The following is a 120,105-nucleotide window of genomic DNA, read 5'->3' on the forward strand; positions in this document are numbered from 1 at the left end:
AGCACCCCTTGGAATTCGGGTTGGTAGTATGTCAAATTGGAGAAATGTATGGAAAATGACCAACACTTTGTGTTGAACCCCCCCTGTTTCCTTTGCTTGTCGAATTTCTTGGGACCAAAACGGCCCCGAGAAATGGTCTGTCATAGATTAAGTTACATTAAAAAAATAGATATTCATTGTACTAAAATTGAGAAAATCCATGGGTCACAGAAATGCTGAGCGATGGATTTACAAAGTTCTGAAATTGAGGTCATGCTCCCCCTCATTCATCAGTTATCATGAAATATTAAAAAATAACAAGTCATTCCACTGGTATTGAGGCTTAAATAGTCTAAACCAGACTAAAAAGCCTTTAAGCCTAATTAAAAAAAATGACATACGGGAGACCTAAACGATTATTTGACTTCAAAATAAAAATCCAACAATACTGATTTAAAGTATTTAAGATTTTATTTTTATTGTATTTTGCAATTCGTTCCTTTTAATTATCTATTATCTATTTCGTGCATGTATCCAAACAAATTAAACCTTAGACCAACTTGAATGTTATCAAGATTTTAAAAGTCAAAACTTATTATTATGAATAATATTCTGAGTATAAAAAATAGTCTCTCAACACATCTAAAACTTACAGAACTCTAGACAAGTCTAACACGGAAATTACAGATGAATATAATTCTAGTAAGTATAGATCTGACTCATTTCATTTCTTTTTATTTCATTCGTTTTATTTTTATTTGTTTTATTTATTTCAATTTCTCATTGAAAAATACAACATACAATTCAAATAGAAATAATACACTGTATAAACATAAAGATACAACACTGATGGAAATACATTTACAAGAGAGAATAAATGGGAATATGTGGGAGCCAGCATAGATCAAAGGCCTTTCTAAGGCTGGGCCTCCCAAATAGAGACATTGTGCTGTATATCTATATCTTGGTGACAAAGAAATTTCCACTTATTTTCCAGATTTATCTATCGGCGTCAATTATAAAATTATAAATGTTTTTTAAAGAGGCAACAGGTGTGCATCGTTTGATTAAGAATTTTGTCCCATAACATATATAACTCTAGCATATTTTACAGATTTTCTAGTTTATCAGAGGCAAATTTTAGTCATTAGATTGTCTCGTTGAATATGAATGGACATTTTCAACCAATATAGTATTTTGTGTATACGGGAGAAAGCTACTAGTGCTCAAACACATATACACTCTGAAAGTAATCGGGCAAAAAATGCCCAACTTTTAACCAACCCTAGGCAACATACTGTCTACACAACTAATGGCTAAGATCTGTCCAAATTGGGTAATAAAAATTAATGATTGGGTAATAAATTTGCTCGATTGGATAATAATTGCCCAGAACACACATTTTTTTACCATCATACATTACCCAACAAAATGGACAGTTTGCTGCCCAACACTTCAAGTGTGTACATAAAAGATGCCATTTGTAAATATCACAAATTTTAAGAACTTTAAACTTTAGAATTGTGATGCTGGAAATATAAACGAATATTGGGTCAGATGCATAAAAAAATAGCAATTGCTTGAAAGCAATCGCTTCAAGCACAAGCAATTGGTCGCCAAGCAAATTTAAAGATCATGCCTTAGCAATTGCTTTCGTATACAGAACCCTTTTCTTGCCCTCAGAAAGCAATGTCATCTAACTTTGCTGTGGGTTCAATAGATGACACTGGGTAGATTTTTACTAGCGGTTTGAACAATAGCGACGTCACGCTGGTGCGAACACGACTCAAAGAACAAAAGCGGGACTCAAGCAAAAGTGTGGCAGTGGAAAATACCGCTTCTCTTCTTGTCTGCCTATAATATCTTTTCCTCAGACGTGGTGTCAAACTTTTCTCGTTTAAAAAATGCATAATTGGCATTCAGTTTGCACTTACTAGGAAGAAAACATGTATATGTAGGATACTGTACACCTTGGGTTCTCTCTCAATTTACTTAAACATGTTATACGACGCGGTCTGATCAAGCCCCGGATCAAGCAAACGCTGAAGCTGCTCTGAAGAAGCTTTGGAAAACCCAATCATTTCATTTGAAGTTCGGCATAATGTTAGGAATGTTTCAGTCTTTATTTTGCCCTATGCAACAATTACCCTATGCAACAAGCTCTGCATGTGATCGGAGTAAAATCCAAATTGACTTCAAGTCGCAGCCGATGATGACGTCATTACAATTTGGAATTGAATTTACTTTTATTCCTACAGGGAGTCTCGAACTAGACTGAGTTTCGATTTCAGTAGTCCTACCACCATTCTTTACTCTTATTGCTAAGATTCTATTGACTGGAATGTTCATATCAATTCGGATCGCAATGACTCGCATGGTGTGTGCCGGGCTTTGGTTTGATAGAACTATAGATGAGCAAAGACTGGTGCGCGTATGGATGAATGAGAGAGAAAAATTAATATGGGCAAAGTTATGAAATGAATGATAAGTAGCAATCATCAACTGGTACAATATGGATTAAATTTGATTTCTGAATACATTTTGATCGTCCCCCTTAAAAAATTGGACGAAAACGTGGTCGAATACAGACTTGCGATATATTGTTCTACCCGTTGCCTTGATCCCGATCGCCATGCTTTCTGTCTGGTAAGGGGATACTGCCGATATATTTTCAGATTTATCCCTCTTCAACTTCAGGAACATTTTTTCTTTACATCACCTCTAGTTCCACGTCGAGTTGGGGGGAGAGGAGCAGTTACCGAAAGATTTATTAGTGTTTAAGAGATACCTTGGTAGTCGTTGAGCTTCCCTATTTAATGATAGAAGCTCAGTCCCGCCGGTTTTGGTACTTTGCTTGTGTATCTTGCCATGATCTTCAATGTTGGGGTCTGGGTTGGGGTTGTTAAGTCCCCCTCTCAAGATTTCTACTTGAAAAGAACTCAAAGTGTTATCATAGTATGGTTCCCTAGCCTTTGTGAAGCTTTCCCGAACAAAGGCAGTACTGGGCATTGAAGTTGACTGCTTGCTATTCAATAGCAAGCAGTTGCATACATAAAGGCCAAGCATCGCCAGAATAATACAAAACTGGAGAGCATCCATGGCGTAAAAGAGGAAGCATTTCTTTCTTGATGACATTGTTGGGCACTGAGATCGAGAAGTCTGCTCGTGCGATATTTGATCCTGTGGAACTTCTATCTCTTCACCTGCAGAAGTATGTGAGAGGAACAAAAAATATCAGAGAATGAAGTCAAATGCAAAAAATATAATTGCATGGATTTAGCATTCATGAACAATGCCACCTGTCCCATTTTCAATAATTATATATAGGGGAAGGCGGGGTAAGTTGAGCATAGGGGCAAGTTGAGCCACCAGCCCCAGGCCAATAATGAATGAGTCAGACATTGTGGTGGTGTCATATATTGATGACCCATAGCATAACCCCTAACCCCACCACATTGTTTTCCACTTTGAAACAAAAAGTATTTTTTAGAGGGAAAAGTATGAATTTCAGCCAAAAAAGTAAAAAAGAGTGTGAACTAGATAAGTGCTTTATATATAGCATGATAACAACATTGTTAGTCCAGGTATGGATCTTCATTCTTGTTATAGTCTTTTATATGATGGATGCATAATAAATGTGTGGATACAAAATTATCGCACTAAGTTCGGACTGGGGTAAGTTGAGCCATTTCAGAGCCAAACAGCATGGGGCAAGTTGAGCCATGGTAATTCTTATGGTAATGTATCTTAAAAAACAAACAAACCATAAAAATCGATTGAAATGCAGGCTGAAAGGAGCAAATTTACATGACTGCTCTTTTCCTTTTAAATGACATTAGTATTTATACAGAATAAGCAAGTGAAAAAACTTTAAACAAAAATTGACATGTTGCAAGCAAGGTTAACATGTTGTACGTAGTTTTGTGACTCAATTACTTACCCCATGTATGGGGCAAGTTGAGCCATTTGACATCGGTTTTTTTTAAAGGTCACGATGATTTTCAGTGTGGGGGTAGAAAGTTATATGTAGGTGAAAAACATTTCCCAAGAATCAAATTTAAAGGCAAGGTACTTATTTCTACAATAGTACTAGTCATATTAATTCTAACATGCAAAATACAAAAAGTGTCACAACTTACCCCGCCTTCCCCTATATATACAGTATATGCGAAACAAATGATAATATTTCTTTCTGAGTAAATGTAGGTCTCCAATGCCACCAAGTTTTTTTTATTAGCTTTCCAAATTTCCGTTAGTCATCTACCTTCTTCGGGAAATTAAGATTCATGAAGATTCATATAATATGTATATATATTTGCGTCTGGGGTGTGTGTGAGAGTGTGTGTGTCTTTGTTTATACGTTCCCCTTCTCGCAGTTTTTATTCTCCAAGCCTCTTTATTATATCGAAAAGAGAATTCATCTTTTTCAATGACAAAATCTTCAGTTAAATCTTTGTACACATCTGCAATGACTTAAAAGTTTGAGATGAAAGTGTGATTACAGACAAATCGATATGCCTGAAACTCATTTCCATCGAGAGGAAATTATGAAATTGTGATCGTACCTTGGTTATTAGCTTCTGGAACCTGCAACCGAAGGACGCCCAAGTTAGGTGCCTCAAAAACCGGTGCCTCATTCTCGGAGAAATGAAGAGATCCAACTTTGGTACATTGACGCCTTGCAGCGACATCATTAGGAATTTGTTGGTCTGTTCCTTGACGGAGGCGTTTTGCCAAGTCCTCGTATCGCAGAACAACTTCCTTTGGCTCAGTACTATCCAAAAGTTCTTCAGCAAATTTGATTTCTTCTGTGACTTTAGAAACCGCTTCCCCTACAGGTATCAATATGTTGTCTAGAGCCTCGTTAAGATCACTCCGATTGGTTTTGACCTCTGCCAAGAGATCCTCTTTCCTATGATTGATGATATCAGTAACATGTTCTAAATACGAATCGAAACGGACTTTGATTGCTTCTGATATATTGTCAAGTCGTTCATTTCCTTCCGCTTGTTTAGCCGCATAGTCTCCACGAAAGTTCTCAAAAGACTCCATCCATTCCGTTGCTTTACTCATCAATTTTACGATTTCTTCCACTTTTGCTGCGGAAGCTTTTTCCAAGTTCTTAATCAAGAATGTATGTTCCCCGTGATTGCAAAGGGCACACTCACTACAGATTAGCACGTTACATTTCTCACAGAAGAATTTCTTTGCGGCACCATGCTCCTTGCAGAGTTCTTTCTTTGATTCAGAATCCTCATGACGTTTAATTTCTTCGATGATCTGGTTGGCTAACAAATTTGGTCTCAGAGCTTCCGATCTATCATAGTCATAACCTGTTTCTTGACGGCACATCGGACACCTGATCCTATTACTTGTATTTGTCCCTACTGTACGATTAATGCAACTCTCACAAAAAGTATGCAAACATTTGAGACATTTTGGATTTTCCAATCTGCAGTGACAGATAGCACATTCCAGATGACCCAATATTGCTTCTACAACAGCTTCGGCCATGGTTTGTGCGGAAAGAGAAACATCAAAGTACGGTTCAACTCCTACAACTGTGAAGCAGGTAGGCCTACTACGTTGGATATTTCTAAACAAAACTTATGCATTTGGCATCGAGGTGGGTTTTCCCCACTGAACTATATTTAGTTTCATTCAAATTCAGTAGTCTTCCCGGTTCACAGTACCTTTCAGTGCACGTGGGTAATCATACTGTCTGTAGTGTGCAGTGTCAAAGCTATCCATTACTAGTTTGTAGGCACCGACCTTTGGTTTTTGCGTAGTGCATAATGCGGGTTTTGAAGTGGTGAGACCAGATTCTCGTACTTGACACAGACAGAGAATTTGGCATCTATTCTTCACCCTATAGACTTGGTATAATTGGTCAAAGTGTCAAATATGAGTCTATTCTTGCAGACTAATCCATTGTCGCTTAGTTCAGTCATAAAGGAAACACATTCTTGTAATTGGGATTTCAAACATTCATCATTCTGTTCTATTTTTCATGTATCAATTATTCTGTACCCGTTGAGGAAAAAAAACGCTTTCATCTCAGTAATGGAATTTTTGCAAATTTCCCCTTCTGCCAGCTGATAGTGATACATGTAAAGCACTGTCCACGTAGTAACTGAACCTGTAGATATGTTATATCATGTATAATAATTGTAATTATGTTGTTTTTAAACCTTTATACACATGTACATGTATTATGAATAAGCCTTTGTTTGCCCCAACGGGGCCAAATGGCGTTCTTTCAATAAAGTTCAAGTAGAAAGAAATGGTTAAATGCACTGAGCTCTGATATTCTAATGGTCCGATTCTATTAGAGCCAGTATTATTTCCTCCGAGCGAGTTAAGTGATTTTTTTTTATTAAAACCATTCTACAGCCCCTGTATAGTGCGAGTGAGCATAGCGAGATAGTAAATTTTAGTATATTGGAGGTACATGGTATTCAAGAGCGTCTTTTTAAGGGAAAAATATTAAAGACTTTAAAGGTCAAGTCCACCTCAGAAAAATGTTGATTTAAATCAATAGAGAAAAATCAGACAAGCACAATGCAGAAAATTTCATCAAAATCGGGTGTAAAATAAGAAAGTTATGACATTTTAAAGTTTCGCTTATTTTCAACAAAATAGTTATATGAACGAGCCAGTTACATCCAAATTAGAGAGTCGATGACGTCACTCACTCACAATTTCTTTTGTTTTTTATTGTTTGAATTATACAATATTTCAATTTTTACGAATTTGATGATTAGGACCTCATTGCCTGAAGCACAAAATGTTAAAATAATGGAATTCCACATGAAATTTTCAGTGTTATGCTTGTTGAATTTTTTTCTTTTTATTCAAATCAAGTTTTTGTTGGGGTGGACTTGTCCTTTAAAGCCCTCTCAAAAAAAAAATCTTATGACATTGAAAGATTGATTATTATTGATTCTAATTATGAAGGTTTAGCAAATTATTGTGTTACACGATATAAGCAATTCTTGAGACAGTGGTAGTGGTACTGTGTGCACCCGTTTTGATATGGTCATGTGCCCCAAAGTGTTTCAATTATTGGGGTATATGGAATAGCGGACCGGTAGAACGACTTCAATTTTGCGTTTAATGCAAATTATTGAGTCAATAAGCACCGACATTCAAAAATCATTAAATAATTGAATATGATAGATGACATCGTTTTTTTTTCATAAATGAAAATATGAATTTTTTTATAGAACAGTATCCGCGCACGTAGGTGTGTGTGTGTCTGTGTGTTTAATAGTGGTTGCTAAAGCCCAAGCACACCCTCTTCGTTTCGCGGCACGTAAAGTTTGTTACATAAATAACATTTCATGTGGGAGAGCTAGATCTATCGAGAAACTCATAGGCGTAAACTGCCATCACAAAAGAGATATAGTAGTATTCTCAAATAATATTAAAGAAAAAAAGGGCTATTAGGAAGTTGGTTTACTAAGTCAAGGATGTATTTGCATTAGGCAAGTATAAAAATGACGTTTTAACCAATAATATTCGTTCAAGCAATATGCACGCGCACAGTTATCGCACAATAATTGAATAAAAAAAGCCCATAAAAAATCGCGCCCGAAAATCATTATTCACAGCTTAAAATTGGTTGATTGTAAAGTGAACGGAAACACATTAATATCATTGCATAGACAAAAATGTAGTTTATTAATCAACTCAGGCATGTCAGGGGTTAACAAGACCTTTTTAATACTAACCTATACCTTTAGTAGGGGAGGTAGAAAGTGGGTAAATACGGTAGATTCTGGGTCTGTTTCCTAGACTCTTCTGTAAATGCCTTCATGGCCTTACGCAGCGGAGGAGGGAATGCTGGACCAGGGGCAGTTGCCTCAAGAAGTTTCTAAAACTTATTTTTTATTAAATATTTTTACGAAATCACCGAAATTCAAAGTGTGCATGAATCCTTTAATTCAATTTTATTAAACACAAAAGCGCCCCTTACGATCTCGGTCACTTCGCTATCTTGCTTTCGAGTTTCTTCGAAAAAGTGTCTTGCCCCCGGCCCCGGAAAAAAATCTGCGTGTAATAATGAGTACCTTCAGTCAGATGAAAGCAATAATTGTACGTTTTTACAACAGGTTGGACAGAGAATATGATAAGAAAAAATTAACAGATTTAATTAAAATAAAATTATAAACCTGCATGTCATATTTCTCTATCATAGGTTTAATTACAATAACAAACGAAATAGATAAATTGTATTAAATTTGAGAAAATCCTTGCGTTACAGAATAGCAGAGTTATGGATTTCTAAAGTTCTGACATTTAGAGATCATGCTTCTCTTATTTCATGAAATTTTGATTCTATAAAGTGTCATTCAGCAGTAATCTCCGAGGAAGTATAGTACAGGTAAACGTATTTATACTACCTGTATTAAAGTGTATGGGAGAGCTATATACGATAATTTTACGTCAAAATTGAAATTAATAAACTAAGATTCTTATTTTTATTGTATTTTGTATTTTACCATTCATTCTTTTTGATTATTTATCATTTGTCTATCTTTATCAAAACAAATTTAACTTCAGATCAAACTTCCTCTTATTGAGCGAGATTCAGATTTATACCTCGTCTGCGCATGCGTGTCAATTATTAGATCCAGCTGAAGTCACGATTGGAAACTGCTCCTTTAGTCATTTTGATTACTAATTATGCTTGAAATGACACAAATGGTTTCTTCGAATCCGCAAAAAATGATAAGAAGACACATCCTTGCGATATTTAGCAAAATGCCAGTCTGTTTGTTCTACATCAGCAATACTTCCTAACAGAAATCGTTGGCTGTTTGTATTGTGAAAGGAAAAGGCAATTGGATTTGCTGACGACCTCACAGTCATCACAACTTCGCCAGGTTAAGGGAGTCCGTTAGTCATTCTCCCGCTCAAAGCAGAGTAAAGTGGTTCATTGTGTATGAGAGGAATGGGATAGGAACAAACATATTTAGAGTTCGGAAGCACTGGAGTAGCACTCCCAGTCGTGCACCCGTTGACAGAAGCTTGATTTGGTAAGCAAAGGAAGGTCGTCGTTCATTTATGCAATCCAGCGCTCTTTTATCTTCTGAACTTCTTTACCCGACAGGAATTTTGTTTTCTTGTTCGATCTAGCGCCCGTACACTGTGAGCACTGATTTCATAGGGAGTACCACTTGGTTGTATCGGGTATAATTTGAGAGTATGCACTATTGAGTGATATTGTCTTTCTTACTATATATTACCAAGATGATAAGCAATTGGTAATTTAGTAGCGTTAATCAGGTCAAATGGAGTATATGACATTTTGAAGTAAATGAAAATCTGCAAGAACTAATTCTATGAATTGAAAGATACGGGCTTCTACCCGCGGCTTTTCACCTAAACTTCAGACTGGGGTTTTGACAATTATAACTACAACTGTCGTATGATTATTGTTCTCTAGTCAAAATGAGCAGCAAGAAACGACCAGTGTCAAGAACCAGCAGTAGCAGTGTAACGGATGCCCTCTTTCCTGGTGTTAATCTTGAACAAGCGGAAAAGGATGCCGTGCTCAAGGAAGGTACAATTGACAAGGAATCTTCAAGCCTCTTCTATCCCTGGAGACCTAAATTTTGCGTCCTCACTCCAGAGAATCTAACCATCTTCCGCTGGCATTCCAAAAAGAAATCATCCCAAGAGAGGGTTCGAAATATTCTATATCGGATGCCCTTGGATGATGTTACAGCAATCGCCAATATAGCCAAAGGGAAGAAACATATTCACTTCACAATGGTGACGAAAGATGGCACTCTAGATCTACGCGTTGGTCTGAACAATCGCGAGTGGCTCACACAGATTCAAATGGCCGTTTTGGCGCGGAAAAATCGACGTGATTTCGTGAAAGAGTTAAAGACAAGATCGTCTGTTGTAGCCAATAAATTCAAAAGGAAAGCACTAAGACGAAGATCGTTTACTAAAGATCCAGAGTACGGAGACGGTAAGAACAATAAAATATATTTTGACAGAAGTATCCAATAGCTTTGAAGTAGCCTAATTTAACTGTGAAGTTTAGGAGGTCTAGTGGTTTCCACAAATCTTACATTTATAAACTATTATAGGTATATGTCATATTGGAAAACCCTTTACCAAAAGTGTTTTAATCTATAAATATATTTCCATAAACTTAATTTAGATAATCTCATGTAAGATTCACCTAAATAGCAAATAAAGGTGATTTGCACGGGAATTTTTATCTGTGTCGTTTTAGTTTATACTTTTACTTTATTATTCCTATATTAATATATATATCTACTTGCACGTAAACTGGCATATGGATGTTCATTGTTGTTATTCATTGTAATATCTTTCTTACGGTGTATATTATGTACCATCGGTCATGAACCCTAAGAAAAGACACACGTCATCATCATCATCACAATCATGACCGACAGTAACCTCTACCAACATGACCAAGGAATGATTTTATAACCCCACCTTTCCCCTCCCGTCCTCAATCCAAGACTCGGAAAACAATGCAAATTCTTTACTGCAAGATACCATAATAACTTTCATTCATTTCGAGACGTCCCTCCCTTTAATGAAAATCGGAAATGAATTTGTTGGGAGGGATTAACATGAGGGATAATCGAGTCTAGTGCAGACGCGCATATAGGAGACGTCTGATTAACATCAACTCTCATTTTGTTTTTACTGTTAGAAGTTTCTGACGCAATCTTAGGTGACATTCGTTCATGGACATTGTCGATTCATCACAATTACTGTTAAATAATATGCACAGGAACTTAAAACATACATTATATTAGAGCTACTGTTTAGTCATATTTATATAATTATGATATGGGAATCGTGCATTATGAACATGACCAACATTATTGCGATGACAAACATTAGTAATCGAAGATTAAGAAATATCTTTAATATATTTACCAACAAATTTATTTACGTATTATAGCATGAATATGGTTGTTTTTAAACACGTTGCTCCAACAACCGACTATCCACGTTTTGATGAAACGTAGAACCACATTACTTTTCCCTAAGTTTTTTTTCAAGTTTAGTGCCTAAAAAGTACAAAGTATCGTTTTCCGGTAAAGTTATGTTGAGTCATCTGATTTCATTAATCCACGGTCTTCAATCCACAGTACCGGTGGGCATACCTGTCCAGTAGGTTCATATCAAATTTAGATAAAGTAAGATTTAAAAAAAATAGATTGGGTAAAAAAGCCATTTTTTAGTTTAAATCTGCTCAGTACTAGTTCTATTTCGATATCAACGTCTTGTCTAAAGAGAGTGAACGGTTTTAAGCAGTTTCAATGTTATATAGAACACTTATCCCAGCCAGCGTTTTCACTCCGACCACAATAAAGTTGTCCGACATTTGAAAATATTAATGATGCTATCTCACGTTTCCCTTCTTTTTCTTTTGTGGACATAATAATTAAAACGATGGCAGTAATGTATTCTCTTTACAATACAATACTTCATCAACAAGGTTACTTTTGGTCATTTATATTATTTGTCATTGTTTTGTTCGTTTATTAGTCATACGACCATTCAATTTTGTCAGAAATATAAAGTGTGCCAAGAAAACTCCAATCTCTAATATCTTTTTATTATTTGAATTTATCACTTATCTTTAAAAAAAATAGCTACTGCTATTCTTATAAAAAAAATCATGTTCTAACTGGTGTATCACCACAAAATACGTCATCACAGTGCTGTCTTGTTTATTGAACTGGAATGACTCGATCTTTCAAGTTCTCATAGCTTTTTTTTGCAAGTGGGTTGTCGATTAGTCCGAAATATTATTTGATCGGATTCATGGTTCTAGGATTTCATGACCACGGCATAGTGTTGGGAGGGGTTATTATGGGATAATAGAGTTTTTCTTTAGCCTTTAAGTATCTTGCTTTGACAATCAAGGCCTATTAAAACCAGAGGCATTACTCATCCATCACTACTTATCCTATCCTCATAAGGCTTTTCGCATTCGTCTAGGCCAAGGTGCATTTTGGAGGCCGTATAATCCGTTTCTTTCCCCTACACGTTTTTAATGTATGAGGAACTAATACATGAGACCTGAAAAATGACAGTCTATCATCGGTCTATTACTACGCAAAAATACTGTTCGCCCATTAATAGTCACGAGAAAATTATTAAGGACAGGTTTTTAATCATAACTTCCCTTGGAATAGTTATACAAGAAGGCTGTGAATACACTTGCATTGACGGAAATCTTATCAAAATGAATTGTCATTTACAAGACAATGCCTTTTTGTTCTTCTTTGTCCTTTATTTTTTTTTATTTCCTAGCATTTTTATTTCCGCACTAAAACCCGCAGACCACGTTCTACTACTTCATTGTTATAGTGCTGGCCTTTTTTCTCTCTCTGTCAATGTCTTTCTTTCCCCTCCCCTCACCACTTTTTTCTTTCCATACTCCAGCTTGTCCATATTATAATATCAATATATTTAGATACGTTGTTAAAGGGAAAATTGGACATGCGTAAGAGTGTCGAAGAACAAAGTGGTCAGATTTTCATTGACGATAAACAAGATAATGCCAGAAACATTAATTTGTCGCCTGTGTGATCAAATTCGACCATTTATCGTTTTGATGATATTAAGCAAGTTGTTGATTTATACGACGAGGTTCCATGGCGGATTTTAATCTTTCATCGACAAATATCGATGTCATATTACATTATTTAATGCGAGATTAGATCCAATTGCTTTATAAATGAAATTTGATCCAGACTGTAGGTATTTATCGAACAGGGAAAGGCATGACTTTTTGAGTTCCACTCACTTTCCAAGAGGATATTGAGTTGATGTGTATGTCCTCATGAATCTTGCACTTCGCGGGCTCCCATTTGTTATTAATAGAACATCACGTACAAGACAAAGAAATTAACCCTAATCTATCGACCTTGGCTGTGATGTATCATAACTTTCTCTGTTTTAAGGAGGGTGTATTGCGGTGAATGGATTCTTTGATAAGTTATCGACCTGGTATCGACAAATTATTGGAAAGGTGCTTTTTATTCCTGTGACTGATTCGAACAGACGGTATTAGTAGTATACCAATGTCTAAATATTTTTTTACTCATATTAATAGAAGAAAAACAATATTTCGAAGATGATAATTCGTGAGAAAAGAGCCCTGTTCTAGACACGTGCTTGCAGACCCCACTCCTATGAACCCACATCCACACACAACAATGGTCATGAAGTTTGCACCCTGGTTCATTTTGCTTGAGACTAATTCAAAGTGAACATCTGGCATGGCTGAGCCTAAAATAAGGCCTTCCTTCATTATTTCCTTTCTCTTTAACACTGCTGATTCCTGATACTGTTTCCTTAACTCTGAATCATCTTTTCTCGTCTCTCTGCGGAATTAAAATGAAGGGGACAAGAAAGAGAGAAAAAGAAACAGAGAATGGGGGGGGGGGGGGGAGATCAAAGAAATTTATGGTATTTTGTTTGTAGATTCTGCTGAAGGTAAACGGATGCACAGAGTATCTAAGGACATCCCTCACACACACACACGCACCCACCCACACACACACGCAAGCACATACCGTGAATAAACTTGGGTAGATGACGATGCCAAATTTTCTCGACATGGTTAATAATGTGTTATTAACAGAAGAGACAAAAGAGTTCGCAGTCTGTGGAGGCAGACAAAGAAGAAAATAGAGAGACAAAATGCATAAAATGGTCTTATATGAAACTGAATATCAAACTGAATATTCGTTGGGACTTCAATTACATGTTTGCACCCTCGGTGACGATGGTAGATAGGAGATTATGAGTTGCAATGATGAGATATGAATAACAAGAATGACTTGTGATTCGGATTTAGAATTTGATATCACAGTTTTTATCCAAACGACTGGCTCATTTCGTAGCTGTAAAGTTCAAGATACTTTTTAAACGGAAATGTTGATGAATACAGGCAAAGCATATAATTGTTATCATATTTCATTACTACTGTTGATTATATTGTCATAATTATTATCATTTTTAGAATTACCATCATCATTTTCTTGATTAATGATATTTATTGTCACAATTATCATAGTTTTTGCTATCATAATCACAATAATAATCATCATTATTATTATCATTAGCATTAATTATCATGATTAGAGATATCATTTTCCTTTCAGGTATAGGAATAACAATAAAGAATGAAGGAGAAACGATCGTTGTTGCTCGGCTTTTCTCTGATGGCCCAGCGGCGAAGAAAGGAACATTAAAAATTGGTGAGTGTTAGCAAATTATGCATAAACTTGGATATTACAACATTACGTGTAAAATATATTTCTTGTAATTGACCATGTTGAATACCAATACCATACAGTTATTATTATCATAATTATTATTATTTTATTATTATTTATTCGGTATAATCAAACATATAAAAAAAAACATATACAAACAATAGGATAAGGAGAGTCACATGGATGCCGGAAAAGAAAAAAAGATGAACTAAATAACTTTAACCCGAAGGTCTTCCTTTTCAGAGTTGAATATCATCTATTTCAATATCATATCGAAGGAGGAAATACCGTACAATGATTTCCACGAAAACTTGCAGAAATTGTTTTTGCGAATCGTTTACTTCTTTTTATCATAGGCTTAATGTCAAATTGAGTAATGCGATTTTAAGATATTCCAGACACATATTGAACAAATGAAAATGATTTTCAGGTATCTATCGGGCATTTCAGGAGACTCCTAAGTTCAATATTAATAATGCGATGTTAACTAAGGAATACAGATGTCCAATCATAAATAAATGAAATACAATGTCGAGGTAAAGAAGTCAAGTGATCGAATGCTATCGATTAGGCAAGTAAAAGGGTTCTATCTGAGGTTGTGTTCACAAAAATACAAAATATGTTTATATTGTGTACAATAATGTGACATGAAATGACAAAAATCAACGCGAGTAGAGATTAACATTAATTTAAATTGGTCCCTACCCCTGGAAAATATTAAAGATAGTATTACCTCCTAGATCGGATTCAATTACTCACAAGGTCGATATCATCCGTTTCTGTTCCTAATTCGTTTGCAATAAAAATGGCAATCTTTGTTTGTTTTCTCTCTCCCTTGGCTCGTCTTCCCTTTATTGCATTACGACATAATTATACTATTATGTATTTCTGTGCATTCATCTTATTTGTCCTTTTCAGATTCAGATCCAGATTTATTTCCAATAGAACATAACGAATAATATAAATTATTTAATACTTTTTTTCATTGTTATGTGTGTTTATTTATAAATTTGATTTATACAACTATCTATATATCGATTTTTACCTACTTATTCATTCATCTATTTGTAAATACATATGTTTATTTTTGGATGTGTTTTTTCATGAGTTCATTGATTACTCGATGTACTTATTTATTTCATTTTTTTATCAACACACGTATTTAGCTTTTTTAGTATTCACTCATATTTCTTTTATTGTAGGTGATGAGATCATAGAGGTGAATGGTCGAGATGTTCATGGTCATCATGCAGAGAAGGTGGCGTCTATCATCAAATCACAAACAGATAAAGTTATTCTAATGATCAAATCTTCAAAGTAAGACGCTTACTTATATCGTGTTTCTACGTGTTCAAGATGATATAAATTAAGTTGAAATATTTATTCATTCTCAGATCATACTATTATGCATTCAGCCATCTCAGCTGTTAACCCCCCCCCCCTCATTTTTTTTTTTTGCAAAAAGATATCAAGTATACATAAAAAAATCGTTATTTGTCAATGTGCTTTTAAGCTACGGTTTTTTTTTAAGGAAAAGTATCTGATTTTATTGACTGATTCTAAATTCACTTGATGTCAGTTTTACAAATTCAATGCGAAGTAAACAAAAATATTTAAATGGTTAATTACACTGAAAATTAAAGGATGCCAATATTGGTTCGTAGTGGTCCTGACTCTTGTTTGGAATCGAATTCCACCTTATGGCACTTCAATCCTTTGATAAGACCACATTATGCCACTCTCTTTAATCTACCGAGCTGTTAAAATGGTACCCGGGCAGTTTCATAAAGCTCTCCGTAAGTTAAGATCAACTTTAAGAACGACTGGTGATAATTCTTTTGGGGTAAATGATTTTCACTATTAAATGTTCATTGTGATTATTTAGCGCGTAAGAAAGGATCACCAGTCGTTCTTAAAGTCACTCTTAACTTACGGACAGCTTTATGAAACATCCACCTGTTAGGATGCAAAATATAATTAGTCTCACTGGCGTTCGGGTGATTCCTTCCATCCACAAAAGTACTTTCACGATGAGAGGGGAATAATGTAAAGGATAAGGAGTAAATTATTATGTAACATTGCCAATAAACTGAACTTATATAAAAAAAAATTAATTCCTATTTCAAATAATGGAGTTTTTTTTTTTATGTCAACTTTACAATTTTTTTTAGTTCGAAGATATCAGTTGGAACACAAAGCGAGTATCGTCACACAATATGTGGTGATGCACTGAAAAGACCAAGACCACTCAGTATAGTTACAGGATCAGCAATATCCAGTGAGTAGCTTTACTTGATAAAGATAATGATGATGATGATAATGATGATGATGATGATAATGACGACGATGATGATGATAATGATGATGATGATGATAATGATGATGATGATGATGATAATGACGATGATGATGATTTTGATGATGATGATTGTGATGATGATGATGATGATGATGATAATGATAATAATTTATGATGATGATGATGATGACGACGACGATGATGATGATGGTGGGGGTGGTGGTTATGATGATGATGATGATGATGACGACGACGATGATATGACATCAGTCGTGGAAGGAAAACGATTCTATGCTATTAAAATGAATGTGCCGGTACTTGACATGCTTAACCTCTAAGAGGATCAGTCTCCTATTGTGTTTGATTATCATTTTGTTCATAAAACCATTAATATATATTATACACACACATCCACTCACACTCGCATACAATGAATGTTCTGTATGATAATAATCACACGTTTCATATCGACCTAGAATACCATTAGTGAACGTGGATGAGAGAACGGTATAGGCCTACCAAACAAAACCCTCTGACTCTGAAATAAAATATGCTTTCATATTCTGATTAAGGTTGAGAGTCAACATGGCGCTCTTGTTCTTGTTGGATTTTGATCCTTTTTCCTGCCACCTGTTCCTTGCCTTATTTCAAGCCTTAGTTAGTTGCATGATTCACCGTGCGGTTGTAGATCTTTAAGTGAATTCTAATCAGAATATCATGACTGCACCTTCAATGTGTGTAAAATAAGCACGTTTATAGAAAGTGACTTGTCATGGTTTAGGAAAGGGTCAACGGGGTGGGTTCAGGTGGACTCCATTACCTAAATACCAAGACTGTTTGCGATTATTATTATTATTCATCTAAAGTTTAACATCGAAGTCCTTCTTCCTTTCCCAAAATGAATAGTTCAGTAACGTCTGACTACGGATATTTGACAGGGCATCACATATGAATAGGATATTAAGAAAGTTACGATGTTTGAAACAGTTATACATTGTATTGTAAACATTGATATTATGAGATGGGATTTATGCAAATCAACGAGACAATATTATTTCCATCCCCCTTTTTCTTTCGAACTTTATTTTATGCCAAACATGAAATATAACTGTGAACAGAGACCCACTTCTAATATGATAGTGATGATGATCTCAGACATTTGAACTTGAAGTCGATTAGTATAATTTGATAACACTTAAGTCTAATTATCAGATAAAATATACTTCAAAATTTTTAAGTGTTACTTTCCAAATTAATCTATTAGACTGTGGTGCAATGTATCTGTGGGGGAAAACACTGCATTGGACAAGTATAAAAAAAATCAAAATTTCAAATATCTCACGCTAGAGGATAGCATTTAAATCACACCCCTTCTGACTTTTGATGTCGGCATATTTACGAGTTTGTTCATTTTTCCCCATTTCTTAATCATTTTTTTTTCTCTATTCCCCCCGAAAGTCGCAACCGCCTAAACTTCTCGAATACTCCATAAGATTTGGTTGACGACACAGCCGTCGGAAAAAAGGGCCCCGAGTGTCGCTTAAAATTGTATTCAGGCGAAGAGATAAAAAAAAGTTGTATTACTATTTGCAATTTGATAATGGAATACAAATTGAATGAAATTATAAATACTACGAAAACAACCAAGAATTTCACAGATTGCAGAGCAAGACATATCCACATCAATCGACATGGTGACCGAGAATAATGAAGGGGTCGCGGAACGGTTTTCAAAGGGGGAGGGGGCTGATCATGCGAAAAGTCACAATCTTATGGTAAATTTTACGTTTTTGTACACAGTTTTGGAAAAAAAGTGGGGGGCTGACCCTCCCCCGTGGCTTCTGTGGCCCCTGTAATGTTCTAATACATTTCCATCAAATGGAGTATGCGATTGAACAGGCCACTTAAAACGTCTTCCTGAAAGTGTAGTTACAATAATCAAGTGAAGTGAAAGTTTTAGAACATGCCAGATTTCAATCACCAAAGGAGAACACTTCTAAATCAGAGCTACCCAAAGCAATATGTTAGGGGTGAGATAAGAACGAAGAGGTAAATGGGGATTAGAGAAAATACATTGCTTGGCAGGCGCTCTGCCATTTAACATTATTTTGAAAGAATACCACAATTCATGAGGTAGGACTCCAATGTCTGAGCACTGCAAAAACTCTGGTGTTGATTTAACACCAGCCCATAATCTATATACGTCCACACCAGAGAAATGGTAAACAGCATTAATTTCATTTTGGTCTAATTATACAACACCAATTAGTATTAAAACAGCATCGGTTTGATTCCAAACTGGTGTTGTTCCAATACTTCTCTAGTGTGGGCGTATATAGATTCCGGGTTGGTGTTCAATCAACACCGGAATTTTTGCAGTGTGAATGAGAAATACATATTGAAGGTTATAATATCATAGAATGAGAATTTTGAAGTTGAAATGATGCTCAGTTTTATTTTTCTGAAAATGTGCTAGTATATATCTTCACATATACGATGATAAATTTTAACGAAATAAAACTTTAAATCATTTGCACTTCAAATTTATTATAGACTGCAAAAGCCACAACTGATCAAGATATTACGTAAGGTTCAAGATTCAAAATCCTTTCGTCATACTGGTATAAATAGAGTACATATACCAAGTATTCCAAATGAACAAGCATTTAATTGAATACAAACATAATATAATATAAGAGATACTGATGCTTGTAATTCGGTAATTCGATGAATTCGTTGTTGCATCACCCACTTCTATTTACTTCGCATGTTCCCGAAATACCATAAACTATCTATGCGGATAATGTTTTTATATATTATATTTTCTTTAATTTATTAAATTATATTCTCCGTGTGATTTTATTTAATTGTCGGTAGTCCTAATTAATATGTCTGTAATAATATGTCTGTAAAGCGCTTAGAGACGTCGTTCCGATGTATTAAGCGCTATATAAATGCGGAATATATTATTATTATTATTTTATTCAAATGTACATTTATCAGCAAAACTCGATGAATATAATGGAAATCATAATCTTTGCTCTGTTGTTCTAGCTTTATTAAGGACAATATACATACTACATATCGACCTTTTGTTTACCCTCTTATGAAATTCGTGTTAATAAGATAAACCCACAGGAGGAAATCAAATTAAACTTCTTTTCCGTGAAGGCAACTTTCAGACGTGCTTCTCGCGGATGGTAGCCAAGCTGGCAGGTTCGGCCCACTAATGTATAATGTGAAAGGGGTGTAACATTAAATCTGATCCAGACAAATGTCTTGATTGCTATCTTATCACTAGCGTACTGGTGAGTTTACAAGGGATGGAATGCCCCCACCCACTGTTCTCACACAGACACACATGTTGTAATTCTTCGTTAAATCATTGTATTGTATTTTTCAAAATTACGAGTTTCATCAACACATTTGATATCATTTATTACCAAAAAATTGTATTTTTTCCGAAACATTGCTCCATGTTAAGATTCATGTATAATAACTATAGGATTCTAGTGTATCAACTTGATTTCAAGTCATCTCATATCAATGATAATTACAAAATGAGGATTAAAACAAAACCTTTCATGCAGTGATAACATAATGATACCAATGGGTCTCTTGTGCGACAGTTAACTCCATTGACCAATGGATATTTTTGTTTCATGATGATTATCATTGCGTATATTGTGTATATTATGAACCAAAAGTATGCAATTGACAGCATGCTCTCTAAGATCTTCTGAATAGTAATGGCAAAGCTCGGCAACCCTACCATCTTAATTCCTTTCCCAAACTAAATTGTTTGCAAACAGACCTTCATCATATTCATGAAGTAAATTTATGAATTCAAATCACACATAGCTATAGGACTGCAAAAATATGATCTACACTCTTAAAACAAATCAGTCAAATTGACTAGACCAGTAGTCAGCTGGGAGCAACTTATATGGCAATCACATTTCTGACATATATTCCTGTAAGAAATAACTCTGTTCGAGTAAAATATGACTAGAAAATAGTCAAATATGACTAGAATAACAGTTACACCCAGCTGACCCTATTAACTAGTAATTTTTGAATGAGCCCTAAACTGCTCCATTTTTCTTGCAATATTGATAAATTTCTGTACAGACGTTGAAATGTCCCACTGGTCTGAAGAAAACCCCCATCTAAATATACTTATCGTTTTCCATGTTACGATGATCACATCTTTCCCCTCATGAGAAAATGAGGGAAACCATTTGTGATTGTTCATCAGACATTTGCTTGATGTGGTGTCCCAAAGCAGACAACTGCTAATGAATGTTGGCATTTATGGACACAGTCATGCTTTTATCAAAACTTTTTAAAGGGATAACAAGAGATAATCGTATGATACATTTCCGAGGTCCCTTTTTGAATACTTTATTACATAGAAGTGAACGGGGAAAAAATCCGAGGAAGTGTGTGAAGAAGGATGCTTGGGCGGGGACAAGTCTCACCTTTTCATTCGTAACACACATTAAATCATAAGTGCATCGCTTATATATCATAATTGCCCCCTTTTTTTCTTCCCTCGTTTACCTGAGACCTGAAAGTTGAAATACGTTTAGTGAAAACCACATGGATAAGGAAAAAAAATCAAGTTCGCTTGTAATATCGCTTTGATGAGAATTCGATTTTGCTTTGCCGATTCTCAGACTATGAGCCCACAATGTAAAAACTGCTGTGTTAAAACTGACACCAATTGGTGTTAATAGAGGACCACACCCTGAGGTGTTAAAATGACACCCTAGAGATTAAACATAACACCAAAGAGTGTAAATGTAACAACAAAAGGTGTTGTAAAAACACCTATAGGTGTAAAACTAACACCACCAATTTAACACCGGTGTAAAATAACTGGTGTGGTCCTACACCGGTTAACACCACAGTTTTTGCTGTGCATGCACCCACCAAAAAATCAATGTCTAGTGTTCCTTTTTTTAAGGAATGAAAGGCAATGTTGCTCCGGGAACGGAATTAGCTTTCACTCCTTATATCCTTCTTCAGATTTTACTTCTTGTATCACGTGTTTATAATAAAATGACTGACGATAGCGGTCGGGTGAGAAGGGGGTGAAGAGGGGCGGGTGGATGCGGAAGGGGTCATAATACTCATCTCGAATGGGAACGTTGATCTCTTTTATTGAATATGTTTAATGCATATATTTAACTGTTCTCAATATTCTAATGTAACATGGGAATATCACATAACTTATTATTACAACGATAAAAATTGTTTGAAGCTGGGTTAAAGTGCATGGCAAGTAAGGTCCGTAAGGGCAAACGAAAATTTTTAATTCGTTATTGTGATCTCATATTGTGTTTATAATCCAAATTGCCATTTTCTCAAAAGAAAATATTGATCAAATTTATTTATATTTCCAAAGAAATCATGATTATGATTTGCTAACAATGACTCGATGCTAGGGGGCGGCACACTTTTTAAAGTGATGAGAAGGGAGGAGAAATTCATGAAAATAATCAATTCTTCAAGAGTTTTAATTATTTCTTTGATTTGAAAATAACGCATCAAGTGTAAAATTACCTCTGGTAATCTGATAAGGGGTTTTATAATTCGCCTCAATGCAGACTCAAACCAGGGTCCGTGGAACGCTCTTGGATGAATTGTATTGAAAATATCGAGAAGCGTTTACACGAGGTGTTAAGACGACAGACTAGGAGCTTTTGAATTTTGAACCACACTTTCCAATACAAGAGTATTGTACTATATAAAAATTATGATCATAAACGCAATAAGAATTTCATCAAGTTTAGTTCAGGGGCATAACAGGCTGGGGTCGGTGGTCAGGGGGGCAAGAGCCAAAAATTTTCCGGTCATAATCATGGTATGAACAGGTAGTGGTGTAATTAGGCAAAATTGTGGAGGGGGCCAGATATGGCGTATCGGGCAGAATTTATCCCCCAAAAAAGTCGCGAGAAGGCGAAGCGAGCGTGCAAAAATGTTGACATTTTCATAACAGGGGGGGGGGGTGATATACCATTTACATTTCTCACATGTCGAACATGTCTGAGTTGGTGAGTCAGTAATCCGTTTCTCATGCGTGCTACGGAACCCTGCTCCACTGCCAAGACAGATGATAGACAAATTCAAACATTTAGGATTATCTGAATGATTAACATTCAAGCATCCCACTCATTCTTACACCTAGATGAAAGTCATTTGTTAGACCCCATTAAAAATTTTAAACAGCCACCTGAAAATGAAGGAATTAAAAATCTTCTTCTTCCAAATTTCTCAATCATGCCAATAGTAATCTTTATTGTCATAGAATTATTACATTAATAATGTCAATATTCTCAATTCTGAGAAAAGGGCATGCCGGGCATGCAGTGTTTTTTTTCTAATGTGCATTCTAAACATACGTAATAATTATCAGCACTATAGCACTTTACTCGGAGAACAATCTGAAAGTGTTTGATTCGGGTATAAGCGTGAGTGACGCCTTTGCATGATATTTATGTACAAGGCAGTTGGGATTTTTTTTCAAATCCACATTTATGTTTTTTCTCTTTGTCTATGTCAACGATACCCCCTTAAACGAATGCAACCATATATATACATGACATACCCCCTAATTGCACAATTTGGGGACCATTCTCTGAAATTGCGACGCATATAAAAACTTTTGTTGAACCCCCCCCCCCTCTCATTTAATAGCAATCATACGCCGTAATGAGTCATGTTTATAATGTTTCATATCCATTAATACTTCTGGGAGCAAACCTTTCAAAATCTCTTTCCGACAGACGTGTTCCAGTTTGGGAGTCTAGAATAAACCGCATTTAAACCTCGTGCAGCATTAAAATGTTATCAATTTAGTCTGGCTTTCTCAATCATGGGATTATTTTTAATATGAAAAGTCCAATATCGAGGAGTTTGATCGGGAGTTTAATAAATGAAACGATGGGCAAAAAATGTTAACGATCATCACAAAGTTGACAGAATATGTGCATACTTATTTGATTTCGCAAATTTGAGTGTCTGCATGCTTACGTTGCTGTATATGGGTCGTTGAGGTAGTGGTGATCACCATGCTCATGACGATGATGATGTAATAATATACTATTAAAGATGGCGTTGATGGTGATGACGGTGAAAAGTGATTAATGAATAGCTTTAACTGTGATGATTGTGAAAATGACGGCGACGATGAAAGTGATGATAATGATACAATGACTATTTTTTTTTTTTGGGGGGGGGTATTATGATACTACTAGGATAAGTAACTCCCGGGGCACTTAACGCAATTGATGTACAGACGCCCGAAAACATATTTTCAAAACATCCTTGAACGTGTATTTTGCTTTTGTTTTCTTTGGATATTATTCATTTAACGCAATAGCAGCAAAATTTAGGCCAGATGTGACAAACACATTCTACACACAACATGGAAAATGAAAAATATCTAGCCTTCATTGTTAGGGAAATGAAAATATAATTTGATTCTCATCTGTTTTATACGACGAGCACATGGCAAGAAACCAGGTCCCATTTTTTAGAAGTATTTTACGATGACTCGATTGATGATTGGTCCCATGCAAGACCTTCTTTTTTCATGTGATTAGGCGGGCGGGCGTCCTGACCACTGAGCCATCATTCCAGTATGAGCCTCCGTTCATTTCAATGTGTGTAAAAATGAAAGAATGATAAATAAATCGATCAAACTAAATCAAATAAATGAATGAATTAATTAATCAAATAATTATTTAGTTGATTATGAATTAATTACTTAATTAAATAATTAATTAGTGAGGAATTAACAATTATGATATTTGTATGCCCATCTGTTTGAAATGAGGCCTTCTTAATGTGTTTTTAATTTTATGGAAGTGTTCATACCAAGCCAAAACATGAAATTCCGGTACAGGAAATAGGCCTAGTATAATCTCATGATCTATCTATTTATAATTCCTTCTGTTGTATTTCACTCATTATAGATTCTCGATCCCGACGTCCCCACTCCTATGCACACAGTAGCTCGTCCGATGCGACCGGCGATCCGAGGTCGATGACGGCCGATCTTCTGAAGTCAACGAGGGTGGATGAAGAGGAGAATGCGTCTGGTTCGGACGGGATTTTTCGACCTCTAACTCGGGAACGACATCCGAAGCTAAGCCGAAACAGCAAGAATCTATCGCTCCCGCTCTGAAATAAACATCGGGAATATTACGAAGTTCAAGTCGTTTGACTTCTGAATCGCAATATAATGAACTAATATGAAAAGCAAAACTGTGAACAAGTTCGTTCCGATCAAATGAAAAATATCGTAACTTTATGAATGATCAAGTTATCAAAACTTTTCTGGGATTGAATAAGTATTGAAGCGATACCACTCTATCATCATCTGGGGAGTGTTTCATCAACATTTTTTTCTGCATGTTGTCAGATCTGACAAATTTTCTTGATATTGATTGGCTAAGAAGCACTGTTACTATGGCAACTGTCGGATAAAATGGGACGTGTCGGATAAAAGGTCTGACAAGTCCTTTCATGAAACGCTCCCCTGATCTGCTACTAGTATATGAAAAGGTATTTTGAATCAAAATTCTGGAAGAGAAATATGCATGATGCGATGTCACATGAAAAAAAATGTTAAGTAGGTTTGTGTATATTCAATCTATGAATTAAAGGATAAGTCCATCCCAATAAAAATTTTATCTGAATGAAAATCCAACAAGCACAACATGGAAAATGTCTTCAAAATCAGATGTAAAATAAGAAAGTTATCACATTATATTACGTTTCACTTTATTTCACAAAATGTTTACATGCACATGGTCCGTATACAAAATGGGGGACTGATGACGTCATTCACTCACTTTTTCTTTTTTATTTTTGGGGGTATAAAATATGAAATATTTTAATTTTCTCCCCATTGTCCTGTGACAAAAAGTTTCATTCCTCCCAAACATGTGTAATTACCATTGTTTAAAATTTTATGTTTCAGTCAAGTCGGTCCTTAATGTCATATCTGTAAAAAATTATATATTATCAGGCGCGGATCCAGGAGGGGGCCGAGCCGGCCCCGGCCCCCCTATTTTTTTACAACCTGCAGAAAAAAGTGTACTCTTTATCTTGATAGAAATTACGAAAAGCAGGAAGAAAAGTAAGAAAGAGCTATTATACCATGATGTGTAATTTACAGCCTCGTAACGGCCGGCCCGACCCCGAAAGGAAACAAGAAAAAGATGAGGGGAAGAATTGGAAAATAGACTTTATATAAAAAAAAATTCGCTCGCGCATCGCGCTCGCATTGCCTGTGTAATGAATCCCATTCAAGAGGATTAAATGGCACTTTATATAAATCCAGTTCTGAAATCAATTTGCACACAATATTTTAGCTCACACATCAAGCTTTCATTATTTTGTTTGATTTACACAAATTGTTATATCAAAATTTTCAGCTCGCGCTGCGCGCTCGCATTGTTTTATTTTGTGAGATACCTATCCTCTTTGGAAATTTTTTCCAAAATTTGTCAAAATGCTCCTGTATCATGTCAGTATAATAAAAAAATTAAGCTCGTGCTTCGCGCTTGCATTTAATTGTTTGAGACACACAAGCTTGTTCTTTAATTTTAAATAAAAACGCGCTTAGACCGTCCAGTTTTCAGGTCGGAATATCACTCTCATTATTTAATTGGTGATACTTGTATCCTCTTCATTAATCACTAAAAACAGTCCTAATTGAGTCCCTTAATTTTCACGTTTCGGCTCGCGCTCGCATTGTTTAGTTGGATACTTATCTTTGTTCATGATTATAAAAACTGCTCAGAATCTTCAGTTCTAAGGACATAAAATATCAAAGAATGTTTTTATCACGCGCTTCGCGCTCGCATTATATATTATGACCACATGAGATACCTTATCTTGTTTATAACAATAAAAACTAACATATACTTAAAACTTCAGTCTTTAGTTAGGACTACCCCCTGAAAAACCAACAAAAAATAGAATTATGGCGGCCAATCGAGAAAAATGTTGCTGAAAATATTTTTCGGCCCCCCCTATTGGCGAAAGCTGGATCCGCCCCTGATTATATAATTAATAAAAACAACTGGAAAAAAATAGTGACAGAGAAATATCATCGACTCTCAGCATTTTTACGTCACTGGATTACGCATTGATTTTGGTTTAAGTACTTCTAGATTGTTTGAATTTGTCTCTGATTTTCTCTATTGATTCAAATTAATACTTTTCTGGGGTGGACTTGACTTTTAAGAAATAAAAAATATCTGGATTTCTGTAAATGTCAAAGCGTTATTCCAAAAAATATTTTTCTGGCATTTTTATTTCATGCAAAAGTAATTTTCATGTATATAAATGTATGTGCAAGCCCCAAATTATCATCTTGAAACTAACAGACGTGGTCTAAGATATTTCGTTTTAGTTCTTATCTTTCATGTATATATAGGACCTACAGACTTTAAGATTATTTTTGCATATAAATATTTGATCTTTTTATAACCAGTGTATTCAAACTATGGATATACCATTGAATTACTCGGTTGCAGTCTTTCTCTACTCCCGATTCAAGTTCATTATCCTTTTTGTTTCCTTTGAATCTGATTGGTGTAGGTATATATGGGATAGGTATGAACAAAGTTATCATTCTCTACAATTCGAGAACAAAATTAAAATCATTGACAGTTAGGGTATGTACCAATTGCATGAGTTTGTGAACTACTTTTTCTGTTACACGTTTTACAAAAGTTATTTAAAAAAGAAGTGAGGTCGGTGTATTTTGTTCATATAGAGGAAGACGAAATCAACAAAGCAGTGTTTGAGGTGTTTTTAAATGGAAGAAATAGATGTGCATGAAAAAGAAACCTCTCTTTTCCTTCCTTTCTTTCTTTCTTTTTTCATCATTAAGTAATCATGGATTGGTCCCCCGTTGCCGCCAATTTCTGTTTATGTTAAAATGGTCTTGTACTGTCATCAACTAATTTTATTTCGAATTTCCCCAAAATTTTAGTTCCATGATTACAAGACTCAAAGTAATGCCTCATATTATAGTGACTGCAAATTATTATTTGAAGCCCATACACTGACTACATTGCACCAAATCCAAATTTGAGTAACATTTTATTAATTGAATATGATATCTGATGTTTGACACACCTTTATTTACAAAAGGGGGAAATGAAAATAAATAAAATAAACCTTGACACAATGTTTCGATAAAATGTGTTTTGTAAAAATAAAAAGGGGGTTGTTCAATTTACCCTATCGCTACAATTTATTCAGATGTGTCAATATTCAGATAAATTAGGTGAACTAGAGAATTACACTGGAATTGTTACCAGAGAAAATTTAAATCTAGGTTTTTATTTTTCAAGGTTCCAGATGGGATAATTTCACAAAATGAAAATCTGTAATATTATCCATTTTAGTGCAATTATAAATACTATATCGTATTATATTCCAAAGTATAGCTCTTTATTCTGTGTGACTTTTCCATTGAATGTGCAATTAAAATGTATCTTTATTTTAATTGTGGCTTTCGTGTGTTGTTTTATGTGCGAAGGACAAGAAATTATGATAGAGGATGTGACAGCATAGGTGGAGAGGAAGAAAGAAAGAGAGAGAGGGGGGCGAGGGAGAGGGGAAGAAAGAGGAGGGGTGAGATATGGAGAGAGAGGGGGTGAAAGAAGAGGGGAGATAGATCGATAGATAGATAGACAGACAGACAGATAGATTGATAGATAGATAGATAAAGAGAGAGGGGGAGAAAAAAAGAAAGCAAAATAGGAGAAGAGAAAAAAACATATGATGCAAAGAAAGAGTTATTAAAGTAATTACTGAACTTCATTAAAAATAGGATACTTCATCTAATTTCACCTGAACAAAAGCAAAACCTGAGAAGATATTCTCATAGAAATTTGCAAAATGTTAGATTTTTAATATGCCAATTGTTAAATGCAAGCTTATTCAACAAAGACTGTAGCTTGGTATTAATATTGCTAAAGCATTAAGCAACAATACATATTACACATAAATGACTGGCATTCTGTCAATCCCTCCCTATATTAGAAACATGTAGTTACTAAACATAGTAGTCACAATGCAATAATCATAAAAGAAAGGCATGATTATAAAAGAGACCAATAGATACTGAATAAGATTACATGATTACACATAGAACATGTACAGTTAATCAGACAAAACATATATCAATTCAAGTGTATTTAAAAGCTGAATTAGTGCTTCAAAAGTTGCTTGTAAAATTCAAAATACAAAAAATACATCATAAAAACACTGCACATTGCTTATTTGCATTTCCCATTATATCACAGCATCCATAAATTACACTCTTGAATGATACTTAAATTGCTTTACTGAGATTATTGTACACAATGTACTGTATACAGTGATCATGAAAAGTAGGTGCATTTGATTTGTGCATACATATCCATCATAGAGGATAATTAAGATACATACATGTATAGACTATTCATCGTTAAGCAAAGCTTCCCTAAAGATTATTTAATTCAAGGAATGAATTGATATCAATGTGCCCCATACACTACCCTTGGGTGGAGAGTGGCAAATTTAGATATGTGATTTAAATAAATGAAATGAAACAGGCTAGAATAGAATAAATGAATAAAATTAGATGAAATATAATACATTTACATGCTTACAGTGAAACTTTGCTAGTAATGTACTGTTATAAATCAATTGAAATACCTGTACATATGCCTATAACTAGAACAGCCTGTCTGTCGGCAAACACATGTGGAAAGAAAAGTGAATAGGATCGCTAATATACAAAGCAATATCACTTCATTAACCATAAGAGACTGGGCCATTTTGATGCCTAAGAAGATGGGGGCTGAATAAATCTCGGCTGTTGATTGCAACAAAAATTGGCATCCACATTAAATACCCATGACATAAGCTTCATAACAGTAAAAACAAATTCTGTGAAAATCAATTATTCTAATTTATGCATAAAATCACAAGTTTACTCTAATTAACTAAATAATGCCCCTAAAATGCTCATTTTTGGTTCACAGACTCTTTATAGGATTCTGATCAAATGAACTTTAAAAAAATCAATATCACATTTATTTTCTATTTTTTTCCCATTTTTTCTGAATTTCTTATGTATTTCTATGTTTTTCAACTTTTTGTTTTTTATTGTTTTCTCAATGGACATTGGCCGGGACTTTATTTTGACTACAAACAAGATGAAAGCAAATGATAATAATTAGTAAAAAAGAAAATAATGATACGTAACTAAATTTTGGCTAAAAACACTACTTGCATTGGATTTGTATACGAATTCATGTTTTTGAGCAATTTTAGGTCTGCATGTAACTACTTATCATTTCAGAACCAATTTTGGTCTAAAAAGTTGCAAGAGACTTGAAAGTAAAGTCAGTGAACAATGCGGGGAAAAAATATTGCGCGGCAGATTCATCGTGAAAAATGTTGAGGTGGGCTGAATCAGCCCCCTCACCCAGTCTTATTAGGGTTAAGAATGTTATTATTGTACAATAAACACATTTGAAATACTAGAAAAATATCCACAATCCACATAGCAAAAAGGTTTAATCAGTCAATTCCAAATATAATGTTTAAGCTACCAGCTCACTTTCATTGTTCTCATATTTTTCAGAAACTCCTATTCTAGAGCTTTCCAAATAAAGATCTATATGTTAACCAAAACAAAGTTTGTTGGGATCTACTTGAATATAAAACACAAATATTGATTGCATCTACAGTGCGTATCAAAAAAAAGTTTACACTTTGAAAAAGCCCTGGGAATTAAAAAATATACAACATGTGGGTAATTTTTTCACATACACTCTTTGGTTTGGGTCTCATCTATCTGATGAAAGTAAAAGTTTTGACAGAATGTTACACTTGAGTGAGCACTGTCCGTTTTTGTAAAGCTCGCAGAAATCTGTTTGCGCAGAAATGCTTGTTTTCACGCTGTGTCAAGGGGAAAGGGCGAAATCAATCTTACCCTGCACAACGTTTCTCATACATTTCCCTTGCAATTTTAGTCAACTAAAATTAAACAGATACATTCAAGCATTTTGTAGCAATTTTGCCACCCAAATTGAAATTTCAACATGTAGTAAGCACAGCCTTCACCCTTTTTGTGCCAGCTGGATCTGGGGACATAACTGATTCTGAACAAAAGTTTATTTCAGATATCTCCAGCATTTTGCACTAAGTTTTTATCTTTTAAAGTGGGTTTACACTCAATTTTTCATTTAATACTTGTTCCTCCACACTTTTTCCAAGCTTGAAAATGATTAACAAAATAAAAATCAAGCCTAAGCCATTTCATGTAAATGAGAGCTCAGTGTAAAGCAAATATCGTAACGACGGCCTCGGTGTGTGGGGAGTGGGTGGGGCTCAATGCACTCTTCGAAGTGTTTCGGGTAAGGAAACAAGTTTAAAAGGGTAAAAGATATCTTCAAATCAATTTTACAACTAAATTCCATGTGTTCTCCATGATTATGGTCTACTTTTATTCGCATAACTATTTCAAAGTTCTGCGCAAATCATTTTTCACTAACTTTTCAAAAGTGGTGCTCACTCAAGCGGAAATATTTTTTGACAATTATATCGTCATTTGCTTAAATGGATCTGTACCAATGATAAAATGTGGAAAAATCTTCAGAATATGACAAATGTATGATTTTACAGCATTTTTTCTAAGTGTAAACTTTTTTTTGATACGCACTGTATATACATCTACAGAATCAAATAAGTCTCCATTAAATCTCTGAAGTAGGATTTTAGATTTCTGTGGTTTCAAATCTCAAGCAGTTGGGCGACAGGAAAACACAGTTCTCATTGGTTACAGCTACATGTTGGTTTAGTTTGATTAGGAATATCAAAACAAAAGAAGGGAAGACTATGATTCACTGAATTATTATCATCACATTACCCTTGAACACCTCCATTTCTCATAACTCATTTTATATGAGGCTGTCAAATTGGATTGTTTCTAATAAACTACTAAATCACAAAAAGAGGGGGAAATGAAATGCAATTTTACTTGATAGGTCATGCATTAAAATATCATGGTACTGCAATCTTTATTGCCATGCCTCTATTGCTTATATCTCCAATAAAAAAATCTTTTTATTTTTCTAGCTGAGAATATTTTAAATTGCATCATAATGAATCTAACTAGGGAATTCACAAGATTCTATAAAGATGAGAACAAATTGTTGTTGTTCTTAAGTGGTACATCAGATAACATTTACCCAGGGTGCTACATAACTTTTTAGAAGCACTTGCCCAGTCAGGCAAGTAAATTTTTAAATAGTTGGAATATACTTGCCCAAAAATCTATCATTGCAAAAAAAAAGTTTTACCTCTTCAAACGAAAATTTTGCGGTTTTATAAGCCATTGACCTTTTTCTCTCTTTTGACATGAACTGATCTACTTTGTTATTGCATTTCTTTTTCCAAAGTGATTTTATCTTGCCTGCCATGACCAAAATTAGGGACAATATCAACCATAATGTTGGTCATTCTACTGTGAGAATTTTGCTTGCCCAATTCAGGCAAGTAGTTTTGGTCTTTACTTCAAAACACTTGCCCGACTCTAAGTTTTACCAGTACTTGCCCCGGGCAATCCAGCGACTGTTTATGCAGCACCCTGATTTACCATATATTATGTATTTCACTATTTACAAAACACACACCATCATACTAGGACAATAGGAACTATCAATATTGTCAAATAATATTAACACTGTACACACATCTTTACAAATACTTGATACAAAAATAAAAATCTATAGACATTATTCACATTATGTACAAAGCAAGGTGACTTGAGATTATAAAGAATGACATCGTGATTACTCTAAGAAAGTATCAAAGAAAACATAATTTGAATCAAATAAGGCAGTTTTAAGAACATTGAAGTCATAATTTCATTCAATAACCAAGGAATGTAGTGTGCACCCACTTTGTTTACATTCCATTTGGTCTCATCCCATATGGTCTTATCCTTGTTCATCTACAACCAAACTGTTCTAACCATTTGATCTAATTGTCATTTATACCATTTACCATTTTGTATAATATCCACCTGGTCTCACACTACTCAGTCAACAATATTTAGTTGACCTCATAATAAACCATATTTTCTTTAGAAAAAAGTGATAAAGTGTGGAAGCGCCGTGGTGTAGCGGTTCTGACTCTCGCATTGGAATCAGAGGGTCGTGTGTTCGAATCCCACCATGGCCTAGCGCCCTTTGGCAAAGGCGTCAATCCACACTTTGCCACTCTCACCCAGGTGCTTATTGGGTACCGGTAGGAAACAACCGTCATTGTGGTTGGTTTAGCAAGTTTGCGCCTAACAGGCTGCTTGAAATGCTATGAATCCAGTGACCGGGTAATAATAATTGTGAAGCGCTTTGAACAGTCGTAGATTGATAAAGCACTATATAAATGCCAATTATTATTATTATAAAGTTTATCAAGTGATGTTTGGACCGAATGGCAATTAGACCAGTTTGACATGAAATCAAGTGGGTTTAGCCATGATGACATTAGACAACCTGAGAATTAAGATCATCATATGGTGTTCAAAGAAACTTGCGATCAATTTGCAAGTCTATTTTGGTCCCTAAATCAATCATATGTCTTGCAATTAATTGCAAATTTGGGATTGACTGCTTATCTGCTCCTCGAAACAAGGAATGTAATCTCATTTGCTCGAGCTAAATTTGATCTTTCACTTGTAAAACTGCAATAGAATATTTGCAATTAATTGCAAATATTTTCTTGCAACACCCCCTAAGTGGATAATGATAAAGCCATCTATTAAGACATGAGTCAATCCTTTCACAAAAGAATGATTCCTGACAGCATCTACCCATGTACCTGATCTGACTCAATGATCTTTATGACAAAAATCAAATATTTGCCACTTGTTATTGTCAAAAACAGGGAAAAGGGAGACAGGTTGGGTCTTGAACTTTGATTGCAATTGCTCACTTCTAGAATTGCTGAATTCAGGTAAATCAAGGATAATTCACATTCTTTCAAAAAAAAGAAAACATAATCCTGGTTATTGCACTGTCTGATTTCTGCTTCAAACTTGAAGAATTTTCTTTTCTTACTTTCATTCAATGCAGGTAGTAAGATAATCGGAAAATAAAACTTCATTACAATTGTGAATTTACTTTATTATTTGCCACATATATACGTACGTTAATAATCTCAAAATGACAATTATCATTTCAAGTCTTGCAGTAAGTACTGCCATAAATTGAATTATGTTTCACAAAGAATACAAATAATAAATTGTTTGGGGAAAAAAAGTATGAACATAAGTACTGTTTCATTTCAAAAGCCAGTTCACATCACAATGAGATAACTACCATGAATATCTTGGTTCCAAATTGACCTTGAGCCCCAGTTGTCATGGTAATCCTATGCAGTTGGCCACAATAGATATGAGAACGAACATTTTGGAGGCGGATCTTAAGCCAGGTAAAAGACATCCCTATTCAAAAGAGTAAGAGTATTATGCACCTGTTCTTCAATTTATAATTAAGCAGCAGTACATCTTTATTACAGCACACAAACCTATCGGGGAGGGATGTTTATCATCAGCCTATACTCTCATCATCTGAATACTCAACTGTTTTCCATCCCTTCACTGCAAAATGAACTCCACCTGCAAAAGACAAACGTGAAAATTAACATAATGAATAATACATGATAATATCAATTTGACCTTAAAAATTACGAGTCTTTTTAGGAGTAATGTTGACAATTTATACTTGAGTGATATCTTTTCCAAAAAAATCAGTGATGCAGAAAGATTCAAATAGTGAAACACATGATCACCATTCCATTAAGAATGAGTGCATTCCATTAAGAATGAGTGCATTCCATTAAGAATGAGTGCATTCCATTAAGAATGAGTGCATTCCATTAAGAATGAGTGCATTCCATTAAGAATGAGTGCATTCCACTAAGAATGAGTGCATTCCATTAAGAATGAGTGCATTCCATTAAGAATGAGTGCATTCCATTAAGAATGAGTGCATTCCATTAAGAATGAGTGCATTCCATTAAGAATGAGTGCATTCCATTAAGAATGAGTGAACAGTGTCAACACTTTGAAACAAGTGCACTTAATAAGAAATATATTTAGGATAATCTACAACAAATCTTTCTGTAAAAACCAGTTTGTTTCAACGGCCATCATTCTTTAGGTAGACCTTTAATCCCCTATCATGCTAATATTCTTTGTTATTTCTTTTTATCTATTGAATATACATTTATGTTCAAGTTCCTTTTTATCTCTTCTTTCTTTGAAGAACTTTGCATATTTTTAGGAAAGGCACTTAAAGAAATAATCACATTCAGTATTTTTATTATAATAATAATAATGCTCAATTCTTGTATAGCGCATCACACATAGCATAGCATGTCCCTATGCGCTTAAAGAAGAAATAGTGAAAGGTATATAAGAATAAAGTAATCGAGATATTTAGATTGGACCATTAGTTCAAAGTTAGTTTTTTATGCATTGAAAAGATATGTTTTGAGGGATCTCCTGAATGTACATAAATCACTTTGATATCTCATTGAATTTGGTAAAGCATTCCAGAGGACAGCAGATAAGAGACAATGGCTAGAGCAGTGTAGTCATTTTACCTCAATAGTTTATTTTGAATTCAATGTATGTTTACTTACTGGGTGGATCTCTCTCTGTCCTATTTAGTGCATTGGTTGAACGGGATGGCTTTAGAACTGGAGCCGGTCTCACTGTTGCATCCAATCCGCCTATATGATTGGCTGTCATTTTAGAGGCATCGCCCCCAGCCATGGACTGGGCCCAATCTGGTCTACCATGGGATGATTCAGCAGAAATATTCTAAGTAAATGTAAATGTAAAAAATAAAATAGTAATAGTTTTATTGTCTGTATTGTAAATGGTACTAAGAGCTTGTACATATATGTTTCAATATAAAACATTAACTAAATGTCTGTTTGTCTTTCTTTCCAGCAGAGTTTGTCTTATGGAATGGAACTTCAATAACAATTGTGAAATAACTACGTAACTCTAATCATAACTTTGAAATAACTAACTTTGACCCCTTGGATATCAGCACATTATAAATATTTGGGAATGCTCCCAATTTTCACACATTTCTATTATACTGTGGAATGAGGAATGTAAGAATCATATATTCAATAACAATATCATGTTTGGTTCCCATCACAGTAGGAACTTTCCATTCAATAATTAAAAATCTGTATGATCATATAAGGAGCATACTTCACACTATTCAAACTGGAATAATTACAGACCCCCCTGCCCGTCCCCCCCCCAAAAAAAAACATTAGGTTTACTCCTCAAAATAATAATGGATATAATGCTACTTGTCCTTTTAAATGTTGAATGTCAGGACCAACTCCTGCTTAACATGGAAGAAAACCAAGAAATTGATGTTGTCAATGCATTTTTGTCAAATTTTTCTCTGATAGGAAAAACAAGATTATTCCTCTGTATTTTTCAGTAAATTTTAAAACTAAATTGTTCTCTAGCAAGCTATCATACTAATATAGTTCATGACTATGCAAACTGTAATTTTCTATAACAACGTGAAGTCCTATTTGTTTCAATGTGTTTCTAAATTACAGATTTGTCTATTTTTCTCTCAGTTTTCTTCCCTGTTTTCTTCATGAGCTATTTTGTCAAAGTGGAAATGGCACTATGAAATTATCATATATTATTATTATCATAATAATACTGGACATATTAAACACTTTGAGCATACTTACAGAAGCTGATCTTGCTCTTTTAAGCTTAGCATTAAACTGTGTTGATGGGAGTGTTTTTGATGCACTACTACTCTTGATGTGAGGGGAATTTCCCGTTTTGTCAGGGGTCATTGCACTTTGTGGTCTTCTCTTCCCACTGGCTTCAAGCTTTTCCATTCTCCTTTGCCTAGGAATGAAATAGTGGTTTTACAAGTGAGATTAAAGGTATAGTGTAAAACCTTATGGTCGATATCATAGCATTATTGTATTATAGAAATGATTTATATATTATATTTTGTAAATATGTCTATTGAACTATCATTGTAAATGTAAAAAGATTGAAAGAGAAAATAAATGAATTGAAGTGCACTGAAAACAAGTTCTTATTACTAGTATTTGATTACAATAAATAGAATTACATCATGATGTAGAAGTTTAAAACATTTAAGAACCTAATGCAGATGGATTTTATCACAATTTAAACATGGGTAATACAAAACTTTGAGGGATAGTGGCACAAAGGAGGGGATGAGGTAAACTCTATTTCAAATAACTATAGTATTGTCTCGATAGCATAGTCTAAGTAAAAAGAAAAGTAAAGATCTTTGCTTTTTTTTGTTTTGGCAAATTTACTCAACCAACTACCTTGCTTTCAACAATTCATCCTCATTATCCAAATAATTATTGCGATGTGTATCCGTGGCAACAGGGGCATTGGCCCTCCAAGGTTTATGCTGGAGTGGTTTTGGAGGTTTGCTCTTAGTGGACCATGCAGTCTTTCTTGGTGGGGTAACAGTCTTCTTGGGGTCATTCTCATTGTTACCTTGGCCATTTGTTGTAACCTGCTTCTGCTTTGGTGCATCCTACAAGAAATGAGAAAAACAAAATAACTCTTTACCCTGTCAATTTTGAAATTTAAAAACTGTTAGATTATGATCAAAGGTAGTGTAGCAATCATAAAATAATGGCGAAAGTTAATACCAGATCCTATGTAATATTAGAAAGCTGTGAAACTGGCAAATAAGATCATAAAAGAGACATGAAATAAGGTAGGGAGAGGGAAAAGGAAATGACAAAATGAAAGCAAGGGAGGGAAGTAAAACAGAAAGTGAAGAGAGGAACTCTGATAATTCTTTCTTCACAAATTATATCAGAGGAAATATAAGATAGGGAAGAGAGAGAGAGAGAGAGAGGGTGGAAAAGGACAAGCCAAATTAAAAGTAAATGAACTAAGGACAGTCAGATGGAATAAAACTGAAACATTGTACATATTCAACAATAATTATTATTATTATTATTTTCAAGAAAATCAAGATAAACAACATTCAATCTAATCCCTCAAAATGAGTTTACCATTTAGAGCCTAAAACAGATCATATGCTTCTCACCTTTGGAGGAAGATAGTGTAAGCTACGAACATTCTCCAGATAGTGTCGCTTCCAGACTCCTGTCTCGTACACGCTAGGAGTGAATGTCAGATACCAGCCAAGCTTGAGTGCCTTAGGCATCCATAGTTGATCCAACTCAGTCAGGTAGCGCCAGTACCAACAAACCTGGTTTTAGAATATCACAATTCATTATTACCGGTAATCATATCTGTATATTCTAATAAACTTCAAAATGTGATATATATTTGACTCAATTATTTGATACTTCTTTCTCAAAGATAATCTCAGCATTATATTTTGATTCCACAGAATATGATTTTAAGAAAAGTAAGGAAGTAGTGCAAATATTTAGAAACTGAAACAATGTAAGCAAATAGAGATAATTTACCTTCATAATAAAGTAAAATATTATCTTCCTGCATGTCTGCAAACCAATATTAATAGAATAAGCGCATAGTTAGATCATATCAAGATCAAAATCCACAATCAAATCCACTAAAAATGGAAATCACTTTAGGAATCAAGTGAAGTATGAATTGTCAAATATTTCCAGTTAGTAATAAGTACCAGGGTAAAAGCAAAATGTTTTAAAATGTTTGAAGTTTCTCTTGTTTGTTGTGGGTACCATGTCACAAAGGACATCATGATTGCCAGGTTGTCATTCTCAGACAATATCAGTCAAATCCATGATTAACGATGATAACAAGTTCAATGTCTTTGACTCACTTGAGCAGTTCTACAGAGACTCCTAGGATCCAGGAACGAGAAGATGTAAAGACTGAGTGCTCTAGGTAATACCCTTGTGAAGTCCACACGTTCAACTGGCAGCTGCACCTTGACCAATGACTTGGTGTATTGGAGCTGGGACATTGTACAACGGTCCACGATGTCTGCTATCACATTTCTCTTCTGTGCATCTGTCCATTTGTCAAACTGAAACAAAATAAGAATTGAAGGAACTGAATGAGAGATCTACATATCAGCATCGTGGTGCCTTGATGCTCAGCCTTAGCCTTCATGCGCCATACTAAAAGACCTACATGTCTTGTTCCATGCCTCAGTCTCAGACTTTGATGCCTTTGCACTTTAATAGTATTTCCAAGGCATATATTTCTACTAATCAAATCACTGGGAATGGTAAAAATATTACTATAATAATAAGCATCACAATCATGATATGGCATTACTGACTATTAAGCTTTTTATACTATTACACAGAGAATTAACTTTGGATAAAAGTAGCGGAACTATTAACAGAGTGCAATCACTGTTTAAGTCATTACCATTATACTACTCATATGTAACACTAATGATAATGAGAAGAATTTAACAGTTACGATGATGAGTATTGACTCTCAATGACAGAGGAATAATCATCATGATTATCATGGTGTTCATTGAAATAAGCATATAAACTTTTGAAGATAAAAAATTTCACTCAGTCATTACAATCCCTCATACAATAGTGCTGCGTCACTGTTATGCCTAGAGTATGTAAATTCAAGAAGCTATGTACCGGGGTAATCATATTTGTTTTAATAACTATTTTTAACACTCACACACAGTAGCACAACAATAAACAGTCAGAAAAAGAGTAAAAACAAGAATAAAATAAAAATGAAAGTTTGGGTTCCTTACCCATTTTTGGATGACTTCCCGCCTTTCTTCGAATACCTGTTGGCAAAAACATGTTAAAGGAATTAAATTACTTGTTTACAATCATAAAGAACCCCCCCCCCAAAAAAAGAACATCATTTGAATACATGTACATGTAAATAGAGAAAATTCATACAGGCATAATCCTAAAAATTTCATCAAAATCAATAGTAAAATAAGAGAGTTATGACTTTTTACATTATAATGAAAAACAGATCATTAATGTAAATGAACCGAACTAGGTATTTGTGTTACAAAATTGATATAATTAAGAATTGTTTTAGAGTGTGTGCTCCCGGGGGCCACTTCCATTCACGAGTGGATACCATGCGCGACCAAGGGGTCTCGAAAAGCACCCTAAACACGTAATTTCTATATTCTGAAAATCAACCCTTAACAAGTATTGCGTGTGAAACCCTACCCTTATCAAGTATTGGAAACAAAACGATACTCTTGGCAAATATTGTTGTTGTTGTTCGTTTAGGGCCTGTTTCACGCCCTAGTAGTCTCCTCGGTAGACACTTGGTGTTAGGAACTCAAAGGTAGAAAAAACTGCTAGGTAATTGTTTTGTTGGCGAGTTAGGTGGCTAGATGTTAGCGCTTGTGGATGAGACAAATGCTACCACCGATGCTCTAATAGTAGATTAGATCAGGCAAATATTCCCTGAAATGAACCCCTAAACAAGTACAGGAATGTTTTATTGTTACGGGTCTTTCGGTCGTCGGCTTTACCTTATTTGGTTTAGTACGACCCCACCTTCTACACCTCGAGCAAATCGGACTCTAAACACGAAGTGTTGGGGCAAAATGACATCCTTTATAAAACATTTTAATTTTGTTTTATCATCCCCGCAAATTCAACCCTAAACACGTTATTTCCTTAACGAAATAGATACCCTTTTTTCATTATCTTTGTGCTTTTGACACCCTTATCACGATACGTACCTAACGTGCCCTATCGTGAAAAAGACATCCTTTTTACGTGTTTTTTGGTCTCGCATGGTATCCACTCGTCAATGTAAGTGGCCCCCCCGGGTGTGTGCTCCACTATAAGTTGCCTCTATACTCTAGAGACTCAACACAGACAGGGTGATATCAGGCTGCAAGTGAAAATGAAATCTTTCTTATTTTACACATTATTTTTATGAATCTTTCATCATTGACATTGTGCTCATTTGATTTATCTATTTAGAAGTCAAGATCCATTAAAATCAAGACAACTTTTTGCTGGAATGGGCATCCTCTCTGTTTTAGACTTAAAGGGGAAGTTGACCCTGACAATATGTTGGTTTTAATAAAAGCAGAAAAAAATAGAGTTAAATATTGCCAAATTTTAAATGAAAACCCATTAAAAAATCAGAGAGTAATGGATTTTAAAAGTTTTTTAATATTTGGCATGATAATATGCGAGCAGCGCTAATGCAATATAAATTTCCTAGATCCAATTTTTTTATGGTAACATGATGAAAAAAAAATGCATCTTTTTCCTCACACGTATTATTCACAGCCAATTTCAAAACATCGCATGCGATCGGTCGGAGTTCAAACCAATCGCATGCGATGTTTTGAAATCGGCCGTAAATAATACATACATGTGAGGAAAAAGATGCTGGCCTAAAACCACCAATTTTGAGGATAACCGGAGGATGGACACAGAGTGAAATACGGTGAAGAGCATATGCATAACCTTGTTCATTGAATGAGTGGTGAATTTATTTTATTTTCTTGTTATATTTTTTTCTACAATTTTAACATTTCCATCCCACCTTTGTCACTCGGAATATCTGATCGAGTTCACCGTCCCGACGTTCGGGTAGGTGGAGCGTAGTGTAGCGGTAGTGAATTGGAGTGGAGCTTGCACGAACTTCGCCCATGGTAGGATGGGGGGTCGGGTGTCCGGACACTATATTTTTGAAGCCTTCTTTTTTTGTCTTTGGATTACACACTAGTAAAAATGTGAATTCAATGGAAGTAATCATCTTAGGCCCTAATTCTTATATTTTGTTCTCTATAATACTTCCTAACATTTTGTACTAAAAATTGATGAAACTTCGCTTGCAAATTTTTCCAAATGACTTTCTAAAATTGATCGTCCGGACACACAACCTGTCCGGACACACGTCAAAGTGATCGAACGACCAAGCTCTGCTTACGCACCCTACTATAATTATCAATAGATGGGACTAGGCCTAGGCCCTAGCTAGGGTTACGGCCTTCTAATTATAGGCCTATATCGGTACATAATTAAGCTCACCTTGTCTTTGGTAGGTGCATGGTTCATAGGAGTCCATGAACTGAATTTTATTCTCGTATCTAAGTTCTTCTTTTTATTCTCTATCCGCTTCTGTTCACCTGACCAAGCCATGGTGCAAAAATATTATAGATCTAGTTAAAAATTAGGGTCCATTCTACCGTTTCCAACGAACGCCGTATCTCACACTGAAGATGCTGAATATTTTATTTTTATTTCTTTCTATGGTGGTGTTCAGGCAAAGATGTTCAACCACAGTACCCCCCCCCCTCCAATCCCGGGGGACAAAACGAGGATCATTCAGCAAATTCAGAGTAGAGAGAGAAACATAACATCTGAAAGCTGAGAAGTGACAAAAATATTAGACAGCAAAGGAAATTAAGTTGAAGACAAAAAATAATATACAGTATCTCTCGATCTCTGTTTTGAGTTTGACCGTCGATCTGCTCTTCGGATATCATAATGAAATCGCGGTCAATAGCATGTAGGCCCTAGATGATCTGCACTAGGATGAAATCTAGTTCATTAACCTAGTTAGCGTGCGAAGAATACAATCGATGGGCCACGATGAATTTTATATATAAAATGAATTATTCATCTTCAGGGTGGAATTGTTGGTCCAGCTATAGGCTGGAGATATTTATATTCAAATAGAGTAAAATTCACAAGGCAAAAATTTGATCAAAATCAGATAACAAATAACGAAGTTATAACAATTGAATTTTAAATATTTGTATTATTCCAGTGAAACAGGTCTACGGCAGTGGCGTAACAGGCGAGGGCAAGGGGGCATCAGGGATATTATTATATAACGTACGAAACAGCATATCATCATATTGCAATTGTTCTGATTGCTTCTCCTATATATTCCTATTTTTCATGTGATCTGTTAGTACAATGCTCTCCAAAACCTCTTTAATTTGTTTTGCTAAAACTTTAGATAATGAAATGGGTCTATAATTCTTTACGTAATGTGGGTCTTTCCCTTCTTGAGATAATAAAACAATTATTCTGTAGCTAAAATCGTCTCTGAATTAATAGATCGACACCCATTGGATACCGAACATCAAATCCCTAGTCAATGGGAGGCCGCGCGCGGCCGGTATTGGAAGGTATGCCTGCATGAAAAAAAAGGTGAATATTTCATTTTTGTATTGCCAACTTTTGATTTTCGTCAAATGCAGAATTAATGTCTAAATAATTTTATTTTGTGGTTATTATCAACAAGAAAAAAATTAAAATTAAATTTTATAAATAATATATTGAATTCTTAGAATTGATTAGGTAAACTACTTTGATTTGATAGCAGTTTTTAATTCCAAAATTGGCACTAGCTTTGACCCTTTAATTCTTGTACGCACATATGTACAGTCACATGCGTAGCTCTTTTCCTCATACCTAGCAAAAGAAAGTGGTGTGAAAACCGTGTTTTTACGGTTATTTTCTTTAGTGTTTGCCAATGTTTTTGTAATTATAAGCCCTCTCCAAATCAGAGGACAGATTTGCAGATACCCTGGTTACAGGTTTTGTCAGCCTTGTATAGAAACGTGAGTAATTCAAATGGCAGAATAAAACGGAGTGGCGAGTGAAATGAGCAAGCACTGCACTGGCCACTGCAACCAGCAAGTGCAAGTGCAAATTAAATGCATGCAGGCGCTGGTCAGAAAATTGGGATCGTCCCAGTTTACAGGGACTGTCTCAGTATATAAGGATTTCTTCACACAAGAAATCTAGGAAAGTTCATTCACATGTCAAGTGCCGACACCAATCAACTGTTAGTCAATCAATGTAAACATATTATCAGGTTTCATAACAAGATTATTGGAAGACCGTAAGTCATGAAAAATAGACGGTGAACAGGGGGAATTGAGGTCACTGAATCTATTTTTAGCACTCTCAATTTCCGTAATTGCTTTCTTTGTCCCGTAGGGGGAAGTGAAAAAAAACGTCCCCCATAAACAAGGACAGTCTCAATTTATCAAGACATGATTTGTCTTGGTTTATGAGGATATCCTTGTTTTCTGGGACAATTTTTGGACCAGCGCCTCTACTGATGCTATGTTTTTTACCGTAGGGTTAGGAACACGCCACATTCCCACAACTTGCTGGGTGTTCAGTTCATGCTGGGTCTCCGGTCTCGGTTAATCAATGATCCTGGGTTTGGGCCTTTTTAGGAGAGCTACATCATGATACAAGTATGGTCGGGTCCTTAAGCTACGCACCACTCATCGCGCATGCAGTTTTTAATGGCAAATGCGCACTCTGTGTGTGGAACTGTGACTGCAGTGTGATGAACGATTCCTTTTCAATTTTTTCGTATTATTAGTGAGTTTTGTGATATTTTCTTTTTGGTTAAGGATCTTTAGAATATTTGCCACAAACTAAAAGATGATTTGTTCAGTAATAAAAATTGGCATATTTTACATCGCTTGTAAACAAAGTGCGTAGCTCTAGGTCCCCCCATCATAAAGAGTAAGTTACAACATGCACATGATGCATTAAAAGATGCGGTCTATCATGACACAGATTCCTGACATGGGGCACATACTGGAAAACACGACGGGATTTTCGTATTATCAGTGAGTTTTGTGATATTTTCTTTTTGGTTAAGGATCTTTAGAATATTTGCCACAAATTAGTAAAAGATGATTTGTTCAATAATAAAAATTGGCATATTTTACATCGCTTGTAAACAAAGTGCGTAGCTCTAGGTCCCCCCATCATAAAGAGTAAGTTACAACATGCACATGATGCATTAAAAGATGCGGTCTATCATGACACAGAATCCTGACATGAGGCACATACTGGACCCTCTCAAAAAGGAAAAGTTCTATCGCGTTCGTTCTTTCAATATTGAGAACAAAATGGCCGATCGTTGCTGAGAAGAAGCGCCACATGGAGGTCTAACTTCCTTTTTTGAGGGTCCAGTTTGTGCCTTGATGTCGGGATTCTGTGTCACGATAGACCTTCATCCATATAAATCAAGGTAACGGGCCTAAGAAGTGCATAATTTATTTTCCCCCTTTTATTTGGAGGGCGATTATTGCGACCCCATTTTGGAGAGTACCCACGTGTGCCTAGTATTACATGGACGAATCCTGGGCTCCAGCCCGCGGCAAAGTGTGCCGGTCTGCTGGAGCTCCCTGGGTTAACACCGTATCTGTAATGTATATTGCCCTGCTTAGTCTAACTTCTTAATCTGACTTCATGATCTTATTCTTACCTTAGTCCCAACCAGGAAATCTTTTTTTTTGGGGGGGGGGTAGGCTAGCCAGGAGGCTCCTAGACTGAGAGTAAAAATCATTTACTAACATATGTTTACTCTCCACGGAGCCAGGGATTCCATCCAATTCATCTGCGTCACCCAAAAACCTGAAACTTGCGTCACCCAAAAACCTGAAACTTTCGCCCCCCGAGATTTCTACTTCTAAAAGATCTACAACCTCTAGCCCTAACCTAAATCATTTAAATGGGATACAACTTCATTTCCGACATTTCTAGTAAGCTATGGATTTCATTTTTAAACAAGAATTCATAAAAAAATTAGAAAAATATGAAAAGACAGGGGAGAGGGAGACTTGATGTTTACGCCGCCATCATGTTTCTCATTCTTCGTCAACGTTATGGACGCGTGCTCATTGATGTACACAGTCATATAAATAATTTATGTAAGCATGATACATCTATAAATTTGTTCATTCAATTACTAGTATTTATTTGTTCGTAATTTTATTTTTGCATCAAGTTGAAACGCCACAAAGCTTGCAACCATGTCGACCAAGATGTCTCACTCTGCAAACCAGTCAGCTGCTCAAGCTGCTGCTACTTCCCCATCATCAGAGGCACATCCTACCGGCCGGCCAGCGGGAATCCTTCCCATGCCAGCACAGATGCTGTCGTCCTCCAGTGATGGTGGTAGTGGTACAAGCAGTGGCCCTACTGCTGCTTCTGCAAGTCCCAAAGTAACACAGCAAGACTCCTCTGGCCATGTCAGTGTGCCTACCACTGGTGGTGGAGACAATGCTGCACAGGGGCCTGTGCAAAATGTAAGTTTCAGGTAGACTATGAATATCCAATATAAGACCATCATCAATACTTCGAGTCCATCATTTTATACAATTTTGCAGTCATACCATATTTTGCTTAATTAATTTCTTGCTATTTTGAGGGATATTTTTTTAATTTTCTGGGCTAATTTTAGGCTTTGAAGTAAGGTATTGTGAAAATCCCTCAATTGTCTGCAGGTACTATGTGAACTGCCATTATGGCTGTTAATATGGCAATGGACTCAGCAGCCAGTCACGATCAAGGTTTTTGTTTATGGTATTTACAGTTAGGGTCAAAATTATCAAAATAGTCACTTTTTAATCTACTACTTGAATTGGTAAAAATTGCAAAGTGAAATTGTGCAGGGTTACATTAGTTGCAAGTGTTTAGTCTTCATGAACTGAACCCCAGTTGGATAATCACCAAGATAGTATCTGATTAACATGATGACACTATTTCTTTGTATTTTTTCATCTTCAATTCCTTGCTTATAATTTTTGTAGGAAGCTAACAACATGGCAAATACCAAAGAGAAGACATCAATGTGCCTGCTCAATGAGCTTGCACGATACAACAAACTCCAACCCAAATATGAACTCATCAAAGAAAAGGGCCCTCCCCACGAGAAGATCTTCTCTGTATGCCTTACCCTTGGCACTCAAAAGTATGAGTCCTCTGGAAAAAGCATTAAGAAGGCACAGCATGGAGCAGCTGCCATTGCTTTGGAGGAATGTGGACTGCCCCATCCTGTTCCTAGAGTGAGTGTGATGCCTTGAAGATTGATTATGATGCCTATAGAATAACACTGATTAGAGTAAGAATTCATTAAGGTCCTTACATGTATAAATCCTCTTCAGAATATGCTCTATTTTATATTTCCCTCTCAAAGGTTTAACAAGTATCGTCTTTATAATAAACCTTCAGTAAGTAAAAGAGAGTTGTGTGTTCCCAAAAGATTTGATTTCTTAGAGGCAAATCAATTGTAGTTGGCCTGCCAACCTGTACGATTTTAGTCGGATTAGTACGATTTACAAATTAAAATACCAGTATAATACTGGTTTGCTATATACTTGTGCTCTTACAACTGAAGAGGGTTAAGGGTTTGGTAAATATTACCAAGCATGATAATCAGTTTCTGTGTTAGAGCACACCAACAATGACATTGCTTTTCTGTTCACAAATATTATGTCACATCCATGCCATTGACTTCCAGTATATTGACAAAGGAAGTTCTAATGTTTAGGGAAGAAAATAAGTTTTGTGAGTGGTGATTAGGTTTGTACATACTGTTCTTTTAATTATAGTATTTTTGATTTAATAAGTAATTCTCATCAAAATGTCTGTTCACATCTGCCTGTTGTCACATGCACAATACAAATCTACAGAAAATACAAACTTGAAAGAAAGGCATTAGCAAAGTGGGCATTATGCATGGGTATGTCATTTGGAACAAACATTGTGTATATGAAATATCATACATCTTAGAGGGAATTGCCAAACAGGAGAAACTTTTGATATCATGTACTCTTGCCCATATTTTTCCATCAGAGTAGCACATTTCAGTCAAAATTACAGATAAAATTTTCCCAATTTGGAACAATAGTACTGCAGAGCTTAGTACTGCCTAATCATTGAGAGACTTCAAAATTATTGCATTCCAAAGGGTAATTCAACTACTTCTTTTGGAATGGTATGGTGTTTCATTGAAAATGAAACTTTTAAAAGAGCCATTATATTTCTGACTTTATACAATGAAGTAATCCTTGGTTTTATTTTTGAAATTAAAATTCACATTCAAAATGAAATATCACTGCTGTACATTGAACTTGAAATTTGACAACCTAGGTTGATGAAAAAGTGCCACCCAAGTCAAATTATGCCATTTGCTTTTGACCTTTGTACTATGCTTTTGAGGGTGGAATAGCTCTGTACACATTTTATACACACAGTAATTAATTGTGCAGTTACAAAATTTACTTGCCTGACTCGGCAAGCTAGTGCTTCATGAAATATATATTCCTTAAACAAATTAGCTGGAGTTTATCCTGTAGGGGCATTTATGCACTTTTTCTCTCTTACCTCTCCCCAGAAATTTATAATACTGCATGACACGTTTGAAGTTATGGCTTTTATATCAAATTATGACTTGAGATTCTAGATTACTACTTTTTTTAATGGTTGGCAGCTCTGTAACTGTGAAACGGGCCTCATTGTTTTCATTAAATTATGTAATAGGAACAGCCCAAGAAGTTCAAGCATAGGCCCATGAACACCAACACTGATGCCATGACCCCAACTGTCAAGCTGAACAGCCTAGCCATGAAGACGGGCAAGCAGGTGCATTACGTGCCCCTCAATCCTGTACCGCAGCGCCCCTTTTACGGGGGTTACCGTGGCCCAAGGAACCAGGGTATGCCTCACCCTAATCATGGTATGCAACAGCCACCGCAACAGGGTCCTCCACCACCCAATCAGCAACAACAGCCATCTCCACCACAGCAGCAACCAGGGCCGCAGCAACAGGGGCAGTCTGGGTCAGCGCAACCACCTCCTACATTCCACCCACCTGGCCCTCCTCAAATGCCACCTCCACCCATCCAATCACAGCAAGGTTTGAAGATTTAAAAACTTATATAATTCAACTTAATATTTTTGTTCATTTATTCTATGAAATTTATTCAAGTTGTCTGACAATGTTGATTTAAACAAAAAATAGGGCTCTTTGATAAGTTGGTGGCTGAATATTCAATGTATCTAAAGGAATTCAAAAACTTGTAGTTGATATTACTAAGGGGTGTAAGCTTTTTTTTATATACAAGTTTGCCTTAATTTCCCATTTTCAAGTCATTTGTCAGTTTGTTCAGATAAATATTTGTAATTTGACACACCTTTTTCAATTTTTAATGACACTCTCCTTTATTACTTAAACAATAACCGCCTTTCTAGGTCAAGTGCCACCTCCTCCAGGCATTGCCCAACCCCAGGGGATGCCTCCCCAGGGCCCTGGGGGGATGGATCAGCAGGGACAACAGGGTGGGGCACCACCACCAAATCAAGGACAACAACAACAGCGTATGCCCCAACAGGGAGGCCCTCCATATCAAAACCAGCATCATCGGCCTTACTATCGGTAAGCTTTTCCTATTGCAATTTTAGAATGTAAGTCTTGCAAGCTACTATGATATCGTCAGGAAACTATTAGCATAATTCCACTGTATTTCAGTGGCAGTCTCTGCTAATGTTTAGGGTTTCAGTCAAAAGTGGGAATTTCCTATCAACATATTTGTGCTACACAAGACACCTTTTTTGTGTAATAAAGGGCCAATTCTCTCACTTGTCATTTTAAAATCTTATTCATCATTGTTGGGGCCAATAACCAGCTGAAATGGAAGTAGAAGGAAGGACAAAGTTATATAATTAAAGTGTAGTCTGTGTGCTCTGATTGTAGGTGTTTTTTCTTACTGGAGACAAACGCATTGTGCATTTTCCACACCCCAACTTATTCTCTTTCTCTTTCCATCTGTCATTATGAATCAGCTACCCAAGGCCATTTGTGCACTATGTTAAGGTGACCGTCGGTGATCGTGAATTCGTAGGGGAAGGAAAGACTCAGAAGGGAGCACGTCAAAATGCTGCCTCCCGTGCTCTGAGTGCCCTGGAAAATGAACCTGCACCTAAGGTTGACATGGCTACTACAACCAATGTGGATGTTGATGGCAATGGTGATGCCTCAAGTGGTGGAGAAGAGAGGAACATCAAGTCTGATATTAGTCTCATCTATGAAGCTGCAAACCTTCACAATCTCAATGTTGTCTTTAAGGTGAGATGAGATTTTTAAAAATTTAGTGTATTTTTTATTACTATTTTGAAACCTGTGTGCATATTTGTGCCCATTATAATTGTTGGAGTATGTGAAGGGATTTTGCGAAAATAAATTGTATACAACAGGTAACTTTATTCTTATAGAGAATAATGCAACTTTTCTTGCTTTATGAAAAAAATTACCACATTGACTTAAATTTAAAGGGGTTAATTTTTTCACAAGATGATGTTCCTTTTTTATTGTTCAATGAACCCAGAAACGGACTTGTTTGTTATCCTGACATGAAATAATTTTTATCATTTTTTTCAAAATAAAGATTTTACACAGTAATCGGGGAAATTTTTGTTACATTATGTGCATGTTGGATTTTATATTTGTATACATGTATATAAACAGCAGAAATAGTACACTAAGTAGTTGGTGAATGGATATTCACACACAAGAGGCATAGTTGAAATGAGTTTAGTGCTCTTTTTTCATATTCATTCATATTCCAGCTGTGTTCAATTGCTAAATGATTGTGTGAGAACCTATTCATACTGATTTCAGTCAGTTATTACTAATGCACATGTTCAATGTTTGACAGGTTTTGGAGGAACGTGGTCAGCCACACTTGAAGGTTTTCAAGCTGCAGTGTACCGTGGGAGAGTTCGTCACTGAAGCAGAAGGTCCATCAAAGAAAGATGCCAAGCGTAAAGCTGCTGAATTGATGCTCCCAAAACTCAAGGAACTCCCTCCAGTCGCTAATAAGGTACGATTCAACAGTTAGGAAACATTCTTTAGATTAGATCATAATCCAAGCAAATTGCTCATCATTTGTGAGCTTCCTCATAGTGCTACAAGCTTCATCAGTGCCCCATAACATGAAGCTTTGCGTTTGATGGTATGGTTGATATTAACAAATGATTATACTCAACCGAAGCAATCATTCTTAGAAATCATACCTATTATCAATTGCTATGCATTATGTTGGGTGGCTCAGTCTTTTGCGATGCATCTGTAACCACGTCAGTAATGGTAATGATCAATGAAAAATGCAGCAAAGCATGCAAAATAACCACTGAAAATCTCATTTGATCTTGATAAAAGATCTTGTTGTCATGTTGTCACACTTATCAGATGAACCTTTACAAAAAGCACCTACATGTGTGATTAAAGCAATTAAAGGTCAAGTCCACCTCAAAAAAATGTTGATTTGAATCAATATAGAAAAATCAGACCAGCACAATGCTGAAGATTTCATCAAAATCGGAATTAAAATAAGAAAGTTATGACATTTCAAAGTTTCACTTATTTTTAACAAAATAGTTATATGAACAAGCCAGTTACATCCAAATGAGAGAGTTGATGATGTCACTCACTCACTATTTCTTTTGTTTTTTATTGTTTGAATTATACAATATTTCAGTTTTTACGTATTTGACGATTAGGACCTCCTTGCCTGAAGCACAAAATGTTGAAATAATGGAATTCCACGTGTTCATGGAGGAATGAAACTTCATTTCACATGACAATGACGAGAAAATCAAAATATTTCATATTTCAAACAATAAAAAACAAAAGAAATAGTAATGACATCATCGACTCTCTCATTTGGATGTAGCTGGCTCGTTCATATAACTGTTTTTTTTAGATGAAGCGAAAATTTGAAATGTCATGACTTTCTTATTTTATATCCGATTTTGATGAAATTTTCAGTGTTATGCTTGTTGAATTTTTCTCTTTTTATTCAAATCAAGTTTTTGTTGGGGTGGACTTGTCCTTTAAGCTTTGACAAATTGAATAAGGTTAGCAAATAATGGTAAAAATTTAAGCCTGTTCAAGCCTCCAACATTCCCCCTGGTCGGATGAAGATCGGAGTAACTCCTGACTAGACGGGCATGACTCCGACATTTCCTCTGACCAAACCAGCCTACTCTGGGTCGTGATAAGATAAATATCTTTGTAATTTTAATCCATGCATGATAGAATTTTACTCCGACCAGGACTCTGTAACACAAAGGTTTGCGATGGATTGCAAATATGAAAGAAGCGCACTGATTAGTCTCTGGTCAGCATTTTAAACCAAATGCGCGTGTAACATTGATATTGATTGGTCAGTTCATTTAGCGATTGATCGCTAATCTTTGTGTTACGTATTCTCTTTTATTCTAAATGGCATTGGAGCATGCGCAAAATGGAATCTGTTTATTTTGACCTCCTACTGGTATGTATGGAAATGTCTTTTCTCACCTCTATTTCATTGCTATTTTCTTTGGAACAGGTTGTTGTCCAGCATCAAATGATGCAACGCAAACTTTGGATGCAGGACAAGAATAAGAAAAAGAAATCTAAGTCGCTCCTCAAGACATCTCCAGAGGACCCCAATTTTGGCGCTCCAGGCCTTCACCCTGTCAGCAGGCTTGTGCAGATCCTCCAGGTAATACCTTTATCCCTTTTTGTCTCACCTGCGAAGCAAAGTGAGACTATAGGCGCCGCTTTTCCGACGGCGGCGGCGGCGACGGCGGCGGCGGCGGCGGCGTCAACATCAAATCTTAACCTGAGGTTAAGTTTTTGAAATGACATCATAACTTAGAAAGTATATGGACCTAGTTCATGAAACTTGGCCATAAGGTTAATCAAGTATTACTGAACATCCTATTAGAGTTTCATGTCACATGACCAAGGTCAAAGGTCATTTAGGGTCAATGAACTTAGACCATGTTGGAGGAATCAACATCGAAATCTTAACCTGTGGTTAAGTTTTTGAAATGTCATCATAACTTAGAAAATATATGGACCTAGTTCATGAAACTTGGACATAAGGTTAATCAAGTATCACTGAACATCCTGCATGAGTTTCACGTCACATGACCAAGGTCAAAGGTCATTTAGGGTCAATGAACTTTGGCCGAACTGGGGATATCTGTTGAATTCCCATCATAACTTTGAAAGTTTATGGATCTGATTCATGAAACTTGGACATAATAGTCATCAAGCATCACTGAAAATTTTGTGCAAGTTTCAGGTCTCATGATTAAGGTCAAAGGTCATTTAGGGTCAATGAACTTTGGCCGAATCAGGGGTATCTGTTGAATTACCATCATAACTTTGATAGTTTATTGGTCTAGTTCATTAAACTTGGACATTAGAGTAATCAAGTATCACTGAACATCCTGTGCACGTTTCAGGTCACATGACCAAGGTCAAAGGTCAATGAACTTTGGCCGAATTGGGTGTATCTGTTGAATTACCATCATAACTTTGAAAGTTTATGGATCTGATTCATGAAACTTGTACATAAGAGTAATCAAGTATCACTGAATATCCTGTTTGAGTTTCAGGTCACATGATCAAGGTAAAAGGTCATGTAAGGTCAATGAACTTTGGCCATGTTGGGGTTTTTTTGTGAATCTCTGTAAGTTTATTGGTCTAGTTCATAAAAAGTGGACATAAGAGTAACCATGTATCACTGAACATCTTGTGCGAGTTAGAGTAGTATTCAAAGTCAGCACTGCTGCTATATTGAACCGCGTGATGCAGGTGAGACGGCCAGAGGCATTCCACTTGTTACAATAAGCCAACAAATTTTGTTTATGTTTTTGTCTCACCTGCGAAGCAAAGTGAGACTATAGGCGCCGCTTTTCCGACGGCGGCGGCGGCGACGGCAGCGGCGGCGTCAACATCAAATCTTAACCTGAGGTTAAGTTTTTGAAATGACATCATAACTTAGAAAGTATATGGACCTAGTTCATGAAACTTGGCCATAAGGTTAATCAAGTATTACTGAACATCCTATTAGAGTTTCATGTCACATGACCAAGGTCAGAGGTCATTTAGGGTCAATGAACTTAGACCATGTTGGAGGAATCAACATCGAAATCTTAACCTGTGGTTAAGTTTTTGAAATGTCATCATAACTTAGAAAATATATGGACCTAGTTCATGAAACTTGGACATAAGGTTAATCAAGTATCACTGAACATCCTGCATGAGTTTCACGTCACATGACCAAGGTCAAAGGTCATTTAGGGTCAATGAACTTTGGCCGAATTGGAGATATCTGTTGAATTCCCATCATAACTTTGAAAATTTATGGATCTGATTCATGAAACTTGGACATAATAGTAATCAAGCATCACTGAAAATTTTGTGCAAGTTTCAGGTCTCATGATTAAGGTCAAAGGTCATTAGGGTCAATGAACTTTGGCCGAATCGGGGGTATCTGTTGAATTACCATCATAACTTTGGAAGTTTATTGGGCTAGTTCATTAAACTTGGACATTAGAGTAATCAAGTATCACTGAACATCCTGTGCACATTTCAGGTCACATGACCAAGGTCAAAGGTCAATGAACTTTGGCCGAATTGGGTGTATCTGTTGAATTACCATCATAACTTTGAAAGTTTATGGATCTGATTCATGAAACTTGTACATAAGAGTAATCAAGTATCACTGAATATCCTGTTTGAGTTTCACGTCACATGATCATGGTCAAAGGTCATGTAAGGTCAATGAACTTTGGCCATGTTGGGGTTTTTTGGTGAATAACCATCATATCTCTGTAAGTTTATTGGTCTAGTTCATAAAAAGTGGACATAAGAGTAACCATGTATCACTGAACATCTTGTGCGAGTTAGAGTAGTATTCAAAGTCAGCACTGCTGCTATATTGAACCGCGTGATGCAGGTGAGACGGCCAGAGGCATTCCACTTGTTTACTATATCCAAGGCTCGACATTAGCGGTGGCCCAGGGCCACCAGAAATTCATCTCGGGCAACCATTATTGAAAAAATGTTAAGTTTTGGTGGCCCGAATCGGGCAACCAATAATTTTCAAAGTAGCGCAATTTTTCTCCCGATTTTGCATGCATTTATCAACTTTCTACAGTTCAAAATGCAAGCCAATTCGTCATGCGCCTTTTTTGTTAATCTACACACAAATACACACACACAAAGATTGCATAGTCATGACAGTATGTAGGCCTACCGCTATAGCATACAGTAACTATTATTCAGCCGGCCGCACCGGCTGTCTGGCTGAGCTTTGCATGCATGAAGCCACTGCAGCTAGCTGTGCGTGCGCAGACTATTCAGACTCAGGGAGCTGCGATACGAAATGTAACTGCTAAGAAATCTTTCCCAGAACTTTGAAAATCTACGTCAAAGTCACATTTTACACCAATGAAATGCCCTTCTACAGTCCATATTACTGAAACCTGATTACTTGCAAGCATTAAAAGGAGGAATTATGACCTCTCTTTTGACTCAAAAAGACCGATTTCCAAATGCATTAATACACATAAAACACATAGGTGAGTACATCACAGTCCCACGTGTGCATTTGTATGTATGTTGATATTTGGTTTATTTCGAAGCTGTGTCTCTTCTAGCCAAAAATAAATTGACAGCTTCTTTCTTTCTTGTTTATAAATGACTTCTTAAACCACTCTTAAGGAAGTAAATACTTTGGGAAGGCATTTCATTGATATGAAATGTGAATTTTTCATTATTTTGTAAAATATAGGGAAGGAATTTTCTCATTTTTTCAGATATAACTTGCCGTTTTCTTTTTTTTTTCTTTCATTTTTTATAGTGATTAAACCATTTATACCCCTTCCCATTAAATATGCCTGATTAAAGAATATGTTTCTACTGAATAATAATAATTTTCCCCATTTTTTAATAATTTTGTCTTATTCATTTTTCTTTCATTTTCTTTTGTTTTTTTCTCTATTTTTTTTCCTGTTTGTTTTTTCTTTCTTCATTTTTTATTTCACTTATTCATTTTATAATTTTTTTTCAATATATTATTCTAAAAATTATTTTTGTTTATTTCCCCCTTTAATACATTGTTCTAATTTACAGCATATTTTTCTGTGATTTCTCCTGCTATAATATGCTGGAAAAGAGAAAATAAACTGGAATTGGGGCCTGCATAATCTAGGTTTTAGGATCAAAAAGGAAGAAAGGAAAAATAATTGTTTTCTAAATCTATTTGAGTTTGCTATATGCACTATTTATTTACTTTGCCATTATGAGTGTGTGTCTAAACGGAGATTAAAAGTCCACACAACCTGGGAAAAATACAATCCTTTTATTCTCTTTCAATCATTTCATATTTACAATGATAGAACAATTTATATACTGTATTACCACAAAATAAGCAAAGTAAAATAACAGCAAGCACGATTTACATACAAGATGTACAAAGAATAGTGGTAGTGGCTGCAGAATATTTCAGAAGTTTGTTTTATTCATTTTTAATTAATGTTTTTCTTTATATTTTTCGGGCCACCAAACTTTACTAACGGGCCACCAAAAAAAATTATTTGAAGGTTCTGGTGGCCCGAACGGGCCACCACCAAAAAAAGTTAATGTGGAGCCTTGCTATATCTCTTCATCAAGTTAAAAGAAAATTATGCCATGACCATACAGTTAAGACCTGGTATTCCGAGGGCAATCCTTGTTACATTTCTTTTCATTTCAGCTATTGTCCTAATCATAACTAGAGAGCTCCTGTTCCATAAGAAAATTTGCATGTCACCTAAATGACATCTAAGATCTCATTTTTACAGTACCACACCTTGTACTCACTATGGATGACACATAACCGTTGGTTATTTTTTTAGTTGTTTTCCCCTTTGTAGTTCAAGAAGAACAGTTAAGTGTCTAACTTTTGAGGCTAGAAAATATGTTTATATACAAATTATGAATCTCTGTAGCAACCTCTCAAAAGATGCGACTAAACTGTTGATCTGGTATTTATTGTATGCTTTTCTGTAGGCCAAGAATGAGCGTGAACCTGAATTCACTGTGATTGATGATCGTCCTCTGATGGAACGAGCTGGACCTCACATGATACGAAGACGAGAGTTCACCATACAGGTACATCTTACCTAGTTTATTCTCATAAAAAAGCAACTATATAAGATAATTGCATATATGATAAGAAATGCACTACCTGTGATGGGTTTTTTTTAATCAGAGCATTATAACTTTCCCATAAAAGAAATTAATATTCTTTGTAGGATGAGCACAGGAGCAGGTTTGCATATTTCATTGTTGCAGCTATGAAGCCCTTTTTCTGGATTTTGTCCTGCATTGCACTTTTGTGGATTTAAAGGAAAAGGTCACCCTGACAAAATGTTAATTGTAAAGATAGCAGAAAAAAAAACAGTACTGAAGGTTTGAGAAAAATCCATCCAAGAATTCAAAAGTTATTACAATTTCAATTATATTTTAACGTCATATGTAAGCAGCATTCCTACATAGCGAATAGTAAAAAAAATCAATGAAATGTCATTTAAAAAAAAAATTGAAAATGGTTTTTACTGTACCTTTTTTATATCAAGAGACAAATCATTTCACACCCTATCATGAAGAGAAAACAAAAATAAGTCATCAGGAACCATTAAACCATTATATTATGTAACATAAAAGGCAGCTACTCGTTTATGACATCGCAAATCCAAAACTTAAAATTCTAATAACTTAATCTTGAATGGATTTTCCTCAAACCTTCACCAATATTTTGGGGAATTTTTTTCCGCTATTTTTACAACAAACTTCTCCAGGGTGAACTTCCCCTTTAAAGAAAATTTGCATGATACCTTATGGCATGTATGGTTTTGTTTTACAATATAACACCATATGTTTACTCTGGATGACATATAATCTCTGGGTATTCCCTCTGGTTGTTCTGTTATGTTTTAGGAGACAATGTTTGTTATATTAATGTTTTGATGGGTATTAACGTTGATCAGGTTGCTGCTGCATCTAAGAAAGCTACTGGTAAAGGGAAGACCAAGAAGGATGCCAAGAAGCAAGCTGCAGAGAACATGTTGAAACTCCTTGGCTATGCCCCTACACCTGATGAAACCAATGGTTTGAGTCCAGGACAACCATCCAAATCAGCCCTCAAGACTGGAGCCAAGGTAAATATGGTGTAGTTCGCAGGCACAAACCCTACGTCACTGTTCAGAAAATGTAGTGCTGTTGGTTTTAGCAAACCAACAAAACCAACTCCAAACTGACAAAGTGACACAGTAGGAAAACACAAGGTTTTGACTTTGATTAGCCACCTTTTCAATCTTGTGACGTTCCAATCTTCTGTGTTCCAGTCATATGGTCCTGTATAGTATTTACCAGAAGATTATGAACACTAAAGACCTATTTGAAGCAAACTTATTTGTAACAATATGTGGTACAGAAATTTACCTTAGTACTATCAATCCTTGACCATTCTAATATTATTTTCTTGCCAATGAATAAAGTACTGTTTTATTTTCTTGTTCAGCCTGTAGATCAGGAGGGGGACAGGAAAGTTACCTTCAAGGATGAGAAACAGAAGAAAGGTAAGTCTTCATCTTAAGATTTGGGAGAAATCTGTGCAAATACTATTGAAATGATATTGAATTGAATTGAAAAATCCATGCAATTACTAATGAAATGATATCAGAGTTAAAGAGCATTTCTAGGTGAAGCTATGAGATATGTTGTCTTAAATTGATTTCAGAAACATTCAGTAATTGAACCTTCGATATATATCTGAAATATGTGTGTAAATCTCTGTGCAATATTCCTTTTCCAAAAATAATGATCTTCTCCTCTTCTGTGTTATCTTAATTTATTTCATCCCAGGTACTAAGAAGGATGAAAAGAAAGATGGCTCCCAAGTCCAAGGGAATTCTGGGAAGGGACTTGCCCCAGGGTTACTTCCCATGATGCCAGGCATGGGAACCCAACCACAGATCTTCCCATCAGGCCCTGCTCCAGCAGGAGCTCATAAAATGCCCGGGCAAGGTAGGATCTGCTTCTATCACAGTGCTCGATTTTACAAAAGCTGCCTTCTGATAAACTTGTGTGTTCACTGGCACCAGTGCACGTCCATAGATCTGTTTCGTTAAGCAGATAGACAGTTCTACCTTTCATAACCTGCATGAAGATGCATTCACTTTACATGTCACTGATAGCACATTATCTTAGTCATTGGCCTACTTTATGAGTTCTCTGTCAGAAAGTTCCCTTCTTTGATATGCATTTACTTGCAAAAATACTATTAAAGAGTGGGAATATTGTTTGATCTTTGCATGTCGATCAATGCACACCAACAGGATAGGAAATCATACCCAGGGGCCGGTCACACAAAACTTAGCAATGGTCGTAGAACATTTTTCTACGATTGATTCCATTGACTACAATGTACAATCAATTGTGAAAATCAAGCATACGATCAATTGCCAACCTTTGTGTTATGGAACCCAGGATGTTAAATTGAATGAGAGGGAGAGCGAAAATCAATATATCTTCAACATGAGACAATACCCAGGAAGTTGTGTATTGTTGTGAAGTATGAGTCATAGAGCCTTTGTGAAAAGAGAGCTTCTCTCAAAGACTCTGTGGCCCCAGTTTCCTTCTCTCTTATTTAAGTATCAATGGAAAGGCTTATATTCAATTATTTGCTCAGGTAAAATGTATAGCAGTTATGCCCCTGTCACATGATCTAAAATATTAAAGATAAATACCAGTTGTGGTAACAGTAAAAAAAAAAAGAGTTCGAACAGAATCCAATAAAATCACCAGCAAAGCATTTGTATGTATGAATAAAAAAATATATGTCAGATAGCTCTTGAAGAAAATGCGTAATTGCTGAGAAATGAGCAAAATAAGCACAGAATTCCATCAAATGTTGGGTATTTTTTCAAGCAATGTTAATAGACTGTCCCACGTATGCTTTTCTATGTTAGTGATCATTAGAATTATTGGTTTTTAGCCATGATTTCACAAAGATGAGTTAATTTCAATGTACCAGATCTAGATATGTTTATAAACAAAAACATACTAGTATTCCTATCAAAAACACAATAGTTGGAATGTTTATGAAGCACTCAATAAATTTGCCATGTAGCATGGTTTTCAAAATGTTCATAACAGAATCTTTGAACCTCAATTAATGCATTACAGTCTACACTTTTTAAGAGTTTTATTTTATTCAATACATAATGAAGTGGTAAAGACCTCTTACAATAGTGATTTTGTATCATGTTGGGAATGTCACATTGAGGCCTATATAATAACCCTGATGGTGATAATTCATGAAAAGCATTCTCTATTCAGAACGAGATACACAGTGCAATGGAGCCCATGGTAATGAGAAGGAAAGATAAAATGAAAGTGAAAAGATGTTTGATCCAAATTTATTGGGGTATCTTCCATCATGTTGAACAATACTTTGGGACCATCAAAAGGCAGGACATCTCATAACCCTTTTATTATTTCCTTTCATCAGGCCTAAACCGTGCCCCTGGTGCTCCTGTCACAGGCTCAAATATGAAGGTTTCCCCAAAGAAGAATTCTCTACGTGACATCGCTCAGGACCTTCTTAGCCTTGGACACTCCCCAACCGCTGAAGCACTTCTAAAGGGAACAGCTGGACCACATTCTATCCCCAATCTCTCCAGACCAACTCAGCAGCTAGAGTACCTTGCCAAAGTCAGTGGTGTCAGCACCAAGTTTAATGATTTCCCAAAGGTAGGTCCGAGGTGAACTCATGTATTGTATACTCTGAGCAACTTTCTTTAGAACTTGCAATTCCTAGATACTCTGTAATCCGAAGAACCACCATACCAGGGCCCCGTCTTACAAAGAGTGAAGATTGATCCAATCTATCGTAACTCTATGGAAATCCATCAGTGTCATAATTTTTTCGACACAATATTTTCAAAATGTCCTTTGTAAACAATGGCGAACACACCAAATTGTCGAGAAAACAATGAATAAATGTAATTCACGTTATCTCTAGGAGACATTTTGAACAAACATTTTTGTGAGTTGTGATTTTCTCATAAGTAAAGGTGTCTGGACATATTCCCTTGATAATCAGCAGATAATGACAACTTGTCAGTGCTGACACTTCACCAAATGAACCCCAAGGCTCCGTAAAACAAAGGTTTGCAATCAATTGCTAAATACCAATGACCAATCAAGATCATTGTTGCATTCGCACTCTGTTTAAAATACTGAACAGGAACCAATCAGTGCGGTTAATTCATATTTGCAATTCATCGCAAACCTTTGTGTTACGGAGCCCAGATCCACGAACAGAATGCATTCATTAAACATGCACTTTTCTTGAATTCCTGCATTTAGTTTTTCTATGGCAAGTTACACGATATTTGTATATATCTGGATAGCCTCTGAAATCAAAACGTAGTAGCTTGATTTACTTTTTCAGTACCCTGGTACAAGTCTCCAAATTTGATTAATGATATGTCTATTTTTCTGTCCATTTGTAATCTGCTACTATCTAGAAATTGAATATTTAACAGGACGTTATTTCATATCATCACTTTGGCAAATTAGTAGTCTGGCTAGATATTTAAGTGCTTCTATGTTATTTTCTAACATCAACAGGGAAACAAAGCAGAGTTCCAGTCTGTGGTGTACATCTCAACTGATCCTCAGTCTGCTTACCGTGGTTCAGGTGCCACTGTAGAAGCAGCTCATGATGTAGCAGCAATCACTGCATTGAGAGCTCTAGCAGGCATCACTGATGGGGATACAAGCAAGAAAGGTGTTGGACGATAGACATCACAGGTACCCATGTTATTTCTTTGAGTAAAATGTAAGGCAGAATTTGAAATTGATTGCATTGGTCAATATGTGTGATCATTTATGAACTAACAAATACAATAAAACTTTGCATGGAGTTCCTAGTGGTATTTTTTTAATGAATGTAGCCAATTTAATATTGATGTGGTATATGATTGGTGGGTATGTACAATTGGATACTTTACAAATAATACATGTGTTATGTATATCATTTATGCATTTGTACTTTGCTATAAATCCAACTTCACTCTTAAAGAGGAAGTCTGTTTATCTCGTACATATAAATCATTTGAATTTTTTAGATACTCCTGAAAGGATGTGCCAAATATATAAGTTGCCTACGGTATTTAATTTATAAATGTCATATAGTATAATATAACTTCCCATATTGATATTAACATGACACTGCATCATCTCTTTGTAGATTTGCACATTAAGCTTTGTTGGGGATGTTACAGATTATTTAATTAATTGATAACCAATATATTTTATTTGTTAATTTTGTCATCTTACAGCACTTTAAAAATTATTCCATTGATTTCAGGATATGAAATGGTAAATCAGAGGTGATAAAGAAGATGTTGTATAAGCTCTATCATTGCGATTCAGGAAATTTCCTGACAATTTATCAAATTTCTGATTCTGATGTACAATACCTAGAAAATCATAAGAGAGAACATTTGGAATTTTTTTTAGCAGTTCTTGATTTAAAAAGGAGTACCAAAGGGCTCTATGATTTGTTCCTTACCAAACAAGAATTGATGTATTATGATATCTGAACCATGTTTCTTACCTTTTTGTTTCATGTTTTCATACAACAGGCTTCTTTGGCAGAAACATGTAAGCTGCTGACAAACACAAGGGATGTTAACAAGTTCGTTCATTGAAAGCTTCTTGAAAGAAAAGGAAATTATTATAAGATATATCGATATAAATTGATGATTTTATGTCATTCTCATTGCACTTTTGTTTTTATTTTTAATTGAATTCTTATACACTTTTGCATGCAAACACAAGAATTTAGTTTCATGATAGTTTACCCTAGTTTTTATTATGTACTAAAATATTACGAGGCATCCTGGATTTATCTATAAGTTTTGATTCTTCTTTTTAAGTGATTATTCTTAAATTAAAAAAAGGTATTTCTGGTGAAAGGAAGATTTTATTCTTTTGATTTTATTACATAGAATGAATGTATGTATATTCTTAATGTTTGCATGCAAAATTTGTCACAAGATGGCTAAGAATAACATTGAAAAGAATTTATTAGGTGTGGTATTGTGAATATTGTTAATCAAAACAAAGTTGCTTAAAAGTTCATGTTTTATGCTTATGGATAGAAACGGCTTGCTTGTAGCTTTAATGATAGTTAACAGATTGGAATTTCCTATAACGATCAGAATTTGTCTTGTTTTCATTGTTTATATTTTGGAATATTTGGAAGGCCCAAACTTCATCTTTCGTATTGTATTTTTGCTGATTAGTATCAACACTGATGATGATGATGATTCTGAATAGATTCACCATTAAGCTGTAAAACATGTATTTCTAAATGAATGTGTATATATTCACACTACCATGCTGTGCATCACTTACAAGAATTAAAAGTGTAATGAGTATTAGATTAATGAAACTAAAAATTGAAGAAAAGCTGTGGTAGGTTCATTAAATGGAGAGGGCCCTCCCATTGCTTTTTATTTGAATGAAAACCTTTGTTTCACCATGCATTGATTATTCAAAAAGAAGTCGACATATGTCTGAAGAAAATAAATAATCTGCACACGAAAGTTGTAATAGTGGAAGTAGGAAAAAAGCCATGTTTTTTGGGGAAATTAGATAATTAGACAAGAGTAGATGAAATAAAGAAATCCATCTCGTATTGTTTTGATCTCTCTTCCACACAGATTCTTTTGGCAAATTGCCATTAGTTTTTTTTTTAACCATTGTGTTTCATCGCCATTTGTATTTTTTATAAAAAAGACATAACAAAATAGACAATTGAAGCACCTATGTATCAGGTGAACCTCGGCTGTTACATTGTACCGTTGTAGGATTGTGGAAATGACAACATTTTTTTATTGCAAGATGGCTAATTTAAATGTAGAAAAGCTTTGACTCTTGAAAACATTTTGTTCTTTCTGCTTTCACTACAATGCAATTCGTATGTGGTTTATTTACACCTAAACAAAAGAGGTCCTGTAGACATATAAAGTATGACAATATGTTTCTAAAAGTTTTCACTTGCTGTTGTTCAAAAGAGGTTTGGAGGAAAGAAGAAATAACACTTTGAGCAGTGTTTGAAGCAAAGGTTTTTACTGCAAATGAAATCTTCAATTTATTTTACATCTATGTATTTGCGTATATAATGTGATGATGATGATGATAAAGGCACGTATAGGCACAAATTTTGCACCCGTGTTCATAATCTGGTGTATAATTTATGTTTATCCTGCCTAAATGTATTTTTAAAGGTATTTTTTATTCACTTGCTTCACGGCTAGATTTCCTCATTTGTATGTATTTATTTAAAAAAAAACAAATATTGGACTGACCCTAATAATGAATAAGTCTTACTAGACTATTCCGAGACAGGTACCTATTTTGTTTTTTAAATGATGTACCAAAAGTTCTTTTCAACCCATCATATCAAACATTCACACTCCATGGGTGAAAATATTATTTTGTGTCATGGTCATTTACTCTACTTTATCACGGTTGTACCTGCTAGATCGGACTATGATATAATATTATGATTCTTGATGGAATATTTAAGTAGAAAATCTACAACTTGTATATTCATCAGAAAGAAATTATCAAAATTTGCCAAACAATCCACAAATCACAGAAAACTATGTCTTATTATCTGTTATAGTATTATAGCACGTTGGATTATCAGTGTAAGTTTTCATCACGAGGTTTATGATGAAAAAGGCATTTTGTTGCTAATGTTAAAGATGATTTAGAAGAAACCACAAAGACTTGTGCTGGAAGCAGTATGTTAGTATTCTAACAATTCATCATTAAATACTCTTGGTTATGCAACATAGTTCTTGTACCTCTCAATGTGTGTATTTTATTTGTTTGGCATAATTCTTTTTAAGAAGTTAGAAGTTGTAGAAAATTTCCAGAGATACCACGTTCAAAGACCAGCTATGCGTGAGATTTTCTGTGAATCTGAGTGAGATCACAGACAGTGTGTACAATGTATATGGGGATAGGCTGTGATAGTTGCGTGAGACAGAGATCTGAGGGGATGAACAAGAGTCCAAAATGCTCGAGTCTCGCGCATAACGCATGAGACTTGGTAGCTCTGAATTTCATGAAATGGACCTTTCAAAAGAAGAAAGAGATGGATAGTTGGAGATGACAGAGATAGTGTGGATGAATATGGAATGAGAGAGAGAAAGGGGGGGGGGGTAAGGGTGGTGACAAATGAAGGTTCATTTATTTGAATTTTTAATAATTATCATAGATTAGAGGATATTTCCCAGGACTTGGGATCATTTTTCAAACCAGGGTGGGTGATACTGACTAGTTAAAATAACACATTTGTGAGCAGATTCATTTGATTTTCATTATCAGCTTTAGGGAGCATGTTTTAGAAAGGCTTTTCTGATCGCTTTGTTCACAGTACTCACATGGAGGGGGGGTGCTAGACATGAGCTAAATACTGAAATCTGGAATTATTACATGATCAACCAGATTATAAGTTTTCTAGAATGTTGTAAACGAAGTACTAAATTTACTTGAATAAAATTCTGATTAGAGTTATGAAGTGAATCATTCTTTTTTTTCAGACCATCTCCAGAAGCCCGGCCTATTAAAAGAAGAACAATTAAAATCAAATAGAAAATGTTAAGTATGTTAAAATGTAGATACGTATTATAATAGGAAGTTAGAGTAGGGCTTTCTGGTGAACAGTGAGTTGCCTTTCTTACTAATTTGGGCTAGTGTTGCAAGTTAATTTCATGAGATGTTTGAATAAACAATGATCCAAAGAGAAGAGAGATCGAGGTACAGGGGCAACTATTATGTTGTGTTTATGTGTAGCCAATGTAAATTTGATGATGGTTCAAACAAGTTGAAATAAAATGAAAAGGAGCAGTGGCTAAAAACAATCCACAAAGAAATCACTAGCTGTAGTCGTTTAAAGATTATTCCAAGTTATCTCATTTACCACCTTCATGTACATCAATGTCCCATTCATATTTTAGAACAGTGAGATGATGATAATGTAGGCCTATTATCAAAATTGATAGTAATCATAATTAGTTGGTTGAAATCAAAATATCGTTGATTGATGACAATATATTGATATCATCATAATCATTTCTTGTTTTGAACATCAGTTATCACTGGAGGAGGGTTACTTAATTGGGAGCCTATATGACAACCCCTCCCCCTTACAAAAAGGAGAAAAGGAAAATGTGGAATAGCCTGTATGCCATATTATCATGATTAGGTCAAAATCTATCACGAAAAAGGATTTTTTTCTCCATATTCAATGTTGTGCCACTCAGTTCTGTTCTTGCCTCATCTCGTGATCGACGCCACTCAATTAGAGCACCCTTACAAAAGCGTTGCATACGATTCACGTGTACTCTCGTAGAGAGTCGTTTTAGAGATATTCTACTCGTGCTGTTTTCGTATTACAAATGACCAGTTTCAATGAATTCTCCACGAGCTGTCAAAGGCATTACTCATCAAAACTTTATTAATTTCTATATTATTTTTAACTTTGAAAGTATTCTAAGCTTTGCAAGATTTCTCCCCTTCTGAGATTGAGTAGACTACTCTCGTGATGCTGTGACAATTTCATATTTTTACTACAGTCAACCGCCGTGACTAGGGGAGTAAGCTAGACCTCTTCCCACTCACGCTCTTTCAATCAAAATGTCGGTGTTACCGTCAAATATGAAATTGTTCGCTTTGCAACTCTGACAAGACATCAATTTTTGTTTGGCACCAGAAAAGTCATCGAAAGTCTCACAGTATTTGTTTCAAGCTGTCCAATTACACTGCTTTCCTTCGGTTCAATCTAAGACCCGGTTGATGCCAGAGTTAATTAAGGTGAGATTTATTTTTTCAGACAAAAAAGCAAAATTGCACTCGAATATGTCGAACGAGTCATTCCAGCGGGAGCCTCCCCGCCGTTGCGGCGGAGCTCAAGATCGTGATCCACTCGCTCGACTCCCGACCCGGGTCGACTTAGCCAAGACCAAGGGCAAGGCGTTGCAGTTTCACATGCACAGTGCACTTGAGCCTTGAGGACTCCATGATGATATTTTTAAATATTTTGACATATACTTCTTCACCATGGAGCCTTGAAATCCATCTTTTATTATAAAAATCACGGCCAAATCGTGGTTTTGGGAACCACTCATACTAGATTTGTGTACGCGCACTTGTGTACAAAGTGAATGGAGGTGGAAATAGGGAACCGTGCGTGTGACTAGCCTGGGGCGTTTTGGGGAGTGAAAGTTATATACTGTACGTATGGAGTCACTCCCCACTAACGCCTGGGATTCCTCCCTATACTTCCCCACATACGGGTACAAAACCAGAAACTTTCGCCCCCGAGAATTCTACTTTCCCTCTAAAAGATCTAGCCCTAAAACATGTACATGGGGTCCAACTTCATTTCCAACATTTCAGCGATATTGATTTCATTTTTAAAGAAGAATTCATCGATTTGCGTGCTGTCGCCAAGCGGAAGACAAAGAAATCAAGATGGCGACGTAAACACGGAAGTAAGCTCTTTCCATCTTTTCAAAACAAATCTCTCGTTTTTTTAATGAATTCTTCTTTAAAAATGAAATCAATATCGCTGAAATGTTGGAAATGAAGTTGGACCCCATGTACATGTTTTAGGGCTAGATCTTTTAGAGGGAAAGTAGAATTCTCGGGGGCGAAAGTTTCTGGTTTTGTACCCGTATGTGGGGAAGTATAGGGAGGAATCCCAGGCGTTAGTGGGGAGTGACTCCATACGTACAGTATATAACTTTCACTCCCCAAAACGCCCCAGGCTACGTGTGACTGAATAAAGCGCTGCTGTGTGAAGTGAACGGTGGTTCCCTATTTCACGATAATGCCAAAATCACCTACCGGTAGGCTATACTATAGGCCTACCAGTATTTTTTAAATATTTTATTTATATTTACAATACAAAATTGGTTAAAAATAAAATTGATGAAAAGGCGAAAAATCTTGTGTAGATCCCTCGATTCGTTTGTCAACAAAGCAAATACAATTAACAGAATAGGTCTGACCCTCGACCCTTGAACATGTTGACATGGTTGAACTGCTTTGTTATGACGTACCAGTACCTTCAATTAGCTGTTACAAAATGCCGTTTTGAAGAACAATTTATAGATAAAAATTATTATTTAACAAACAAATACTATTAAAGACATGATTATGAATAATTATCTTTTTATTCCAGAGGGTGACAAAATCATGAGCACAGTGCTAGATAACAAAATATGTGAATTTGCAGATAAATATGAATATCACCTCAATGCTATATCCTGCTCCAACTGGTCTAGGGTGTCGGCAATAAAATAAGGAACCTCCTTACAAGTTACAGTTACAGAGATAAGACCATTTTCAGAATACTGATCTCAGATAATTTTAGGGAGCTGAGCTGTTCTTTCTGAGTTACAAGTTACAGTACAATAAAAGTTAAGATGATTTTTAGAATATCACCCCTGCCTGGCGATATGATGGCAACTACACCTAATTTTACCATCAAGTTCTTTACATTCTGAATTATGCAGAATTGCATCATGATGCATCTTCTTCCTCCGCTTATATCGGAGATCAACAGCAAGGTGCTGCACAAAGAATGTCCAACAGTAGTTAATAATTACAGAGAGGAGAAAGATGTAATACGGCTAATATGAAGTTTATAAAGGAAAGTCAATGTAAGCAAAATAAGCACATCATTTTGTTGGGAGGTGATGTAAAGAGATCATGGAAGTAACACCGCTGTTGTGAATGCATCTCCTTTGGTTGTATCATAGAGAGAGTAGATTTTATCTGGCAGGCATTTGCTTTTAAGCTTATTGCAGAAATCTTGTCTGTGAGTGTCTAGGTGAACACATGATGATATAAAGTGGACAACATCTTCTGCTTCTTTCTTGCAGAGCCTGCATTCGACTATCCAAAGAATACTCAATGCATATGTTGGCCAAGCAGAGCATATCGATAGCTTTTGTTAAGAAAATCAGTACTTACATGTAGTTTAAAACCTTTACACTGGACACGATTTCAGAGTTAGATAATTTGAATGGCTATGACTCACTACTGGAAATAGTGAGGAGTAACCCAATCTAGCCATATATTTTGAAAGATGGGCCTAATATTTCATTATGCATCAAATTGATTTTCACCCCTGTTAACTCACTAAATTTATATTTCTCACTTTCTCTCTTTTCTTCAGACAGGTCTTGATTATTATTCTTGATTGGAAGAAGACTTGATACAGTAGGACAGTATGAGGATTGCCATAGAGGGGTGTGGCCATGGGGAGCTTGATAAAATATATGAAACTATAGCATTTGCAGAACAGAAAGAAGGTAAGACTTAGATGAACTGTGATAATATAGGGGATTAGATGGAGACTGGAATCAATGAATTGAGACAAACCTTCAAAGATCATATATAATTTAAATCTGTTCATAAATACTCATGTATGCTCTTATATAGTAAGCAGCAATGAATCATTTAGTCATTGACAGAATAAAAATCATGCTAAAGCCTTTCTCGAAATTATCTGATGTAGCTCTGTTCCATTTTTTTTTTTGGTATTTTTTTTATGAATGTGTTTTGGGATGGTGCTAGATTCTTAGAAAGATATATTTCCTATGTCTTAATTTCTTCATTCACAAATATATACATGAACTTATACTGACTTGTTTTGTAGTTAAAAAATGTTGTTGGTTCTAATTTATATCTTAGTCCCTGTTTATTTATTGTTTTCAGAAAAAACTTTTTACCTTTGTAATTTTTAAAGGGGAATCCATCCCAAATAAAAAGAGGAAAAGGAAAATCTGACAAGTTGATAGGTGAAACAAACAAACAAACAATAAGAAAGTTATGAATTTGTAAAAATTGTAAATATTGGTAATCACTATACCCAAGGACACTTCAAATTGGCCACATATGTGATGTCACACTGAGGTAAGGCAAGGACTACTTTCCCATGTACTCCAATACATAAAATGTCATTAAAAAAATTGCTTCAAATTATATTTTTCTTTCCATGAGGACATAAAACAATATACTACCGGGGTTATATTTAGAATACTGCCCAAGGGGAATGGGTATTTAGAAGAAAATCGCAAATCCCTGATAATTAACTACATGGCCTATGGGAAAGTTGTCAGTGCCCCTTGTCATAATTTACTTATTCAGATGCCAATTTGGAATCTTCATAGTCTTAGGGATCAAAATTTTTAAGCAGCCATAACTTTCTTATTGCTTGTCCGATTTCTTTCAAACTTTGCCATTCTGTTCTATTTAATTTCATTCTTTCCACCACAACATTTTATGACCAACAAATGAATGTAATTATTTTTTAGGTTTCAAGGTCGATCTGCTGTTGTGCTGCGGTGACTTTCAGTCAGTGCGTAATGAAGCTGATATGGAATGCATGGCTGTCCCAAAGAAATATCGCCAGATGAATACTTTTTACCAGTAAGTATGGCTTGGTGTGAACTGAATTGTATGCCACTCTATAGTCACGCAAAATACCCAATAAACTAGTCTATCATCAAAAGTGTCACAAAATTCCAGCAGTTTTCAAAAAAAATCAACCGATTTCCAACAATTCTGGGAAAATGGAATGTCAGATATTTTACAAAGACTCTGGTATATAATGCACTGCTTCTGAGTTTCATTGTTAATTTGCTGTTTTGTTTACTTTTGTTCTGATTTATGAAAGGAAGTGAAATCTTGTCCTCCCCGCCAGCTTCAATTTCTTCAGTTCCTTAGCACAGGTCTTTGATCTTTGTCCCATTCAAGTATTCGTATGTCTCATTAATGTATTCTTAATTCCCAATTACATTCCCGTGTCTCTCAGGTACTACTCTGGTGAGAAGAAGGTTCCGATCCTGACAATTTTCATCGGAGGAAACCATGAGGCCTCTAATTATCTTGCTGAATTGCCTTATGGAGGATGGGTGTGTCCAGGAATCTACTATTTAGGTAATTATAGTCTGCCAACCAGACAATTTGCAAATAAGAATACGGTTATACAATTTTTCCTGCAATTTTTATATGATTTTAGTGTTTCTGTCATACATGGCGGTCAAAAGTTTGTGTAGCGCTCGGATTAAAGCGCTCTTGTAGCTTCCACGTGCATGTTTTGGTATGCATTATATGCAATATCATTTTGAGTACATGGACTTTATATCGCCTCTCGCTCCTCTGCAGTGTGCGCGCACCTCACATTGTGGTACAGTGCCAGCATGGTCTTGACCAGCTCCAGTGGAGTTTCGGCAGGGAATACAGCTAGCTAGTGCTCTGTATAGTCTGCTGTACCCTGAACTTGTGAGTCACTACAGCATAGAATTCCAGTGGTTCAAAGGAATTTTGATGCATAAATCTGTTAATATTGGCGTCCGATCCAGCAAGTACAGGAGGAAAGAAACGATCCAGAAAACGCTGCCTTGAGTTGGATTACTCTGAGAAGTGGGATTTTATTGTCAAGTCTTCAAGACTTTGCGCGGAAGGGGTGCACTCTAGTTTCGGCAGCCCGAATACTTCATGTCGACGTCCCCAGGGCTACAGCGGCTGGTGCATTGTGATTAAACTGACTTAGCTTCGGACACAGCAGCTAGCGAAGCTTAAATTATTCAAACCTATCAATTTCATAATCTTTTGTCACATGTGACATTCGCCAAGAGGACTGCTTTGCTTGAATTTTAAAATGCTGTTGTATGCCTCCCCACATGATACAAGAGGTGAGCCATGTGCGCAGAGAATTTCATAGATAATCTGCTGTAGATACTCATGAAGTTACACAGTTAGGCCTTGTCCCAACTTAGATCTAGACCTTATTTTTTTCAAAGTTTGGTTCACATTGCTTATGAGAATACCTTCTGTGCCTTGTAGATATACTTAGAAATTTTCAGAATGACGTTTTTCACTATAATGTTGTGTTTACTTCACTTTTTTAATAACAAAACTAGATCTGTTTTTGTCCCGCCTGAACAAAGTTCGGCAGATTCATTTGAGTCCATGAAAATAATGAGGTCAAAGGTCTTCTCAGGTTCAAAAGGTCAAATGATATGCGGTCATCCTTTTTTGAAGTTTTTGTTCAGCTGCTATAATTTCTTTTTTTCTGCATCAATCTTGAATGCACTTGGTTCAAATGATTCTTGGGGAATTTAACTTGTTGAAGATGATGAGGTCAAAGGGTCATCTAGAGACCAAATGGTCAAGTTTCTGTTCAACTTGCTCTCATTACTTTAATTTGCATCAATTGTATTCATACTTAGTACATATGATCCTTGGGTAATGTGTGTTCATGATAAAATCATCTGGGGGTTAAAAGATCATATTGCATATTTTATTGATCACAAAATCAGGCGGGACTCTTGGTCCTTGAACCACCTTTGTTTTTTTCACCAATCTTAGCCATCTTAATCATCGTATTTAACCATTTTGCTAAAACCCTGGTGAGCACATAGATTTAGAATACAGTTTTCGGTGAGAAAATACAGTTTTTCATTTTCTGAGGATCATGGCAGGTTTGGATATAATATATTGACTGCTCTCTGCTTGAAATTACATTGTACCACTCCCACTTGATCTTAGTATCAGTCATTCCATCATCCAGACGGTTATGGTTGAAGGATTTTAAAATGACCAGTATGAGCTCAGAGAAAATGTATCTTTCCGCCATTATCTGAATATAGAGCAACCTATACCTTATTTAATTGATTCATGGGGAAATCGGTCTAACACTAACTGTTGGGGTCTTGATTGTTGGATGTCTATTTCTATACAGAGACATTACTCAAACTGTGTAAGATAATCAATTTTTCTAAAAGTTAAATATCTTATTCTGATTACCAGTTTAAGGAAAATACCAACATAAGAAGAGTTCAATCAGCTAGTTCAACTCAGTAAACAAATTACATACATGTATGCTAACTCAGCCTGGGGAATAGAAGTAGAATTAGTGGTAGTAGTGTAGTAACAGTGGCAGTAGTTTTAGTAGTAGTAGTAGGAACAGGAGAAATGGCTGCATCAGTACTACAAGTGAAAAGCTTGAACAGCATGAGACAGAAATACAAATTGTCAAAATATTCATTGTGTTCATTAATTCAAAAGTGGTATCAACATTCATACTCTGTATATCTGTAGGGTATGCCGGTATCGTGAACTATGGTGGTATTCGGATTGGCGGACTATCCGGTATCTATAAGAAACATGACTACAGGAAGGGCCACTTTGAGAGACCTCCTTACTCACAGGATGAAATGAGGAGTGCATACCATGTCAGAAACCTGGAAGTTTTCAGATTAAAGCAGGTTAGTTTCTCTGAATTTTTATCAAAATCCCTATGTTATTACATCTAAATTATGAAAGAGAGGATGATAATATGTATAGTGGTTTCTAATATTGTATAGAATTAAAGTGATAGCAGGGAGAAATTGTGCAAGACTGATTGCTCTGACATGAATAGACCCTTTAAAGTGATCTTGATAAATGTTCAATTTATATCAATAATTGTTTTGAATATTTCTCTTGTGATTTGTAGCATCTTTTCAGTTTTACTTCCAACACCACTGTAGGCCGCTGGGGCAGCAGTCCCCCTTACAGGCCTTCACAACATCATCATGTGTGTGAATTATGTTTTTTAAACACAATGCAAATCTAATCGCAGTAATTTCCTTGATGCTTTTGACTTTTAGTAAAAGTTCTTTTAAATTGTTATCCAAGCATACAACATTTAAAAATGAAAAAAATACAGAATGTGTAGTTTTACATGTAGATACGAACATGTCATTACTCTTTTTTTGGCGGTTTACACTCTTTACCAACCTAATATTAACCCCAGAATGTGTGTGTATTTGAGTTTTGTCAGACGTGTATCAATCAGATATGATTATTTACGTCTGGGACCGACCTTTAACGTCACCATCCGAAAGACGTGACCAGGGCTCGAACCTCTGCATCAATTTGTAACTTCCCCACAGCTTGGATTACAGGCGCACGCCACAACGCCCAGTTACCCCAGAATGAAAACAAATGGCCCTCATTTATAGTTATTACCTCTAATCTGTCAGGGGTATGAATGTTATTCAAATATCCAAAACTAGAGATTGTACCTTCAAGAGAAAAATAGTTTTAGGTTTGAACTGTCTTGTATATGAATTCAAAGACCACGATGAAGTGTTAAAATGATTATTATTAAGGTTTCTTTCAAGGACACTCAAATAATTTAAATAAGTTTGTTCTGAAAAAGGGAGACATCTATTTTGTGGATGAATAAGATGTAAGGCAAATATGTCAAATTTATATTCTGTTGCACGTGCCTTAGTTTTTTAGATATGTTTGTAGTGCTAAAATCTCAAAATACAACTTATCTGAATTCATCAAATTTTCACTTCATTAATATTCTACCATACAGATTCAACAGCCCATAAACATTATGATGTCACATGACTGGCCTAGAGGCATATATCACCATGGTGACAAAGATGACCTGTTCCGCAAGAAGAAGTTTTTGGTTGAAGAAGTAAACAGTAACACATTAGGTAAGTAATTCATTTTCTCACCTTTCCCACTTTCACTAAGCTTTTGATATTTATTAGTGTTTCTGTCATTTGGGACGTAGTAAAGGTGTCTCGTTATGCATTGATTTGTCATGCATTGATGTTTTGGTTTTGATGTAAGTGCTTCAAACACAATGTACATTTGAATTGTTCTCCATAATATATCCAACTACATCTGTATACCATTTATATCATTTCTGAAATATAAATATTTGGAGAATCAAGACATTTTAATCTTCATTTTTTTTTCTTGATACAGGTAGTCCACCAGCAGAAGAGTTGCTCTATGATCTCAAACCAGACTATTGGTTCTCAGCCCATCTTCATGTAAAGTTCTCTGCTTTGGTGGAACACAAGGTAGTTTATTAGCCCCTTTTCTTTTCTCATACATTGTAGTCCAGATACATTGTGTGGAAGTCAGGGAGTTTTCATCATTGAGAATTGCATTGATGAAAAACTCCTGATTAAAAAAGGTTTTATTGTAAATTTATAAGTCTGATAAAGTCTAGATAAGAAGTTGTAGAACTTGCAATGTAGCATTTGCGGACCTATTAATTTGTTAGTTATTTTTCAAAGGCACAGACTAAATGAATGAGATTTTATGCATTCAACTGTAATTGGCACAGAAAAATCCAGATCTAGCTTTCAAATGAACTCCATTCTCAGTAAAAATTTCAATTTTTTTTCAAGATGGCAAAGAATCTGGAGCAAGTTCAGAGATAGCGAGAGTTTACCTTTCCAGTGTATTTATTGTGGTGTTTACCTTAGCATGTGTGCACACAGATACAATGTTTGCAGTGGACACAACCATGCCAGTGTTTTGATATTCAATCTCTCCAATATCGGTAAAATCTTGATAGTATTAATCAAATCAGGTATAGACATTCATGTAAATTGTACTGTCCTTATGTTTGTATTTCAGGGTGATGATGGCTCTGTCAAGAAGACTACTAAGTTTCTTTCTACAGATAAATGCCTACCGGGCAGGGATTTCCTTCAGGTAATGTACAATTTTATCCATTTAAGTATTTTCCATTTGGCCCATCTGATAATGAATTATTTGTGGCCAAAACTCTTCTTTTAACATTTACCATATTGTAAAATGTTTCCTTTCTCTACCCCTAACACCTAACCCTGTATCCTGATATTTTCAGTGAACATTTCACCATTATTCATGATCCATGTTACTTGTTAGACAATACCCCTTGTTGAAAAAGATCATTCATTTCACATTGCAATTGGTATATCCAGTGTTAATAATGATTACCATTGATACAATGAGATGGTTACTGCAGCAGCAAAAATTCTTAGTATGAGATTGTGAATGTCAATTCTAAGAATTTCCTTTGTGATTGGTTATGCCCTCATTAATTTTAGATTTCCTTTACATTGTCCAGTTACCTTATATTGCTACAAATTGACATTTTGATGCGACCTGTCTGACAAAAATTTAAAAACATTGGAAGTATTAATACATTTCTCTAAATTCTTAGAAAAATGTGAGAGGCCTGAATCGGCCAATAGTGGTGTTCTATTTTTTGGGGGGTTGGTATATAATTTCAAGTGTGCATTTTATAATGTTTCATTTTGAATCATTGAACTCCCAGGGAAATCTGAGAGGCCATTTTAACATGAGCAGTGACATGGCTCTCTCTACAAGTAACTAATAATTTTGTAATAATCATCATTCTGTACTCTTGGATTATTGGGGTTTTTTTATCTATCAAATATATATTTTGTTATCATTTAAAACCACAGTAACATACCAGTACATTCTTTTGGTTTCAAAAACTTTATGTCTGACATCTTGCCCCGGGGCATCTTGCATTCTTTTGTAAAAATTTAAATCTGCACTCAATTTCACTCTCACTCAATAGAAAGTTTATCTCAATGAAATAAATCTTTAAAGAAATAGAAGCGAGTATATGATTATATCACTTTTTCAACGTGCTCCGTATGTGACGTCATAAGCCATAAATAGCTTCATGTAAACAGAAGGCCTATTTACGGTCATGTAACACTTCATGGAAAACATGCTCATTTGCATATAGCATTCAATCACATGATGCCCTATGAGCCAATCAAGTTGCACAGATTATTTGAATGAGAGATAAAACTCCATATATTTACAATACAGAGGGAAATATTCAAGTCCCAAATTGGGTTATTTGTTTTAATTATTGCTTTTTCAATGTGTTCTTGTAGATTCTTGAATTCCCAGAAATCTGAGAGGCTATTTTAACATGAACAGTGACATGACTCTCTCTTTACAAGCAACTAAAAATGTTTTAATAATCACCATTCTGTACTCTTGGGTTGTCTAAATTATTGCTTTTTCGATGTTTTCTTGTAGATTCTTGAATTCCCAGAAATCTGAGGGGCCTTTTTACATGAGCAGTGACATGGCTCTCTCCACAAGCAAATAATAATGTTGTAATAATCATCATTCTGTACTCTTGGATTATTGTTTTAATTATTTCTTTTTCAATGTATTCTTGTAGATTCTTGAATTCCCTGAAAAGAGTGAGAGGCCTTTTGAGCTGAGCCACGATACCGAATGGCTTGCTGTCCTCCAAGCGACCAATCATCTACTGACGACTTCAAGGGATATTGTTCATATGCCAAACCCTGGCTACTTCTCAAAGTAAGATAATGGACCTAGTTCACACAACAAAGGGTAGTTTTGACAAGTGTAACAGAGTTGTGTCCTTAGTCACATGATCTGCATTGTCAGTCACATGATCTGATTGTAAAATATCCTGAAAATATGGTCATATGTATTGCAAGGCTGTCTTTCATATGATAAAGTTACATAACACTGTCTTGTGACAAGTGTGTTTAAAGGGAAAGTTCACCTTAACAAAAAAATTTATTGCAAAAATAGCAGCAAATATAGTTAGAAAATATTGGTGAAGGTTTGAGGTAAATCCATAAAAGAATAAAATAGTTATTAGAATTTTTTTACTTAATTAAGGAGCTTTCCAACATATCAAATTATAAGAAAATTGTCATTTTCTCATATAATTGAAAATGGGGTCATTGTACCTTCAGTGTATAGACAAATTATTTTACGCATGATCTGGAAAGAAATAAAAAATAAGTCATCACAAACCATTAATTAAAATTTATGCTTTTCATATTACATAACCAAAGAGATTATATGACATCAGAAATTTTACATTTATGAAAATTAATTCAGGCTTCATTTATTAGTCAGTGTTGAAGTATTTTTTAATTGGGAACATTTATATAATTTCTTTGTTTACAATAGGTGGGATTACAGTGTGGACATGGAACAGCTAGCAGCGGTGAGAACTGCATTTGGAGATGATCTCAAAATACCAGACTCCTTTGATCAAACAGTCAGGGTGTATGACCCCAACAATATAGAAAGGAACCCCAAGCAACCTAATCTGATGATCAACCCTCAGACCACTGCACTTTGCTCTAGACTACAGATTACAGACCCATGCATTGTTCTCATGGGTGGGTCTGAGCCAGGTGAACTAGCTGGGCCGATTTTACCACCTCAGGATGAAGCACACTCCGACGACGGCAACGATGCAGATGATGACACATCAGAGTCATCCAGAATTCTCTTTGAGAGTTTCATTGACTCCGAAGCAGGGGCAAGTTTCTTGGACCTGTCTGTGAATGATTCGAGGAGAAGCAATAATTCCTCCAGGATGTCCATTGATCCAGAGTCTAGTCTGAACCCAGAGGAAATCTGTCTGAGTGATGATGATGATGGTGGTGTGGAGAAAGAACAAGATAATGGTGATGGGAACATTGTGGTCGGAGGGAAAGTTGCAATTGATTCCCCATCAAATGTAGACTTCACTCCTTCTCCCATCAAGAGAACTTCACTATCTCTCCCAATCATTACTAAAACTCCAAGCATTCCATCCCCTTCATCCGGTCTCGACAGTAATGTTCTGCCAGCTAAAGACGAGCTGACGAATAAAATTCTCTTTGATGAACTTGATGATGAAGCAAAGGATCGAATTTCAAGCATGGATGGTGAGGTTTCTTCATTTGACTCTAGCACGCCAAGACATGGTCAAATAAAACGAAGGAATTTGGAGGTGTACACATCTTCATCCCGTGATGCCTCAGATGAGGCTAGCATCTCGGACGATACTGACCGCAGTGGTGTCTTGAGCGATGATTCAAGACCAGATGTTATAACCATTAAAGGGGGGAGCGGTTCAAAAAAATTTAAAAGAAGGAATGTTGCCATATATACATCTAATGAGGATGATTGATACTCAAGGCTACTTTTGCCATGTGCAATTGACTATTTTGTATATTTTTCAGCAATGGTCATTTCAAGTTGTACCACTATAAGAAACAGGAAGTTTTCACTATGTGGCATATAGAGTGTTCAAGAACATAGAAAATGTATTGTCAAATGCTCGTAGTGACAAAGGAAAATCAAGAAGTAATAGTCGTTAATTGGATAATCAAATCAGCTGTTTCATCCTGGACTCTGGACTAAACATATTTACAATGATATCGTCAGCTCCGGAACTTTGGCTGTTACAGTTCACCATGTTTGGACAAGACCTCCGAGCTTTTCTTTGTCATTTGACTGTTTTCAATACAATTACTGTGTTCCTGAACCCTCTGTACATACCGGAGCAAAAACTCCCTATACACTTTCTTAAAACCTTATGAAATTTTATATTGGTGCTTTTAAATTTTCTCATTTTTGTACATTTTAAAATGTAAATATCAATTGTGAGTACATTTTTTACTACGTGTATAATATGAAATAATTGGGGAAATTTTTATTTGACTTCTACATTTTTATTCTTCCAGGAGGAAAGCGGTTTTAAGAATTTCAACGAAGCTATTAAAGATTAACTTGAAGAAGGAGAAAATTATCCCAAATACACAAGTGAACATATAGAAGACTTGAAAGCAGGAACTATGTGCTGTTTTGAATATATCCCAGCTGTCCAGAGAATAGTGATTACTAATCTTTTATCAGTGGTTTATAGTGACATTTATAGATAACCACTGTTAACAGTCTTGAACAGATAATCTTTGCCAGAATCAGACATTGAACTTGACATTTTAAAGGCAGAAAATTTGAAAATAGAACAGCCTTGTTTTGCCTCTTGAAATTGCATGTTTGTGATGAAAATTATTTTTTCACCCCTACAATGCCAGACCCCAAGTTTAACCAACTTATCTGTGTAGGCTGTATTGATTTCATATTTCCTGTGACAATACAGTACAATATTGGAATTGGCACTCTTCACATTTACTGTATCACATCGCTTTACATGGAAGCAAATACAGAAAATTATGAAAGAAAACTACATACATGAATCACAAGTACTTAACTATCAATAAGAAATTCTTTAAGGACCGCTGGAAAGTTCCTGGAGATGACAGTTTACGGATGCAACGAGGGATCTGGTTCCAGAGGTGTGGCGCGGCAGCAGTAAACAACCTGTCCCCAAATGTCTAATCTCTTTCCCCCTTTCCTCTTTTTATTACATTCATCAGTATTGAAATTTTTCTCAGTAATTTATAAATCACCATTTTCATCTTTTTTACCATGTGCTAATAGCGATTCTTTACTGTAATATTGATTATTTATTATCTGGTAAATTGGTATGTGATTAAAAGCTGTATGAAGTCTTATTTGATATGATGCCAGCTACATTTTGCAGTGATCTCATTCAGTGACACAAGTTATACCCATTTTGCTAATAAATGTACATTGTACTGTATGCTTGAAATCTTCAAAAGTGGTCCAAATTGAGCGGATAAACTCATTACATTGTCATTATATTTCAGATTATAGTTCAGATTTGCGCACAAATCTGAACAGGTTATTGTACACATACCTCTTTTAATTTGGACATAAATGGAAAAAACTTTATTCATCTTCAAGGTTTTTGTCTCGTTTAAAAATAAAAGTTGCTTGCCTGTGCAAAATTATGTTATACTTCCTATCCTATTGAATTTGTACACAAAGATTTATCTGAGCTTTATCAAGTCTGAATGAGCCATTGTATTAGATTTTCGATTTCCTGTGGAGAATGTTCAGGCAAATATATTTCAGATGACTGAAATAAAGGAAGATTAAGAATTTAAATACTGTCAAATGTAAGCATTTTAACATATCGGATGTCCTGTCTGATTTAGGTTCTGAATACACTGCATTTTACGTTTGCACCAACAAGAAAGGTCAATTAATTCTTTAATCATAGACAATCACTTGACTAATGTAATATAGCTATTATTCAGAATCTAATAATAGACCTTTTCTCAAACAAGAAGTTTTATGGTGTATTTAAATAAATATTTCTATATAGCTATTAATATTAAGAACCTTACAATATTATGTTTTAAAAGGGGTAGTAGCATGCAATTCCCTTCCAAAGTTGAATTTGAGCTCACTGTATTGTTAGGCATGCTTAATTTCAAAGTGCTCTTTCCTTTTTTCTTTTTTTACTTCTATTTTTTTCTTACTTTATGATTGAAATGCCATCCTTCAAATTGGAATGGTCATACTGAAAATTGTCTGTTGACATCGATTCATTTCAAGATGATCCTGCTGACTCAGATTCAGGGGAAGTGTATTTAAATATTCACAAACATGTTGGCCATCCCTGCACTTCTGAGATATTTCCACCAAAAATGGGAGCTGTCAGTTCTGGTCGGAGAGGAATGTACAAGGATTTTAATATTTGTTGAATACAACATTCTTGAAGGCTGCCAGAGGGTAGCCTCATTGCACATTATATGTGAGTTATAAAATTGATTTCTTTTTTATGTACATCCGTTACTTGGTAAATACATAGGTCCATGGTAAATACCAATTGATGTCATATTCCCCATACAAACATGATGATGCAGAGATGGGATGACAGTTGCATATAAAAAGAAACTAGACAAATGATTGGAGAGATAACTGACTGTACAGACACTGTCTTGACCATCTGACCTTGTCTAATTTGAACATTTTGATGTGACAAATGATTTGGGAGGTAAACTAATAATAATAATAATATATGTGATTTGTAATGCGCCAAATCCACTCGGCAGAGTGCCCAAGGCGCAGTGAAAGAAGAAAGAAAGAACGAAAGAGAACAGGTACAAATATAATAGTAATAGATCCAGGAACAATTAAGAGCATGTATTAGCACACAATGACTGGCCTTGTCTTGTCTACTACTCAGAACGTTCTTGTGCCACTGTTATTCCTTTCTTTACTTCCAGTATTATACATCTGTCATAGAGAGGCCATGCAAGAACTGTTTTCCCTTGTGACTAGGATATACAAAGTCTTTTAGTGGACTAATAGTGATAAATCACGACCCTGTAGAGATTAAGATTTCTTGGAATTACCAGTGATTGGATGTTCCATATTTCCCTCTCTGGATTTTGTGCTGATCAATACTCTATTGTTAGAACATGAAGGAAGTGTGTACTTTTTCTAGTATCAAGTCCCGTTTTTCATAAATAATTTGTAAAGTGTTTGCTGTCAGTTTATTTCTTTATTAGATTTTTTTTTTATGATTATTCATTTCTCATTTTATTTGTCTTCCAAATTCTGTCCATAATGTTTTCTTTAAAAAAATTATAATTATACTTTTGAAAGCCTAAACAGTCCAAATGCAAGAGATAAAATTCCTCAGTCACATGATCAAGAATTTAGGGTAAATTTTTTTAGGAGATATTCTGCTGTCCCATGACCAAAGGAAGCAGCTGTAAATCTTTTTCCTGAAAAGGACCTTCCAATTTCCTTGTCATAAACTAACATATACCCACAAAAAGGATACATGGCATTCTATGAAGCTTCCACATTGAAAAAAAAATTCTTTGCCATGGAAACCATTTGAAGTTACCTCATGATTAAACCAATGTTAAATCTCAGAAGACTTGGATAAAATCTTGACCCTGTTACAGAAATCTTAGCATTGATTTTAAAGAGAAATTCCAGTAGTTGCAGTTAACACTGAGTTCATGAGAAAGTCTGTAAAACAAGGCTTTATTGTCAGTATATCATCGAAGATCTAGATCTGGTACAGTTACATAACCTGAACTTTGTGAAATCTTGAAATCTACGCTGAAAAAATGTTCAGACTGAAGATCCCCAACACAGAGAAGCGCACGTGGGACAGTGTATTATTATTGCTTCGAATGTCGGCCCGACGCTCTACCCAAATCCTGTGCTTATTTGCTGATTTCTCAGCAATTGCACAATTTCTTCCAGAATCCTTTGGCACATACGTTTTATTTATACAAACAGACACTTTGGTGGTCATTTCATTGGATTCTGTACGAACTCATTTTATATCATTACCAAAACTAGCATTTACCTTTAAATCTTCCATAGTGAAAGCTCCTATTGCTTCCAATTAATCAAAAATCTAGGATTCCATGTAATGTACATTGAATCATGGCAAAAGTGAATAGTAAGATGGGTATGATCTATGTCGTGATTAATATTTTGTGAAGATAATAATGATCGGTCAAGTCAAACAACCCCCATTGTGTAGAGTAAGCTAAGGATCTCTGTGGCAACCAATGTGTAGTAATGAATTCGATACTTGGCAAAATGCATTTCTTTCATTTTCAATGTCAGTCTGTGTAGAAATGAGTTGTGTCTGTCTTCTTTATATGCCTTGTTAATTTTTAGTGAATTTTTCATTCAGGTTAAAATAATTGGATATTTATGATTTGATTGATTTTATTTATCCTTATCCTTCAAGATACCAATAACATGCTGCATTTCTAGATAGTTTCATCCACACATGAATTTGCCCTTTTCTTGGGAATTGTTTTTTGCTGATATCAATTTTGGGGATATTCTCATGAAATGTAAATATAAAAAAAAAACAATGAAATACAAAAGCCAACTTTTTTTTAATTTTGTGTATCGTCATTGAAATGAATATATTAGTTCTACACTGCAAAAACTCCGGTGTTGATTTAACACCAGCCCGTAATCTATATGTCCACACCAGAGAAGTATTGAAGCAACACCAGTTTGTAATCAAACCAATGTTTTTTGTAATACTAATTGGTGTTGTATAAACACCTTTCTGGTGTTAGACCAAAACGAAACTGGTGTTGTTTAACACTACTGGTGTGGACATATATAGATTCCAGGCTGGTGTTAAATCAACACCGGAGTTTTTGCAGTGTCATTTGAGAGGTTTTGATTGAGCTACAGTAATTCTGAAAAACCCGAGAGGTGAAGGCCAGAAAACCGACGCCCATCCTCTTCCCAATAAAATAGGGGTTGTTTGTGTGAAATCCCTTACATTTTTGTATGGAATCACTTCCTTTTTCATATAACTATGTATTCTGTATTTCTCATTCTTTCTCTTGCATTTTGTATCTCATCATTCCCGATCCAAACTTATCAATGATGCGATGGAAATGGGGTCAAAGAGAGGATGTCCTGTTTAATAATGTCTGTTTCTCAATGATGGGGATGAAGTGGAAGGGTTGTTGCAGCAGGGTTGATACTTGTAGTGTGAGAGAGCATTGATGGTAGTAGTGGTAGTCACTTAGGATGCAGTGGTGGGACTGCTACTGGTTGTATTATGACAGTGATGTTTGTGATAATGGTAGCTAGATGTAGAATGCAGTGATATTGCTACTGCTGGTGTTGTTACGGTAGTGATGGGGGCAGCACTTGTTGGTTACAGGTGGCGATGATTAGCAGTGATGGCAGTGGTAATGGTTGTTAGGGATGAAGTAATGCTGCTACTGGATGAAGTAATGCTGCTACTGCTTGTCTTGTTAAGGTAGTTGGGGGGGGGGGGGTAGCACTCGGTGGGAATGCAGTGGTAGGGAATTTTGGGTTTTGGGATGTTTGCTAGTAGTGTTGATGGTGGTCGTGATTGGTGAAGCAAATTCAAGAGATGTCGATTACGATACAAATAATGTTTATGATCGTTTTTCGCACCTATTTCATGTATTCTTAAAAAGTTTTGTGATAATGGCCAAAAACGTCACGAAGATGTCCTTCTGGGCGACTTAGTTTCTAAGGCAACGGAATACCCAATTTATTTTATTCTTAATGTCTGAATGCAGATAAGAAGGAAATGAAACACAGTCAACTAATCGTGTAAGAAGCCCTACACGTGTTCAAATGACCTATGGTATCTTGCATTTACTACCAGAAAAATATGAATGACCTATATTATATCTTTTAAAGGAAACAAGGAGAGGAAGCAAGCCGTTTATGGATAAAAATAAGAGTGTAGGCCCATCTTACAGAACTCGCCTTGTTTTGTTCATTAATCATACACATTTTACAAATCCGATCGGGGATTATTCAATTCAATTCAAATTTATTTTCATTCTTCAAAATGATACAAATAAGTACAAGATAGATTGATTCAATTTAAATAAACAATAGCATGAACAAAATTCAATATTGGAAGAAAAAAAAATACATATTTGAAAGTAATCTAAATATAAATTAACATAAAAATATTGAATATAATAAATAATATATTAAATATAAATTAACATTATTCATTTATGAGTAAGCTAATCGTTGGAAAAAGTAACATGTTCATATTAATAAATAGGGGAATATCATGAACGATGATACTTGATAATAAGACGGTATGCTATGAATGTGAAGAATATGAAGGCAATGGGGCAAGGAGCAAAAGAGTGATTATTACAAGACTGTCCAGTAGCATATCTATGCTTTAACGTGGTGCAAGAAAGGCAAAAATGCGGGACCCGGCTGAAACGGGAAGGGAAAAACGAATAATCCAAACAGCCATCAAAATGATAGCAGGGAACAGCTTGGACGCAAACCCCAGACAACAGCTTCTGCTAAAGACTAAAGTGGCTCGATTTCACCGATAGCCCTGGTTGTGAAATGTTATATAGATGGAGCTCAGCACTTCTAGCGCTGTTTTCCTTAGTTTTTTTTACTATTATTATGATAATGTCGGAATGAAATTGAAGTTGAAAATGAAAGATATTATATTCGAATTACAATATATGCATTATTCAAATACTACCTGAGGAGATAGCGAGAGGTTAAGGCTTGAACTATAAGGGTTACAGAAACATAAAATGATAGAAAAAGAAAAGAATGAAGAGGACTTAATTCAGAGCCGAGACAGGAAGCAATATTTTTAGTGTGGGCAGTTTGTAATACATGTATTTCCATGGTGTGGGACAGAAAGAGAGAAATAAAATTTAGAAATAACTAGTACACGGGAGAAGAGGAAAGTAAGGAAATTCCTTTAAATATGAGAGGTGACGAAAAGTGCGTCTCGGGTATATGAACGAACGAAGTCATGCAAGCGGGGACCAAATTTTCTAAAAGGGGGTAGACGGTATCATAGGGGTCAACTTGCATGTATTTCGTGCAACCATCATTACCCAAAGTGGTTTTTCATTAGGTTAATTGTAGTGTTAGGAAGTCGGTAGAGGGGAGTGCAATTACTTGTGATGTCCCAAATATTTACGCATGTCAGTTACCTTGACGCTGTTAAAAGCGAAGTGACCTAGTCGACAAGTATATGCTGATCTTTAATTTGCTTCTGCCTGTGATCCATAACTTTCCTTTTCTCATGTAGCTTACACTTGACTGTTGAAATACGTGTAAAAACGAAAGTTTATGGCAAATTTACAATTTACTGAATTTAGCTAATCGAATTCTAGTTTTCATTCCCGCGATTAGAAAGGCATTAGAAAGATTATAATACCTTAGGTATATGCCTTGATTCGTGTGTCTGATGTCTTTAATGCGACATTAGCTCCGGTCTATATCAAATTGCATAGGGTTAGAGTTAGGAGTGTAATACTATAGACCTTTTGGTTTATGATAGTGTAAAGATATTAAAGTAAGATAAATGACTTATTCTTGATTGTAATAATGGAAGAGTTTTGCAGCGACCTATAATAGCCAGGCAGTATACAATTGTTGGAAGTATCGAATGTACGGACAAAAAAAATTGTGATATTGCCTTTGGATCAAATATCCTTTTGATCATGCGATTCGGACAATGCTACCTTTGCCATCATTTTGTTTTAAATCCATTACCTATAGACTTTTTAAATGCCTATCCACCGTCCCCTCCTCTATATCGCCCCCCCCCTGTCTCTCTCCCTCTCCCTCTCTGTCTCGCTCTCTCTCTTTTTCCTTCCTCCTCCCCTATATATATTTTTTTATTTCCCTCTTTTCCGAGCTCCAATGATCATCGTGTCTCATGATTCACGCAGCAACCGCGTTGGGAGTGATCAGTTATCTTCTTGTCATGACAGTAATTAGCCACCAGAGAGTTGTGACGTCATGATTTGGTGTGGGAAGTCAAGCGAGTGATGAAATGGGTTGAGCTGGGAGTGACGGAGAAGATGGGTGGGGCCGAATATGAAGAGAAACCGAGTATTCTTTGAAGTGATTCACCAACAGTCAAAAATCAATTCCAAGGACATCTGGAATAATAAAGTATTTTATCTTAACTAAATTTTATTTTAAGGAATCTGATAAAAAAAAATCCGTTTTCATGCGATAAAGATGATATCGTAGCAAAACACACACACATAGAAAAAAAAGAAAACGAAGATGGATGATGAGGGGACTGGTGAACGATAGATGACAACGAGATACAGAAACAGACAGCTGAGAGCTATAAAGGCCTATACCAGAGATCCAGAGATTAATTCAAAAGAAGCCATTTAAGTTAACGAGATTTATCCAGGGCTTTTGAGTATGAATCATGAATGAGGGGTAATCAAGTAAGAAAATTATTACAGGCCATCAAAATATTTTTGAAGAGAGCATGATTGAACGTGTTTCTTGATTAATATTTCTGTATAAACCCACAATAAACCATAATCTATATCGTAACACAACAACGTTGCAAAAGTTGCAAATTTAAATACTCCCCAGCCAAAATAAAAACAAAATTGTCCAAATCAACCACACTTAACGTCTGGCAGATTCTGACCGATAATTTAGTACATTTTGACACTTTTTCCCAGTCTGACACAATCATATTATTTGGTTATTTTGGCCAATTTCAAGAGTATAGATTCTTCAAATCTCAATTTTCAGTGATTACCATTTACATTTCAGTAATATTAAATTTTATCATTGCAAATATAATAAGTTCGTTTTCATTCGCAGTTTCCTTTATCATATTTTTTTAATTCCAGCAGAATCATTTCAAATGTATACTCATCAATGAGCAGTTTCTTTCAAACACACGAACTAACATGACATATAACAATATACATGTAACTATACTCTCCTCATTCCATCTTTCCACAAAGGATGAAGCTGAATGAATGATAACTAATTATATATGTAGAGAGATTACTGAAAAAAATAAAAGACATATTATTCATCAGTAAAAGTGTAATATACAGTGTATAATAAACATCTGTTTAATTTCATTAACCAGTATGCCTTTAAAAATCGCTTTCAGAACGACCAGGAACTTGAAAAATAGTTGAACCTCATCAGAAAGGGAAGAATTTTGGGACATATAGCTATACATTGAGACGATTTGTTTGCCACCTTATTTAATTGCAGAAATATTATGTCTGGGGGTTAGGTTTTTAGTAGAAATTAATAATTGGAGGATGGATTGCACCATTAAATAGGAATATGTGTACGACCTTGATGTTGCATAAATTTTGTTTCTTTATATGTGTCATATTTGGGGAGAAATTCTTTGATTCTGCAAGCAGCATGTTCACCCTGAGAAATCAACAAACGGCGGGTAAGTAGTTGCCGGGGGTCTAAACTTACGAATAATGAGAGTCTTAGCCCATAATAATTATGTTTAAGTCGTTATTGTTCCGTACGATAACCTTACGATGACCGTAACTCACATAGCTCCCATACCATACAACACCACTCGATCGGGAGACTTTGCGATTATCATACAACGTTTTACGGATTCACTACATACCCCCTAAAGGGTTTTTTCTTTCTTGAAGTTTGATAGAGTTTTAAACAATTGTATAAGTGCACAACCCGTAATAGGCCTACCTATCGTAGATGATGTCATTATAGATCATCGCAGGGGTATTGAGGCTCTGTTGATCGTAGAGTGATAGTACGAGTCTCGTTAGGCATGAGGTGCAAACCACTTTCCTCTGAGATGGCGCAATCAAAATGCATGATTTCAATACGCCACTGCACAAACAGGAGCCTGGGAATGAGTTGAAAAAATATATATTAGCAAAGGGTTTTCACTCTTACATGACAAGCGAAAACAAATTTAAAAATCCGCTCGAAAATGAAGGTGATTTTGATCAAATTTCTACATTTTAGCATATTATACCAATCTGATTTTCAAGGGATACTGCCTATGAGAATAACATACCCGACAGCCCGGCCCCACAAAAAATCTTTGAAGGGGAGGTAGAGTCATGTGCATAAAGCAATAGGATATTTTGTTCAAATATCGTACGATTTACACATAATTGGCTTAAGTATACGGCAAACCCCTTAGACCCTGTTGATTAATTCCAACGATTCAAGTCACATCGAATCCATCAACGGTGACCCTAAAATATTGTGCGATATATCTGTACGCTAACTTTATAATGTATTAAGCCGTTACGTATATTGTCTCGCAACATTACGTTATTAAAGCACATTGTCGTGATTGCATATTCATTAGGTATGATTCGATTTTTACACTGTTCCATTATCTGTTTTAATTGGCAAGGGTTTGTGAGTTTGGTCACATCATTCATTATATTCTAAAAAGCCTAAAACATTCATCATAAATTATCAACTGGAATATGTAAATGCGTGGAGATATAAATATCATCTTTACGGACACCATGATTATAATGCGACGATCTCTTTGGGTCATTAGATTGCAAAATTAGATGGAATCGCTGTAAAGAAGAGTCGTTTTGGCACACCAAGAGAAGACGTCATTCGGGTCCAAAGGGAATAATTAAAGATGAATCATAGGCATAAAACAACCGTCCATCTGACATCTAATGAGTTTTGAGGGCGAATCTTCTTAGTATCCATTCAAGCAGACATACATCAATCATAATGTGGCCGATCTTCATATAAACCGTGGTTTGTGTAGCCGTATTACTCGTACTCGCATGCATCTCATTACGTAATCAACATCCTTTGCTTCATACAGTCTGCCTCGTGTGCTAAAAAAACTGTTCAAATTTATGAAAATGTTAAAAATAACTTATAAGTCACGAAAACGTGAAAGTAACTGCATGTTATTACTTATCAATGTTCGATAAAATGAGAAAATACTCCCGTAACATCTCATTCTCGCAGATATAACCCCTCTACTTAAACTCGGGTTAGGATTTCATTTATAAATATACTAGTATACATTAGCAAAACCAAGAGAATTAAAGGTTGAAATGTCGAAACCGATGTGGATCTTAATCCAAAATAGGGAATTATAATTCAGTAACCCCATTTCTGAATGAAATAAACGTATCAAACACCGTTAAAAGCTTTAGTAACGCACATAAAAGTGATTTTTATGGGTGGACAGGCGTACGTACGGTAATAAATTTGTCGAGAACAAACATTTTAAATATTTTTCCTAGATTTGGAATGTATTTTTGAATTCTAATCTCCTGTTTACAAGAGAAAAGGATTCCAAACTAGGTACTGATGAGCGTTTCGTGAAAGGATTTTTCTTACGTTTTATTCGATAAGTCCTGTTTTATCCGACAGTAACTATGGTGACAGTGGTTCTCAGCCAATTAATTTATACATTGCTTGTAACTGTCTTTGGCAAGCACTGTACCAAATGTTCCATTTTTATATATATTTACTCTTTATAGATTATTTATAAACATGATGGGTCAGGGAATCAGGTCTTGTGATATTGTTTGTTTCTATTTTTACATGGATTAATAATGTTTTGTGTGTCATGAAAGAGGGAATAAAAAAAATGTTATTTTTGTGTGTAAAAGAACAGTGAAGACATTTTCAATAATGAAACCATATAAGATAATCTGAAAGCATCAACATAGAGGCAAGGCATTTGGATGGAAGAGCATAACAAAAAGATGTATATAAGCCCAGCGTATCAAAACAAAAATTGAACAACTTTCCTTTTGGCGGAATTTTGTTCTGTTTCAGGGGCTCTAATAGGGGAAGTTAACCCTGACGAAAAGTTTGTTGTAAAGATATCAGGGAAAAAAATATATTTTTAAAAGTTTGAGCATAGGCCATTAAAAATTAAGAAGTTATCTGAATTTTAAGGTATTGATTTGTGACGTCATATATGAGCATAATTATGTCCCATATGTTATTTTTCCCCTCTTAGGAGTGTGTAGTAATTTGTGGGTTGATATACTAAAGGTACAATAAAAATCCATTTTCGTTTTTTTTTTCCAAGACTTTTATTGATATTCTCAATTCACGAAACGTTGGAAGCTGCTCGTATACGACGTGACAAATAAAACGATTAAAAATTCCAATGACTTTTTAAATCCTCGGTGGATTTTCCTCAATCTTTCATGAATATCTTTTATAATTTTTCTACTATTTTTACAATAAATTGTTGTCAAGAGGAACTTCCCCTTTCAAGGAAACTTCTGAGAGCTAAAGTCTGCCTAGCAATTGAGTCCTGGAACTCTTGTTGGAATGCTGCCCAGGGAATGGAAAAAGTGCATACATTGTGTGCGGGCATATGTCAGGATCCGATGACCGGGGTAATAATAATTGCAATGAAAAGCGATTAGGAACAAAGTGTAATAAGCGCTATATAAATATGACTATTATTCATTATTATTATTATTGTTAGGGACATGCATTGATGAAAATGGTTAGTTATCCTGGTCGGAGAATGTGTGTTGGAAAATAAGATCAAGATAATAATAATTGCATTTCCTTTCTTAGTATACATATTTATTTGTTTTTCTTTTCTAAACGGGTGTTATAATAATAATAATAAAAATAATGTTGATGATGATGAAGATGATGATGATAATAATGATAATAACAAAAGAACATTTTATTGCGCAGCTGTAATGATATATTTTACCGCGCATAACAAAATAAACCATACATTTCGAGAGGTATATATACATATATATATATATATATATATATATATATATATATATATATATATATATATATATATATATATATATATATAGCGGAAGAAATTTTCCAAAAGCCTCGTAACACTGGCGGTCATTCATAGTGGTGCATGAGGGTCAATATAGAGGAAAAAATGACTACGAAGTGGTCGTTGCTCCTTGCTTCTCCATTTAATCAAGCTTTCGATCAATGCATGATCTTCCTCAGGACTATAAATATATAAAGAAAGTACAAATACAATACAATATATATATATGTATATATATATATATATATATATATATACAATTATCAGACTTATAAATAGATGTAAAAACAATATGGTATAACAATCTTGATTACAATGGGACTTATTATCAATACTAGATGAAACCATATAAAATGATCCCAAATTAGGATAATATAAGCAAGGCAGGCTGAGAAAAGAGAATAACAGATTAAACAAAATAAATTGGATATTAATTTAGAATAGGGGATGAAACATTTTATAGAGCCCACACATCAAAGTAAGTCAGTTGTCATTTTTGTAGCTCTTCATTTTATTTTAGGGGCTCTTAAATAAAAAAAAATCCTTCATGAGAGCTTAAGTTAGGGACTTGTATTAATTAAAATGTTTAGTTGTCCTGTTCGGAAACTGTGTGCTGGAAAATAAGCTCAAGAAAATTATAATTGCATTTCCTTTCTTAATTTTCTCCTTGAACAGTATAACAAAAATCGCGCATTTTTTTTTTCAAAAAGGACTTTTTTTGGGGGGGGGGGAGGTAGGTAGGATTTTCTGCATTTATTGGATTCAATAAACAATCTAAACTTACAATGCATGAAACAAAATAATATTAATATAGAAAACATTACAAATAATCAAGTGACAATAATCACGACAAGTGTAAGACATAAATATAATTTAAAAGCACAACTTAATGAAAATGCAGAGGCAAATTAAATATAAACAAACTAGTGCTTGCATCATAGCAGCCAAAAAGGGAAGGGCTACATTGAACCCTATTAAAATCAACTGATTCTATAAGAAAAGTTTGATGTCACGAATCATCAGAGGAAGAAGAAAAAATTGTCATTAAGAAATGAGAAATTAAATGTGTGCGTCTGCGAGTGCAGGTGAGGGATTTATGAATATCTGGATAAAAGATATTTTTTCAAAGAAGCTTTAAAAGAAACGACAGATGCAGTGGGTTTATTGTGGTAGCGTACATCGTTCCATATATTTGGGCCATGGTGTCTAATTGTTTTGTGTGGTAAGATTATTTTGGGATTTATTAAAGCAGATACGAACCAATAGCGCCGTCTTGAATCCTCAACAACTCATACCTGGCCACAACTCACAACTGGGCGTTATGGCGTGCGCCTGTAATCCAAGCTGTGGGGAAGTTACAAATTGATGCAGAGGTTCGAGCCCTGATCACGTCTTTCGGATGATGACGTTAAAGGTCGGTCCCGTAAATAATCATACCTGAGTGATACACGTCTGACAAAACTCAAATACACACACACGCCAGTTTCCTGACCCATAATGCTAGTGTAGTAAGGTAATATAGACCCACTTGAATGATAACATGTCGATTAACTTCTCAATACATTTATACCCCAATAATTATGCTACCAAGTAGCAAAACAATTACTTTTCCTCTCAGAATTTTTATTTCTCTATACAAATACAATTATAGGTCAATTTGTTCTCTGTAGTATTAGTAAACATCTTAAAACGTATATTTTAAGACTATGTATTTATAACACACAGTCAATGAGAGACCACACACAGTTCCCTCCCCCTAAAATGAGAGTCTAAGGAGTGACGTGTAGGGTATGAATGATTGTCGCTATTGTAGGTGAACATGTTTTGAAAAGATGTAGGTATATCATGGAGAATAACAATTTTAGTTTGGAAAGAATGAATATCGTTCATTTTAATGTTTTTGTAGTTCCGAAAAATAGGACCAGCATGAGCTAAATATTGCGCGTGGGAGCAATAGACATATTATATCTAGTAACAGATGTTTACCAATGGAATTGATACATGATGATATCTCATGTTATACGTTTTTATGATGACAACCAAAATTCAGCGCAAACAGTTGTTAGTATTAATATTTCAATACCTGTGTACTTAAAAAAGAAGAGGCCACATTTATGAAGTGACGCGGAGATATTATATGTCTCAATGCGTAAGATTTGTGAGGATGAGTCAATTTTGAGTTAGCCGCGTTTACAAATGTTTTGATAAATATAACCAAGAAAATGTGTGCGAGCAAGATGGGGAGATAGAGAGGGCGAGTTAAGAGAGATAGATAGATAGATAGACAGATAGATAGATAGATAGATAGGTAGGTAAGTAGATAGATAGATAGATAGATTGATCGGTAGATAGATAGATAGATAAATAGATAGATAGGGAGGTAGATAGATAGAACGGAGAAATAAATAAAGAAAGAAAAATAATTATAGATAGATAGAAAGATAGATAGATAGATGATGATGATATATATATATATATATATATAGATAGATAGATAGATAGATAGATAGATAGACAGACAGATAGATAGATAGATAGACAGATAGATAGATGATTTTATATATATATATATATAGATAGATAGATAGATAGATAGAGAGAGAGAGAGAGAGAGAGAGAGAGAGGGAGATAGATAGATAGATAGATAGATAAAGAAAGAGAGAGAGAGAGAGATAGATAGATAGATAGATAAAGAAAGAGAGAGAGAGATAACATAACGAATCATGATAGATAATATATCATGATAGAGAGTCATAGATTGAATGGAAGGGAAGGACTGAAATAGAGAAAGGATGATGGGTGTAATGCTTTAGGTGGGTTGTATTAATGGTACGTTATATGCGAATTACCGGTTTGAGAACGTTCCATTTATTGGGCCCATTCCACGGCCGTCTCTTCGTCAAATTTGAACCTAATGATACTCAGAGGTACTTAAGTGTTGTGATGACGTCATCATGCCATATCAGTAATTGCCTCTCTTACTTTCTTACTATCCCTTTTCTATACACCTTTTTTTCCATAGAACGTCTAGCTGTTTCAACTCGCTCACTCACAAGTTTGTATTCCAATAAATTATAACATAAGGAAATTACATAAAAGAACACTATTTCCCATGAGTTAGGCATACACATTAAAGTTTTTGATCTTTTAATATTGGTTATTTATTTTGGGCCATGAAATAATGTTTTTTCTTCAATCATTCTCCCTCCCTGACCCTCTTTTTTCTCTTTCTTTTCTCCTCTCCATTTCCCTTTTCATCTGCATGTATACGTTGATTATTCACCCATTGCCATCATTAATTCAAAGCTCCATCAAGAAGAGTTCCAAAAGGGGTAGATCATTATCAGGCCGATAGGATGCTACCCAACCCGAAGACGTATAAGGCATGTATGGGCTTGGGCATGTGGCAACACCCCCCACAAAATCCACGACCAATAAAAGTACAATGAAGAAAGATAAATAAACAGACACGAAAAAAGAAAATGGCAAAATATATAATTTTCTGAATATTGTGTCAAAATAATCGCTCTGTATAGACATTTTGACCCATGTGCCATTTTCCCGCCAATTTTGGCTCCCTGTGTCGCTGCTAATTACTGTTTAAAGAAAAGAAGAAATTTATGAGTAGTAGGCCTACATTATTATGTTATGAAAAATACTATATTTTATAATATGGTCATAGTGATTCAGTTCGCTTTACGCCTACCAGTGATATTAAGAAAAAATTGAAGTAAAAAAAAAATCGTGTGCGCATAGAATTATAATTATAATTGAAAGTTTTCCTTTATTTTGTAATGTCCATTTCCATGATTACCATAGGATGCCTTTGCGGGAATCGTTCGCGCCGTTTTTCCTTTTTGAACGAAAAGTGCTCACATTGAAAAAAAATTCAAAGCAATGACTGTGAATTAATGTTTGACTTGTCTGTCTCCCTCACTTTTGCGAGTTGATCGTTTGCTTCATCGAGATAGTGAATAATAATAAGTCTCCTATTCGCTAGATATAATCAGCTAGCCGACGGGTCGTAAAAACGGGCACGGGTATTTCTCTCGACGTGATATTCAGCCAGCGTTTTAGGCAGCAATAACATCATGAACATATTGCCATTCAAGTGTCTGTAGTTGCATATTATTGAATCAGGATTTAACTTCTAGAAATCAAGACAAAATGCCTACTTATATAACTTTCAAGACAAAGTCGTGGAGTTTTTGCCATTTTCATGGAATTTTATGGAGATAAAATCGCAGATATTTTTACTTTTATTAGATATATAATTAGTAAGAATTGAAATATGACTTGCAGTTATATAGTTTGAGTACATTAATTTACACGCGCGAAGGGTATAACGATGTGGCTATTGTGAAGAATGGAGGATCTTACAATAAGTCTCCCGCAGTGATAATATACAGAGCGTGGACGGTCTGTGTGCATATTAAAACGCAATCATTCCTCTGCTCTCACTGAGCCCAATCTTGCATGGGTTCTAGCTCAGAGAGTAGCCGGTATAAACAGCCGACAAGGATTCTGGATTTTCTTCAGGCTACAGCCATAGCAATTCGAAAGAAACCTGCTACGTTGCATCCCAGTTTCCTTCCATCGTGGGTTAGTAGGTGCAGAGCGGACGTCTGCAGACGATCACCACGTTCATATCTGTAGTAGATTTTGGCGGGAAAGGGTAGACACGTCGCGCATTGGAAACCACCTGTACTCTCACTGACCAGGGACAAACTATCTTCGTTCTTACAATTATTGCTGGTTTATGTCTCCTAAATTCTTCTTCTCATTCATATTTTCTTTATCTCCATCTCTCTTTCTCTTGCGTGTCGGTTTGTGCGTCTTCTATAGAGTAGTAATTATATTTGTCGCACTTTATGGATCTTACCAATAAGCAAACTAAGAGACTCTTCGAGGAAAACGGAAAAAAGATGATTGGAAAGATTTTCATCGCTGTGTAATTCCTCTCCGTGGACATGCATTCGGCAACTGTTAATTTTCTTCGGTCAGAAACTACGAGCCATTAGTGGAGTGTCCACTTTAAGTTTACCTGGCAAATTAAATGCACTGCTCGGTAAATATTGAATCATAACTTCGTTACAGAAAGCGTAATGCGTCTACAATGAACATACACAAGTCTGTGAGAGCTTTCCTTAATAAATCACAGCCACGCTAAAGGTCGACAAATAATTTGTAAAGACGAGGATTTTTTTCCTCCGTGCGTGTGTGTTATTGAGGGAGAGAATTATCGTACACAACCTACACTGTACCAATCAAAGGGATTCAGAATATTTGCAAGGATTTACTTCTCTACATCCAATGTTGTTCGCTGATTTTCTTCATTGCGACATATCAGGGGGATCTCAGAGATCCCAACACATCTTCATTGAGAAAGAAGAGGAGGAAATCAAACATCATGCCAACCCGAAAGGGGCTTTTGGCTCCACAGAATACCTTTCTAGACACCATTGCAACTAGATTTGACGGAACACGTAAGTTTTTATTTAAACCAATGGGGTTTTATGTGTAAAAATAACTGTATAGTGCTGCATATCAATTTGAAAACAAAATTGCATAATTTGTACTTTTTGGCTTTACTGTACATAGTACCAGCAACAAACATTCCAGATGCTTTAATATCAACGCCTCTAGCACCCGACAGATATACGAAAACATCGATGTATTATGTGAATGGTCATATACAATGAGTGCGTTAAAAATAATATTTGCAATTCACTTAGCCACTTAATAACATGTTTAAGGACCATAACAATGATAGGAAATAAGATATAAAGACGATTACAAGTCATATATGAATATTGAGAGGACTCGTTCGGCCATTTTTGAAATGCATGCATGGGCTGACGTTGAAAAATAGAATTTGTATGGCTTCATGAAATAAAATACTCGAAAGGATGCCGCACGTCTCGGAAACAGTAAGAAAATACAATGTGCGTGATTTTACAATAAAGCATCATAAACATCACACTCTTCAATCAGAATAGGGCAGGGTTATTGAAAATTCAACATCAATAAGCCATTAAGAGAATAAACGGCAGCTGCTATCAAAATTGATATCATAATATCCCATTTATATATGGTTTTGAATGCATCATGAAATTACTAAGCATTAAATCATCATGTGAAGAATATATCAGCTGACAGCTGCTCTGCTGAAACCAGTGTTATATGCTCCATGGTGTTTTTTTTTTGCTTAGCTTTAGATATTTCCAACTACAATGAAGTGAGTACAAGAAGCAATAAGAGAGAAAAAAAAAATCAAATTGAATGAGGCAAAAATAATAACGTTTTCACTACGATGACATGTTTGCAAGCCTAATTATGCGCATTATCTTACATGAAATAATTAGAGCTTTCCTTAAAGTATGGTAGCATAACACAGAAAACTGATATCTGATTCTATTAAAATGTTTAATTACGTATGCTGCAAGTGAAGTTTAGTGTAAATGCCTAATATTTTTCTAATATTTGCTATTTAGACGAGATTATGGAAATGTATCATACAAATATTACTATATGGTTTATAACCTTCGGTTAATTTTTTTCGAATTTATCTAGCAACCTTTGACAGATACATGTATATGAAGTCGAATTGAAACACTCGGGATTTTAGCATCAGTGACAATTTCCCGAGTTTCACTTATAAATTCAAGCCTATGTACGCACGCATGATGTTGTGTGTATAGCTACTTTTCCATAGTTCGTAACACATCATCGCGCAGACAAGAATTGACAATTATATAAAACTTATACAGCCTAAATTAAAATATAGTTGTTCTTTGCGAGTTTAATCAAATCTAATTTTGAAATTCTAACATTTTCACAGCAATTTATATCTTTTAAGCAATAAATATCATTAATCGAATATTGCCGATTGAATTTAAACAATATCTGATCAGCTCATAGTAGACGGGATGTATAAAGCGTTAAGATAATTTAAAGAAACATCACCAAAGTTCAACCAAAGAAACCTCATTAAGCTGACTTGAAATTATCGTCTAAAATCATAATTTTCATTTGATGGAACTGATATACAATTAAGCGTTTGTAGGAACGGTCGAATGAACGATAATAAATTTCTTATTCTCTTATACACCTTCTTATTTCCCTTTATCACCATGCCGTTTCCTCCTATATTTATTCCTTTTCTTCTTCTTGTTCTTCTTTTTCTTTTTCCTTTGTACTCCTTATTATTCTCATTCTTTTCCTTCTTAACTTTCATTTGCCTGCTTATGTTTCTCTTGCTTGTTTGTTTTTACTTTGTTTTTTGTTTTCCTCTTTCGCTTTTATCTATTTCCTTTTGAAGAAGACTTTTTAAGATGATGATGATCAGACATAGGTTGAATCCATTAGATAAAATGCATCCTTCACTTTGCTATTAGTTTCCATGGAAATGTGACAAATCTCTAGTCTGGAGATTTAATTGCAAGAGGAACAAAGTGTAAAAATACAAGAGAATCTCTGCTTCACATCGGATACTGCTACGCTATTCTATCGCACAAATGTAATAACAATAATAAACATGTTGACCGTGGGATATTCGGCAATCTTTCTGATATTATTTTTGGTTGGGAATAACTTTACTCGTTCGATATAATATTGCATTTTTAAGAATATCATTTGCTGTCTGGGTCGAAATCCTATATAATCAGCATAATGTATAAGATACTGTGGAGACCAAACAGATATTTCTTTCTGAGAGCTGATATTTCATTCCCTTAGGTCTCTATCCGGTTTGATGTGCATACTACTACCAGGATCATATAGTACGATGATAGGAGAAGGAAGAAATATAGAGAATGGGGGATACTATATGGAAAAGAGGAATGTAGCTTTAGGAGCTGGTGAAAGCACATGTTTTCACTCGTATTCTTTCCATTAACATGATATGCATTGCCATATATTAAAACGCCATTATCAATTATCATTTGACTTTAACATCACGAAACGAAAATGTAAGGTACATGTATACCCATAACAAGGATTGGAATACTCACGAAATAATTTGTCATAATTACAGACGAAATACCATCCACGAAACGGTCCGATATGAAGCCTCGTACTAGACCTTAATGGGAAACGGCTCGGTAACAGGGGTCAATTAGACACATCCGAGAACTCCTATCTTGGCCATTAGTGTAATGATATCTACTTTCAGTTGTATCACACTATCATGCATTTCCTGTCGTGTTCATCACGGAATGATAATTGTTTGAAGTAGTTAAAGTTATTATAAAGTGCACAGATAATTTCCAACCAAAATAAATTTAGTTTAAACCCTAAAATTGTCACGTTCAATGACTGTGTCGTTTTCCAATTTTCATTTTCTTGTATTTATCTTCACATTCATAAATAAATTATTTGCTACTATCTGTAAATGTCATGATGTCCTTAGGGAATTGGAAAATTAATATAAATAAATTGTTTCATACTATTTTCAAGTGTTGATACATATAAAGATTTTTGGGTGTGGGATTTCAACACATAAAACTGAATGTGTTGGAGCAAGAATAGGCGATGATGCATTTGCTACATTAACATTAATGTACAAAATAAAAATTATACAGTAAACCAATTAATGATTCATTAATGACGTGGTAGTCATATTATGCTTATTGCATTCTATTTCTAAGCGTTTTACAATGCAATTATTTTTTGTATTGATGAAATACAGAGATCTCCATGCAAAGTGATTTCCATGATAATTGATGCAATTCAATCCTTATACCACAAATTATATTTCCTGTACTTGTTATTTTATTTTTTAAACTTTGTATTGATATTGTAAATTGACCCATTCAGCCTTGCTGCCGGTCGTATATGTGCATATACCAATAAATAATACAAATACAAACACTCTCCCTTCCCTAGGGAGCATTCCAACAAGAGTTCTAAGACTCAATTGTTACATATATAAGCTTTTACATCCTACCGGGCACCCATTTAACACCTGGGTGGAGAGTGGCAAACTGTGGATTGACGCCTTGCCAAGTGACGCAATGGGCCGCGATGGGATTCGAACACACGACCCTCTGATAACAAGAATCCGAACCACAACACCACGAATCTCTCACATGAATCATAAAAAATAATTTGATTCTATACATGAAAAATAGCAAATACTGTTGAAGAGAGCTAAGTGTTTGTAAATTGTTAGCTTGCTTTGAATGAACAATATGCCAGTGAGGCTACATTTTACTTACGGCATTGCGTTATCAATCAACAATACACTTATTACATTGATATGGTAATATGATTAAAGTTCGTGAAAATTAAAATTGAAATTCTCACATAGAGTGATAGATGATACATAATAGTTTAGGACTCAGAAGCTTCAGAAAACATTTTGCAAATTTCTATGAGAAAGTCAAGAGATACTCATAGATAATTGATTACAATCGAATGATTGCGATGTCTACCGGCACCCAATGAATTTCAAATCAAGTTTATTATTCTGGTATGCATATCTACATTATTCCAAATTGTCAGATAAAACAAAAATTAAACACTGAAATATATATATATCTTAATGATTGAGAAAATCAAGTAGTTAATGTGTGAGTTAGTTAAAAGGAAATTGTTGTCGTTTAATGGGAATATAATTTTTCATGTAAACAGTAAAGCTACATGACTTTGTAAAGATAAAATTTTTGTCGATATTCGTATGTCTTTAAGATGACGAAAGAAACATTTTCTACCTTTCCCGATATAGTCGAAAACGTCACACAATTTGAACTGTTTGTTATTGGAAAGAGCTCTGTGTAAGTAAACATTTATTCATAGTGATATAATGACAGCGTAGTAATACACAATACAGACTATTCGGGTAATACAATTCGTTTTGATAGAATTCTATTTTTCCAGTTTACACATGCAGTGGTAATTCAAAATAGTTGCTAATCTCATGCACTCAAGACCATATGTAACAGGAAGACTCTCTTTTTTTTTTGGGGGGGGGGTATTTCACACTGGCTTTAAAGAATATTTTACAGTGATATTTTTTTCTGATCACAATCATACAAAATATTCCTAGTTTGACCAATGACTCATTTACTTATATCAACTTTTCATCCGGGTCATTTCTCTTTGTCCTGTCTGTGATCCTCTGGCTATTTGGCTGAAGGTTAAACATGAAAAGTATGACATAGTGCCTTTAATCACGTCTCGGTTAATTGCTGGTGCGATGCATCTCTCCATACACAAGGATTGTAATTTAATTAAAAACCTCTTTTGTCGTTTGGTGTCATCTAATCTTTGCTCTTAACATGGTTGACACATCGTATCAATCACAAAGACTCGACGTCATAGCTAAGCGTTAAGTCTTTACCATTCACTTTGCTTTCATCTAATTCATTATTCATTCTCTCTTCTCATGACACTGGGTTGATTATTCCCTCCCATCCTTCTGCTCCCGGGGTAATATATACATCTAATTATCATCTCAGGTCTCCATTTCTTATTCTTTGTTTCAACCATCTTTCATACATTTTGTTGTCTTACATTACTTATTATCGCTATCATCTGCATTTTACCTCTTCGATAATCTTCGTAAATTTGATGATGATAATGGTGTGGTTCGATCTCAATAAACCTTTCATTTTGAAAACATTCTGTGTTTATGATTCTTTGCTCAAATGAATCTCATCTTTTGGGAAAAATGTATCAAATTCCTTTCATTTTAGTACCGAACAAGATGAATTATTCAGAATTTGTCCTAGAAATGTTTGTCAAAAAGAACGAAAAGATTTGGATAGAAAATATGTCTCAAATAATTGTAAACACTATTTGCGTAAATAAATGTCAAAACATAACTACGACAAATCATATGTGGTGTTGATACTCCCTTATATAGTTATAACACTGTTATACAACGGACGGTTTTGATATACAAAATTGATATTAGCTCTTCTGTTTCTATGCATAATAAGATAATCACGATACATGGCTTAATTTTATTGCTTGTATACGTGCTCAAACCACCATCTGAGAGACAACACCTGCATTTTAAACACAATATAGACGTACGATTTCTTAGAGACAACATTCATGATTATGTACATACGGTTATAACATTGAATAAGAATGTATACGATGATGCTACTTTGACATTGGGATAACTAGATCCATTGTCAGCTTTCTAAAAATAACAATTGCATAGATAATGATTGCAATATACACTTTATGAACGTACCCTCTTGTGTGTTACCGTGCTGCATAGAGTGACAATAAGAAGTCGTTGGTTAACCCCTCTTGTCTTCATGAGATTGGAGCTTAAGTAGTAAATAATTACAAGTAAATTGCTTGGCCAGCCCTTGTCGTTGGTTCAGTATCTCAACGTGTCGTCGGGTAGGGGTATAAGTGGAAACACAACTGCATAATCATTTGCTTTCCAATCTCCTATATGTTTTTCTCCTCCTCGCCGTTCGAGTCATTTATGAAGATAAACGATTCAACAGGCATTAATTCTCAAGCGGTGTAATTTTGGTGTTCCTGTTGGAATTTATAGCCTCTTTATTGCTTTTGATGACAGTCTCATGTGACGTCATCGTCAAATGAATTATTAGATTTTGCATACAGTGTCGGATATTCACAGAAAGAATAGTACAAAACTACAATGAATAGAGATGGTTGAATCCAGTAGAGATTGATAATATATTCAGCATGTAAGGTCGATATTTTTGTCATTTTGTAAAGAATTCCGTTTCACTCAATGTATTCAAGAAAAATCTAAAAACACATCTTTTCCGCTAACTCCCGCTTGCCAGCACTGGTCTTTTAATGTTTAAATTTTCATTTGCATTTATATGTGTTTCTATGTTTTATTTCTTCTCTCAATATAATGCGCTTTGTATCTTGTATTAGAAAAGGCGCTATATAAAAATGTATCATTATTATTTTATAGCCCTCTTTTTTTATTTTATGTCATGAAATTCAACAACTATAGAGTCCATTAGCATTTTTGTCATTTTAGTTCTGCAAACAGATATTTCAAATGAATTATCGGAGTGTAGTGGTTTCATTTTTAATACATTGTAATCAGAGCCATGTTCCAAAAATAGTTTTGTTTAAACTGACAGTTTATTGCAGTAAATAATATGAATTCTCTCAATTATTTCATTATCCCTAAGTGAAATTTATGTTTATTTTGAAGAAATGAATTCGTTCGTTCTTAACATGACATTTAGGAGTGCTTGTTTTTTAATCTTTCATGTCGTTCTTTAAAATATTGAAGCACGAATGATTAGGGCATAAATACAGATAATATCTAATGTATATATCTTCGGGCAACGTTTTCCTTCCCATTTTTAAAGCTTTGATGCCTATCGACAATCATAATTTATTTGTTTTGCCAGGAAATGCTCAGAAAATTTATTTAAGCGGGAGGAATGAGTTTATTGATGCGTTTCATATGGCGGGTTCTACTCACTTTATGTACTTTATGGCAGTGCACTTTGATTTAGAAGGAGTACAAAATGTCAAAGCAGGCAATGGTCTTTTAAAGGCACCCGTCCTATAATTCAAGCAAACTGTGAATTCATTTCGTCAAATTTCAAAAAAAAATGAAATACCGACAGGCAAGAAGTAGTTCAAAATTCAAGATTTTCTTTTTTTTCTTTTTTCTTTTTTTTTTACACTTGTAGAATATTTTGTAACAGTACTCAAGTCTGTGTCGTCCAAGCATTTTTAGTATCACTCCTGTCTTTCGCTGGATTTCCCCATTGAATTTGTCTAAAAGCGAAGACTATACCCAGTCTGTCTATCTTGAGTAACATTGTGAATCAAATGAAATTGCAATCTGATGACCTTTTCATTCTTGTACGAATTGATTTTAGCCCGATCCAAGCGAGCATGTAAACGCCAGAGAAACTGCTGAGAAATTAGATTGTCCCCAATCGGTTGGTTCATAAACGTACTGATTTGCTTATCTGGGTTATGATGCGACCCATCTCCTAGTGGTAAGCTGTATCCTATTTTAAAAACAACAACAATATTAGACATTACAGTTTGGCATGGCTTGTACATTATATTGTATATGTCCTTTTACACCTTTTTCCTCTTTATTTAAGTTTTTTAAGCTTACTGATATATTCTTTGACCTTTTAAAATACCTCCCGAAGCAAACGCTGTTACAGTCATGACAATTAAATTGTATGCTATATTCAATATCAAGATGTTGGTATTCATAATTTTTCTAAAGTAAAATTTACACTGGGTTTTCGCTGTAATATTGAATATTTAACTCAATATACTTATTAAATAAGTAATAAATAATTGAAGATTGACAAAACTCTTTTTTGCTTAAACTGATCGCCTTCGTCAATATCAAGATTCGAACTTTTGTAATTTGATTTTGGTTTATGCACAGAGAGTCTCACATGATAGTTTTAAGCTTCAAACCGGTGTTTTGTACCATAAAGAAGATTCAATGCATCTTATCGTAGATCGGCAGACTGACCACTAACCGATCTCAAGAGACCGTTCTTCTGTGTTCTTGCACATGTTTGTGTGTTTGATTTATTCAATGCATGATTGCATGATTAAAACAAAAAATTAGATTAATTACCTTGCTCAAGGGCATGCAATGGATCAACCCTAGAACTTTCATGATATGATATCAAGAAGGATCAGTCTGGACCCCGTCTTACAAAGAGTTTTACGATTGATCCGATCAATCTCAAGTACATGGAAATCCATCAATGTCATAATTCTTTCTTTAAAAAAATTGCTCAACGTCATTTGAAAACAAAAAGACGCATTCTGAATTGTCAAGAAAACAGTGAGTATGAATATACGTCATTTCCAGAAAGTATTTTGAACAAACATGTATATATTTTAGATGTTGACTTTGCTGGCTTTCCATAGTTGCAAGCTCGGATCAATCGTAACTCTTAGTAAGACGGCCCCTGCAATATCAGAATAAATGGAATGTCCAAGTGAGATCTTTAGAGCATATCCTAAAGACCTCATCCCCATCATTTTGTCGGGGACGGGATTTCAGATCAGGTATTCGTTGATAAGTATTATTGCACTGTGAATGTAGAATTTTAGCAAAACCAGAAAACTATAGCAACATAGGCATAAAAAGCAAAATTCAAATACGGTCATTATCATTCATTTATCTAAGCGCCTACATTGCTATTATCCCTGGTCATTCCTGCCCAGATTGTACATAATATTCCCGAATATACGAAATAATAATGTTCATGTAACATGATCCTGCACACATTAAACGTGTCTCAGTTGATAGCTTTTAGCTTTAAAACAACTCATCCTCACCAGTTAGATGGCAAAAGGAACAGAGAAGATGACATTCTCAAGAACTTGAAAGTTTCTAAATTTATGGGAACACTTGGCAAGGACGCTTGGCGACATTATATTAGACAGGTTAGATCAGTCATGAGAAATGAGATGTAGCCACATTAAAAGTGTTTCTGAGAAAAAAAAAACTCTCTGCATGACAAAGGATTGTCGGGCGGTTGTATGTTTTCTTGTCATATTCTTTATTATTTCAAATTTAGTCGATTCGCCTTTCGACAAATAGCCTTGGAAAACACATGGATCAAATCCCAGCCATAGCGTAGTTTCCTTCAGCAAGAATTTTTTTTCCAGAAGGTGCTGCACTCGACCCAGGTGAGATGAATTACTTGAAGGGGATGTGCGCTGTGAGTAATGTGATATGCGCTATATATGAACTGTTAATAATGAAAAACATTTTAATATTCCAATACTATCAAAATATATCGGCGATGTCTCCGTGAGCTTAACATAAATCGTTACCAAGTAAAAACAAACATTCCTGCAAACAATGAGGTACCTTACTTTACTCTTCTTGATGAGGCTCACAATGTTAAATAAACTATACTATGATTGTTTTATCCTAGATTTTACAGAAAAAAAGAAGAGTGGAATTTGCATTAGTTTTTGTCGAAATTGGACTTACTATTGTGTCAGCTCGAGGTTTTACAAAAGAAAATATCTATCGCAAAAAAAACGTCGTCAGGAAGAAATCTAGAGAAATATGCTTAACTGCAGCCAAAACCTTGCTTATACATGAGTGCAAGTACACACTTAAAATGTTGGGCAACATACTGTCCACTGTGTGTTATATATATATATATACAGTGCGTCCCAGAATTAACGAAACCGAGATTTAGCAATCATTTATCATAACTTTATCATAAATAGAATAGACAAATGACCTACCAATTTAAAGCTTAGAATCTCCTCTTTCATCTGATATTACTTAGGTTATTTCTTATTCATGCATGAGTGAGCAAAAACAATTTGAAGAAAGGATACCAAAAACTCATTTGGCGGGGGGTATCTGGGTTTCAAAAAGAAAACCACATTTCTGAAAAGTTAAATATCTGCTCTTTAATTTGGTACCTAAATTACAGAAAATGGTCAAGAAATAAAAAAGTTCTGTTCATTTGAAATAAGGCTTGTATTTCCATAATTTCATGAGATAACGTGTTTTCACCGGTTTCCCACAGAAGCTTTCGCATGGTGAACAAAAGATTTAATGCATGGCTGATCGTCAACAAAACGGAGTGTTGAGTGAGTTTGAAAGCCAGCCTGGAGAACCTATTCATTTTATGAAATTATTGAAATTTAAGCCTTATTTCAAATGACCAGAACTTTGTTATTTCTTGACCATTTTCTGTAATTTAGGTATCAAATTAAAGAGCAGATATTTAACTTTTCAAAAATGTGGTTTTCTTTTTGAAACCCAGATACCCCCGCCAAATGAATTTTTGATATCCTTTCTTCAAATTGTATTTGCTCACTCATGCGTGAATGAGAAATAATGTAAGTAATATCAGATGAAAGAGGAGATTCTAAGCTTTAAATTGATAGGTCATTTGTCTATTTTATTTATGATTAAGTTATGATAAATGATAGCTAAATCTCGGTTTCGTTTTTTCTGGGACGCACTGTATATATATATATATATATATATATATATATATATATATATATATATATATATATACATGTATAAAGCTTTTTGTTTTTGGCAACTCTTTTTTATTTAAATATTGTAAAGAAATGGATGAAGAGAACAATGGTATATAGGCGTAGCTTAAATCAAGGTTCCCCAGAGCTATCTACCCTTTGGAAAAATTGGTGATGCCGAAAAAATGTCTCTGCCGGGAATCGAACCCGGGCCCCCAGCTTTGAACGCCGGTGCCTTAACCACTAGACCACAGAGACGGGTTAGTGGCTAGACAGAGCCCGATCCGATTGACCGTCAGATAGACAGATTTTCGACACTATACCAATTACATTTTCCTTTGTCGGGTGAAGGTGAGTTTTGAACAATGACAAGCCGCCATATATATATATATATATATATATATACATTTATATATATTCTGGGTAATTATTATCCAGTCTTTGTCTAATCCATCGTTCTTGAAAAACAAATGCAAATCAACTTAATGAATCATTAACTTTACTGTACGTGATACAGTGATTGCAAAACTGCGCTCATATTATATTAAGTGCACACCTAGTTATCAAGAATGCTTATAGCATTTTCATTTATCTAAATGCAAGATAAAAGAGCATTGTCGATTGCTCATGGGCATAGGTGCCGTAGCCGGGGATCGAACCCCAGACTTTCCATGAATAGCCAAGTGCCTTAGACCACTCGACCGCGGCACCAGTGCTCATTCGCGATACCATACATTTATATCGCATGTACTTCCATGTGTATGTATACATGCAATTGATAATATATAATAAATGGTTGCCATCAATTAGATTACCTACAAGGCGCAGCTGCAAATATGAACTTAAATTGATATATATCACTTTGTTAATGAATGATGCTTCGAGCAATATAGGCCTACTACCATTTAGAAATATTGTTGCATACTCCTGGATTCATATTTGCATTGTTCCCTTCAGTTCCAAATAAAATGATGTATGTAGAGGTGCAATATCTCAGAAAAGAGTGCTTTTTTCGTTTTAAATATGTAGGACTTAGTGATTGTCTTTGATTTATTCACTGATATTTGTTTAATTTCGGTTTAAACTGAACCGAATAGAATTGAATTGAAAATTTGTCATTTTTTTGAAAAATTGGAAAATATCTTTATACCCACTCATTTTGTCATATAGGCCAAAAAGTTCAATGCTATTTTACATGATGGCTATGTGAGTTGTTTCAATGGGTTGAGTACACTAAATATTTGAAACTTTATTTCAACACATATTAGGATATCAAATGCACAAATAGATAGAATATATTGCTGCTATCTCATAATGCTTTGCTGATTCGTAATGTCTTTTTATCCAGTTATTATTTTTTTTGGTCAAAAGAGGAGGAGTGCAAACACTTTCCTACATTATGTTTCTGTTTGTTTCTGTTTGCGGTAACTCCCGTAGGAACTCGGCAGGACAGCATTTTTTTGCTGGCAAACGCCAAGCTGGTATATAACCAATTACCTTGGAAACATTTTACGTCTAGTTTAATCAGTCATAGTGGCTGACGTAATAGACGACAGATATCACTCTTGGGCCTTTTTATCAAAGTGGAGACAATGGCAGAGTTGGGATTCGAACTCACAACCTTGGGATTATGAGTCCAATGCTCTAACCACTGGACCACACGACCCGTGTTACCTATAAAACAATACATAAACATGAGCACACCTGCGCACTATTATACTTACAATGCTCATTTTGTAATGGGCTTTTTTATGTAGGAAGAACAATGTCATTGGTATTGTGTGAGCAACACTTTCTTGCGTAATTATTATGGTTCTAGCTGTTTTCATGTAGCATTGGATTTTCTACAAGCCAAAATAAAATAGAGCGTGGGTTTGTTATACGTGTAGAATATCTCTTGAATACAAGAGGATCCCCAATGTAAACAAAGAAAACCTCGAAATTCCTTGCCTCCATTAGTCCAAAGACAAGTCTCTAAAAACTAGAAGTGCTTCAAATGTGATGGTCTATTTTTTTTGTATATGTGCCTATTTTTGAAATGTCGAACATGATGTTTTCCAGTTTTGTTTCCTACGTGTGTCTGCTGCCAAATTTGCAATGACATGCGATGCACGGTAAATAATCACATTCTCCTGGATGGAATGGTGATTGAATATGGTGAGCACGTCCCAAACTCCTGTCTTATTCGAGTCTTCAAAACGTGTTAAGAATTTACGAAGATGATAATAATGAATATCGAAGCGCTTACCAATTTCACCAATGACAATTCCTTGGTACACGGACCGAAATGCTATGTTTGATAATGCAAGCATATTGGGTAGTATTTCTCAACTTATCTCACCACCCCCTCCCCTTTGCAAGAGTGAAATGAATAAAAGTGAAGTGTATATTAAGAAAAGGAAATTTATCTTTAACTAATTGGGTTCTTAAATAGAAACATATGTACATCTGCATTATATTGGAATTGAGATTGAGTTTTATTACCTGCTTTACCACGCTTACGGAGACATCGTTAATTCCGACCCCTTATTTTACTATTCGAATAAATTTTTCAAATCAATCTTTCACAAGCTGCTAGCTGCATCCTTGCTATGCTGCACTTGGTTGCAAAGTTTCTCTTAAAACATCACTCTACTTTTATCTTTGCTATCTAATCATGCTTCCATCATATACCTTAATAATAAGAGTTGCTACTAGCTAGAGGTTGAGACAATCTATACATTTATTGCAGAGGCTCAGACATATCAAGAATAGAAGCAATTCAAAAAGGAGCAAACTGCTTCTATTTTTCTTACGATGCGCTCGGCATAAATGCATTTTAAAGTTTTCACCTCAATTTTAGGGGCCGGACGAAAATAGCCCCTAGAGCACGGGGCAATAGAAGGCAGAAATCAATATGGAAACCGTGCATTAAAACTAGTGACATGATTCCCTTTGGGTACAGAGAAATATCTAGACTTGTTACCAGACCAACCTTGGTTAAAATCTTTTTAAAAAAACAGACAAAATCTCCCTGAAAAATGAAGGAGAGCTATGATCAGGACATCAGTTTGGCAAATTCTTATTAATTTGTTTTAATAACTTGATTTTTTTTCATCAAGTCAGTATTTAATTGTCATTTGATTATTTTTCATTCTCCCTCCTCGCCTTTTCTTGTTATTTTTCTTTTTTCTTTGCTTTTTTTTTCTTCAATGGCTTCCTTTTATGAAGATATTGGAAGATAATGCTCGAACATTTAGCTTGAATCCATTAGGTAAAATACACCCTTCACTTTCGTATTCGTTTCCATGGAAATTTGACAAGTCCCACGTCTAGAAATATATTTCGTAAAAAATGAAAGTAAAAAACACAAGAGTATCTTCCGCTTTGCACATCGGACACTATCATGCTACATGACCTTTCTCTTAAGACAAATGTGATAAAACTAATAGAATTTTGACCATGGCTTCTTTTTTAACAGTCGATAATTATGATCGTAATAATGTTATTATTTTCAATATAATTATAACTATTATCACTATTACTGTTATTATTATCATTATTATGATTAAACTCATTATTATCATACTCATGACTACTATTAAAATTTTCTGGATAATACATCTATAGATCAATATTTATTTTGTTATTGGCATTGTAATTTTTTTCATTCTATTTCATTATAGTTACCATTATTATTATTATCATCAATATGACCATGATTATTATGATATTTGTCTTCGTGTGGATAGCTTTGATGCTTCTTATATGGATAATGAATTCACTGGGTATATCCCTAAAATCATCAAATTAATATGTGATATGCAGTAGCATTGTAAATGAAGATATGCTTCTGCTCTAGCTGTATTTTTCTCACTCTCTTTATTATCTCTCGTTTTCTATAATTATTTCTACATTTTGGCTTTCTAATGATGATTTTGGGGGTAAAGTAGGAAATAGCAAATTGTAGATAAATTTCTTAAATCAAATCAGTAATAACTTTCCTGTGTCGTGGATATTTTGCCAGTGTAATATCTTTCTAATGCTAACACATTGAAGTGCTACATCCGGATTGAAAACAGCAAGAACAAAATGGCTACTCTCCCAACAGAATACTCGATATGCATGCGAGTAATTCTACACGTCTTCCGAGGTCGGACACCCTGAAAGAAACTACTCAGAGCCGTAATTAACAAACCTTTTCATGCAAGTGGCAAAAGAAGATGGTGATTTGGTTTAAGATATATCCCAAAGACCAATACGAGAACCTCATTTGCCTTTTCATCGATGATGATGTTAAGACAAGAAGAGATCCTTACGACGAGTCAGGTGTTGCGTTAACGCAGAGACGTGCGATCGATTTATCTCTGGTCCCCCCCCTCCCCTCCTCCGTCCGCCTCTCTCTTTCTCTCTCTCTCTCTCTCTGTTTCTCTCGGAAATCATCTCCGAGTATTGCCTAAGCCATCCACCGGGGCCAAAAATATATTAGCTTTATTACCTTCATTCAAAAATAGACCTTCCTTCATTCCTTTCTCGCATCTCCGTCTCTCTCTATTCCTCCTTCAAACAACCTCCTATACTACTTCAGAAGTGGTCGACAGTCCGTTGAAAAAGAAACAACTTGCTACAGGCCTGTATCCAGTGCCTTGCCTTACAGGGAGTATTAATCCTTGAAAATAGGATTACCTCATAATCCTGTTCTAGGCATCAATACATATCGCAATTCATATTGAGATGGGTGGTGCTAGAATGGTTCAAGTAGATCGAGTGTATACAATCAGGCCACTCTGTGGATTGGCATTTTGGGAGTAATTCATATTTCCATCCAAAATGAAATGAAGAAAACATTCATGCCTTCATTTCGTGTGAATGCAAGAAAAATAGGTAATATGGGCAAAAAGATAAATACTGTGACGTAAATAACGTGACGTAATCATGTTTTTTTCTTAATTATTGCACCACGGGCGAAAAGGGGAAGTATACAATGTAATACGTAACATAGTAAGGCTGATAGATTTAAGCTCTTTTCGTGATGAATTTGAAGACATTTGAAAGAATTCTTTTGCATTCGACTATACTGTATTCTCCCTACCATGAAACCGATTTGAAAGTTAACTATTCTCAGTCTAGTATCCCACAATTAGTATATTATATTGCAACTCTGTCTTAACCCTATGCCCAATCCAGCTTGGTGTTTGTGTTGCCATAAGGATCTTTTGAATGGCGTATCGCGGGTCAGACAAGTGTAATGCGTGAAATATTGACGCAATAATTCTGCTTCGCCGAAAGCGCTAAAAAACGCTATTTTGAATTCCTTATATAGGGTTAAAAGTGGACCTTATTATAGGCACTTGCATATGGAAGGTAAAAGGAAAATCAGTTTAATTCCACAAAAGTCAGTTTAAGGGGGAAAATTTAAAATCTGTCTTAGATTTATCAGCTTATTATTACACCGGAATCTAATAACTCCATAAATTGATCTATACTATCTCGACTTATTTATGTTTCAGAGTTATTCAGTTCTTTAACGGGAATTCAATCATAGATAAATATTGTATCAGTTAAAGCAGTTTTCATTTTTTCGTTCATCTGTTATTTAGTTCTCAAATCTGCCATTCAACATAAGCGAAGTTCATGCAATGTAAAATGATTTTTTTATTTTTTTCCCCGGTGTTTCAAGGCATGCCATCGGCACTCGTCTGACTTCCTTCCCTCTTGGTGATATATCCCTACGCTCATTATCAAGAGATATTACCCCCCCCCAAAAAAAAAAAAGGGGGGTTCAACTTAGCAACAACAAACTTTTAAGGTACATTTTATGGGTATAATCTTGCTCCGTTCTTGTCTGAAAGGTGCAGAGTTACACCTACGAAGAAAGGTGCAGACACCTTTTAATGTTCTCCACTGTGGCACAAAGCTGAATCTTCTAAAGGCGCAGAGTTGAATTTTTTCTGAAAGTTTGACCATGATCTAGCTTCAACCGGAGTACACGTGAGGGTGAATATTTACCTTTATCGATTGCCTGAAATGAATCCCAATAAGGTGAAAAAGACCTCTGTCTAGGTGATGGTTACCATGCGGTTGAATCACGTGACCACATTGAGGGTTTGTCAGTTTCCCGCCAACGCTCATCAATAAGACTCCATTGAATTTACATCACTAAATTCATTCGTTTAATGTTCATGTATGCCTGAGCACATTCTTTTCGACTAGTGTACCGTATTTAGAATTCGAAAATTACTCTTTACATGTATCATGGCTGCCTTCGTTCAGTTGACCCCAATCACGCTAACTATTTTAATTTTAGACTCCAAAAATTTTAAATAGGAAAAAGAGCTTGTACTGATGTGAGTGTGTGAATTGCAAGGAAATTTCCAATACTTTACTTCAGAAAAATATTAACACTGCGTCGCCAATGTAAAATTTGGAATGATTAGGCTTTATGAATAAGATCATTCAATGTAATTCATTCGAGAATTTGTATTTTAGTAATTCAGCATGTGTAATGATACCATATGTTTATGTTGTATAATGTATTTTATTATGTGTGACCAAGTCGTGTTTTCTTGCACTTTTGACAAAATAAAGAAACTAAAATTGAAATTTGAATTTCTTAAATGTCATATCTCAGCTTTTTTTTATTGCTTAGCTATGATCATCATATGGTATGTTGACATTTATGACACACCTTGACAGAAAAGGAGACCAGACCATACTAGATTATGAAATGTTAATATATGCTAAATAGAAATGAAGAAGTCATTATATACATCTTTCATTGACATGATGAATTTATCATTGTGTGAAGTTGTCTACTCTGATATGTCTCTCTAATTGCTCCGTTGGACGGCAACAGTTCACAGAACTACACAAGTAATTCCAAGGAAAGTCGGCCTCCTCATCGCTTGTGGTATCAGTAAGGCAATCAGAGCTTTGGTTATGCAAACCTAACTCCACCTTAATTGTGAACAGTTGTATAACTCTGGCAGACCTACAGGCTAATGAAGAAATTCAAGATGTTTGGCCAATCCTAGTTATGACCCTTAAAGGAAGGTAACGATGGCGCCGTCCTCTACAACTTCCTGTTTCATTTTCACACTATTGTCGAATATTAGATACACCACAGGAGAAGGTAAAATAATTACATTTTGAAGTGATACTTGTCATTCCACACTGTTCAGCCATTCTATGTGCAAAATTCGTATGGAATGGCAGTAAACGTTTACCAATATTTGCATGTATGAATATATTTTTTTCGTCCAAAGGGAAGAAAAATCTTTACAATATGGTAAACACACACCGACACCCAGCCCCACACTTCTTTGTCAACACGCACTCTCATCCTCCCTTATAATTAAATACAGACTATATAAAATAACATGTATGTAGATATTTTTGAGTAGATATATACGGATTTTTTACTGCCTATTGCGAATACACCGCAAAAAATTCGGTGCTGATGTAACACCAGCCCGGAATCCTCACTAAGTATTAAACTAGGTGTAGTTTCGGTCTTAAACCGGATAGGTGTTCATACAACACCAATAATAATTTAAAAAAGCATGGATTTGATTCCAAACTGGTGTGGACATATATAGATTCCCGGCTGGTTTAAATCAACACCAGAGTTTTTGCAAGGTATAATTTGGAAGCAGCTGTGATGTCCCATTAACTGTTGGTGTAAAAAAGGAAGAAATTATTATCATAAGAGCTTTCAGTGCTTGTCTATTTCAAAGTTTCTAAGTAAAGCCTAAGTCGTCATGGGTAATTTAAAGGAAAACAATTATTGGAAACAGAATATTTTGAACAAAAATGACAATCCGAAGAATAGGGCAGAGCAAAGTGAATAGAAACGCGTTTTAAACGCATTGGTCTGTTGGATGAGTTGCGATTTAACCCTTGTTTACCGACCTGACAAATCTGTTTTGACGGCAGTTTTTAATGTGACATTTCCAATCAATCAATTCCGAATGTGAAAGTCTGCAAGCATTTCCCACAAATAATCCTGGGGTTTTGGTTGTTGGATGGGCAATATGAGTCGATTACCCCTATATTTCAATCATAGCATAGTTTTGCTCCTCTATACGTGCATCTTTGAATACACTGAGTCGCCAACCAGTTCATTTTGAGATCATGCATAGTTACTATGTTGAGATTATGAGTCAATGGGGCGTTGCTCTTTATCAATCATGTTCTGTACGTCACAAGAAGGAAACATTAAAAAGGACGTTGTTTGTTTTTTCATTTCAATAAAGAATGGAGATTATCTTTATACCAAAACTTTTGTTATGAATTCATCGAAATTATAACGTCACGTCCTGATCAAACGCTAGCTTAATATAATATTAAGATAGCAACCTCCCAAGCAGGTTACGTGTTCGTTTGTCTTTGCTTTATTCCATTAACATGCCCATGGTTATAATCTAAACATTTATTTCCATTTTTCTTATCATTGTCTGCTCTCACTCTCAGTAACCCAATCTATATACTAACCTAACAAGTAAAATGTAGCTATATTTAATACAGATATTGAAATGAAGAGCGAATGTATGTCAAAGAAACTTTTTGTGTAAATTTTGGCCAGTAGAAAGGTCATTTTATGTTAAATAGAAAGATCCATACATTTCTTGTGTGTCTTTTCCATTTATGTATTGGCAAAAGAAACAGAGTATTGTTTTTCTTCCCCGTCTCAACCGAAATACGATGGAGGAGAAAGGGAATGCATAATGTCTAGCGACAGAGTAAGCGGTCGGCATGAAACTTGTCTCATTTTATAAGCAAAAGAAACATACATTTGCGGTGACTTGCCTTCCTCGAATGCGTGGTATGGCGCAAATTACCATTCACTTTGCATGCATTAATGATTAGGTCGTTGTTGGCACAAAGGGAAGTGTTTAAGCAAGGCGGAGGTGGTTATTTCTCTATTCTAGTTTGTCATAGGAAACATTAAACCAGGGTTTTAATATTCAGACAACTTAATTTTTCAAGCCTTTTCTTTTTAGCTATATACGACTGAGATACATTTAAACCTACAGGAACTTTTTTTTCTTTCGAAACTTATGGATGTTTAACAACAAAGAAGGGTTTGATATCTTAGTTGAATTCTTGGTATTACGAGTATTAAAAAAAGATCAAGTGTACTGCGAAGGGATTTTTTAAAATCTGTCTATAAATTACATGGTGTGTTGCTAGGAATAACCACAGGCAAAGTGAGAGATTTGGTTACTTGAATCATTGGTCATATTACATTCAATTCAATTCAATGATTGTTTTCAAAGCAAATCAGGATTTCGGCGAAAATGGCGAAGCAATTTATCAATTTTCAGTATATCGTACATCAAAATGAAAATCTCATGAAATTAAGAATATTTGTACGGTACATCATTCGATGTTGTTAGCTCTATTGAGGTATCATATTAATATTTTCCCCAAACGAATGCCAATATAATTGTTTAACAGAAAATGTGATAGCTGATAATGTTGACTATATTCATGATTCTTTTCGATATTTACAGCAATTCAATTGTCGTAGGAATTTTGAATTCATTTCATTATCGACTGGTACAATATTTTGTTTTTCTTCACTGGGTCGAGAAGATTTATAAATGAAATGACTCTTTTTTTTAAATTGATATCACAATACTTTGACATGTTATAACTGTTGATCAAATTGTAACCAATTTGATGTTATATACAAAGACAAGCACACACTTGAGCTTCAGCTTTGTTGGACTTTATTTTCCCTTGATCATTACCTCGATTTCTACCTAGGTTCAAACTATTTCTGTCAACATGATGTATTGTTGTTTAGAAGGAGAAGGTGATGGAAATTATAAAACGGAAAGTACTACAATGATGAGATGAATTGCGATTTTGACTTTTCTGTCTTTAACGATACCATACCGATATGACGATATGCACGGGTATAATAATTTATCAGGTAAATCAGAATGATGTATTTCATAATTGTTGGGTCTTAGCTATTGACTTTGTATCCCTCGCTTGGTAAATGTTTTCAAAGCATTTGTATATATATATATATTCTCTAATTTCATTTTGATTCATGATGCTTCTGTCATTGTTTCGTAAAACAATAGCTTATATTATTTCATTTTTGTAATATTTTAGATTAGCAAGTATGAGTAGAAAGGGAAAATCGATGCTGTGTATTTTTTCTGCAAAAAACGGTTTCTGTGAAAAATGAAATATCTACTGTTTAGACTAATGTGAATATTAAAGTTTCTCTAACTCAAAATGACCCTTTTTCAATGAAAAATATCTATTTACTTTCCCTTTGCTTCCCTAAAAGCAAGTAGGATTTCATATTGATGAAATGAGCCTAATTTAGATTTTGATATTCATGGCTTAAGTATGGTAATTAACTAAAACAACATTTATCCCAGAGCTATTGATATCATCCCATTTTTATTTTGCAATATCTGAAAAGTACATTTAAATGTAACTCAGGATATCAGAAAGTGCTATAATGATAATAATAATTACTTCTTATTAAGCGCTTTAAAAAATCACAGAATTTGACTCCGGTTTATTTTAATCGTTGCGAGTAGAGATTTTTTGCAACCGTGAAGCAGAATAAATTTAAGAATATGATAAAATGTGCCAAAAATGCCCGTCAAATGCCTATAAAAAGTTGAGGGTCTTTGTCGAAAATTATTTAACCGGAATTGCAGTAAGTGTAGATTCGTCCTAAGTTTGTTCATTATCATGAAGTACATTTGACAATAGATTTTCTATGTTTTTTAATACGTCGCGCGTCATGGAAGCGAACACTCCCTAATGCATGCCGCTCAAACGATGTTAACGGAGATCACAGAGGCGTGTTTAATAGTGTCTGAATTACCTTTTCATAAGACTTACTGACGATGGACGATGTAAGCATTATTTTTTGTTTTACTTGTTAATGTGACATTGTATCAATACCTCTTGGGATACATTGTGAGTCTGTGAGATAGAAGACAAGATGCGCTCAGTGTAACATGTTTATATGCACTATATTTGTTAGATATATAGCACCCACACACACACCACACACCCACTGACGCGAACACACACTCAGAAGACTTGTCACGTAAACACAGTCACATGTTTTTATATATATTTGATGTATTTATCCAAACATCTTCTCATAGGATGGCATGTTGGCAACATATTATGATACATAATTGAATCCATTAAAGCAACAAAAGAGAAAAAAAGAAGAAGACTGTAATGCAAATATCATTCAACATATTGGATGATTCCGTCAATGTTCAATAATTTAAGGGTGCGATTTAAACACGGTTGGTTTGATTTACATCACTAAATATTCCTTAATGGATCCCTAATCTATGCTGCATTTAAATTATTTGCACCAAAATATTATGAAGTTTATTTTATTACATGTATTACGTGAAATGTGCTAGTTATCTCAGAGGTTATCATATTCTCATTTGGTCCAGTACCCCCGTACTCTTTACGCGAGACCGGTGCGTCGAGAACTATAATGAGTGGTGTAACATAAAGTGTTAGTTATTCATCTTAAGAATAATTGATGGCTACACTCAAATATTATATCAACAATATTTTTTCTTGACATGTTTCCTGATTACTTTTTTATTCTAATATATCTTTACTTAGACCTGAGGATTTATTTCATTTTTTTTTCTCCAATCACAAAACATAAACATTGTACATGCACAATGGATTCTGTAAAAATCATTAACAAAAATGTTATGACGTACCTTTGTTTTGGTTAGCATTCTATGTTCCTTAAATATGATGCTGAATACAATCATCTTTGTTTATCTTACCGTCTTTCTTCTGTCATTAATCTCCACTTTCTGGGAAATCAAAATAAATAATTTGCAGTTTATGTAATCTTCAAGGCTTGTTATTTACCTTCTTATTGATTTTACGATAACTTGGTTGCCTCCTCAATAGTTCTCTATATCTTGTTCAGTGGTTTTACAACCATGTTTTATCAGCTCTAAAGTCTGTGTGTTACCCTGGAATGCTGATGGTCATCCGCATGTTTGCACGTGTATCTTGTTGACATGTCGGGAAATCAAGTAGGAGAACGGAGAACCCTATCTTGTCCCAAGGTCAACATTCCCGACATGATTGTGGTTCATGGGTTACCGCACAATGTTCAAGTTCCCGCTCCAACATTTTAGTTGAATACTGAGAAGTCTGCTGACTATTTTGCTTATATGTTTATAGTCATGGTGTTTCAAAGTCATGAAACTGTATTTATCATGAAAATTTATGTTATTTATACGTATGTGGTGGTGTATTTATTCCGTTTCTCTATATTGGAATCTTAGTCCCATAGTCAACGGATAGTGATGTATCACACACTATGTAATACTGTAGAGATCCTCATGATTTGTATAAGTTGTGAAACAGGAATATCGTTTAATTTATCGTTAAATAACGCATTAACATAGGTCAGAATGGTCAATTTGCATACAAAATACTGCCAAGCGTACATTATGCTTGTTCTAATGAACTTTCCAATAATTTATACTTTGAAAAGTTATTACACCTTTGGGTTGAACGTAGTTGACAATATTTTTCATCTTGTACATTGCTAGCGTCTAGACTTTTTCAATATGACAAACTCAATTTCACTTGGTTGTTGTGGTGGTGCTTTAAACACATGAATTGTACTTCGCTGTCGCCTTGATATTTGGTTTCTCCTTTCAATCTTGTTCTTTGAAGGGGAAATAAAATTCCTATGCACACTTCATTAGCGGATCTAATCACCCCCTCAAACCTTGTCAACAGTCCCATGCACTGATTTCCGCTGCATGAGAATGTCATTCATGCATCCGTGGCATTTCGATCTGACATGCCTGACTTTTTATTCTTTGAATAGACCTTTCATGTGAATTCTTTTATAAATTTTTTTAAAGATATGAAATATATAAGAAAGTACTACAAAAATAAAAATAAAATATTTATATATATATAAAAACTTTGAAATCATCAAACATTGTTAAATCGTTGTTGCTGAAAGCATTTTTCATGTTATATAAAGTGAAAATTCATGTAACAATAGTGAGTTTTGTTATCAATGATGTGATCGTGATAGATATACGATGTGATGATAAATCTGGAATAGGCATGAAATTTT

The 120,105-nt window shown here is 35.1% G+C and overlaps 4 protein-coding genes across 8 annotated transcripts; 3 read left to right on the forward strand and 1 right to left on the reverse strand.

The window, feature by feature from the left end:
* Positions 1-5,387: 5,387 nt before the first annotated feature.
* LOC121429251 lies at positions 5,388-24,802 on the forward strand. 2 transcript variants are annotated; one of them, XM_041626236.1, is made up of 6 exons: positions 5,388-5,551; positions 9,431-9,964; positions 14,160-14,255; positions 15,476-15,590; positions 16,445-16,551; positions 24,555-24,802. In XM_041626236.1, the coding sequence occupies exons 1-6, from the start codon at positions 5,398-5,400 to the stop codon at positions 24,764-24,766; spliced, it is 1,218 nt and encodes a 405-aa protein (XP_041482170.1). In that variant the 5' UTR covers positions 5,388-5,397; the 3' UTR covers positions 24,767-24,802. The 2 variants fall into 2 exon arrangements, with proteins under 2 accessions (XP_041482170.1, XP_041482160.1); XM_041626226.1 differs by lacking the exon at positions 5,388-5,551 and adding an exon at positions 8,579-9,020.
* An 8,191-nt stretch (positions 24,803-32,993) lies between these two features.
* On the reverse strand, positions 32,994-41,871 carry LOC121429271 (F-box only protein 16-like). The gene is made up of 8 exons (XM_041626261.1): positions 41,677-41,871; positions 39,405-39,440; positions 38,493-38,699; positions 37,767-37,931; positions 37,024-37,241; positions 36,400-36,565; positions 35,308-35,488; positions 32,994-34,279 (listed from the first exon to the last, which is right to left on the reverse strand). Exons 1-8 carry the CDS (start codon positions 41,785-41,787, stop codon positions 34,212-34,214), a joined length of 1,152 nt encoding a protein of 383 aa, XP_041482195.1. The 5' UTR covers positions 41,788-41,871; the 3' UTR covers positions 32,994-34,211.
* Positions 41,872-43,021: 1,150 nt separating this feature from the next.
* LOC121429263 (double-stranded RNA-binding protein Staufen homolog 2-like) lies at positions 43,022-64,181 on the forward strand. Its single transcript, XM_041626248.1, has 15 exons — positions 43,022-43,220; positions 45,419-45,719; positions 46,224-46,478; positions 47,956-48,331; positions 48,667-48,850; positions 49,258-49,540; positions 50,130-50,294; positions 51,807-51,962; positions 56,309-56,410; positions 57,289-57,459; positions 57,822-57,879; positions 58,166-58,327; positions 59,814-60,055; positions 60,938-61,120; positions 61,957-64,181. Exons 2-14 carry the CDS (start codon positions 45,444-45,446, stop codon positions 61,109-61,111), a joined length of 2,604 nt encoding a protein of 867 aa, XP_041482182.1. The 5' UTR covers positions 43,022-43,220; positions 45,419-45,443; the 3' UTR covers positions 61,112-61,120; positions 61,957-64,181.
* A 1,535-nt stretch (positions 64,182-65,716) lies between these two features.
* On the forward strand, positions 65,717-79,667 carry LOC121429277 (lariat debranching enzyme A-like). Of its 4 annotated transcripts, XM_041626297.1 has the most exons (11): positions 66,003-66,205; positions 68,577-68,712; positions 69,718-69,832; positions 70,218-70,342; positions 72,509-72,675; positions 73,779-73,905; positions 74,183-74,280; positions 74,846-74,923; positions 76,425-76,567; positions 77,195-77,943; positions 78,745-79,667. In XM_041626297.1, exons 2-11 carry the CDS (start codon positions 68,631-68,633, stop codon positions 78,759-78,761), a joined length of 1,701 nt encoding a protein of 566 aa, XP_041482231.1. In that variant the 5' UTR covers positions 66,003-66,205; positions 68,577-68,630; the 3' UTR covers positions 78,762-79,667. The 4 variants fall into 4 exon arrangements, with proteins under 4 accessions (XP_041482223.1, XP_041482231.1, XP_041482207.1 ...); XM_041626289.1 differs by lacking the exon at positions 66,003-66,205 and adding an exon at positions 65,717-65,984 and having other exon boundaries at positions 77,195-79,667; XM_041626273.1 differs by having other exon boundaries at positions 77,195-79,667.
* The last annotated feature ends 40,438 nt before the right edge of the window (positions 79,668-120,105 follow it).

This window comes from Lytechinus variegatus, chromosome 1 (genome assembly GCF_018143015.1).
Source record: "Lytechinus variegatus isolate NC3 chromosome 1, Lvar_3.0, whole genome shotgun sequence".
Taxonomy (NCBI): domain Eukaryota; kingdom Metazoa; phylum Echinodermata; class Echinoidea; order Temnopleuroida; family Toxopneustidae; genus Lytechinus; species Lytechinus variegatus.

Excerpts from the sequence above, each read along its gene's own strand:
- LOC121429271 (XM_041626261.1), bottom strand. The coding sequence starts at position 41,787 with ATGGCTTGGTCAGGTGAACAGAAGCGGATAGAGAATAAAAAGAAGAAC. Across the intron at positions 39,441-41,676 it reads ATGCACCTACCAAAGACAAG|GTATTCGAAGAAAGGCGGGA; the intron begins GTGAGCTTAATT and ends TTTTGCCAACAG. Across the intron at positions 37,932-38,492 it reads GTCTCTGTAGAACTGCTCAA|GTTTGTTGGTACTGGCGCTA; the intron begins GTGAGTCAAAGA and ends TTCTAAAACCAG.
- LOC121429251 (XM_041626236.1), top strand. The coding sequence starts at position 5,398 with ATGCAAACATTTGAGACATTTTGGATTTTCCAATCTGCAGTGACAGAT. Across the intron at positions 15,591-16,444 it reads CTAATGATCAAATCTTCAAA|TTCGAAGATATCAGTTGGAA; the intron begins GTAAGACGCTTA and ends AATTTTTTTTAG. Across the intron at positions 16,552-24,554 it reads TACAGGATCAGCAATATCCA|ATTCTCGATCCCGACGTCCC; the intron begins GTGAGTAGCTTT and ends CACTCATTATAG.
- LOC121429277 (XM_041626289.1), top strand. The coding sequence starts at position 68,631 with ATGAGGATTGCCATAGAGGGGTGTGGCCATGGGGAGCTTGATAAAATA. Across the intron at positions 72,676-73,778 it reads AAGTTTTCAGATTAAAGCAG|ATTCAACAGCCCATAAACAT; the intron begins GTTAGTTTCTCT and ends TCTACCATACAG. Across the intron at positions 74,281-74,845 it reads CTGCTTTGGTGGAACACAAG|GGTGATGATGGCTCTGTCAA; the intron begins GTAGTTTATTAG and ends TTTGTATTTCAG.
- LOC121429263 (XM_041626248.1), top strand. The coding sequence starts at position 45,444 with ATGTCGACCAAGATGTCTCACTCTGCAAACCAGTCAGCTGCTCAAGCT. Across the intron at positions 49,541-50,129 it reads ATCTCAATGTTGTCTTTAAG|GTTTTGGAGGAACGTGGTCA; the intron begins GTGAGATGAGAT and ends AATGTTTGACAG. Across the intron at positions 50,295-51,806 it reads TCCCTCCAGTCGCTAATAAG|GTTGTTGTCCAGCATCAAAT; the intron begins GTACGATTCAAC and ends TCTTTGGAACAG.